Source organism: Chaetodon trifascialis, chromosome 9 (genome assembly GCF_039877785.1).
Source record: "Chaetodon trifascialis isolate fChaTrf1 chromosome 9, fChaTrf1.hap1, whole genome shotgun sequence".
Taxonomy (NCBI): domain Eukaryota; kingdom Metazoa; phylum Chordata; class Actinopteri; order Chaetodontiformes; family Chaetodontidae; genus Chaetodon; species Chaetodon trifascialis.
In genome coordinates, this window is record NC_092064.1 from 25,977,413 (window position 1) to 26,102,344 (window position 124,932).

The window sequence follows — 124,932 nt, forward strand, 5'->3', positions numbered from 1 at the left end:
TGAGAAAAAAGCTGGCCATGGAGCCCAGTTTGCCTGTGAATATGTGATTATTGTAGCCATAATAATGCCCCTGCATGCATTATTCATTTGGTGGGATATAATTGTGGGAAAAGCAATGGTTCAGCGATCAGGTAATTGTCTAAAAATAAAGCTAAATATAATGTGCTGTTTGTTGCCTTTTTTCTAAAATATTACCTTGACAACACACCAGCAGAGACGTGTAGACAAGTGGCTAACTGTATGAAGTGTGGCTAATTGCAATCTAAAATAGCTGCCAGTAGAGTCTTTGAGGGAAATTTGGTTTAATTAAGATGATACTCAATGGAGAACCGTGTCCCTGTACTCCACTCTCATCGAGGCATCCACACATTCATATTAGTCATGCAAACACGGGTCCACTGAGAGTCAGTGTACATGACTTTCTCAGACTGACTGCACCTACGGAGACCAACCAAGAACCACAAAGAGACGGCCTGGGAGCACGTATGGGGACAAAAAAAATACACACATGCTTGAACCACACAGGCTTTTTGCACACACTAAGTGAGTGAGACATCTTTCACATTTTGTGCATGTGGGGGAATAATAAATTAGATATGAGACACACATCTTCCCATGGCCTCAGTCTCATTCTCACTACATTAGACAGAACCACTCTGGCCTTGCCTGATAGGGAATCAGCTGCTCAAATGGAAAAAAAAAGGCTTGGATTTCACTACAGATATCAATAAACCATGCAGAATAAGCATTGATTAGCTCTGCAGTGACTTACGAGCTAGTCAGGCAACTTCTGATTAGATTTCCTTTGATATCACAACATCACACACAGGGCATGGGAGAAGCTGTCTGGTCTCCTCGTGGGGGACGAGGTGGGGGGTGGCTGGTTCCTAACATGCCCCCGTCAATTCCAGCTCTCGTGCCATCATTCCTGCAGCAGCCCTCAGGGGTGCAGTTTGTTACATCGACACACTGGGCAGAGAAATGTGATATATCAGTGCAACTGTTGCTCCGAGTTAATTGCGGCATGCGTGCTGCAGTGCTGGGTTATCGGGTGAAAGATGATGACTGTGAGACTGACTCTGAAAAAAAAAAAAAAAAGGTTTCTGCTCAATGCACAGCTCTCAATTTTCCATTTGAAAGTGCAGAGATGATAGAGTTTAAGATGCCACACTTGACATGTGTATTACTGGCCGTGATGTGGCTAACAGTTCTGACTACACCAGAGGAAGACATTTCATATCACATTCAGTATCAGCCATAGCTGCACAGTGCAGGGCAACATCAGATAGAGGTACATTTAATGCAATATTGTTGTGCTAATTATGTATTCAAGACAAACAGATGCATCATAAAAAAGACAGGATTAGATAAGTAGGCATCTTGTGATGGCAATTACCTCTAAATAATATGAGCTGTTTTTCCCAATTAACAATTGACACTGCCATGCATACTCTTCATTTAAATCAGGTATTAAGGTAATTGCACAATTTCCGGGTGGCACTCGGCTTAGTTCCAGAAGAGAGCTTTTGAGAACAAGACCTGTCACTGTTTTCCCAGCTCATGATTAATGACCCTAATTTAGGAGGTTTTTTTAATCCAATCATGCTCTGACATTTCCTATCAGATGAGTCCTTCCTCATTCTTTCCGTTGTTTACCTCCTGACAGTGCAATCTGCCAAAGAGGCAAGAGCCGGGCTCTCGTTTATGACTCCGATGTCCAGATGACGTTTGAGCAGTTATGCGCGATTACCTCCTCTTTACACAAAGAGCCATCTCTAAAGCATGTGAACGTCCACAGGGATTCCATTTATTGCTTTTCACTGCACACTGAAAATTGGGATGGTAAGCTTTTTTTTTTTTTAGGGCTGAAATGCCACGGCTGCGTATGAGTCTGGTGTCAGGTAAAGGACACATCCTCTGGAAAACGCCAGAGCTGGAGAGTAAATGGAATCCAGCACACATGAAAGCCTCGTCTGTGTCTCTGCATCTGGAGCTTTTGGCTTACAAATCTTCTCAGTGCACATAAGAAGGGCTGTCCTCAGGAGCAAAGCGGCTTTATTTTTTGCCTCATTGACCTTCGTAAGGTGTTACCTGTCCAGGCGGACCCCGGGCCCAATTTTAAGTCTGGGTGATGAATTACAAGAGCTGCTCTACCAGCTTTGTAAGCAAATAGTTTGTGTGCTTTGTTGGGGCTTTGGCTTTAATTTGGAGCAGCAGAAATAAAAAAATAAAAAAAGAGGTCTCTTAACCCCAGCACGCCCCCATCAAGCAAAAATAAACGTGTCTTTGGCACCTTCATCTGTTGACTCCACATGGTGAGGATGCTTTGGTACATTGCACCAAATGTGAAACTGTGAGGCAAAGACTTGTGCTCAAGAGTCACTACACTTGAGAAAAGCCTTTGTTCTTATTTTTAAAACCAGATGTAGGATGCAGGTTACCACTTCAAGTGCTGGCAGCTGCTTTTGATTTCCTCTGAATCTCAGGAAAGACTTTGATTCCATTTTAGCTCAAAGCAGAATATTTCACATCTAATACGTCATTGAAAAATTAATAATTCACTTCTCTTCATGGCACACAAAACAGATTATTTCCACGCTGCCTTTTGACCATGAAAAATAAAATTATGTTAAGAAGAAAGAGAAAAGCCAAATTGAAAATTGTGAACTAAATCCGTGTGTGTGGATGTGACTCGTTCTCACCAGTTTTTCTGGTTTTTACCGTTTTTCTCCTGGAAAAACATGAAATCGTTCTTTAAAGCAGTTTTTGTTGCTACCTCATAAACAAGTTCATTTAATTTTTAAAAAAATGACAGTTTTAAAAACCCTGGATTAAAAACTGGTCACGTGCAATAATGGGTGCAATTCAAGAGACAATTAATTTTAAACATCTGGGATTCAAGAGGAAAGGATTCAGTCAATATCTTAGTCCCAACAGAGGGCAACAGATTGCGCGTAAGGCTCATTCTCTCTTGCAGATTATTCCATCTGGACACCATGCTTTTGATCAAACATCTTTTCTGAGTGCCATTTGGGTTGGAAATTATGCCAGGGCTTATTGCTTTGCTCATCAAATACTGAGCTTTAGAAGCTTTTGTATAATTATTTGATACAGACAGAAGTTTGCTAAAGTTTAGGGATCAACTTTTCCTCCCTCCAAAATGAATCGCACCCAGCATTTCCTTTCCGCATGAAAATCAATAATATAATCAGAACATGAGTTATACGGTATCCTCACTTCTTTGAGAGGTTTTCATATTTGCTATCATTTGTTATTGAGGCCAGTTTTAATAGTTACACTTACTTAATCACACCTAATCAATCTGATCGTGTCGAGAGACCACCCTGCAGTATCATTGGCTCAAATGACCACAAAATCTATTTCTGCAGATCCGACATGGCTGTCACGGTTATAAATTGTGAGGTGATCAAACATTGCAGCCTCAGATGACGTTGTCTGTGGGTCCTGCTCAGTTCTTTGTGGAATGAGCCTTTTCTTGGGTTATTAGTATTCCTCAAGCAGACCTGAGAAAGCTGTTGAGACGCTCTTGATCAGATAAATCAGTATTAAGGGTTTTCATCAGAGAGAGAATTACACAGGTCCTCCAATGCTTCAGACTCTTCCTCGGGGATGCGGAATTCTAATTTTACATTCTTCAAAAAGTTTTCCAATCATCTTCTCTTCTCATGGTTAAATTTAAAGCCCATTAGTTTTATGTCACCTGAAGTTTCTCTATCCAATATATTTCTTTCGCTGACAGACAGAAAGGGGCCAAAGACATTAACTCCACAGAGCATGCTAAAGGAGAAATCAAGCAAACAATTCCAAAATTCAAAATTGCACCACTGTGATACTGTGAGTTCCCAGAGGCAAAGAAGGGGTATTGTATTTCTCTGTGAAGCAACGCAGGCACATACAGTAAGCGAGCAGCTACGTGTGGCATCACTGGGTGGCAAAATTCATCTATTCACAGGAAGACACTATTTCAATTTTTCAGACATTTCTGTACAAATGTGAGTGGCATACTGTGGGCATATGTCACATTCAGTAACTGACACAAAGGCAATCTTTGGGACTTGGTGATGAAACAAGAAGTGCTTTGGAGGTCAGGCTGAAAAGCTGTTATTGGGTCTATTTCAAGTTGGAAAAAATTGTCAGTGAGGAAGCTCACTCAGAGGAGATCAGATTTTCTTGCAGAGGAGTGTGCTTTGCAGGAAAGGCTTAATAACTAGATTTCAATTTTAAAGGCATACAAAAACATGCCTCCTCTGCTAGTGATTGACTGATAACAGCTTTGTTTGCTCTCTCTGGCACCACTATAGCTTTGAGCCAGGTAACCAAAAAGGAAAAAGAAAAGTCTTTGTGTGGGTCATACCTACAAAAGAGCCCACACAACTAAAATCATGCAGCTGAAAGGAACACCAGTCATCGCTGTTTTGCTGTTCAACACAGATATTAATATAGCCTATACTTCCATGCTTATGATGCATTGAAATTCACTTAAGATTTTCACAGCTCATCAGCGCTGCGCATAGAATATCATCTGACTGGTTCAATGCTGCCACGGAGCAGAAATCCCGAGCATTGGCACAGATGAGAAACAACAAATCCATAACACCACCGGTCTCATCTTCAGTTACATAAGCCTGGATGGGCTCAATAGACTGATGCCTCACAGACCACATTCAATGTGCCGTACTGCATCACAGCTGCGCCTTTCAATCAAGCTGCTTCGGACATTTCGTAATGAGACCCACAAACAAGGAATGATGGCAGGTAGTTACGCTTTCCTTGTGGCAAAAAACCAACAACAGCTACTAATTCCTAACAGAGATGAAAAGAAAAAATGAAAAGATACAGAATTTAATAACCATAATGTTTTTCTACATTTTCTTTATGTACTAATCAAAACAAGAGGGAGGTCTACAGCCACACCAAGGCCCCAGTGAGGCTGTACCTCTCATAACATGCCCCCAGAACGAAAGTGTCAGATGCAAACAAAAAGTAGACATCTTGACTATTCTTAGATCTTCTAACCGCTATTGCTGCAAAATTGAGATTGTAGAACTTTTACTAAGTAGTGACCCCTGTGGCCAAAAGTGGCAACAATGGGAAAATGGCACATTTAATTTCCTTACATTTGCCAATATTCCTTTGAGTCTGTTGTTTTAAAGACAATATCATCATGAAAGTCAGGAAAATAACTTTACAATGAGTTTACTTTATATACACAACAATATTCAGTGGTGGGAAGTAACTAAGTACATTTAAACAAGTAGTTGTGTTAGTACAAAGTAAATTTGAGGTACTTTACGTGAATATTTCCACTTTAACTTAATGCCTCTGCTCCACCACACTTTTCCACCGCATTTGTAAATTTCATACTTTCTTTCTGATACACTGAAGGAATAAGTGCGCCTTTATGGCTTGAGAAAATCCTTCTTCTTGAGCTAAATAAAATATTTAAAGACCCTCTTGGATTAGCTGAAAAATGCATCGTCACAGAACTGAAAACAGGCTGTCTTTCTGAGCTTGTGAAAAGCTGACTTTTCAGAAGTGCGCAGTTCTCACAGGACAGCAAAACTACAAACATATGGTGGTCTTAAAATGCAAATGCAAAATGTAAAATGTAACATACCCATTAATGCAGCAGTAATACCCATCCAAAAACATCACATTAGATATTAAAACACTGACAGGGACCATTTTACTGCACAATGAGTACTTTTAGCTTGATACTTAATATAAATTTGGTGATAATAGGAGAATTATCACAGTGTGGTATTAATACTGAATACTTCTTCCACCACGGACATTTGAACTGGTCACACCAGACCAGGTAAGGCTGTTGCTGTTGAGTGTATTGAATTGAGCGAAGGTGTCTTTTCTGGCTTAATGATTCAACTTTTCCTTTGTTGGGATGTGTTTGTTTTCAGAAGGTAAAAGTCTCTCTTTAACACACTGCTGAGGTGCACAAGGACAAAGAGGTGAAAAAGGGGAAACTTGGACCTCCTGCTGGTACTAAAGTAAACTGAGGATGAATCCCAATGATCATCTGAGTCATTGTGATCCTTGTTTGTGCAATGTTACTGTATGTGGGAATCTATCCATCTAATCTATCCAAGAGTCAGGATTTCAGTCAGAATAAATTCATTGCTTTATAGCCATTGTTTGGTTTGTTCATTCTGGGCTACTGTAGAAACATGGCGGTGCAAAGTGGCACAATCTGTGGATCTGTGGATACGAAGGCCTCATTCTAACCTAACAAAAACACAACAACTCATATTTTCAGATGATTATATACTAATGAAAATTAGAATATATATTATAAAATTATGTTCCATTTCTGCTAATAGGTCGCCTAAATCCTACACATCTGACCTTAAAGGGCTTCCCCAATGCCTTGGAGATAAACAGGCAGCAGCAGCAACCCCCGAATTAATAACCACATCAGCTCTTGGTACATTAGTTAAATCAGTTTGGTTTCCAAGCAGGCATGACTGTAGTAAAGTAGGCGTAGTGACATTTGGACCCAGCCATTTCTCAATGCTGTCTCAAACATTTTCCCAAAGTGGACAAACAAGACCACATTCACACATTTTTCATCACAGTCCTCACTGTGCAGCACATACTGCTCACAAATGTCAAGTTTTTATTTTCACTCTCACAAACATGATGCGAAACATTACAAAAGAAAGCTGCCAGCCCACATCTGAGTGCCAGGTGAGGTCAAGACTAATGACTGTCTTGAGTGTCTGTAAAGACAGCTTCAAAACCGTCATCCATCTCCTCACCAGAATGTCCTTACACAAGCACAAAGCTGGTAAATACGCAACAGGGAGTGGAGACTGCAGCTGACAGAAGCTCAATAATCCAAGGTCAGGGCATTTAACAGACAAAGACAAAAGGCTTATCTGACCACTTTTCGTTTGTAGCACATCACCAGTAATGCCAGTCAAACCAAATGAGTGACAGCTTCCACTTTAAAGATTAATGCTAATCTAAAAGGTTGTGTTGGCGTGTTTACGGTGTCAGACTTTATGAGCAAGGCAAGACAAAAGATGCCTAAAACAATTAAGAAAATATGTTTGATAGGCAATTGGAGGTAAGTTGATTCTACTGAGAAATACTTGACATAACTTCTGTGTTCAACATGTTTCTGTTTACCTACTGTTCACAGATAAGGCATCGGAGCAGCCACACTATCAATACCTCACTATCAACCAGTGTGTGTCTGGATATACCCTTTTCTTGGAAGCAGATTATACCCTCAGCTTTCATGTGTCATGTGATTTGATGTGCAGTATTACCAAACATCATCTCACAGTTGAATGTGAGGCATTGTAGGAGGGAGATGAGAGGGGACATCTGATATTCTGATGCTCAGGTGTGACAAATCCCTCTGTGAATTAGTCCTAAAACAGCTGCAGATTATAAACAGGCTGCTCAAAGAAGGATGTGACACAGCTGAATGACACAAAGCAATGAAGTTGTACGATTTGAAATTATTGTTTACCCCTTCTGGGCGTCATGATATGAGTTACTTTGAACAGATGAAACAATGAAATGTCTAATGCTTCAGTTTACTGTATGATGCACCATATTTGCTCTGACAGCAGCTCTAAAGTGGTGAAAACAATAACACCTGAATTTATGTCTGAGGATAAAAACAATTAATAGTGTAGGTGCCGCTAAAACACCCATCTATCGCTCGTGAACGTTTAATCTGAATCCATCTCAATCATGAATATAGAATTTCATTCATAGCAGATATGCTGTTTAGCTACAGCAGTTACATATTTCCATGGCTAATCTGACAATCCCCATGCTTTTTATTTAGAAATCCACATTTAAACGTAATATATGTAGCACTGTCATATTGTTAATCATGTATATTTTGAGACAGATGGATTTTTTACAGGAAGAGAGGGGACTGTTCAGACACACTGCCCTGCCTCTGCATTCATTAGACAGCCAACGGTCGAGAAATGTGAAGACTGAGGCAGAGAGATGATGCAAAAAACTCCCTGGCTACATTCAGTCTCCACATACTGAAGACTGACAGTAAACCTTCAGCCAATGTACAATATGTTTTGTTATTATATGCCCGCTGAATTAGTACATTTTTAATGTTATTCTTATACTTTTCTCTGTAAATGGTCCCAAAGTCACAGTAAAACAATGCTTTTTAACAGAGATTACTGTTTTCATTTCTTGGATGTCCAAACTCTGTGTGCTGTTGCTAGCACTTTTCTCTCAGCCTTTATCTGTGATCCAAGGAAAAGTTAGAAATAGCTGGTCAGCACAGGGTTTGTCAGTTAGCAGAGGGCTCATTAGAGCGCACGGCATGAATGATAAACCAAGACTGGGTTTCATCAGGGCCCGGTGGAGATGCTTAGCATGTTTTGACATTATGCCAAAACTGCAGAGTTGCTGCACAGCGTTTCATCACTGGCAGGAGATGTCAAGAGTCGTTTTGTTTCAGTGTGGGGAGTGAAAACAGGTGATCGAGCCACTGCAGTTCAGACCCTGGAATGACCTGCCTGATGAGCTTAGACTGACTGAATATGCATCACCATGTAAGCAAATGAAAAATCACCTCTTTGCATGTACAGCGTTCATTTGTTCTGACCTCCATGTTGCTCTCATGTTCCCACTTCCTTTGGTTTCCGTCTTTCTTTCTTCCTCTGATATTTTAAATTACTCTCATTTGTGACATGTATTACAAAAAATAATGTCTGTAGATATATAGCTGTCACTGCTGTCTGCACAAAATGACTCATAACCATGTCTGTGTTCTTGTCAAAGGATCAAAGCCTCAGGGAGAGTCCGGTGGGAGACCACTTGAGCTGCAGCTTACATGTACAAACTGCCGTTTCAGAAAAATTGGAACTGGGGGCTGCATGTCATTGTTTTCTCAAACGGCCTGATCTGAGGCTTGTAGTGGTCTTCCATTGTTTGAGTAACCACAAAGACAGCTTTTGTGTGGAAATGCTAAACTGAGATTAGCTCCAGCAGTCTAGCAGGCTACATGGAGCCTCAGAAGAGCAAGCAGTAATCACACAGTTGCTCTGATGGTGTGGAAAACCCTGTAACTGAACCACTTAAAACAAACCGTACAACTGCTCGAAAAGAAACCCAAAGGAAATCTCAGATTATCCACCAATTGCACAAGACATTCAGCAGGATATTCAGACACTCATATTGCATTGATTTTATGCCAGGGTACAATACAGTAAACATATCAGTGGCTGTTCTCGTAGGATAAATTGCCTTTTTGATATCAAGTATGTTCATGCCAAAGCTCAATTTCGTTCATAACCTCCAGGATCCCAACATAGGCTGAAAAATGCCATGTTATAGCTGCACTTTATTACAGTCATCTATCAGTAGGCTGACGTTGGTGCTGCCATGCAGTGCCTTTACAATAATTTCAATTTCACTGCAGTATCAGATCATTTAGATTTTACCAACATAAAGAGGATATCCATAAATCACTTTTTTTTTTTTTGTGCAGTCAAATTGTTTTTCCCAACCCTGATAAGAATTCTCGGTTGTTAAAATGGATAAATGGTCTCTCAACAATATGCTTATCTTCTCATGTGCAGCGTCAAACATGTGTGCACGGCCATTTTAAAATGAGAGGCATCTCATTTGCTGTGAGGAGTTTGCATGCTGTGATGTGTGAAGGCAATGGCTCTGACAGCACCCACTATTATTTGATGATTTATTGTAATTCTCTCAGTACGGGCATCTGCTTTGTTTTCAGATCTTTGCTTTCCAGCTACCCGTGGCTCTTTCCTGTTGTGTATTTTTGCCTGCGCTTTGTCACAGCCATAAAGGACCTGTCTAATATACTGATTGGTCTATGAGACAATGTTAATCAAGAAACCCTCCCAACAGTAAAGACCCTGATGTCCAGTCCACCTGAACAGACAGCGCTGCCATCTGTGGTCCATTCCAGCTGTTTGTAATGCATTTTCAAAATTAATGTGGCTTCTGTTTATCTCTACACGGGAAAATCAGTCAGACTAATCTACCATCCAGGAAAACACGATGTGCTCATGGGACATACTGGTCTGAATAAAGGGTAAAGTTCACTGCTCTTGAGAGCAATTTCCTCATTTGAGCTTTACATCAATAAGGTCAAACATAGGACATTAATCACCAGAGTTTAAAAAAAGAGAAAATCTCTACATCTCAGTACAAAGAGAAGTGGCTCTCTGCTCAACCTATGAGCATAAACCTAGATTTCCAGCCTACAGCTCATTAAATCTGAATTGAATTTCTTTTCAGTTGCCTGTGTTGCAGATCTGTATTCACCTCGGGTGATAAACCTCTTCTGGCTACCAATTAAGGGAAAACATTTACATGCACAGCCCAATTTAAATGCATCACCATCAGAGCAGACATGCTCAATCACCTCCAAGTCTGTCTCATTCATCATGGCCTTACTTACAGCTGCAGTCTCCTTGTATAATGATTCTGCAGCACATGTGTATACCTGTTTTCACTCAACAGTCTGGGAGGACACTGCAGCCCAACTGGGACTATACCTCGGGTAGCTGTTGGGCTTTGATGGTGTGCAACTGTCATACAGGGAAGACATACTGACAACACCTTGTGTAAGACATCAGAGGTGAATGATTTAAGCCTTGAGCGTATTGGCAGCCTGTATGGTAACGACGCTGGCATTGATTTTACAAGTATCATTGTTGTATCCACCCTTTAGATGTTAGTTGCCTACAGGGCATCTGAGATGCACACTGACATGACCGGCCAGCTAGTTTATACTTCCACTCAACTGGTTTGGTTTGGTAGGTCAAAAGGACCCACATGCTGAACACCAAGGCAGGAACCAAAACTTTAGAGACAGATATCTCGAAACCTTTGCACGTTTAACTGAGAATGTGTCACAATCACATAACGTGGGCTCGGCCAATCTGAAAAGGTGATTCTTTAATCTGTTTTTACCTTTTAAGCTCTACAAAGTAAAAAGAAGAACATGATACAATGAGCTCATTCATCTTTTTACAATAAGGAGTCTTAGCAGCTAATGGCAATCACTGTGAATACACACTGTTTTTCTTCTTTCTGTTTTTTAACTAAGATCAGCTTTAACGAGTTTATGCTTTATGCTCCATGCATTCCATCCAGTGCATCAGATAAATACTGATTTCATGCATCATGAAACAAAGAGTAAGATCCTTACCAAAACACTTGGTGAGTATTCAATGTCAGACAGTTGCTGTCTGAGTAAATGAGTGGTGAAATGTTACCACAGCTGTTGTTACTTTGCACATTACGAATTCCATTTGAAAAATCAGGTGCATCTCAGTCAAGCTAAAAGAGCACAACGACTATGACACAGTATGAAAGGACTCCAACTTTATTCTATGAGTCATGGAAATTCTCAGATCTTTTCCACTGCAGAGCCTGACATGGGCAAATATGGGGATTTTTGATAATCCAGCCAATTTAAACTTGGAGAAGAACTGCAAAAAGGAGTAAGGAAACGAGGAGAGTGTGGCCACTTTACAGTTTTATTTCTTAGTTTCACTTTGAAGGAACCCTCAGATTGCCTCAACTGATCCAGGTTTTACTGTGGCCTGCCACCCAGGGAATCTTTAAATCACGTAATATGTCAGCCCCATGAAAGGTTCGCTGCACCTGGCTTTACTGTAAAGTAGCCAATGAAGCTGCAAAAGGCCAAGCGATGAACTGGATGCTCCCTTGCACAGCCGGGCTCCAGACCAAGGATAAACCCAGCATTTACCTTTCTCTCCTTCCCCCCATGGAAAATAGAGGGCGGGGACTGCAGCATGGTCTTAGCGACAGGTCAGAACAGTTCAATCCGGGAAGGAGGCAGTGCATTAGAGGAACTGATGAGACTTTGATTCATCGGAATCTAAAAGCAATGAATAAAACATCGGGCATTACCTTCAGATCCACTTGTTATTAAGATCTTAAAAAAACTGGATATAATCAAGAGAAAGGAAACTGAAGCTGGACTGATTCAGTGCAGTTTATAGACAACAGACAACCAACCTCACACTGCACTGTTAAGGAATGACAGCGAAGCTCATTTTCAGTAGGGAAATGGTTACCTTTTAAAAAAGGGAGAGCGGCACGATGGCATCTTTTTCTGTCCTGAGATGAGTAAATCCACCAGGCAACCTAGACACAATTAGATGTGACCATCTGCACCCTGCATTCGCTGACATTCAGATGGGTGAGAAACACACAAACTCATGTTGTGACATTCTGGTGATTTCTGTGTGTTTTTTCCACAGATGCTGATCCTTCTCACATTCTCTGTGTCAAAAACTGAAAGTTTCCCTTTTCTTTCCATTTAAGAAACAACTTAGAGGAACATCCGAGCTTTAAAACTAAAAACTGCAATTAAGTAACTGTGTCCTCCTCTTGGCGGGAAAGTTGAATGTAACTCATGTCTTGAACTTAAAACATCCTTTAAACAAAGTTAGCCTGGGTCCCAGGATGTTAATGCTGGTCAGTCTGTCAGTTCAACACTTTGGTTCAGATCTATAAGATGGACTAATGCTCAGTGGATGACCCCCTCCAATGAAAATCAAGTTTTTAACCTTATTTAAACATGTATATGGAGTACAATGACACGAGGAGTGTCTGAGGAGAAGCCAGGAGACATGTTCTGGTTTTGGTTGTTAAGCTGGCAAAGGACAAGCAGTGAGCCTTCATGTATTACCAAAGGATCTGAAAAGCCGAGAGTCATACTTTCAGAGAAAACATAGGTTTCTATTTCAAGAGCAGTTTTTTTCCCCATTTATCCTGGGGACACAGAGAGCACCAGCCAACATGTTGGTAAATTTATTTTTCTTGTGTTTCCTCCATTGACTGTGTCCAAACAATCCTGCAGTGTGTTAGTTACTGTTAGCAAACGCTAGCCTGCCAAGTTACACAACGATCCAAGTCAAATGTTAACAGGACACTTTATATGGCTTCGGGATGCTGATGAAAAAAGTTACAACAAACATTACTCAGAGCAGAAGCTGCTGAATTAGATGATGGCTATACCACTGTGTAGCAAGTGTAGTGAGTTTTAGATCTGTGCATGCTAAATGAAGGCGCGGCTGCAGAGTTATATCTCAGCCAATCAATGCCAGGAGAGGAACTTTAAGGCCACCTGCAGGTAAAAAATGTTAAAAAAAAACAAACAAAAGTTATGTTTACCTTCATTTTTACTGAAGAAAATGCATTGTGTGCATCCTGGAGGTCAAAACAAACATGTTGAATGCATTTCCTTTCTCATAAAACATGTGAAAAGCCAATTTTTTAAACATTTCAAATCAGGTACTATTTATATCCTTGCATGCAGTCTTCTTCTTCCCTGCTGCTGTTGGCTCTTTCCTACATTTCTTTGGTGCATTTCCGTGAGAAGGCCATGTGCATGTGCGTGTGCGTGAAGCAAACAAAACAAGACCCACTCATACATAAACAGCTGCAAAGGCAACAGGTTCCATTTAATTCCATCACAACATAAGTCTATTCTGAATGGTTGACCGTCAGCCCAAGCTGTATTTCCTACTAATGTTAACATTTTAACATCAGATTTTAATGCCTGAGAAATTTCAGCGTCAGACTCAGTGGATGCGAGAAAACCCGAGAGCCAATGATAAAAAAACTGTAACCTCACTCAGAGCAAAGTGAATTCAGCAGCAACAGAACACACAGCATACACAAAATGCTCTTTTCTCTAGTGGAGAATAATATAGAAGAGCAAGTTTAGTTCCCAGAGTTGGGTGGATGAACTTTGGAAATTTTAATATTAAACCCTTTGCTCAGTCCCAGCAGTCAAAAGTTTGCAGTGATTAACAGAAAGTCACAGTGAGCCACCAGTTAACAAGCTCTGTTATGTTTTACATATTAATGAAGTTGTGACTTTAAACAGCCAGTAGTTGCAGGGCAGTCAGCTGCATATGATGGATGATTTCCCTGTTTGAAAGTGGTTTGTTGTTAATTTAGCCAGACGTGTCATTCAGTTAATACTTTAACTAAGAGCCTCCCAGATTAAAAGGCCCACTGAGACACACTGTGGTAAATTAGTGGTTGTGTCTGAACCAAAGCAAGAGGTTCCTTAAAGTGGTTGATCCCCACAGTGCAACATTAAAAACTGAGATTAGCATGCTATCATGCTAACAGACCATCCTCAGAACAAATGATTGGCTCCACAGATGGTGAATATCAAAAAGTTTAGCTCATTTTTCCTTCCTGGTATGTACATTATAGCTGATAGATTTTTGGTTGTATGTAGATTTTGTTATGCATTTCAGATGGACAAATTTGATTAAAAAAATAACAGTCCTGCTAAATTTGCTGTTTTACCAGTGGACATTTGCTCTTGACCACACACGGAGTCTGAACCCAGAATAAATGCTTCGGTGGAACCAACACTGGCATAAAGATGGACTTGCATCCATTTTTGTGACCCCATGAACTTCACACTAGTGCCTCAAAGAAGTGAAAGTTTGGTCACCTTCATATAACTATTCAGTCATCTACATGGAGCGATACTGACTGTAAAAGCAGTTAACTGGGGGGATTATGTGGACTTGGCTGAGGTCTGCACTGAGCCGAGTGCTTTCTTGCTTAACCTTTAAATCTCCCCATGCAGCCCTCATCCTCCCATATACATCTCACTTAGATTATCCCCAGATTTACACATCCATCCCATTATATTTCCTCGCACAATGGGTCTGGAAAAAAAGTAGCTTGGATCTCCAAATTGAATCACCACCCTCACCAATCTGCAGGGGTTTGGCTGAATTCCAAGATCTGGACAAATCACCGTAAGTGACTCGTACTTCCTGAGAGGATTTCCAGCTGCAGTGGAAAATCTTGGCATTGTTGAGCAGCAGGACACACCACAGCATCTTGGAAATATTTGCAGATATACTTTAGTATTCTATATGAATACTGGCAGCACCTTACTGCGTACTGCATTCTAACCCCACAGCCCTGCAATAACTGCAGACTCAGAGGCTTATAGTACTCAGTTTTTGGTGATGTCAGAGCACTGTTCCCTTCAGTACATCTAGAGCTTTGAGGAACTGCACAACACATTCCATTACTAAATTTTAGTATTATACTTGGCAAATGTCTGGAAAGAGAAAAACACAACGCCCCCAACTATAAGGGGTGGAAAGTTTAATCAACCGGATTTGTCATTTTCTTCTCAGATTTACTCTTTACTGTGCTTCTCTAATGAGGCCTCTCAGCAGGACACTTTTACTTTAATTTCTTACGAGGGAGGGTTCACAGTGTATCAAATTAGCTGGTGTGTCTTAAGAAGTTTCCCTCTAAAAGTACACCATCTGTCATCACACAGCGAAGAACATTTTATTTATTTTTTTTATAAAAAATCTGCAACTCGTGGATTTTTTAGTTTAGTTTTAATGCTGAACCTTTCGTAGAGAATGTGTTTTGAATTCTAGCTCGAATAAAAAAACGTTCTTAATGCAAATGTAGTACTTACACAGTAGTATCTTATCAGGACTAATGTATTCTCTTCTTACAAATATATCAGATAGTATTACAAAGACAACAGCAGACGTGCTACCTTGCTGAGCCCGCAATACAAACGTGTTGTGACAAATAACAAGATACAGAAAGTCATCCTTTATATAAAGTCCCAGAAGTGCGGCTGAAAATGTGACGTTTCTCCTCTGAGTGATGCTGGAGGAAAAGCCACTGGGTCATTACAATCTCACGACTTTGTCCCTGTGGAATTACGAATGTAGAAAGGAAATGTCTCAAGTTTGTGAGCTACATGACGACACAGCTTGCGTGTAAAGCAAACAGCCTGAGGGTGAAGGAAAAATGGAACAGGTTCATCCTCTGGGGAGCTTAATTATATTCAGTAAATTTACATGCAAACAGCTCATTAGATTTGTAGATTTCTCGAGTACAGGAGCGTCCATACTAGACTTTAGGTTTTATTTTTATTTGAGAAATTGTCAATGCCAAGATATCGTAACTTCACCATGAACTCTTGATCAAAGTGTTGAGTGGGCTGACAACCAACTGATATCACTGTCTGACAACTAGAAGAGCAAAACAGAAGAATAACAGTACGAGTAAGCTGTTGATGGTACATTGAGAGTACTGTAAGCAAACAAAGAAAAAAAACATGATTTCTTTCTGTCCTGCAAAACTCAACGGCAGAAAACAGCGTGCACTGTGGCTTCCTGACAGTACAGCTGAGGTCAAAGGACAACTTCAGTTATAACTTCAATAATCACTGGACTGCTGCAATACAATCCTGAATGTTGACTCTCTTTGCAAAGCTGCTCCTTTAATCCCTCTGTTGACAGTCTTCGGCAGAACATGGTGCACTTCCCAAACTCTCATTTCCTGCCATCACTGCTGCAAATTAGCTGGCGGTATCAGAAGTCCCAACAGTTTCATTTTTACATTTATACACCAGAATGTCTTGTACAGCAGCAAAGATAGGACTTAAGTCTCACTCAACAGTTGGTAAAAGATCTTATCTGTAGAATGTTTCATTACCACAGAAGGTTTCACATCACATGGAAGCTTTTAATCATGATAAAACTATAATGACTATCAGATGATTAACCAGACATACATTGGCAGAAAATTAGGAATTTGAGAGCACTTAATTAAAGTCTATTGAGAAAAATTCAATTAGGGTGCAACCACAATTATGTTTTTTTACGTCAATGGAATCAATGAGTGGTCGTCAAAGATTATTCCTACAGTAAGTACACAAATGCACAGGCACACCGTCACTGCATTACTGCATCTTTCTGTCTCTTTGAGAAACATTTGAGAAGCATTTTTTTCCTCATTTGAGCACTGTCTTCCTTATGTAGTAATCACTGGCTCCTGAAACGTTAGCTTCACAGTCCCTTTCTGATTATATCCCCAAACTGTAACATGTAGCAGTTTTGGTAAATGCAACTCAGTTCAAACAGAAACTGAAACTGAGACTTTTTAAGTTGTAGAAAGCTCAAGGACATCTGGGCATGGATGAAGACAGAAGCAGCATCAACTGATACTTGCTGGGCTATCACATTTGACGTTTTTGTTTTGGACAGATGCTCACGATGCTCGTGTTTGGGATTTAGGTTTCAGAGAGAGCGCTGTCAGAAACTTGTGCTAATGGTGTCCCATGAATACATCATCTCTGCTGAAATGTAAACTCAGAAAATATTTACTGCAATAGCGTTAGATGATATATAAAGTAGTGCCTGTCCTTCAGCTAACAGCCAGCGTCCGTCCTGCTGAAGTGTCCTTGCAGCAGAGATGTTGAATCCCTCAGCTTCAGGGTTGCTGTTTATGATTATGTGTTGCTAATCCTATCAAGGAAAGAGGTTTATCAAATTTCAACGGAGTGTGACTCCTTAAATCCCAAACTTATACTGATCTGACTCTTTCCACTTTCAAAACACAATGAAGCAAGAAAAATGTGAGGTATTCAAACATATAATAACAGTAAATAGGTCCACCCCTCTGTTTCAGTGGGTAAAAAATTGCATTTCAGTGCTAATAGTGATTAATAGCAGCTGGTTTCATAAACCACAGCTTGGTGGAAATATATTTTTCTTGTACAAAATGCAGTTGCAAGTATGGTAATCTGAACTGTAAAACTGACACCTTGTTGAGCTCAAGCAATATATATTATCTATAAAATCATCTAACATACTGTACTACTGTGCTCACACACACGCATGCACACACACACACACACACACACTGACATTAACCTAAGGGGAGTTCATATTTTAATTGCTGACACTATAGCTTCTGGCTCTCTGAACCAAATGGGTCCCCTTGCAGGATACATAATCCATTATCATAAATCAGATGCGCCAACACAGACAGGTGCTGCATGAATAATTAAAGGTCGGTACATTAGCACTTGTGTGGAGGTATGTGTTTGAGCCGACGTCATTGAACAGGCTAAAAGCACCACAAAAACCCCCCATCCACATTAAACAGCTTAATGCTTTGCAGTACAGACGGAAATGATGTAGAGAGAGCAGACCGACCTCGCCATCCTTCCCCTCTGAATGTAACCAAAACAGAGCGGTCCGAAAGAAGAGGAGTGTCCATGGGGTAGACACTGCTTGGAGCTGTGTTCGTCCTCTGTTTTGCTGTGTGGTCCTATCTCTCGTGGTTGAGCTGGTACCCTCGTCTGAACCTGAGCGGGTGAGCCAGGTTACTCCGACTCTGTAATGGAGAGTCCAGGGAGCTGGAGGCAGAGCAGGCAAAAGGTCTGCTCAAGCAAGCAGGCTTTAGGACCACAGATCTCCATTCTAACATTAATTACACTCAAGGCAAAATCATTTGAATTTCTGCCCAGTGAGAGATAAGCTTTTAATGCAGACAAGGCGAGAGAGGAGCCGAGAGGAGGGAGAGATACTCTTGATGCTGCCCTATTTGGCTCTGCAGCGGTTCCTCTATCGCAGAAAGTTTTGTGGCCTCTAATGTCACGTGTGTGGAATTAAATCAAGCCAGACTTTACATAACACTTGGAAAAGGTGCCCCAAAGTGCAGAACTGTCTGATGGACCAGCGACATTTTAACTATTACAGATAAGGGTGTCATGGTGAATATGTATTGTAGTGTAGTGATTTTAGGTGCATTACAGTGTTAAAGTTAATTTGGCAACAACAACAACAAAAAAGATTTTCTGTCTATTAAATATGAAAATTTGATGCTTTACTTTATTTCATTTGAGTGTTAATGTCATTTATTTTGAACCTGGACTGTCGCTCACAGTAACTGCTATTTGTAGCCCTAGTACATTGTCATAAACACTTGTTTTCTAAAAGTTAGAAATTACAAACAACAAGTATTTAAAAAATATACATCACATTTATTTGTACTGATACCAAGAGTCCGTACAGAGTTGTCTTTGTCTATTGATGTGTTTGGGCACTACAGGTAAGTACCTGTTTCCTACTTCCATACATCCAACAGTCAACAAACTGTATCACCAAGCGTTGCTTAATCACTACCAAAAACAGAGAGTTTGACATAGTTGACACACACCACTGTGTTTTTTCTCTAAAGGTAACACAATGTACAAAAAAGCAAGTCTGGAAATAGTAAGATTCTTGGTTCCATAAAAAAACTTTTTCTCCTCAATGTGTGAATAAGAAAACAATGCACTTATCTCTACTGAGCTTCTGCTGCATTGCTTGTTAGGCAGCCAAGGGGTAAATTGATGCAGATAAGTAATGAAAAGAAACAGGCCGGCTGATCCCTGTATTACTACCACAGCAGCTTTCGAGGAATTGTTCATGCTCTGTAGAGCCCCAGAGCTGTAGGAGCCGTCTGGAAGTGGTTAGATGCCAGTCAATGAGAGGAACACATAATGTTAAAGTAAATGATCAACAAATCTTTCCACACAATGTACACTACAGTACAACACTACTGTGATGTTGGAAAGAACTGTGTAAATCAAATGTCCAGGGCCTCAGAAGAAACAGAACTTAAAAGGATGAACTCTGAAGAGCCGCATGTTAACTGGCAGACTGAACCCCCTTTGGCAGGCCTCGGGCCCTTTGGGATGGGTAAGGCCAAAGCGAGCGGGCAGTCAGAGGGAATAAGGGAGCGGAAGACTGGTGGCTCCCTCCATGAAAATGAGGACGGCACGGTGGCCTCACCAGGAGGACGAAGGCACCAGAAGAACCAAGAGCAGTGCTGTCCATGTTAAGCTCTGTGGCAGGCAGTGCACCGAGCACTGGTTGCTTTTTGCTCGAACACCTAAGAGAGATACGGAGGCTGGGGTCAGTACCGATGAAAACAAGGATGCTAAACAAAATGTCGGAAATGCATTTATTTAAAAACAGCAATCCATTGCCCTGAGTACTTGGCTGGTCGTGTCACACACAGGGCTGCAAACTTTCTGTTTGTCCCGTTACTTAGAAGTTAATTGGCTGTGCAGGAGTAGGAAGGCTTGTGTGGGCGAGGTAATTAAAACAGTATTAGCCAAAGAAAACTTGGCTCGCACAACAGCTGTGGTGACTCAATTAAGGGCAGAACATAAGATTGCAAAGAGAAAGCTGGGTGTGCATAGAGATTGGATTTCAAAGGTCATGTAATGGAGTGTGTGGCTGAGAGGGGACTAACTAGCTCACCGGAGGAGGTGACCACTCGAACTTGGGAGCTGACTGCTCCCTCTCCCCCTTCGCTGAGGGCCCGCACTTCAATGATATAGGTGCCTCCCTCTGGCAGTGACAGCATGGTGGACGGGTTAATGGTTCTTGTCACCTGGTTGTGGCCTCTGCCCTCCTGTTTGAGTAACACCTGCAGGACATAAAAGTCTCCCATTTTAGTCAACAGCACAAAAGATGAGTGATTTTGTTGCTAATTATCTGGATCTTTATATACAAAGCCAAGGGTATGAGACTGCGTGCAAATGTTAGGAAGTTACAAAGGGGCATTTTAGGGAACCACTCAGCACAATAAAGGCAAGCTCAAGCTAAGGTTTGCACCTCAGCCAAGCCTATAACATGTAAATATATGATACACAACAGTGCTAGTTCAATGTTGCATAAATGCATCAATTTCTGTGATACTTTGTGTCATGAGCCTAGAGATGGATCATTACCATGTACCCGATGACATCAGACTCATTGTCTTTTGCCTTCACTGGGTCCCAGTTTAAAGACACGTTGTTGCCCTCTTGAATCCACATGAGGTTGGTTGGAGGCTGAGCAGGAGCTAAAAAGGAGAACGACACTCTGGGTGCAAATTCAAGCAGACTTTTAAACAGCGTTTCAACCAACTAGGTCAATTACTACACTTTCTACAAGGAGATTTAGGGCGAGCTTAACAGGTAGCCTCTATTCCATATATAGTATTACATGATTAGTGTCAGTGCTGCACTCACGGGCTTTCCTGGTCTTGGCTGTGACGGCAGCTGTGGCAGGACCCTGGCCGATGCTGTTGAAGCCTTTTACTGTGATGAGATACAGACTGTTGCCCTCTAGTCCTGTTAAGACCATGGATGTTTCATTTTTCACAGTTCTTTGTTTTTTCCCCGACTCTTCCTGCTCCGTGTCTTTCCAGTAGCTGACCTGTTAAAAGAAATTAATGACTTTGATAAAATACCTCAACTCAGATACTGTAGGTAAGTGTACGAGCGTGCACACACACGAAAACAATTCACAAACACCTCATATCCTTGCGGTCTTCCGGGGCCTGGATTGGGCGATTTCCAAGTGACCCTAATTTCCGATGAAGAAATGCTGTAAGCTTTCACGTCAGATGGCGCCTCCCTCGGCTCTGTGAACCACGTCAAAATGGTGACAATCATAAAATGCCTGTTCCCTCTGTATTTTTTACATCCATGCAACCACAAACACGAACTCACCCCCCTCAGCAGAGTGGATGATGACAACTTTGCTGAAAGGCCCATCTCCCTTGTTGTTGTACACTCCGACCTTCACTTCAAATGGAGTGAGGGGAGGGAAAGTCTCGTCTCTGTATTTGTACGTCGTCGAGTCCGCTGAAGTCACCATCTTCTCCTTCCAGCCTCTGGTGCCATTGGCACGAAATGCTACGATATATCCGAAACCCTCGCCATTTTGGAACTCCTCAGACACAGGCTGAAGACATCAGAAAGAGAGAAACAATCATCCTGCGGGGTCTTTCACTAATGAAGCATAAACTGGTTTACCAGCAGTTCAGCTCTGTGACTGAAGGTGCATTATTTGCACATTTTTGCATTTGCACAGCTTCTTTGAGCAAGCAAGGCTCTCATTGTTTTTCCTCTATTGTAGTCCCATGTAACCAGCTTTCAATTGATGAGCCTTTTTCTGTAACTGTCTGCCAGTGTTAATAAAGATGCAGTCAGTCTTGAATAATAGAAACAAATCATATTTGGCTCAGTTGTGCCCATTATGTAGCTATTTATCTTTCCACATCCGACAGGAGGATTTTTGGGACACACGTTTTGTGTGCTTGCTTCAATACTTATCTGTGGTTTTCCTGAAGTGGTGAAACTGGGATCTGTCTTCCACAGCTGTTCTGTGCTTAATCAAATCAAATGCCAATTTATTAAGTGAGCTAGAATTTAATTAAAATGTGAGCTGCAGGGATTCAATCTTTGGCTAAATTTAATAAATGACAAACACCTGTACACCTGTTCTTGGCAACAAAAACTGCTCGTGCTCTAATATGTTGATTTGCACAGGCTTCAAACGATATTGTCTCCTGAAGGCATCACCCAAATTATCCATCTAGTCAACAGTGGGATTGGCGGTGGAAAGAGATGTAGTCCACGTTTCATCGACGACCAGTCACCATGACTGCCTAATTACAGGATGATTGTTGAAAATGAATTAGGTATCATCAATGTTATTATCAGAGCTGGCAATGCTTTTGAAGAGATGCCAAAGAATATGGGTCTTCAAGAAACAGGATGATCAAATTAGCGAGTTAAGTCTGGAAACACTCACGGGTTTGGGAATTGAGATTGTCACGATAAGTGCGGACACAGTGAAGAGGCCGGTACAACTGAGGGAAGCCTCGTGGATGAAACTGTGGGGCCTGCAGGGCTCAGCGACGGTGAGTGTGGGGGCAACACTAATGGCCCTCCCAATGGCTCACCGAGAAAAAGCAGTCCCTCACCGTCGACTCTAATGAGATGGCTGAATGAAGCTGCAGAGACTGTTTAGTCATTCATCCTGCTTAATAACCCTGCCCACCATGGCCGTCCAGGCTCTGACAACTCTCCACAGATGATTGGAGAGGCAGAACTGCCATGCGCTCGCATGCCTCGACTGCCAAAAAGGGCTAACATTCCCACTCTGTCTCCTTTAATATCCATCTCCATTGATCACTGACGAGGGTCTGATTTATTTCCAAATCATTTAGCGGAAACAAGAAAAAATAGGGCAGAGCTGAAATGACTTAAAATGCCAAGCACCAAAAGGAGGACACGGTACAAAGTGTGGCAGCTCCGCATTGCCCTGTGATACTCTTGAAAACTGACAGACTCATTGATGGCTGACCAATTATTGTATCCCACAATGGGCAGAGAGGAAACGTTTTTAAGAAGTACTTTCATTTCTCACTATTGTACTCCAGAAGAGAATTGTTCTGATCGCAAAAACGTCTGACTAAAAACAAATGAGCAGAGTAAATAATGCTCATCTGAAGCTGAAGCACTTGTTGAAGAAATGAATTACTTGAATCGTGGAGGTTTGAAACGGAAACGCTGCCAATATGCTGCGTCTTGAGTGTCATCAGGAGAATTCTTCAGCATTTTGGGTATGAAGATGTTTTACTAAGTATCACTCTTTGTAATTTTTCAAATTCGTGGCTTGACAGGAGCCTTCACAAGGGTTTTATCCTGAACTTTAAATATCCCTTGATTGTTCTTCCAACTTGTGCTCCTGTATTTATTGGTAAGGCAGCCGTTATTGTGTTATACCAGCCACTCTAATGACACTCTTGAGTTATAAATAGGAAATGGTCCACTACCAAACATCATCCCATCTGGAATGGACATTATCCCCCATAATGTGCCACTGAGGGGCACTTCTCCTCATGTGAAGGTTATCTTCCCAGTGGCAGTTGGGCTCCCATACTTAATAACTACAAGACTAACTGTCAGTTGCTTCCACATCTGTTCACTGTTCCCCTGTTAATATATCCTTCAACTGATCTCAATTGCAAATTCTTAGCTTTGCTCATAGTAATTCTGCACATGCTGTGCCCTGAACCTGGCTGAGAGCCAAGCTGTCCACTTGGAAACAGTTCAGACTAATATCCTCTTTACTTGGTGTGAGATTTATTACATTTTGTACAGCCATTGTCAAGATTGAGATTACAAACAGATATTCATAAACATGCCTGGATTTATTGGGAACAACTCTGAGATTCAAGGTTAATCATCACTGTGCCTCTCTGCTGGGACCAAATTTAATATTCACAACATCTTAATCACTTGCCCGGGTGATGCAGCGCTGTGTAATACACGGCCCAGCTGGCCTTCTTTCAGCTTTGTCAGCAAATTTTGCAATTGTGACCAAGTTGTGCCCTCAGACTGTAAGACCCTGGATGGTTAAACAAATTTTAAACAGAATAAAGTGGGACCCTGTTTCAAATGCAGTGAGCTCCGATGCTGCGGTTGTGCTGTTGTTCATGACAAAGTGGGAGTTCTTGCCCCGCATGTAATGACAATCTGGACAACGTAGGGACTCAGCTCATTTAAATCGTACAATCGGGACAGCGACAGACAATGAAAAAAACATGTCCTGGAAATATATGTCTGTAAACTGTATCTACACATAATCTGTAAATCTGTCACCAGTCATTATATATAGTTTGTATTTGAAGTAAAACAATCAACATTTTGTTTTTGTTGTGTTCATCTGAATAGGCTCTATTGTTATGCTAATGCTTGTGCTGTATTATTTGCTGCTGCAACGACTGTATTTCCCTCGTGGCCAATATCCTGTAGTTAAATCTTTAACTCATATACTGCAGGTGCTTCCTCTTACAATAACCACTTCAGAGTCTTGTGGAAAAGCATCCTGCCACAGTGGACTGGAGAGAGAGAAAATAATGTAAAAAAAAAAGGTCACTTTGCTTTGTCCTAATGATAGACCCAAGCCCCCTCACAGCTCACAAGACACTATAACCTCCACCTTTGCGCTATCCGGCTGAATATAATGTGCATCTCTCTCACCTTTTTCTATCAGAGGGGTCACAGCTTCCTGGGAATTCAGTGCACCCACACCTCAGTTATTTTACCTTTGTCTCTTCAGCTGTGGTGCAGGACAGGACTGTCACAGCGGTGACATTACAGTATTAAACGACTGTGTGTGCTCTGTTCTTAGCTGGAGACTGCACCTCCATGTTTTTCAACTTCAGAACAATCACTTACGACTTGCAAGAGCACGCTGACGAAAGCCAAATTCAATCGCAGCATACAGTAACTGCTTTAATTGGACTGCAGCTTGAATCTCAAACAGCAGCTCAAAGGGAACAATTTAGAAAGTTGCTAGTTTAACATTTCCTGTACAACTTGACTAATATAGTCAGTGTTTATGAACTACTATTTATGGACTATTTGCTCATGCCAACATGCTGCTGGTGAGAAGAAACCATATTTTAGAGCTGAGGAATTTGATGCAAATCACTCATCAGCCGAAGAAAACAACAATTCTAAAAACAGAATCTGTGATCAATGCAATCAATAGGGTTTCTTCTGATTTCAAGCATTGCCTCTTCTTCTGTCCAGTTAAAATAGCAAGCAAACTGAATCATTTCCTGTGCAACACAGGATTTCCCCTCAGAAAGAGTGTTTAGAAATGGAAATGTGCCAGATTTTATCAACAGAGTAGAAGCTGCGTGAGCTCAGACGATGTTGACCTCCTGCGCTCAACTCCATTCAAATACTCCAGCAAATCCTTCAATTCATCTGTCTTCCTACATTTTAAGAACATCTCCAGACTCCTCTAATCATTCCCTCACTTGAGTTGCTGAAAGTTTCCTCTATGTTTTAATTAGATCCCACTTTGATGGTTTTGGGAATAGGACGGCAAACAAACACAGGTCCCCAGCACACGCTGAGCCAGGCTGCAGCTCCTCGTCGTTGCTCACCCCAAGTGAAAGCAGCTGACTGCAAACTAATGCAATCATCTGTACATCTTGGAATCATTAGACCGTTTCCGTCGAGTTTAGGAACCACAAGGACTTGCATCGTCTATCAACCGTGCCCTTAATAGTGTCTGACAAGTATTCCCTGGCAACAAAAAGTGAAGGTTTTTAATGACTGGTACATGCAGCAGCAGCCTTACATGATTATTAAGTCACATTCTCATGAAGGATTTATTACTAAGTGAAGGTTGAATTCCTGAGGGAACAATAGCAAAGCTGTACTTTCTGCACGGATGTTTAAAGTCAACCTTGTTTCAGCGAGCTTGTTTGTTTATTTTGCGGGTTATGACACTGATTGTCAAGCTGCGGATTCAGAAATGTTCTGAGCAGCAGTCGGGTGATGATTAATTCCCTCAACACACAGATTTATTATCATATTCGTAATCTTGGTGAGTCATGCTTTCTTTCTGATGAGTATTTGCAACCTAAAGGTTTCTGCCCATATTCAATCATGTAACAATCCTAAAAATAATCATCATCCTGCGCTTTTATGTCCAGGATTTTCAATACCAGAGGCGCCGCATTGTTTCAGAGGAAAGGTTGAGAAACACTGGCTTAAATAATCAAGATTTTATTTTGGAAAAACTGACTCATAAATCACAAAAATTTTTGATTTTTATTTTTATTTAATATGTTGTTTGAGGTTATATTTATCATCAAGCTGCTACCAACTTGCAGTGATGACAATTATTACCTCAACTTGTTTCCTCTTCAGCCTGTTGTTTCAGATAACACAGAATGTGAACTCCACAGCACAAGGTTAATGGACTGAGGTGACTAATGCGCTGGTTTTCCATGAGATGTGACTTCTTTAAAAAAATACATTTCAAACTTTAATAACAATGCCAATCCATTTTGAGATACACTCAACTGAAAACAGCACAAAGACAATATGTTTGAGCTCATCAGCTTCATTGATTTTTCTAAATATATGCTTATTCTGAATTTGATTGATTATTTGGGGTAGAAAGGTCATAAGATTGTGTTGCTGACATAGAGCAACACAGTCATACATTTCACTTACAAATGATTTCCCTCATGGCGTCCCTTTGACATCAAATTCAAGACATATAATAATGTAAATTATATAAACAGGCATCTTTAGCACTCCAAACGTCAACGTAGTCTAATGACAGGAATTACATCAATTATATTCCTGTTTCATTAACACACTTCCTGAGTCAGTTTCTGCTTCAGTTTCTCTAGAAACAGGAAGAATGTTCTGGAAAGTCTGCATCTTAAACTTCAATGACCTTAATACAGCATCTAGATTTATGTTTCTTATTTATTTGATACATATCATTATCATATCCTCGCTGAGGAGTTTTGGAAACCACACTTTGAATGACATTCCTGGATACAGCAGGAAATTTGGAAGATTATTATTAAGTGGGAGTAGACTAAATAAAAGCTTTCATTAACTCCTGTTCGGGGAAGTTTGCTTAACTGAAACGCCAGACCCACTGTGACATTTGTTTTTGCACACAGTGTGTTGCAACACTCGTGCTGCAGAAGGAGTTTGGCAGAGGACCTACCTCCCACGAGATGACCAGTTCATGCCTGCGGCCATTCCCTCCACTGACGTTGGCTGGTGCCACTGACGGGACTGTTTGAAACAGAAAGGTTAATGCTGCATCACTGACCCGACACTGCAAACTCACTTCAGCGTGTTTTTGAAAAGTGAAGAGGAGATGAAAATAGAGAAAAAACACTTCTCAGATAGTGCTCCATGTTCTTACAGACCCATAAATGCAAGTGGCATTTATTTCAAATGTATTTCTGGTCTACAAATTAAATACATTAAAATTAAGTTTGTCATAATGATTAAAAATGCATTTTGAGAGTCAATCAGTCATAACTGAAAATAAGAAGCAGGTTTACTGCTGCATTGTGCTGTAAACAAACAGCGTCCGTGCCTTCGTTAAGAAAAACCCGTCAGTCTCACAGAGAGTGAAAGCAGGTGCCAGAGCTGAGAGTTTTAAATTTTACCCTTTTGTTGACATTTGGATCACATGATAACTCTAAAGACGGATTACCTCAACTGTGTGTAGATGCAGCAATTAGTCCGTTAATTATGCTGAAGAAATAGGACAGATTAAATAAACCACTTCCAGGAGACCAATGACCTTTGTAATTATTCCATTTTTTATATGAGAGACGAGCAGTTAGTGAAGCGGCACGCTTCATTCAGCCTGTCTCAGTCAATTCTGGCTCACCATAAATACTGTATTCTGCTGTGTCTTTGCCTCGGGCCATTAAGGGACTGTCTGCTTTAAAAGAAACACTAAACTTGTTGAAATTCATGTAAGCAGCTTATTTTCAACTTCTTGCCTAATTAAAATTGAGTATATTAACAATGGAAATATAACATGGTCATGAAGTGGTGTGCGGGGGCACCGGCTACTGTAAGCGCTCTGGCCACAATAAATCATCAGCTGGAATTTGCACTCAGTGTATCGTATAATAAGTTCCTGATCCGGGTGATTACGTCTGTCAAAATGTGACTCAGATGTGATGCATATCCAGAACGGACAGATTAGAGGATTCACCTGCTTCTTTAGTCCTAACTCCTCTCGAAGGTGCGCTGGGATCTCCGGTCCCGATCGCATTGCTGGCCACCACCCTGAACTCGTACTCCACCCAGGGGTTGAGCTCCACAGCCATGGCTGACTCCATGTCCCCTGTCACCGGGTCTGGGTCTGCAGACCAGAGAATAGCTAATCAGGACAAGCAGCATTAGATCCAGACTGAACAATGATGCAACGATGAAGACGAAGAAATCAGGGAGTTTTTTTTTTCTTACGGCTGAATATTGGTGCAGAAGTCATCTGACTTCAATCACCCCATTGACAAGGTGTTTCATTGCTTAAGGCCAGACTGATACAAGCAAGAAGTGACGATGACTGGTGGAGCATCAAAAGGGAAGATACCAGGTGTCTGCTGATGGCTGTAGCCGACAGTCAAACATGACGACTTCACATGATGACTTCAAGATTCTGATAACTTGTCTAATTACTTTCTGTTCCCTAAAATTGGGAGATAATTCCTACAATGTTCACAGTTGTGTGTAAAAGCTGTGAGTTGACACTTTCACCTCGCAGCCATTGTCTCATTCCAAATCCGGTGTGCTGGAGCAGAGAGCCAAAAAACAAACAAAAAGCAAACAAATAAAGAAACATTGTCGTAGTTCTTATGGACCGCACAGTAACACGCCGTCCCTCCTGAGTCGCTGTGACTTGGCATATTTTTACACCAGGTGGTGACAATACACAGTTTATAAAACCTGGTATATGATGTTGTTTTGATGCCTGAACAGCAGCTTACGAGCAGCTTTAGAGCACATTGAAAGTACAACTCATTTCTTAGAGGGAAGCTGATTTCAATCAATTTTCACAGTATCTACAGTGCTATGTAATTATAAATCACATCCTGAGATGGAAAAAAATGTCAAGTTTTATGAACGTATTTTGAACTGAATTACAAGCAGGTAACAGAACTAATCCAGTTTCTTCAGGGCTGCCTTAATCAAACTACGTCAATATTGATCCTGCATCAACAAACAAACATTGACTGAAAGCATATCCGTGTCACAAATGAACCAGAGGTCTCTCTGTGCTAACGAAGGCTACGTTCAGTGCGGCGGCGGTGCTTACACTCTTATCATCCAAAGCAGCTCACGATGAGACCACTCTGTCAAGCAAGCTGCTCTTCAAACACGAGCTGATAACTGTGTTTGCATGGAGGGGGAGCTAAAAGCCCAATCCCCTTTATGTTAATCTGAACAAGTTCAACACCGACAATACATCATAGAGTCCTAATTGTGCTTTATCGAATTAAATGTGGTTGAACAGACATGATGTGAGAGGAGTGTCTACAAAGCATGATTTATACATCTGTGGGGATGAATCATTATCACACCTTAAACTCTTCTATTATTATCACATGGCATATTAAGATGGATCACACACAATGCTCAGCAAGCTTTCATCCTCTAATGCTAAGTGATAGTAATTGATGGTTTTTCTGTCAAGGTACAGAAAAAAAGAGGTTAACTCATTTTTAAGCAGCGAAAGTGCATTTACACTAAACGAACATGGATAAGTGTTAGAATTCCAGCCCCAGAGGTTAATTTCCCACTCTGCACTGATATGACACTGAATAAAATTCAAAGCGACGACATTTGATACGGTCTCAAATTACTTTCACTAAATTCTTTTGAACAACAGCCAAGTTCAGATAATAAAGTGACAGCCGGAGTGCGTTTCAACTCCCTCTGAGGAGAGAGTCTCGGTCAGAGGTCGGGCCAGGGCGACAGTGTAAGACACGTGATCCATTTCTTTCTGGATGAGATTTCAAAGGTTGATTGTGCTCGTATATAAAAGTCAGCATGTCTCTTGAAACCAGTAACCTTGCTCTAGTTGGGCTGATTCACCATCTCCGCGCATGACTTTGGGCAGGATTAAGGCCTTAGTATACAGCCCCACATTAACCTCACAGAGCTAGATGCTGCAATTTGTTCCTTATTGATTACCTGTTTTGACAGTTTGCCAGCCTAATGAAAATGGGCTGCGGGCCTGTAAATTATAGGCGCTGATAGGGCTGTGGTTGTCCAGGCCACGAGTCCAAGACAAGGTGGCTGTGGTATCTGTTATCTCCTCCACTATCACCACCCCGGGGGGTCCAGGAGGACCTAGTGGGAAGACATTTAGGAGACAGGGATGAAATCACCAGTGTGAACAACTGAAAACCACCAATGCTTGAGAAATGTCAAGACAACGGGGAAGAACAAAAACAATCTCTGTTGCTTTTCGTGTCAGCTCTGAGCTGGTCCATATGCCTTCATCATGCATTGTTATTATCAGATACACTAATGGATGCATCCATGCAACACGGATGTGCAGCTGTGTGCATATGGTGACAATATCAATTCCATGTTGTAATCTTGCACAAACAAACAACAGACAAGAACACGACATACTAAACTGAACCGGGATTTGGGCTGACACTAATCCGCTGCCAAGGATTTCATGCTGATTAAGGGATATTGAAGCTTTCTTTTTGGGGTTTCTGAGGCAGTTTGCCAGTTCTGCTGAGCATGACTGTGTGGTAGACCTTCCTGTGTTTTAATACAGCTGAACATATGTTTACCTCAGTCTTCAGAAGTAAATGTAATCTGCAAGGGCAGCAAACGTCTAAGGACTCAAGGGGAAACAGCTGTAAATGAAAAGCTGGCAGCTGCTACGCTCAATGAAAACCAATGTACTGTGTCCCCAAAAAGTGCCCATTAGAAGGTTGCACGTAAAGGTGTATTTGCATTTCAGGACATTAAGATGCATTCTGTGTCACTACAGGAACAGCACCTTCTTTTTAAGGTGCTCAACACCATGGCACGAATCCTCCCCTGTGTTTGAGCTTAATGTTAAATGACAGTCACTAAATACATCAAACACTATGCTGGAGATGATATGGCTAAAGTTAATGTCCCATCATATTGATATGGATATTTCTGAGATAAAGGTATATCAAATGATTCGGAAAAATAACTAAAATCTAGGAAATCTAAAATGTACAACAAAGACTTTAACATTCAATTTTTTAATCACAATTTAGTTCATTCACTCACTGAATAAAACATCATTTTTATAACACAACCATTATCATCAGCCCTGCTACGCGCAACAATTAAGCAAAACAAACTCAATTCACTTTTGGTTGGGTGACTGGCTGAAAATTTATTGAGGTATGAGAAGTCACAGCCTTAAAACTTTTCCTTCAGAAGCCCCTCAAAAAGCGACCAGAAGCTGCGGATAAAAACTGTTCCATCAGATTATCAGCAACGATCAGAAGAAGCTGCAGAGTCTGATCACTCCACTTTAACAGCACATATTAAACGTGTTCATGCAGACAAACAGTCTGTCCAGCCGTATTCGCAGTGACTATAAAAAAATAGCCAAGGTGGTCAAAAGGGGGTAATAATGTGGAAAAAGTCATAATTCTCTGCACCAGGAGCATATTTCTTAGATTTCACTGCTTTAAAACCTTAAAAAAAAAAAAGGTGACTGTCACACTCGTCACTTCCACTGAACTAAACTTTCCAAAAAATAACTTTGCATGGGAACAACACTCGGGTTTTCTGTTTCAGGGTAGCGGTTCAGTTCAAGTGTACCAGACGGCACAGCGTACTGACGCGCTGACAGATAACAAGCTCACCTCGAACAAGAAGCTCAGCCTCTGCGAACACAGTGTCAGCACTGGTCTGGGCCCGGCACCCATACTTCCCAGCATGCTTCAACAGGATGCTCCTAATCATCAGATCCACTGTGGAGGACTGCTGCAATTGGGAAAGAAAAAGAATAAAAAAGTTCGGCATCAGCGAGGCTAAATGTGCTCGACACAAAAAAGTGTGATTCCTTTACATCTTGTAGCGGCTCATGTGGCTTGAGAAATTCCTGTTTAATTCAGGTGCTTGCTTGCTGCTACATTCTTCAGCTTCCCGTATTTTCTCTCTGCTGAAATGAGAAATGCCTGAGGCAAGACTGGGAATAATTCAAGGTCTACAGGCAGCTGTTTAGCACGAAACCTGATTAAAATTACAAACCATGCATCAGCCAGGAATCTGTTGTGCCTGTAAAAGAGTGTCACTGCAAATACTTTCTCTCCAGAGTGCAGGTAGTAGCAGAGGACACATCAGGGCAGATGTGATTTTAACATCCACTGCTGCTAAAGGAATAGTGACATAAACAGGACTCCCTACTCTCAAGCAAATTTGTTTTCAACTCCATTTTATGGCTAAGACACTAATGATTTCTTTTAATATTATGGAGAAGGGGAAATGTGAGATGTTGCTTTGTAAAAAACATAAAGCAAAATAAATCTTGCTGAGCCAAAAACAAGCCCTTTTTTAGTGTCCAAGATAGCACTAAAAGTTTGCTTCTGGTGTTTTAAAATGATGCTCTCAAAAAGGTGATAAATCAAGAAGGGTAAACAGACCGTGTCGCTGCTGTTTAACACGTACAGCACAGCAGTGATTTAAGTGACATTTAGCATAATAATGTTATCCTACAGTTCCTTCTCCAGTGGTTCCTGTGTTGGATTCTCCCCATGTGAACCAATTACTGTGGTGTAGCTCCAGCATATATCCAATACAGAATGTGCAATTTTGATATAATGCACTGAACATGATGCCACAATACACCCAATATAGTTCACCTTGGAAAATAACTTACAAGTGAGAGAAAATTCATACAGAGAGAAAAAAGGTTAAAAGGTGAAGGTGAAATGGCAATGTTAACAATACCACCTCGAAGTCGAAGGGAGGCAAAGGTTAAACACCCCTTTGTGCATATTCTCATTTCACAGGGAGAATTTATACGACATCTTCCTCAGAGGGTCCTTGACCTCATATCTGCTGACCTACTCTAGATGACTGAAGTCAAAAAGACAAATGAAGAGAAATACCTGTACAATGAGGCTCTTACAGTTCAGGAGGGACCTGACTCAACAGATCAGAAAGATGATGGTGTTAATTTTTACCATATTAAAGTTTCATTTTTAGGATCATCTTCCATCTCTTTCTATTTCTCATTCAAAATCACTGCTCACTTTGTTTCAACCCTTATTACCTTTCAAAGCAAGTATGAATCAGTGTCCATTTGTGTTTCCATTTTCACAGAAAGATGCAATTTCACAGGTGCAATTCAAAGCAATAGACTCGACTTTGATGTACGTGATTATATGATTCACTGGTCTTTGATGATGCGCGAGCTTGTCTGACTTTTAGTGTAATTGATTCTTTTTGCAGATATAACAAGTGTTTGGTGCAACGAGGAGTGCACTTAAAATCATTAAAAAAAAAGTGCAAATGGAAACAACAAAATCATTTTTACTTTAATAAGTTGATCCACGAGATCAACACATTTGGGAAATAAGTCAATTAAATGAAAAAAGAAAGAAAGAACAACAAAAGAGCCATTTGTTGGCACACAGACAGACAGACAGACAGACAGACAGACAGACAGACAGACAGACAGACAGACAGACAGACAGGACGACTCATAAACACATAGGATCATAATCAACATGATACTTTCGCTCTTAGTCTTACTTTTGCTCTTACTCGTGCTCTTACTGTTTGGATGTATTCAAAGTGGCCGCCGTCCTGCTGAAAGTTGATCGGTTTCTGGTTGAAGAACCACTGGAACGCCACATCCAGCGACGTGTCGTGCGTCGCCTTGCAGCTCAGCACCACGCTCTCCCCCACAGTCACCTCCACTCTGCTCGGGCTGAGCTCCACACGCATGGCGTCTGGAAGCACAAAGCTGCTACACTGTCACCTCAGGCTAACCCAAAGCTAGCGCCAAGCAGCTGCATTTGACTGCGACATCAGTGGCAGAGCAATCATGAGAAGCCGGCCCTCGCTTTGGCAAAAACACTCACCTTTGCGTGATAAATAATTCTGCTTGGCTCTGATCTGGACTGTGCACAGTGCTTCTATGAGATGGGAGCCTTTACGCTGTTAAAGTGTGTCCTTGTAATATGATTCTTGAATGTGAGAGCCCTTGGTTCACGGTTGAGCAAGCACAATAAATTTCCTGGCACCCGAGCAAAGGTGGGGGGAAAAAATGACATTGGGGACTGTTTACTGGTGGCCGACTTGTGCTAATTTGGCAGAAAATAAAGGCCCCGAGGGCATCACTTACCTTTTACCCACAGCATGGCAGTCATCTCTGCTGAGCCCAACTGATTCTCTGCCCGGCACACGTAGCTCCCCTCATCCGCTCGGCTGGAGTTAACAATCCTGAGACTGTTGTTCCGTAACAACATAATCCTGAGAGAAAGAACACAAAAATCGATATCGGTATGAGAAACAAATTCACGTACAAACAGTAGCACTACAAGTTCAGGCATGAGGTTACATGTTTGCGGCTGTGTTGGGTTACAAGAATAGCAATATTCACCAGGGATGAGGATAGAAAAGTTAAAACGAACTGCTCGGATATTCTTGAAATAATCATTCACTAGAGATTCCAGCGGAGAATATAAAGTAAAATTGTGTTTGCAGCGAGCACGTTATTATCACTGAACTGAAGGACAAGAAGCGTCTTGACGGTGCGTTGTTTGTGGAACAAAAGAGCTCAGAGGAGTCAAGAGCAGTGTTTGTATTTGTTGTGTAACCTTCAACAAGGGAACATGAAAATAAAGCCTATTCACTTAAGATCAATCAACAATTTAAATGTGTTAATGAATGTGATTTGGAGATAGCGTTAAGCGGGCCTATCTTTAACAACATAGATGCTGTTAAAGACACAGACTGAGGTAACGGGGACAGATTTTCACTGAAAGTATTGATGAAACACAGTATTCCTGTGACTTTCAATTTGCGTACAATGATGCATGTGAGAGAACACAATTGGAGTAATTAGAGTACATAAAAAAAAAATCCTTCAAGGAAATTTTCTGAATAAAACCTGTGGCGAACACAACGCGAAATAAAACAGATATTTCCATAAATGTGAAGAAATGTTCATCGTGAATTCCACCTGACAAACCCTAATTGCTCCTTTTAATGAATCTAAAGCTAAAGCTGTCGGACCAGGATGCGCACATCGCCGAGCTGTCCTCCTGGGAAACACCAGTGTAATCGAGAGAAAAAAAAACACCACGCTGCATTTGTAAGTTGCCCCTTATCCCGCTGAAGGACACCAGCAATATGGTATTAACATTTCACTCTGACTTGTAAATAACAGCTTGGAAATTAAGTGCTTGACATCGGATAATACAGGATGTAACGCGGGAAGCAGGTGTGTGAGCAGATTGCTTCAGAGCAGGAATCATGTGAAAGTACAGTCACGTGAATGATGCTGAGCCACTGCCCACTGCAAACCCCTTCAACTCAAAATCTAAACTTCAAATCACATTTGATTTCGGCACAACCTACAGAGGTTCAATCAGTCTCATCCCAAATCAAGCAGTTGAAATGATCGACTGTGAGGCGTTTTTGTCTTTTGATTTAATTCATACTGTTTGTCATTTATATTTTCAACACGAGCTCGATCATCGTGGCCAAGGTGATTGAAACTGGCAAAGTGAAGGCGTAACAAAATCTTGCTACACATAGACAATTCAGAGGCAATCTGCAGCCAGGAGACATTTTTCAAATTAGGGAGGAAATTCACATCCGACAAGGACACTGAGGCAGAAAGGACAAGATAGGGACTGCTGGGTATACAGAGTATGCAAATCAGTGCAACCTCAGGAAATTTAAAGGAAACACTGAAGATCACAAACCATTTTAGCATCTGAAAACATGTATTTCTAATGTGAGGCGAGGTTTCTGAGGTGAAGTCAAACAGACAGAATCCTCAATATTTACATATGAATTCAGCAACATATGAGACGTTATTAATCATTTCACAATTTTCATGGAAAAATTCCAAAATCATGCACTGCCTCTTAAACAAAGAGTCTGTGGATTTCAATTGAGTCTGCCACATACTTTCAAACTAATGGGATTAATACTTTGTGTTTAAGAGACAAAAGCCCAGAACATTAGCGGAAATCCATGTTAATTACAAACCTTCATTAAGTCAGCACAGCTGTCAATGCAAGATAAACGTGAAGCTGGTTCGATTCCTCTCCTGTCCTCCTAAGAATAGAGCGTCTTTCCATCCATTACTGTTCTATAGGTAATAGCAGAAATCCTTTCAGGAGTCACCCTGGCCGAGACCTGAAACGCATGGCTCCTCTTGTTCGTTTCCACTTTTTCAGATAGAAATCGCCTTTTTGCAAGGTTGATCTCGGGCTGAGCAGCGACACCCTAAACACACTCCACACTTAAGCACTGTTAAACTGCAAAAAACATCTTATGTTGGTGTCAAACTCTCACTGAACTCATTCTTCTTCTCACTGAACGTAGAAATTCTGAGATTATGCAGAAAATGAGCTACATACATGTATTATTCCAGCACTTAATAATGAATGATAAATTACGCCGAGGGCAGAGATTAACTAACTGCTTTGCCAATATTTTTGTGAACAATTATCCGCTCTCTCAAGACTCCACTTTATCCAAAGATAAAAACACGATCAAGACGTTGAGCAGGCATGAATCTCGCCTTGCTGGACGCCAACAACAGTGAAAAATAGATTTGAGGGGTTTGACAAATACCTCAAAAGCTTTATCAGATCCAGACAAGCCGGTGTCATTAATCACCATTTAGGGCCAACACACTCACTAAGTTCTCTCCATCCATCAGCTCTACTGATGACAGCTCTTTTATAGATAATAGACAGTCAAAATTACCTCTGAGGACCATTTTTCTTTGAATGGAAAATGAAACACTTTGCGGATTAGCAACAATGTCTGCAATTACCATGTTAAACTAATTCTACTACTGTTTCCATCCACCTGTTCGAGGCGCACAGATTTGTCGCTGCCTGTTTGAAGGAGCGACACACTGAGGATCTGATTATCAGCCGGCTGCTGTTGCTGCGGGGCTGTCGAACAGACTGCTGAATCTCGGCTGATAAATAAAGGTCCCGTTCTCTCAGTCAAAACTTGGGATGCTCAGCAGTGACTTATAATTTCAGCGGCGTCGCTCAGTTTGATTGATGGACCCTCGCCCTGCTCAGCCCCCTCTAGGTACAACAGAGAGATGTTTCTCATAAAAGATGATGCATCAAACTGCATGTGAATTCCAAATGCAATTGTGCAGTCTAAATTGTCAGCATCCCTGAGAGGGAGGTGGGGTTTCGATGGGTCTCCAGAGCTTTGCCAGTACCTAAGGTGTTTTATTTTAGTAGTGACACTTAATTTCAGTTACAGTAATGAAACTGTGATGTGTTGCAACAAGACATGTATAAAATTCCTCAAGGGCCTGAGCCAGAATGATAGCGCCTGCATTTATTCCATGAAACTATGATGAAAAACAATATAAAGATATTGAGGGAGACAAACTTTTCATGACTTCATGCATATTTTTACAGAGCAATTAGCTTTCTTTTATAATATTCTCTTCTCTAAATTGTGCACAGGAAGAAAATGTGTTACTATTTATAAAACCGAGCTCCAGTAAATCTACCACTGTCTGCAAAGAAAATGTACCATCTATCCTCACTGGTAACAGAAAAAACTAATTCTTCCTAAAAGTCGAAAATATTTTATGGGTTTCATTCGAAACACCTTCCGACATGTTGCTGTTTCGGATGCACAGTAAAGAGCTCAAGGCACATCATTACTTCACGGATATTTCGAGGCACGTAATGCTTTTGTCTGAGTTTTACACATTTCTTTTATTTTTCAATACCACAAATTGTACCTGTACACAGGCCTGGATGTTATGATGATGTACTGTGCGATTCTAAACATTTGTCAAATGGCATAAATGTGCTGTGCCATTTCTCCTGAGGTATCTATCCATCTCTTCACTATCTCTGCTTATATTAGGCCATTGCAGGCAGTGTTGCAAATCAATGGCCAGGAAAGCTTTATGGCAACGATCTAATGAAGTCATATTCACTGGTTTGGCCCAACATGGACATTTTCCATGTGAATATTCTAAATATAAATGTTTCATCAAATCTAAAAACATACAGTGTGTCTGTGCTGTTATTAACATGATGTTGTGAGAGAGTGTGCTTCAGGCTGGGTCTGTATATAGGCAACACTTGCTGGATCCCTATTAGTCTTCGGGCTCTTACAAGCTGTAAGCATGCAGTGTAAATGGGGACTTTTATGTACTACCATTGTAAGAGATATCCAGTTAAAGCTACTTCATGATGTTTGGAGTTGAGTTGCTGTACCTTTTATTTGGCTGTATCCGCCTGTCCCCTGTCTTCCATGTTATCCGTGGTTTGGGTGATGCTCTGGGTTTGCATTCTAGTGAAACATCTTTTCCAAGTGTGGCAATGACGCGTACGGGATTGTGGACAAAGACAGGTGCCGACGCTGTTAGAGAGAAACAAAACAATTAGTGTGGCATCTTTTTGCCAACACAACCTGACTCGCCTATTTCTGCAGGAGTTTGTTTTGGAGTTTTCTGCCCCCTAGTGGTAAAACAAACTTTCTTCTGTGCGTTTGCTAAAACTTAGCAGGGCTGTAAACGTAAAATAGCCGTTACATCACTTCAGCTGCTGCATTTTATAGTAATTATTTCAAAAATACAAGAGGATTTAGACACTTTGATTTAGACACATGCTAATTTGTTGCTAAGTAATGACTAGATTTTCCACATGAGGTAGTACAATGCATGCTTTTATACATGCATAGGCGTTAATGTGTTTTTACATTCTGTATAATGTAGCATACTTAGTCTTAATTCTGTGCTAAATCATTATCCACTACAATTATATGCACTGTGTTGAGCAGCCTAATTACTAAATAACTGTCATCGTGTTAATGATGACATGGTTGGATGAGTTGCACTTTCACAAAAATTATTTTTTAACCCACATTTAACCTGGCCGCTTGAGTGAATAATAAACACATAATGTCAACATTTCGAACAATTATGGCTCGCTCAAGAGTATGAATTAAGCATTAATGGTCTAAATAAGGCTTCAGGCCTCAAGCTGATGTGGTGCTGGTATGCAGCAGTGCTCCACATCAAGGCCATCCACAGGCTGCGAGGCTTTGTCAACTGTGATTATTCAAATCCTGAATGACGCTTTATAGGTGACATTATACACAATGACAATTCAATCCCATCTGTAGCTACAGGCTGACCCCTCTCCCTGTAACACTTGTGTCTTTGAGAATGAGTAGTTGCCTGAGTGGCAGAGGTCCCCCAAGACACGAAAAGCAGCAGAAAACAGAGCAGTTGCTGTGTGTATTTGTTTTAATCAAAATAAGAGCAGGCCTGCAGCTGGTGGCAGCCCAGTACCCTTATTGCTTCACCGCCACTCTCCCAGAAGAGCTAGATCTGGGACAAGATCACAGGCACGAGGGCGGCTGCTGCCCCCGTGTAGCCTCCAGTGATCGCTCATCTGCAGGCTGTTATTAGCCATGTAATCTGTCCTGATAGTGTTTGTTAGTGTTACTGCTTGTGGACATCTCCGTAGAGCACAGGTCACTGGGAAGAGATGCCTGGGGGGTATAGTTATGAAAGCATTCATCACCAGCTTCCAAATATCATCGTTGTGACTCTAAGGAGGGCAAAAGCACCTCCTCTGAGCCATCTCCGCTCAGACAAAGCTTATTAAAACTGAGAACTTCTAACCCTTGCACAAAACACTGGGAATTTGAATCAACTTAGAGATCTTCCACAAAAAAAACAAAAAAAAACTTTGTCCATTTGCTGTAAGGTTTTCAAAATGCCACAGATTCCACTTCAAAAAAGGGCATGCCACAGAGACAGTAAATCAAGCTGTCCCTGGGGGGGAAACATGAAAGGGGAATGGGTGTCACCAGATGCGTCCCGCTATGGAAGATGACAAGGAGAAAATAGTGCATCAACACAGAACACTGGACAGCCATTCACTATGTCTGCTATGTTTTTAGCCTGAAGCCTGAAGTCTGAACAGCACAGCTTCCTCTGCTTTCACTGTCCGTACATTTCCAAGTACATGTGATGCATGTGCTGCTATGCACAAACTCAAATCCAAAAAATATTGTACAGTGAAGGTTTATTTTTGGGGGATTGTGGCTGCACTTTGATGACAAACAAGGAGATAAGACCCTAATGGAGTCATTAAGCACCATCAAAGAAACCACTGATATTTCTCCTCCAGTGTTTGCGCCCATTACTATAAATCTATACCCACAAGTCATTGCTCTTCATTCTCCTCAGAATAACACAGAAGTGTTCCACACTCTCCTCAACGTGATGCGTGCAGACACCTCATTGAATGTAACCGTAAGGGTCCTTCTTTTATTCATGTCGTCCACCGCCTCAGTTAAATCAGGGACCATTGATTGGCAATCAGCACGTGTCACAGTTCAGCGTTCCCCACTTGCATTTCAATCTCCCTTACCTATCATCTGGTATCTTATTCAGATGCCAATACTCGGTCTCTTGGAAGGAAGGAATGAAGGAAGGAAGGAATGAGGCAGGAAGGAATAAGCTTCTCTGAGAGGAGAAGCTGCCTCATAAAATTTATATTTTTTTCTCTAATGCTGCATTTTATGAAATTTAAATGACAAACCAAACGTGTAACTACCTAAAATCTTGAGCTCAGCATTCGAGTAGATGGCTCCATATTTATTTTCTGCAACACACTGGTACATTCCCGAGTCCGCCTGCTGCACTTTGTGAATCGTCACTTCTCCATTCACTATTTCAACTCGACCCTGAAAGAGGAAAGAAATGCAAAGGAAGATCATATCAGAATATAGATATAGCATACATGATAATGCTGCACACAGTACAGTGGACGTGTAGTTTCCCAGAAATAATTCAGATGTTTCGTGGTACAATCAACAAAAGCAGAGGGTACCGTGCAGTAAGGTTGGTACCTGGGATGTCAAGGGCAAACCATTACGAAGCCAGCGATAGGTGGGCCGGGGTCTCCCCATGGCCTTGCAGTCCCACTGGAGCTTCTCTCCACTATCCATCTGAGTATCATTAATCATTCTAACCCACTGAGGGAGGGCTTGAGGATAGGAGAAAAAAAAGATTTTAGAATAAGTAATAATATCCTTGAAACACACACATGGCACACGTATGGTCGTCTGTGCTTACGGAAGAAGAAACCAGCATGCATGAGTATACTGTCAACACACACCGTGTGAGGTCGTGTTTCAGACGGGGGTGCTGTAATGTACTAATGTTGTGCAATCTTAACGCTAGAGTCACAAAAGTAGGACATAATAGAATGAATTCTTGAATAGAAGTTGCCTATGTGTTATTTATTTTTAATTGAACTGAAATGTAATTTGTTACTTTTTTAATGCTGCTCACTTCACACAGAAATCCTGAAACACACGCTGACTTTCATTAGTCCTGACACAACGTGACCAGTAATAAGACGCTTCTCTCTGATCCTCTGTTGTGCTCTTTAACCCTGAAGAACTGAAAATACACAGCTATTCTAATGAGGGTCTGACTACAGGCGGGCATCAAAGAAAGGAGGGAAAAGGTTTAAAATGATGCACAGTGCAAAACATTCACAGCTTGCTTTGGTAACTGGGATTGGCTACATACGTACAGAGATAAACCCTGTACAGCAGCTCGTCTCGAGACCGGCATGCATCACGAACCAGAAAAACACTCACTGAAAGGAGCAACCCAGTCAAAATGTTTGATTAAATTATTAATATTTGTTATTTCTGAATATTAGCAGAAAATGCAGCAGAGATTTCCACTGACGCGGCTCAGAGTTGGATTGTTGTCAGAAAGAGGAAAGCCATCCTCTCCTCTGCAACATCATGCTGATGTTCTTTCTTCTCCTTCCACCATGTGGCTGGCCTGTGGCATCGGCAAACCAAGCAACCGCCTTTCGTCTTTAGCCATGAGGCCATTCTTGTTTCTTTTTGCGGTTTCTACTTGCAGGTGTTTCCAAGGCAGCATCCTCAGTTCCTGTCCAGCTTTACATGCTGCACATCTCTGTCACAGCTCCAGATCTGAGCGCTGTATAGGCTGTATGTGTGCATGTGTGTATGTTTCTTTTCATCTTGTATTCTCTTTCCATCTACCGGGTCTTCTGCTGTATGTGGCGAGCATTTTTTTTCAAGAACTTACAATTTACAAGGAGCTTTTCCTGGGGCTGGATCATACTGCCAGCCTTGCATAGGGGAAGCAATGTTAATCAGTGAGTTAGTCAATAGCCCAAGCTTTACCTCCCTTTTATCTTTATCTCCTTTATTTGCTCCAATATTAGGCTCAGATGTTCTGTTACGCTGAGATGAGACCTCCATAAATGCACATTGTTACATCAATACATTTGCAAATATAAATGCTTACTGTAATACTGAGCATTTAATTAAAAAAGTATGTATAAAATATTAAAATAACACATGAAACCTGCAATTAATAAGCCATTTTTGTAGACTAAATTTCTTGGGACACATTGAATAGTTATAGATAAGAACAGATTAGTACAAATCAGTAAATGTGTAAAGCTTTAAATGCAGAGCTCAGAAAGAACACTGGCTTTGCCTTATCTTTGCTTTTAATTATAAAATTACAATCCTTTTATCCAGATTAGTTTATAGTGCGACACACCTAGCCAGACCCAAACGATGCACTTTGCATAGCGGTGTATTTCTTGCACAGAAAGGAGGAAAACCGGCCGTGTCACTGCTTCTCCTACAGCAACATGCCAAGCACGTCCTTCTCTATTCTTTGCATATGGCACCTTCAGTGGAATTCCTTTTTTTTGTGTGGTTTGATTGAATGATTATGGTCAGGGAGGTCTTCTTCACAATGAAAGTTCAAACTACCAGCTGACCTGTGTAAATTACATTTAGCGTGAGGCTGCTACAAATTAGGCTCCCCATTCTCCTTGTGATGCCAACAGAATGGAGGTTGCCAAGAAGTACAGAGCCTTGGAAATGTATCCTACCAAGGCTGGGGCGGTCCATTATCTTGGTCCTGTGCACATGGCACAGACAGAGAGGAATTGGGGGGGGGCATGCATCCTTATACATAAGGTTATGATCATGGGTAAAGGTTGTAATTCAGCTCACTTACTGAAATCTGCTATGTACATGCAACACTCAGTGGATTTAGCTGATGATTTTAGTGACAAGCTTTGATCTAATAAATAGTTGCAGCGTACACCTTCATTAGATTTATGCTGAAAACAGTGCTGATATTGATCAGTCAAGAAGCTTTGGTCCTAATTATTGGTATTCCAATTAATTGATCATTCTGTGATGAATGAGTTGTCTTAGTAAAAGAAACGATTCCAATCTGCAAACTGAAACTTGTGTTTAAGCAGTGACAAAAATAATTACAAATAAGAAATCAGTGTACTGATGAAGTGACGGATGTAACTGAAGTATAACAACTCATCATATTGTGACAAGTCTTTGAAAAAGACAAAGAACAGCAACAACAGTCTATTAAAACATCTGAGCAGAGAAACAGTTTAGAACAGTTAAGGCTGAAACAAAATACACCTGACAGTTTAAAAAAAAAATCTTGTTTAAGCTTAAAGAAACGGCTCATTCGCTGAGGAGATGAACACTTGTTCTTGGACTGTCTGTGATGGATGTATAATTAGTGCTTGGACCGCTCAGCAAACTGACAGCGAACAGGACTGGTCCTCAGCCTGGAGTCGGAGAATACGCTCAAGCAGCGAAGATTACATCAACGAAATAGCTTATGAAAAAAGCTCATATAAGCTTAAGTGTTCTTGCATAATATTGGATCGCTATAAAGTAAATGACTAACACATGAACAGAGAAGGAGTGCATGCTCAGACTCACTGTAGACCTGGAGGTGCCCCTTGAAAGCAGTGCCTCCTCTTGGATTCTCGGCTTTGCACTCATAGGTTCCCGAGTCCTCCAGCTGAATGTTGGGAATTTCCAGCACAGCCTGGGACTTGCGAAGCCTTGCTTTTTTGGGGATGTTCCCGTTTATCTTCCTCCATGTGATTGTTGGCACTGGACTGTGAGGAGAGAGGAGTGGGATTATATACTCATCAGTACAGTGTAAAAGAGGCCGAGCAGTGTTTGCACACAGTGTCGGGTGTAAGCTGCAATGATGCAAATCACTGCTGATACCAGGCAAGTTTTTTGCTTTCATTAAAAAAAGAAACTTACCATTAAAGAAGACAAATGTACATATACATCCAGCTGTAATCTGTAATAATGCAAAGGCTATTTTCATGTACCTTCACCTTGATAAAATAGAATTTTGATTCTGTCTTATGTTGCATGTGTGAACAGTTCAATTTATTCTTTAATCAAGCTGCACATGTTTGGACAGTTAGTCAAAAAAACAATGTGAAGGCATCACTGTGAGCTTTTGGAAACTGTTTTCACATTCTTTTATTTGTTTGCCTGTGACCTACAGATCCCAGAAGTCCTTCATTTGGAATTGATTACAGACACGTCATAATGAGTATTTAATGTTGGTTCTGCTCTACGTGGGAATCACTGACCTTTTGACCACTTGTAATATATTTACTACCAAATGACCCACACATCAGACCCCTGGTTTCAGAGGGACAGCGACAATATTCAAATCAGGCCATTACAACAGCCAGACAGATTTGTATGATTAGTGTTTGAGCAATGTCATCTATCCCTGTTTATTCATGGATTGCCCTATAGATCCTTATGACAGATGACTTGCACATGCAGAGACAGAATGCCTTACTATGTGCTCTGTATCAGCAGTGCTCCTGTATGACAACTAGATTTGACAGGTGTCTGAAAGATGGAAATGTGAAACCATGCAAACGTCCAGTGAACCCATCAATCATTTAGCCAAGATGGAAATGTTACATCCCTGAGTTTTTTTATCTGCTCTAAATTCACAAGGACATTGAAGTGCTCTTGGCTGCAATGGACTCAAATTAGGATTCAGAGCATGTTTTGTATTAAACAAAGGATTTTTTTTCCCAAAGTGTTTTTTTTTTTTTTTTTTTGAGCAGGAGTTTTGTGTCACATATACTTTTGGTTTAAACTTTTACTTTGTAATTCTGAATAGCTGACTCATTACCTTACAGCATGCATTTAGGTTTCCTCGCATCACTGAAGGTGTGAAGTTCTGTCGCTAAAAATGAATGTCTTGAGAGTCTGAAAAATATTGATTTAGCAGTATCTTTGCTCTGCATGTAAAATGTGGAAAAGCATATTAGTTTCATAATATAACACTGTATATGATGATGTACGATGACACATTCATATTCACTTGTTACTCCCCTGCTGTGATCTTTTAATTAGTCATGCATTAATCCTGTCAAATAATGTGGAAAATCACTGGTACTGCCTGTACTGCAGATATCTCCTCATCTGCAGTACAGGCAGCTATGCATTTTAACATTATGACGAATGAACAACAGTATGGCTACTATGAGCAAAATCTGGGTCCTGAGGTTAAATCAAATATCTGTGGTCTAATGCGAGTCCATTTGCTTGTACTTGGCACTCTTATTTTACTGCTCCTGTGGGGTGCAGGAACAACATAAACAAATGCTTTCAGCGGGCACAGAAACTGAATCGGTACTCATAAATATACTTGCAGCATGCGCTTATGAAGACCTTCCGTATATGTTATTGATGGAGAAATTTACAAGAGCCCTTTGCTCCAACTGAACTCTGGACAAGGCAGAAAACAGAGCAAATCTATAGAGACCTTGAGGAGCTGGAACATGAGGGTGAATCTTCCTGGGTCCGTGGCAGGATTTCTCTTTGCAGGCTGAATAATGAGCACCAGGCCTGCACATGTTCACAGGACTGGGGGTGGCCAGGAGGGAATACACTCACTCAGTTTAGAAACGAGAAACTCTGCCTGTCAGTGTCTTCTGTATGAAACTGTTGGCATTAACTCCTCAACTCTGACGCTCGGGTCCTGTCCGTTTTATCAAAGTGTACAAACTGAGTGTTTCATACCCTGACACCGTGAATGTTTTACACACTGGAGTTTATGTAGGGTGCTACAGTTTTCAATTTAAGATTGTGCCCATAGGCAACCTCTGTAGATTATATCTTAATTAGCATTCCACACAATTTCTGTGCCCTCATCTGGACTGGTTCCATAATAAAGGTTGAAAATTAAATCTAATACCAAAATAAAGGGGAGAATTGGTTTTCCTCAGACAGTTAAGATCTAGATATTATCCCACCATTTAGCTAATTTCTAAGTTCTCAATTCCTTGGTCCCTCTAGGAACTACGTTTTAGGGAGAATCGACCTGCAGCACGAAGCCACATTTTACCCGCATGATCCGAGCAAAACCGAATGTCTTTCAAAAACATTAATCATAGCAGCAAGAGGATGAAACACATCGTCATTAAGAGGCACTCTTCATTGCTGCTGACAATGTGGTCCTTGTGCACCTGTATGAGGAAAGTAACTACAAGGGTTTCAAGAGTTTGATTCCCTCCGGGGTCACTGAAACTAAAAGTATATCCTCTACTCTAAGGCAATTTGGATGAAAGCATCCACCACATATGTCACATATTATATTTTAAGTGGAAATGAGTGGGAGATTGTGTAACCCATCGAGGGTATAAGGCTATTTGAACTACAGTGAACTTCATACTCCAATATGCCTTGAAATGAACGCCGCTAACAGCACTGCACTTTGCCGGGCTTCTCATAAATCAGACTGAAAAACCAGAGTTTTACATTGAATTTATGTAGTTTGACAATCTATACTTATTATATCATCAACATCTACTCATATAAAAAAAAACGTTATATTCAAGAACATCATGTATTCACTTGACGAGTCTATTTTCAGTGTACTGTGCACTGTTAAACATCCAGTAAAGGCGAAATGTTTGTGTGACAGAAGCAGTTCTGAATCGTCTTTGCTGCAGATTTCAACCCAGAAAACACTGACTGCAGGCTAGAAACCACACAAAGCAGCAAAGCAGTGGTGGAGCTGAGGACCATGAACAGGGCCATTTTTTATCACTATATTTGGTTTGCAACTCCGGCTGCTTACGAATGAGCTATTTTTCTACTGACATCTATTGACAGCTGTCATGTAATCCAGGAAAATGCCTGTCGAGCCGTGTTAGGCCGACGTAATTTGTTTGAATACAAGTCCTGTTGCTGATGTGATAAGCCTATTAGCGCTCACAGTAAAATGCTAATGAGGCCCCTTTCCAGCCAAAGTTAGACGTGGTTTTATTCATCTATTCGATGTATATGAAGTAACAGCAGAAGCACAGTGATGCTCCACAGTGGTAAACAGTGCTTATCACAGGCTTTGTGCTGTCACAGATATACAGACTTTATTAGAATAATGTTAAAGGTGACTGGGATGTAAAACTCCTAAAAGCTCGGTGGACTATTTTTATTGTTCTCTCCCTCATTTTCATTGTCTCACTGTTCTCTTTGCCCTTGACTGTGGCCTACAAAGTACTGTCACTGGTAAATATCACAACAGACAATCACATCAAGGAGCTTTGGCATTCTCACACAAAGAGCTTTCCTGTCCCGTCTTAGCTAGTGGTGCCATCATAAATATTGATCAACAGGAGAACAAAACCCATTTTAACTTCATTTTCAGTGCTATATAAAGACTGGCATTTCTTAATAGGGTGCATTGATAAATCATTCATCTCTACGTAAAAGGGTAAGTCACCGGGATCACTGTTTGACTGAAAGCCATCAAGCACAAATTACTTCATTGAGGGAAGCTCAGGGCGAGGGTGCAAGCTGTTTGGCTGCTCCACCAGCATCCAACAACTCCTGCTTTACTTGACAGGAAAAAACCGGGGGGGTGACATTGCAATGCAGGTTCTATATATTTAGGAAATGACTTCCCATAATGTGGATAATTGAAATCAAGGTAAACAATCATGAGGTCCTTAGTCATCTGCAGATTAGAGTCTGTTTGCACTTAAGACAGGAGTCAGCAATGAATAATTCATGCTGAATAATTACAAACAAAATGAAGTAGGGGTGATGAAAATTACTTTGTACGATGAAAATGATTTCTAATACCACGTCAACCTCGAACAGATTCAAAATGTTTGGCTTAATTGTGTATCTGAATATTCAAATGTTACAAATAAAGGTTTCTTTTTGAAATCACGATTATTTTGTTAGAAAACTCAATTTAAAAGATATTTGAATTTAAAAAGGCAAGGGTTTTGTAAACCATGAAGCCAGCAAGGCTAACTTTAGTAACAGGGTAAGTGGTTTGGGTTTTAGTCTCTGTGGACAAAAGTGTGTTTTCCCTCCTGGCAGACAACTATTACCAATTTCATTTTTTTCAGAGACATAACCTTGGCTTTCCACATTCATAACAGACCCTGAAAGCGCCCAGGAAACACAGATACATTAGGGCTCTCAATTATGAGAACACATGGGTCCCTGGGGCTGAATTCCCTATTCAGTCTTCCCCCCATGCACTAACATGCCATCTAACAGCTGAGCTACGATGCTGCACTTCTCTACACTCACTTAACATTGTGCCTGAAGACAAGATATGCCTGGTTCCCATTCAGGTAATGGAATAATGTAATTTAAAGAAGAGTGAAAAACAAAAGGAGTATTATCTAAAGGATCTCTCAGGAACAGAGCAGTGATAGCCTGTAGTTTATTGTTCCAGGTGATTAATATGATACTGCTGTAATAAAAAACTTCCTATATTTGTGCAATATGTCCTTGTTTACTTACTTCCCCAGAGCAAAGCACTCTAGCCTGACAGTGACTCCTTTGGCAGCCAGAACAGATGTCGGGAAATGCACTTCAATTTTGGGCTCATATTCACCCATGACACCTGGAAAAGGTTAAGAAAGAGAAATGGCAAACATTAGTACCAAGCGGATTGAACCAGCTACTTACCCGCCCATTTCCCCCCATTCCCCTCATCTTTACCAGCAGTGTGCTACAAAGAGACTGAGAAAAAAGTGTTTTAAAGATAATAAGGATGTTCAGTTCTTACTGCTCTGGTTTATGTATGTAAGTAACAACTGAAGAAAAAACACAAAGCAGCAAATCAAAGCTTCTTGATGTATAGACACCTCAAAATACACATGGTGCTGTGCACAGGTGTGGGTCTGCGCATTATGCATGCCATCTGGCATGCATTTCAACTACGCACCTTTAATTTATACACTGTTTATTGATAGGGGTGGTGATGCTGGTTTAGATCAGAGAGCAACTGAATAATTCAATTTTATTTCATCATATTTTAGATGAACATGTCGGAAAAAAAGTGTAATCAGGATCAGTCAGAAAATGCTGTCCTGTGAGCCAAATTCCACAAAGGAAGCATACTGCCATCACCACAAAGCCCGCTGTGTAAGAAATGGTAGAATAGCTCACAAGTAGTGCGTTATCCTTAAGAACTAGTAATCTGCTCGACAACTCTACAAACATATTGTGAAAGACACAAGCGATGTCAGTCTTGCTAAGTGCCACTATGACTAACACCTCCAATCTAAGTCAAAGCCAGAGGACTCTTTTTTTTTGTTTATTCATCAGCATGTAAGGCGGCCATTTATATCCATGTGCAGGAACGATACATCAGCTGGCAATGAGCACATTTGGAGTAACAAAGGAAAACACCTTCATCTAGGATCTAATTATTATCATCTTCCTTATTAAATGGGAGTTTGTGATATGAATATAACATGAGCGTTTACCCTTTACAGATGAATATTAACAGAATGGTGGCGTGTTGCACCACTGACGGACACACTGCTAACCTTCCCAGGCACCTTCCTGAATTCACAGCAAAACACACCAGAGGACGTGCAGTGCTGCCGCATGTGCACTGTAACGCACAGGATCAGTAAGACAAATGACCGACATGACATTTGAGAAACCATAATTACACCTCCTACGTGTACCTGACACTTTTTATGTGGTAAAATGAATGCCGCAAAGGAGGAGTGGGGTTACTGAATTGTGGCCCACTATGAATGGAAAAGTAGTTTTATGATATTTGTTCCAAAGAACTTTTCAATTTCAATCTCATTCTCAACATTTATGGCTCCAAAGCAGCCCTTCACATATAATGAATTTGCAATATTTCACAGCATCATGCCACAGTATATTCAATATGATATCCAGTCTCAGTGGCTAGACTTGATAGCATTGAAATAAATAATGTCTAGACTTTCTATTACCTCATTTGTAGTTTGGATTTATATTTTATGTTCCGGTTTCATTTATTAAACACATGAAAATTATAGATTTCTGTTGTGCTTTTTTCTTCTGAGGACCAATTTCAAAGCTGCCTGTCCTGAAATTTACTGGGACACCGAGCTTACAGCCTTGAATGGATTGTACTGGCTCTCTGGTGGAGTGATAGATGCATTTTAAGACAAATCTCAGAAGCACAGATGCAGGAAAACCTTTAAAAGTCTGATAAGAAAATAGAAAATGGAACAATCAATACATAACTTCAAAAACACAAATTCATAAAACTGCTTTCAAATATGTTAAAACATTATGAAATACTCCTATAGATTTAAATCCAAATTTGACATTTCCTTTTTTTCCTATTTTTCCTTTTTATTTGTGAAATGTTTAACAGTAAAAAGGTAATAATTTCCCAACAATTTCCTCTTGCTTTCTTCATCTGCATACACTTGACAGCTGGACTGGACTCCTAATTGTAATTGGATTGTCACACCCCCACTGTGGGACTCAGTGAGGAAGTCGCCCTAGAGGCACTGATCCTTCATCCATACTGCATTAGCAAGGCATCCATGTTTTATACAAAGACCGTGATTAATATTGCACAAAATGTTGCCATAAACTAGACGATCTCTGGCAATGTCACTTTAATTATTTATTAAACAAAAATTTGTTCTTGGGGTTAAGGCTGCAATTTCACATGCAGGCAATGAAAGTGTGACGCCGCTACGTTCAATACAAAAATACTTCTAATCACTCCAGACTAGTGCTGTCAAAAATATTGCGTTATTAACGCGTTCACGCAAATCAATTTTAACAGCGTTTTTGTATCGCGAGATTAACGCTCTTTGTGACCTAGTGAACTTGTAGTTTTTTATACGCTGTGGCCACTGCTAGTAACGTAAGAAAAACTACAGGATCCGATTGTAAACCGGAAACAAAACAATAGGCACGCCCCACGCACGTGTCTGGTCTTGCCTGCTCGCTAGCTGTAAAAGAGTAGGCTACCGGTTTGTGTGGATGTCAAGCGCGGTACGTCGAAATGGATGCAAACAAGAGTCTGAATGGAAAGTTTAGTTTCAACACACGGCGAATGCAAATATCTGCCGCCTCCTTGTCAAAACCAGGCAACAATGGATGCTGTTATGTTCAAAGGAAACTTAAGAAAGGAAAGTTTCAGCCATGGTTTAACTGCACTAAAGCCTGAGTTCTAGTTTACAATGATGTGCACTTTGTAACTTTATCTTGTATCACCCTGTTTTGATCCTTTAGAAAGGGTTGTTGAAGGGGCTTTTTTGTAACCATGTATTTATTTTTTGTCATCTGTTTATTGACAGTGTTAAATTGTGTGAGATTTGATTCATTCAAATGTGAATGACTGCTCAAAGTGAGAATGTTAGTGTGAAATATAAAACTACATGTTGTTGTCTTTAGTTAAAAAACATTTGCACAAAGCGAGATTTTCCACTTTTCCATGTTGATAAGAGTATTAAAATGATAATTAATGGAACATTTAGAATAGATAAAAATGTGCGATTAATTGTGAGTTAACTATAACATTCATGATTAAATATTTTAATCGATTGACAGCACTACTCCAGACACTAGTGTTCTTTACCATAAGAGTTGTGTGTTAATTGAATGTAAGTAATTACCTGTAAGTCAGAGCTCTTCATAGCAGAGAGGGTACACTCAGGTTAATGAACATTGAGTTGTTTTGACTATTGCACTATGATGGTTAGTGAAAAAAATCATGTCGACAGCCAATAAGGCATTCGGCCTGAGGTCCTCAATAACAATTTGCAGTGTAACACACGACATGAGCATATGGAGACACATACAAATATTATGTTTCACAGGTATTACTGTCAGTGTGGGGAGAGAAAATGTCTTATGACAATAATAACACCAGCAGCACTGCAGTCCAACGGGAAGCTTTACTCCTCATCTGTAAGTAAAAACAACTGACGACAGCATCCACGTGAGGTGGAGACATGTTTTAAATGACCTGTCAATCACTTTGAATGACAGAATGATAGCAGTTTATCACTGACAATTTCCATCAAATTAAGGCTGTAATCAATGATTGTCAATAGAGCTTATGTAAAAGTGAGCCCCTGCTTTTACATAACTGTCTCTAAACTATCACCACATAATTATAACTATCAGCTATAAATAAAACCTCCCTGAGGTTTGTGTTCCTTTAATCAAAAGAATGATCTGACTGACAAACAACGGCTAAGGACGGATAGATGGTGGTGTGAACTACAAAACCGCATAACAGACTGTGAAATATCAGATTTGTTTGTAATTTACAGAAATTTGACGTGCACAGTAACATTATGCACTTGCTTCTATTCAAACTAAACAGATCAATCAGAAAGGAGTGTGTTTCTGAGATGAACTGTAAGTCTGTTTAAAAAACAGAGCATTAGCCCAGAGTTCAGTGCTTAGCCCAGCTTTGCTCAAGGTGGATTGCGAATTGACGATCAATGGCTTCCAGCAGGGTATAATGGAGCCCAGATGCTTGTTTTGATTAAGAGACTCACGGTTGGACCTGACAGTGGTGAGCCACACACAGATCCAGCTTGAACTGTCTACTGCGTAATAATCACTCACTTTTACTGAGGCACAGATTGCAGCATCTGATTGGTCAGATTCCAATGACTGAGGGGTGCCCACGGCATGGGAACATTCGGATGTCTGCTGTGAGGTGTGCCAATGCAATTTTCGGCATTTCAGACCCAAATTCACAATATAGAAGGCAGCAGATCATCATGAGATTCACAGAGCAAGAGATGCCAAGACATTCTTTGGCATAATGGACCTACAGCTGTAGAGATTTGATTTGGCCATGCTGCCTCGTGTTGCAGGTGACGGTGCTGTCCGTCAGCCAGCATGCAGCGCAGCCGCACATCACGACACGGATGCTGAAAAGTTCATTCAACACTCAGCATATTAAGATAGCAGGCTGACCACATGCCCTTCTCGCTGTATTTTGCATCTTGATTAATGAGAGCGCAAACCAATTCAGCATGGTTATGTGCTTCATATTATGCATGTCTCTGGGGGCCGTTCCATACAAGGTTATGCAAATACAGAGCAGGACTCTCGCTGGAAGCGATGTAATCCTTAAGAGGTAAACTCGTGTTGCAGCATTTGGAGCAGCCCTGGTTCTGAGGCACAGAGGCCCTTTCGCAGCTTCACCGGGGATGTAATCTCAGTGGCTCTTTGAAACCTTGACAATGACAGGCACCTGAGTGAAGTGACGGACGTCTCTGTGTGTAATCAGATGTAAAAAGCCTGTAGGTGAAATCCACACCTGAATCCAACAAACAGCTCCGCCGCATGGCTCCTGAGAGGCTAGTATAAAACAGCAAAATCCCATCCACAGCAAGGGCCGTTGATTCAGTTAATTTTATGCTGGAAAATGATTTCCCTGATGGCCAGTTTCACCAAAGCACATTGTGAGTGAAGAAGGCTCCCCACATTAATGTTAAAGCATTGCTCACTATTTATTTACGGTGTGTATGGAACTCATAATGCTTCCACTAACACGAGTGCTCAGCGGAAAGCAGAGACCGCCTAACTTTTATTAACCTATCTGATCTCAGTTTTCTTCTCCGAACACATTATAATATCATGAAATACTCTGGCAGAATATAAAATATGCTTTTAGATTTCCGTCTGTGCTGAACAAGTTCAGAAGGAGGAAGCACAAATCAAAACATTTTTACACTTTCAAATGAACAGAGAGGGGTCTCTGCAACACTTTCTGTGAGGTTTATCCAGTGAAATCCATTAGATTTGTCTGTCTGGGCCATTCATACATTCATTCTGTCAGGCATTCATACAAATCAGCACCATTCATGTATATTAAAACTGAGAGCCTCACCGTCGGTTTTCAGCGTTAGAGGTGTTGGAGGGCTCAGAACCCGCGCGTTCGTCACCGTGTTCTTCACCAGACAGATGTAGCTTCCTACGTCAGAGGGCTGCACCTTTGAGATGTACAGGTTTCCCGTGTCCTGGGAGATGAAGCGCCGACTGTCCTCAGCAACAAATGAGGGGAACTCGTTAAACACCCAGCTGTAGACGACCTCTGTGAAAGCAAGACAACACATATATTAGTAAAACACAGCACCTATTTTGACTTAACGTTTGTAACAGTCCTCTACGCACCCTGCCAAAATCCTCTTATGCTATCAATAAAAGCCTCGATTTTCACATTTCATGCTAGAATACTAGCATTTGGTATAAACACGCACAATAGCGTATGAAGTGAGCTACCATTAGAATACTGTTTCAAAGCATGTCAAACAACAAACACAGAAAACTATTAACCAGTGGTAATTTAGCGCAACATTGCTAATATTAATCACTGCTCAATGCCTGTGACAATAACAATTTAAAGAAGTAATGAGGGTGGGATTTGGGCAGCAACAAAGGACCAGCTTGCTCATCAGCTTTAAGTTAGTTTATACAAAGTGCAGAAAAAAAACACTGAGGCCCTTAAAGATGAAAAAAATGGCAATGAAACAGGACCTTAATGAGCCGGCTATTTGCAGCACAGTTATTTTAATTAATTGGTGATGCTGTCAGAAAGGTAAAACTGGTGCATGATAACTGAAATTCAGGGTGGACTGTTTCCAGTGAGCTCGGCTGTGTGTGTGTTTGTGTGTATGCATATGTTCATGTGTGTCTCGCTAATAATCTTTGAAAGATTATGAAGCTATTTGCATTTAGGTTGAATCTTTTATATTTTATTCATGAATAACAGCGTGTGATAGTGTAGGATATAAAGCCCCGATCCCTGGCAGACTTGGCAGCTTATGTGTTTAGTATTCTTTACAGTGCATGCTGATATACAAATTAAATTGTTTAAAAAGAAAGATTACGCAGTTTCTTAGAGCAGAATATGTCAGTTTGCATTGGGAAAAAAAGTAAAAGGGAGGCACAAATAATTGGCCTGAATAAGTGACCTGAGTGGGAGTAAGTGGGTAATAAACTGCATGTATGTATGAATGTATGGATGGATGCAGACTGTTGTGTCTATTGTGTATACTTCTACACAGCAACATCCATCATTATATTGGAAAAAAGATGACTTGTGAACTCTGGGGCAAATTAATCTATTAATTGTTGTCTTTTCTGGACAAAAAAAAAAAAGACGGCTATATATTCTTCATACTATCGATGAAATCTTGGAAATAATGAGAAACTGCTGTTTCAAAGATGTTCAGACCTGAAAGATCTGAACTTAATTCAACACCCACAGTTAGTGGCTGCAATAAAAGTGCAGAAAACTGAGTGAAATGCAGCACTCTTTTCAAATATCGCATGTCAGCGGATTAGTTTAAACATGCAGCATCATTTGCTTAATCTACTGAGAGGACGACTTGACAGGAAGCAGGAATGAGGCACATGGATGTAATCCAGACAGCTACAACAACAGCTGACTGACTGGACTCTATAAAACAGAAAATGAACTTCATAATCAACATGTATTGCTGACTGAACTAATACAGCATAAATGACGATAACTTCTGCAACAAAGGATTAGCATTATCAAAGACACCTCAACAGGCTTTTTCAAACCTCATACTTCATGAAAGGTAAAACACCATTTATCAGAGACACATGAAAACTCATCACAAGCTGTCAGAGCCACAAAATGGAAAATAATAAACTTCTCACATCTCAGTGATTCCACGTTATTTTCAGTCGTGAGGCCTATCCAATTCAAGTGGCGTTTTAATGTCTCTGAATCACACCACAACCAATTTAAGCCAAACATTGTTTAACACTCCCTACGCAATCTGAATTTCAATGGTGACACGCTCTGACACACCAAGGCATTCATCACACCAGCAAATGTTATGGCTGTGGCGCTGTTTTAAATTATCTTAAAGGCTGGAGATCATTTTTCATTTCATGCCAGCGATGTTGAAGAAATAAATTATAATCTAACCTGTACTGTGTGTTTGAGCATAATCTGTAAACATGAAAAATATGCATCAAATAAAGGCCCATTTATACCCTCCGGATCCGGACGAAATCCGTCCGTCCGTCCTACACGTTGCCTCCGTAGGGGGCCTTCATACCTCCGTCCGTTTTCAGTGTGTTGTCAGTGTGTCCTCTAGGGGGCAATGTCGAGTCATAAATTACAGAGCCGTTGTCATGGCAGCCAATGCCTTGTCAACGCTTCTGTCAGCATATACCGGCATCAGTAATGGCGTCAGTAGAGGAGGTTATTATAATGACAGTACTGAGAAATAGGAAAAAAAGATTAGACGAATCTTTTTTTTGACGTAGAACCGGTTCTCTTCTTCGTCGGTTTTTAGTTTGACTCATTTTGCTCATTTTGACTCTACACTGCCCCCACGACTTCCGGTGCTTTCGAGTGGTTTCATCCGGAGAGCTCCGGATGGCTAAGCTCAGAGCCGACGGACAAACTGACGGATGAAACAGCCTCCGGATACGGACGAAAGCGTCCGTATCCGTTATTTACGGAGGGTATAAATGGGCCTTTAAGGCCCAACAGCCTGTTGAGGCCATTTTCCAACCATGAGACAAACCTGGCTTAAGAAACTTTAACTTTCTGACTGCAGTATGACTATTTGAAGGCTGCTGTTTGTATGGATAAATAACATTAAAGCAGCTACAACTAAGAGGGACTTCTTTTACTGTTTCAGTTGAGGGGCCGTTAAAGCTTGTGAGATATGAACATTTTTCTACAACACTTTGAACTTTTTAACCACAGAAATAGAGCGAAAGGGAATTGGAAACTTTCCAAAACCTTTGATCACAGCTTCGTTTTAAGTGCCACTTTGCAGATCTGATCTTTTGTGTCGTTTCTTATTTGTTTACCGTCTTTGGTTCACAAATGCTGATTTGACAACCTCTGTCACAATTAATTTAGCAACTTCATTCAGACAACAAAAACAAGAATGATCAAAGTATTAAAATGAGCCACAGCAGTCGACTTTTGGTACTGAGGTTATAATCTCATTATTCTGAATTGCACTTTTAACAGCTGAGTGCTTGTCTATATAAAATAATCTGTGCTGCTCCAGTCGGTCAATCTAATACAACCAATGTAACGTGAGGGTCTTCTCGAATGTCATTGTGACTGAAACCTGGCTGGATTTTACAGCTTATAGCAGCAGGACTGTAACAAATCTTAAATGACAGAAAATCACTATTTCCATTAAACTGATCTCACTGCGTAACATCATCTCCAGAGTCTGATTCTAATTTTATGTCAGTCACACTTTCAGCCATTCAAGAGAAAAGCGTGGTGGAAAAATAAAAGCATTATGTACGCCGGTGTGACCTGTTACTGCAGTGTGAAAAATGATATCCACCTGGAGCAAAGGCAACATCTGTGCTGTGATTGATGGAGAACTTCTGCACTCCTGCACATCTGCACCGCACTTTAATCTGTCAATCATCAGGAATCGTTAATCATTAATCGCCTCCTTTCTTAATCACTGACTCTCCGGTTGCTACCGAGACATTCGAAATGCCATCCGCAAAGGGAAGCGGGTGCTGAAGAGCACTTGGAAAGCATTCCCACGGGTGCAGTGCAGCGATATGACAGAGCTGATGCAAACAGAAAGCCGGGATGATTCATGGCTCACATAAGAGCTTACATTAGAGGACAACTGCAGAGAGGCATATTCAAGATACGCCATCAAACAGCAGTGTCTGTGCTCTGCCTATGCCAAATAATTGGCTGTGTTACATTTCTTTTCATTTCTAATGACCCAGCAAATTTGATCTCTGAGAATCTGTGCTCCGGCTCTGCTGTCGCCATAACTTACATCGCATCATTTGAACAGCACGGCTGGATGGACGGGAGACGGACGGACACTAAAACTAACCATCAAAATACAATGCAATAAAGAAATAAAGAAAGAAATAATGGGAGCAATCTTTCACCTTTGCACAGCGATAACAATACTTGTTGGAATTGCGAGGAATGAGTTTTTGACAATCCCAGAGAAAAGTTTTTTCCTCTTCCGTACGTGACTGAAGGTTTAAACTCTTACCTGATGAATGAGGAGGGGGGGTACACATGAGGACCACGCCTTGGCCTTCACGCACAGAAACCCCTCCTCTGGTCTTCCCACTGAAAGCACTGAGATCTGGAAGAGCACACAAAGACGATCCCTCAGCAAACAATAATGAAAAAAACAGGTACTCGGTTCAGGTTTGGCAAAGATCATCATCACGGTTCAAAGAGCCAGCGGGTCTCCAGCACCAAACGGTTCACAGGAACAAAAAGAAAAGGGACCTTGGAAATAAGCCGTTCTTTGAACTGGTGTCTGTGTAAGGTTGAGAAGAGAATTACTGCTGATTGAATGAAGTTTAGATGTTTGCTCAGTTCACATTTGTCGAGCAGTCATGCTGTTTGGAAGAATTATTGAATCTACGCTGTAGAACAGAAGTGGATGAATTGTTGAATTAAATAATTTCATACGATATTACCTTTTCTAAAACTCCTTTTCTGACAGTATTTTCAATGCACTAATGTGGCAGTTTTTGTTTTTCTGTGGAAGTAAAAGACGGCAGGTTTAATCTGAAATCCCAGAACTGCAGCCTAACCAAACCCTGCCTGCTTAATTTCTGGTTGAAGCGATGCCAAAGTGTGGAGCGACAGGCTGCTGACCCAGGGCAGGTCTCTGTGTCTCCACCACTTTCATTTCATCACTTTGAGGGGCAGTGTTTACCATTACCCTGGAACTGTTGGATAATTATGCCTCCGAGTGACTTGTGAAACCTGCATCTCGTCCAAACTTCTGGCACATTTAATAATGATCATAGTTCACGGCCTCCGTCTTAAAATGTAGCACAAAGTCAATTTCCTGTCAGCATGTATTTCTTTATTTTTCAAAACATCTGCGCGGTCCCCTTTTTCTCCTCATTGTGTTTCATTTTCTGTCATGCAACTATTTCTTAAAAACAGATTAATATCCACAAATATACAAAACTAAAGGTTCATTTAAGCCATTTAAAAAATTGGCAGGGCTGTGGTGAGCAGAACCAGCTCAACTATGTCAGAAAAGAAGAGGAAGAGTGAATATTTCATGTGGTTTGCTGCACTTTCACAGCAGAATCAACCAGGAGAGCAGCCTGTCATAAAACATGGATTTGCAAGCATTCAATTCACACCACAAATCAATGTGCCATGCTGACCACTTCCTGTGCTTCAAACAAGGCAGATCCAGCCCTGAGCAGCCAGTTTATCAGCCGCAGTCTGTGAGCAAATGCAGATGATTGCAGAAATCTCCTCTCGGCTCCCGGTGTTATTTAAAATTAACGAGGGATGATTGAACCTTTAACCTTAAATAGATTTCCCACAGATGGGACCGTCAGTTCAATGTTAGGTTCAAACTGGGAGCTGCTGGTCCTCTGTGTGGTGATGTGTTTTACACCGACTTGCCATTTTCTTATTCTAGCCGTCTTTGACTACTGTGCTGGTGAAACTCAATCCCGTCATCTTGGCCTATTTGCTGTGTGACTAGTGTTGATATATTTGTGCCAACAACCTGTCACCAGAGTATCGCAGTGGAGAGCCACCGATTGTCACCATGTTCACTAATGATTTACCAGCAGCCGTCACCACCCTGTTTTTTTTTGTCACTGTAGCGCCCTTCTACTTCAGTTTTCTTTTGAATTCATGAAGTCATAAGCTATCAGTGCTCTCGACTGTAGCTTTAACGAGCAAACAGACGGCAACCAAAGGTCACTCAGTAGATTTTTCATCCATTTATACAGGACTTAAATGAATGAGTGAGCTAATAAATAACACAAACGCACTGACCAATGGTTTCTACATCTAACTGCTGAAGTACAGCAGCAGTTACTGACCTGCAACATGACTGCTGTACTCGGCACAAACCACATGTGAGTATATGTGTTTCTGTAAATACCTTCAATTATTTAGCATATTGTGGAAACACACGCCTTCTGAGATGGTTAGTTAAAAAAGCTTAGTTAAAAAATATTGAATGTAATTTTCCTCTTGATGTATTTCCACTTTTACAGACCCATTGCACTTGCTGTTGAAAACAACCAGCAATGGGAGAGGTCTTTCCTCAGAAACAACTCCAGGCACCTGAGAATTTCTACATTTATATATCAGGCTACGGCAGCACTGCTTGTTTGAAATAAATAACTCATGGTTAGCAGTAATGGACACGATAACTGAGAGAGAAATCAAAGAGCCACCTACATATTCCTACAGCACTGATGGTTGCTTGATGAGAAGTAAAATGTAGAGGAACCACGGCTATGATCACTTCACTTGTGAATATAAAAGAAAAACCAAGCTGGTGTTTCAGCCATCCAAAGTAAGATGTCAACGTTCGAAGCATTTATATGTTATGGAACCAGGAGACAAGGTTTTTACTGACCTATGAGTTCCCTTTGCTGACTACAATTATGTAAGTGAATCAATATTAATGACATTTTAATAATGTAAAAACAGCGCGGTCATTAAAGCATCCTCAAAAATTACAAGTCAACATATGTCCACATAAATGTTTAAACTCCAGACATGCAGTGATGAAATGTGCAGCAAGCACAGGAGCAGGTGCTCAATGCAAATGAGTTATTTCAAGATCAGTGTGAATTCAATCAGCGGGCATTAACGACTGATCATTTCACATTTGTAGAACATTTAGGAGGCGTGTGTGTGTGTGTTTGTGTGTGTGTGGGGTGGGGGTGGGGGTGGGGTTTCCAATGCTCAAGTCAAAGCGTCCCGTTAATTTTATTACTACTGTAGTGCTCAGAGTGGCTCGATACCTGAGCCTCAGCCAGAATCACGTCTGCAGAGAGGGAAGAAGTCTTTGGGGAGAAAGATCAGAGGCCTCCTTTCTGCCTGCTGCCTTCAAAGTCACGGCTGAAAAACAGCCCGAGTGTGAGTTCAGCAGCTCAGAATTTCAAAACAAAGAGAGAAAAAAAAGCATCCTACTGAAACATCTTTGGAGCAGAGTACACGACCAGTGGATAGAATATAGAGAGCCCTGACTGAACCTTTCCTCATGCATTCTGGCTGGTCCACTCTGCCTCTTCCCTGATTCCCTGCATGAAACAGAGCTGTGTTCAGTTCGCTAGCTTGACTTAACAACCCTGTGGAGCAGAGGGTACAGTGGAGTGCTGCACAGACACATTAATTTCAACCTTTGCCGGACCCTGCAAAATTCATTCAAGGATTTAGCATGCTCTGCTTGAACTTACAGCAGGTAGTTGGTAATTGGGAGACTAATGTGGCTGGCTGAATGTGACACACACTGATTGTGCAACACAAGAGAATTAAGTTGACCAGCCTATTTCAAGAACAGCAAAAGCATGTAATTGCTTCGTTAAAACACTCATCTTATGTGGAAAAGAACTGCTGTTGCGCATCTGAACTGGTAAAAGCAGTCGACAACTGTGTCAGCGCCTGAAAATGTGCAGTGCCAACATGAAAAGAGTTCGAAAAAGTTGAGCTCCACGCTGAGTGATAAATATCCACCATTTGTGATGCTGAGAGAGAGGGAAGGTTCTGCATCCAAATGTGTGCTGCAGGGCACCTCTTCTTTGTTTCTGTGGCTAGCCGTTTGAAGGGTCGCCTTTTAAGAAATATAGATGGAGTATGAGCCTATTACACACTGATGCAGTTGAGTGTTTGTACTCAAAGCTGAGGAAAGAGTCACACAAATCTGTTGCTTCAACAGCCATCCATAAAATTACATTTCCTTATGTTAGCTTAGCAACGAATAGGAGGCAGAAGCATCTACTGAACTCTCATGTTGAGTTCAGCTTATTAATATAATTAGGAACGACACTAATAAGGCAGCTTGCTGAATGTGTATGAACTATATGAAAATGAATAAAATATGCAACACTTGATATCTAAACTAGTTTCATAAGTAAGTGTTCCAGTGTTTCCTTCACTGTATGATGATACAACTCTGTCTACAAAGAACTGTTCTTTCTCCCACATGCACTTGTCTAACTGGTTCTTCAGGTCTCACCACAGCAGCAGCTGGTGAGATGTGGGATTTGTTGCTGACTCAATAGTACATGAGAGATGGCCACGCATGTTTATTCAGTGAGTGATATTTTAGGGCTGTGGCTCCAAACCCCCAGGCCACAGAAAATGTGCCACACTGTACAGAACTAGAAGGAACGGCTTTGATTCGGCAGCGAGAGATGAATAATAATGATGGAATTTTATTCAATTATAAGCTATTTTCACTGTAATACCTCCAGCTGGGCACAGTGTGTCTGCGTCTGCGCCATGTCAAGGCCCCAACAAGAGGATACCTACTGACCTGTCTGTTATTGCCACTACAAAATCCAATTTTGTGCAAAGATGTCTTGGCTGAAGCTGATGTGTGACAAACAAGTGGACATCAACTCAGCTGACACACCTGCCTGTCAACCAAACATGAGGCCAGCAACACCCACCTCTTATGTGTTAATACGCCTTAAGACTTAAATTTCTGCCAAAGCACACATTGGAAGAATTGTGATTAGCCAAATTAATTAAATGCAAATATGTATTTGGAGTAAATTGTGAAAAAAGAACTGATTTGAAACTGAAGAGAAGAGAATTCAATATAACTCTGTTATATTCAGGATACTTGGGTAGTCGTATTGGTTGCTGCTATACCGACAGTTGCTGAAAAGGAGTCTTATATATGTGAAGCTACCTTTTTCTAAGCATTATGTTTAAGCTTGAAACACAGTAAATTAAATATGCTCCAGTACATATCTGCACAATCATTTGCACTACATGACACATCTGTAGTTCCTTAAGCTCTGTTTCAAGTCTGACAGAACTGCAGATATCTTAGTCTAAATGATGACAGGTACCCAAAGCAACTCCAACAAATGAAATGCACAATAAAGATGGCGCATTTGCAAAACACCACCCTGATTTCAGAGAACTAAAACTTACTGCAAGACTCTTACAAATCATTGCTCTGAATGTGATGGATCATGTAGTGTCAAACAATTGCACAGTATTCATGCACAACTAAAAATAGCTCCTCCATGTCTCAGCTTGAAGCTTAGGCTAATAAATGAGTGTCTGCACGTTAGACTGCTCATTTTCAGGCGAGTTCAGGAAAAAAAAAGGCGCAAGCTGATTTTCTTCACATACTGACTTGACACTCGAGTGGAGAGCTGGGGAGGAGGAGATCTGGACAGAGTACATGTTGAGGTGCAGCTTCTGTCCCTCAGAAAGTAGCAGCACTTTTTTGAAGCTTGTCTGTGCTTTACCATCTGGGCATGTCTGCCTGCCAGCGCAGTCTGGCTTATATTTAATTATGACAGGTCTTCTGATTTCTGCTCACATTTTTGACCACACTAAAATATATGAAACTTACCAAAGAGCAAAAAAAACACAAGAACAACAAAAAACTTGTCTGTTGGCCTGCAGAAAATAGTGCTTTTATGAAACTTTTTTTTTTTTTACTGTTTATATACTTTCAGGCTAATCTAGCCATTTGTTTCCAGAGTAATTCCTGTAATAACTGCAAGTCCCCATAACAACACATGAGACTATGTACTATACTTTCTAGCAAAAGCTCAGTGAGTGAGACCGGTAATCTCCCTGCAGACATGCCAATAAGGCTATTATGGTCATTGCTCCCGAGGAAACTGCAGGGAAAACCAACAATGCATTTTCCTCTGAGCATCGTGCCCCTGGTCTCTCCGCGTGTGCTGCCTTAGTCTGTGATAATGTTTTGGAGTTAGTCCAGGGATTACTGGGGGAAGAAATGTGCTTTTTGCTCTCATTTACCATTGAGACATGGCATTTGAGGGCACAAACCCTGTTAACGGAGCAACTCAGCAGTATCAGATGGAGCCGGTGGGAGCTAAACTCAGCAACAAAACCTTACTGTAGACAGCGTAGTGTTTATTTACCCCCAGAAGCAAACAGGTTTATTTTGACTCAGTGAGACAAGGGGCTTGGGGCTAATTATTTGCTTCATATGAAAGCTGTATTCTTCAAGTCTGACAGATTAAAATGCACCTTTTCCAACACAGACACACAGAGCTACATGCTGTTGTGCAGAGTATATCAAATATACAGACCCTGTGTATGTAGAACTGTAAAGATGCTTTAAATAAATTAAAGTCTACTCACATGCAAACTGCAGAAGAGCGTCTCGACTTAAGACGGTCCCAAAGCTGTTCTCTGCTTTACACTGGTACTTCCCATAGTCAGTGATCTCACTTGCATTCGTAATAATTAAGTTTCCATCAATTAAGCTGTAGCGATAATCGGTCTCTGCATCTACTTCTGTCCGATTGATGTACCAACTGCAAAACACAGGAAGAAGAGGAGATATTAATGCATTTGTGGTGAACAAGAAGCTAATGAGACGTGAAAGTAGGACTGCAGTTAGGAGACAGACAAATGTATATCTCACCTGTATTTGGGTGGTGGATTCGCCCGGGCTTCACAGTGCATCACCACCTTCTTTTCACCAGAATCCAAAGGAAAAATGATATCATCTGGCTCCTGGACAAAAACAGGCCCAAACTCTTCACTTTCTATGAGGAAAAAGGAGACGAACACAAGGATGAGCGCAATTATCACAACGTGAGCGCCACTCACTTTTAACAGCCAATTACTTTTTCTATGACTCCCCAGTTTGGTTAGTGCAAGTGCATGTTTCCTACCAGCCTCTGTTACAGGAAACAAGAGACAAGGAGGAAGTACAGCTGCACAGTGTGATGGAGCTACAAACAGCAAAATGCACTGTAACATTGAGCAGCATGGCATTCTGCAGCACAATGCAGATTTTGGGGACGGGTGATGACACTGTTGTATTGTGTGCCTGGAAATCAGCTTCCTTTGTGATCATGCGGTTAACCTGTTTGGACGTGATTCATTGGGTCATTGGTATACAACCACGTTAGAGGAGTGATAACATCCGTAATGAACTGTTAGTGCTATTCATTGGCTCTTCCCACTGATCGATTTCTGACCTTTTACAGTAGAATTTTCAGCACCCTGCCACTGGAAATAGCCAGTTTCTTATTTGTCAGGGAAGAAATGTTACTACAACACAGTCTTTCCCTTTTCTGTCAGTCCTCCCACATTGTTTACTATCCTCCTAATAGTCTGTGGCAGGCCTCTATTTTTTTAAAAGCTCTGCAAGCAAAATTACAAGAAATAAAACAAGTTTATGGCAAAAATCTTATCCACAAAAAAATATGGCCATTTCTGAGCAACAAATATTAACAGTTCTTATCTTTGGGCTTTAATATGTTGTTACTCAATTGCGAGACACAAACAAATGTAATAAAACAGACAGCATTATGCATCTACATGATAACAAGGGCTTATTTCAAATGGTTTTTTTTTTCTTCTTGTTCTTCAAATCTAATTCAATATTAAAACTCTGTCATGTGATATATCCACATTACAGGCTGCTCATGCCATGACAGCATGACCAGCCAGTGCAGGTATCCCAAAAGTACAGAAATTTGACATCTGAGCATCATTTAAGGCCATCAAGTGCACCATAGGTAGTGTGCAAAGGAGTGGCTGGAAGGGCGCGGTGCTTTGTTAGGACTTAAGGTTTATTAAGTAATAAACATGGCCATGAAAAGTAGAGAGGTACCTGCACATTGGAATCAGAGCTCCTAATAAAATCAGCTGCAATAGTAAATTTTGGATGTAAACTAATCCACTGTCTAGAACGGAGAGCGATCTATATAAACCACTGACAACATCTGTGTCTGACACATTAATACAAGTGAAAACATGACTGTCAGAAGTGTAAACACATCATTAAAATATGTTTTACAATATCATTAGGACAGACAAAAATAAAAACAACACTGCACCACCTCATACTACCACAGTCAAGATGACACACACTGTTTCTTGATCTCAGGTGCTCCTGTTGTTAATTTGACGTGGCTCTCACGCAGGATTTGAGCTCTCCTCGGCACAAACGCGCCCACATATCGATATGCTTTCTGGCATATCATTTCTGTGTGACAGTCCCTATTGCAGTTCTCCTCTGTTCCTTCAGAGTGCTCTACTCTTTGATCTATCCTTCTGTTAACACAGAAGTGGCGCACTTATTCTTGAGGGTTTTCTAGGTGTATTGCATCAGACTACAAAAGACAGCTGAATCTTTCTTGTACTGTACAGAAGAACTGTTTCTCTTTCAGATAATGAATTCATGAAGAAGGTAAAGCTGGTAAACAGATAGTTATCGACATTCATGCTGTGTGTTTACACAGGCATCATTATATTGGGCATTCACGTTTGGGCGGCATTACATTTGATCTGGGACATAAATCATAAAACAATGTGAGCTGCCAGTCTTGAGCACTTGTCACTATTTAGGAATGATCTGATGACAAAAAAAGAACTGTGGCGTTTTTCCCAGGGTATGTATAATCTCACCGATCCTCTGTCAGCAATCTGCTGCTCTGCAGGGAAATAAAAAGCTTTTGGAATAATACCCTAATCAGTGGAGGAAAATGAATCAATATTAAGTTGCGATCCTTGCTGAGCATAAAAAGCAAAGCAATTCAGAGCTTGGAGTGTTCTGAGTGTTTAGAAAATGGCACAAGATTTCTAGATTTCTTTGCACCGCTATCTATCCGTCTTTATATAAATTAAACAATACCAGTATGCTCCACCTGCCCCAGTTTAGTCTGTGGGTCACAGGCTACAGGCAAGAACAAGAATTACATATCATTAGTTTAAATTTCAGTTTAAGTTAAACTTTCCAATCCATTTCTGTGCCCTTAAATCACGTGGTGAAGCATAAAAAGGGACACAGCTCCCACAACATTCATGCGATGCATCTGTGATAAACACCTTCAAATTAAAGCTGAGAGTTGACACTTTAACCTCAGAGTTATTGTTCATTTGAAGTCCAGTGTGATGGAGCACAAAGCCACAAAGAATGTAATTGTCTGTCCTGACTGCACTGTAGTTGTGCTTTACAGCTGAACGTGATCTAAATCAATAAATAATATATAGCATTCTGCAGAGAGCCATAAAGAGGCCATGCTTTGTGCTTCACATGGCAGGTGAAACTAGTCGTGGATTAGACTGATGTCACACTCGTTAATAAATGGACAACCGAAGCCCAAACATCTCATTCCCATTGGAAAAAGCATGACAGTGCAATCAGAGGTGTCTTAAATGTAAATGTTATATTAGCATTTTTTAGAACAGCTAGCTGTGTAATTGTTGCTGAATTACTTGAGCCACGTACACTACATATTTGTGACTGTTTAAGAACGTAAAAGAGTTGAATGAAAAAGCCAAGTTTCCGTGCTGAGGGACATATGGTCTGTGTGTGTGTGTGTGTGTGTGTGTGTGTGTATGTATAAAATACAAACACATACACAGGCATGGAAGTTGTTTAAATCACTCAACTTCAAGTGCCACGGCCATCTGTCAGTCACAGAGCCAAAAAAGCAATATCCCCTTAAGCCCCGAAAGGTGCATTACTTTTTGGCATCCATTTCACCCACTGAACATCAATCCAGTGCAATGGTATAATGCTCTTGTCACCACTGACAATGGAGAGGCATTACTCTCACCTTGGTTATAGAGATGTAAGTCATTTTATAGCTACCTAGTGATAATGCTGTCAAAAAGTAAAAAAGACAGGAAGATAGGCAGAGAGGCACAAAGGCAGACCGAAAAAGAGTTTGTTATTCCTGTTTACTGCCTTCGTTTAATGCTTTAATGCTGCCTGCGCGTGCTATCCTTTCACTGCAGCTACACATTTCCATTAATTAAGTGCTCCAGATGCAATAAGCATGATGTGATTAATCATATATTAAAGCATCAATGTGTCATTATATCCTGTAGAAGTCAGGAAGTGACCCATGCAGATTTATGACTGTTTCAATGCTGTGTTTGGGATATTAAATCTTCCCTTTTGACAAAGACATCCATCATATCTATAGCTTCTATACTGACAGGAACACAGAGACAGTTGGATATTGCTGTGATCCCACTTCAATTTCACAAAGGCCATAACCCCAGCCACTGCAGACCATGCACAGTGATGATGGATAGGTGAGACTCATTTCCAGAACGAATCTGAACAGACAGGGAGCCTTCACACATAAAGTGTGACTGGATATGGCAGACCGGTGCACAGACAGCAGAGTGCAATCGCACCTATCATTTAGGAGAGGTTTATTCAAACTCTGAAGAGTCTCCCCTTTTACTTTGTTTCATTTGGACAGGTGAGAACAACTTGAACTCATCTGGCTCCTCCTGTTCACCTCAAGATGACCTGAAAACTCAGGTCTCCGTCCGTCATGAGGTGATAATAAGGTCGCTGGTCAGAACCGAGAATGTAATCCAGGACTAATCAGTGGAAATGTCACAAAAATGCAAAGCTCTCCTAGCAGGAGGAGGCAGAAGATGACATTTGATAGCTAGCAGTAGCATCTTACAGCTAATCATATTCAGTGTTTTCTTAGCTAATGAACACCACAGCAGGTAAATAATGCCAAGAAGTCTTCACTATTCTTGGCTAAAGCTGCAAATCTGTGCTGGAAGACAAATTTGCAAATTGCACTATTAATGAGCTATTTGTGAGGTCGACTTTTACGGACCGCTTGCAAGCAAGAATGTGAACTTTAACAAATCAAAAGCAAAACTTTTCCATTTTGGTTCAGACAAGAGCAAACAAACTGTAGGTTTGACTGCACCATTAGTTTTACCTTCACTCCTGTAGTCCTCCTGAGAGCTGAGCAGACTCAGCGCTGACAGGGGGTGACTGGAGAAAGCAGGCCAGTCAGGAGTCACCAGCCCACCACTGTGGTGTTGTCGAGGTCTGCTGCGCGAGCTGAGCACTGACGAGCTGTCTGGTTTCATTCGTAATACTGCTGCATATGATATAGGCCGTGCCGCAACAGCTCTCGCAAAGTCTGGAAAAAACAGCGAAGAGTTACATCATATATACTCTCATGATTTTCAAAGAAATTGGTCTGCTACTCAAAGGTGATAAAAGGAATCTTGTATTAGACGAATATCTGGAGGAGCATCTTAAATCAACGTCTGAATGGAAAGAAAGAATTATGCAAATGCTGTTTCTGGTTTAAAAAATCTGAATTCCTCTGGTTTGCTTGTACACAGCAGCATCTGCGCTCTTCTTTTGCCACATACTGACTCTCCGTCTGTGTTCCTGCCACATTTCCCATCACCTGACCTCCCCCGCCCACCTGCACACCTGTTCCCACTCACCCATTAGTCTTGCAGCATGCTCTATTATACCAGCCCGTCCCCGTTCATTCTCTGCCAGATCGTAAATAAGTGCCATCATCCCTGCCTGCCTGATTCCTGCCTGCACCAACCCCTCCCCCCTTGTCTGTCTGGTATTGACTTTTGCCTGTTTCTGACCTCAAGTAAAAGCTGAACCTTTACCTGCTCGGTCTCTGAGTCATGCTTTTAGATCCAAACCTAATAATACTGAGCCGCTACAGCACTATACTGTAACCTCTGTATTCTATAGTACTACTCTCAGTGCTATTGTCCTACTCTATAAAACTGAGCAGCTCAAGCCAGCTCCCTGTGCTACTGTATGAGGAATAATCTGCAGCATTAGTGTTCTACCATGCAGAAATCTTGCGGAACAGAAACAAAGAAAAGAACAGAGTAGCAACAGCAGGATATGGAGGTGTCATGATTCAGAGACAGCTCCGGATGAAATACGTGGAAAAGACCTGAAAGGCACTTCCTACAGTCTGCAGAAAATACATGTACCATTAAAAACATGGGCACAGAAGGTGTGATGTAATGGGTTTCTGATGAAAATCCACATTTAGGCAACAAAGTGTAGATCTGGAGATCTGACGCCTCAGTGAGCTTATATCTGCTCCTCTTTAAGCTTCAGTATCCACTTAATGGAACAATAGCTTTCCAAATCACCACCAAATAAAGACCATAATTCTTATCTGAACACTTTTTTTATCCTGTATTTGTGTTTCTCTGAGTCTTCTCCTTTTTCTGGAGCATCTGGCATATATCACAGTTGCCATTAGAGGCACCACGGTCAACACATGAACTTCTCACAAGGTACCACAGATCCTGTGCTTATTCTGGAAATCAGTCATCAAAGTCTGAAATTGAATCACATGATAGGTGTAACAGAACAGAACAGCTTCCTTTAAAGCAGCGGAGGTTCAGAATAACGCCCTCTCTGATATGCAAACTGCAGTTGAGGCTGTCACTAGTCATTGCTGCTGCCGTATTCTTCCACAACTTATTACTGAAGAATTCAATTCACTTCATGTAGGGTAATGTGCCAGCATGTTGTCTTTTATGATACTATAAATGCAACAACTCACACACAATTAGCTCCTCCGTGACAGCTGATCACCAATACACATTTTCCAAAACAAACCACAGCTAAAACAAATGACTGAAATTACTGGTGTTATGGAAACCATTTGCTATAATGCTTTAAAAAAAAAGAAAAAAAAGAAAAAAGGAAGACAGTAGATTCTTGAAGCTCAGCAAGAGTCTAATCAGAGTTCTGCAAAGGGGGTGGGAGTGGTTTACACTACATGATAAAGTGCTATGAAGGAACCGAACAAAACTGAAAAATAATTATGTGCCCTTGGGGACTTGTCAGCTGCAAAAATACTGCGATCTACAAATGGAGAGCAGGCAATTACTGTATTACATATTATGTGGAGAAGCAGGATATGGAACTGCGTTGAAATTAAAGGTATTGTGAGTTTGAAAATTGATAAGCAAAGCAATTAGTTGTTGGTTGGTAGCAAATAACATATCTCGCAGAGAATCAGCTCAGTTGAGGTGTAAACCGCATTCCCGCTGCTGATGTCCACGGTTGGCTTAACAATGCAGAGTCAGCCGACGGCTACAAATGTTAAAAACTGTGTTAACTGCAGGTCGCTGGACAAAATGTAACAGTAAGACTAACACATCTGTTTCTTTGCTTTAGCCCCGCTGAGTGAATGCCACCTTAAACATGAAATGTACATCCATGAGCACATTTTGGGATGTCTAACACAGATTTAACATGGCAGACAATTCTAATAATAATTATCTCAAACAGAAAGGAGCTGAGGAGTGGTGTCGCTGAACAATTGCTTTCCTAACATCTAATTATTTTAAGACATTTCTCAAAATCCATGTTTTTGAAAGAGCGATATTTACCAGCAATTACTGAGTCTGATGCCTCTTTATTCGAACTATTGTTCTCCTTTTTGTTACGTTTCAATGTTTTTTTTTTGTTTTTTTTGTTTTTTTAATGGTTACAGGTTAGGAAAATGACAGATTCTCAGACACATCCCAACTCTCTTTTTTAACAACTGTTCACTGATGCACAAAAACTCCTTCAAGGAAATTTAAAAGGCTTCACAAGTGTCTCTCACCTCAGTCACGGTGGTGAAGACACATTTTGCAGGAAGTAAAAGGTCACTGACTGAACATAATGAATGTGATGCAAGTTATATCTGTTTTAATTTAACTATGTTCATGTTAAATATGTGGTGACAACGTCTGGTGATGTGCATCATTGAGAAATACTGTACTGCATAGAAAGGACACTTTATGGAAATACTGTTGCCAATATGGATAATAAACAGTGTTATTGCACAGTTGCTACGCAGTGCTACATTAAATGATGCTGGAATTGAACGGTCATAGTAAATGGACGTGTAATTGTAACAATTAATTGTCCTTCATATTTGATACATACGTTTCCATGCACATCTGGAGAGAGACAACAGACTCTCCAGCTGTTTCATCTCACTGAGGCCAAACTGCCAGCAGCAGACTGGACTTATGTCAATTTGTTGCATATATAAGTAAGTGCAGCCCAGCATCTCTCTGACTGACAGCTGTGTGTTTATATACAACTGATTTGCATTCATAATTACGTCCTGCTGACAAACATAATCGCTGCTTGCGTCGTGTTCACAGTCGAGGTTCGTTTGAGTGAATGAAGCATTTTATGGACCGCGCTGGAGTCGCAGGGAGGTGGCCTGGATGGACAGCGGGCGGAAAAAGTGCAGGACTGTGACACCAGATCCAGATTTCACATCCTGTTAATGTCGATTTGCCAGGTATGTTAATTAACAACATTTCCTCATTATGTTAATACAAAACACATTTCGGTCGGCAACGCATTTGCTGTTGTTAATTGATTCTATATAATCTTAATTTCCAGGAGACAGGGCTCGTTATAGTGTGGATGAGAAAAGCAGCGAGTGACAAGTGACGGAAAAAGCCTGTTATTAAATACATTCATCGTGTTAAAAGACGCCAGCTGATGTCACTGAACTCATTTAGTCAAGACACATTTGTCTTATTGAACGGGAGATGTAAACATGCCATATCATGTCAGTGGCAGGTGTCTTAGTAATACATAATATAAGTAATTTCATCAGATGTGGTTGAGTGTATATGTGCAATAAGAAATGGGAACCAAAGACCGACATGTATCCAGACACATCATCGTTTCATAATTTAATCACACCACCCTGAATCGCAATCAAATTGTTAGACACCTGGAGCTTCCCAGCCCTGAGCAATCCTGGAAAAAGAGAAGTGGGCAAAAAGGAGGATTGGCTCACACAAAGAGGTGGCAAGAACACAAAGGGATGCGAGTCCTTCTCGCCTCAGCCTTAAAAAAAACCTCTCCCTGCAGACTGAGACCAGGCAAAGGCCATAAAGAAGCGTTATCACTGTGCATATGTAACAAACTCAGCTTTATGGAGCGCAGCGTTTTAGCATCGTAATCACAGCGGTTGAGCCAAGATGTTATGCTCTTTAATATGAGCATGGCTTTATGGCTAGGTTGTCACGATTTTGACATATTCAGTTATGTTTGCACAGTGTCAGAGAGATTGATTTGACTCAATGATCATTTTGAAGGCTGTATTTTTGTGCTGCTGCTTAATACTGCATAATATTGAAAGGTATTTCTAGTACTTTTTCCATCCCCTCTTAATGTCTGCAGGGGATGGGAGGTGTTAAATTGGATTGTACTTGATGCAGCTCGGTGTCCCTAAAGCAATGAACTGGCAAGCCAGGAACACATTTTTGACTGTGAGGTTGACCCTGACTAGAAACTGGTGGCTGGGGATATTTGGATAGATCTTTTTGACATTCTCGTTCAGCTGTTTACTCATAAATAAGCAGAGAAAATAAAGGACATGAATATGTTGCATGCGTATGGTTTTGTCAGTGAAAACACTCAAAATTAGAAACACTTCAGCCTCCAACCACCAGAAGTCAATTTAATTCAACAAGGTATCTTGAAATCTTTAAAACTAATTCAATTAACTGGCAATGGCTTGTTATTCCCATTCATGTGATATAAACTAGGGCTGGAACAACTAATTGATTATAGAAGATTATAAAATATTTCATCATTGATTAGCTGGGTCCATGCTATGACGCTCCTAAGGCGGGCCTGTAAGCCAGCCAATGCTGCGCCTTGTGCAGCTCGCATGATGAATTACAGGAAATGACGCCATCTCATTTGTCTCTCGAGTTGAAAAATGGCGGAGGCAGAGACTAACAATACAGCAGAGAAATGAATGATTACAGGTTTAAAAAACAAACATAATGCACAGAAATACCTTCCATCTGTTTTCTCTTCATTTTATGATGGATCAATACAGCCGCGCCCCGATAAAGATGCTTAAAGTGAACACTTGGCAAAGCTATCTTCCCTTTTATAGCTATTTTAAAGCTGACGATTGATAGAGCGAAAGGCTCTGATAAAGCTTGATTCATCATATAACAGCGAGAAAACAGAGAGTGCCGTCAGACCGTCCTTTATTTCTGCACAACAGAAACTTACATAGTTCAAATATATGCATCCCCAATGTCCATTTATTTAACTTAAGGAATAAATTATTTTTTTTTGGGAACAAAATGCTGGAAATGATAGAATGTATGCATTTGCTTACATGCGTCCTCAAACCTGACATGAAACAGGTTACAGGGATTTTCATTTTACATACTGTTCTGTCAAAGGCCTTAATAATATCTTCCCAGGAAAATAACATTGCAGATTGGGGGCTGAATCCTGACGAATACAGCATACTAAAAAAATAAAAAGCCTCTTTTGTTTGTTTGACTACTGAAGCCGACAGGCACTTGCTCTTGTCAGCTGTCACCTGCATCTGATAAAAGCATTGACCCTTGCAGATCCCGCTGATCCCTATCTTTCAGAGGGTACAAAATCAGAAACACTCATTGTTGTTGAAAGGGCTGCGCCTGCTGCATTTCGGGGATCTCTCGAGCAGTGCCATCGGTGATCGTTTCAGGTCTTAACACCACCTTCATGATAACATCACCAAAGAACACAATGGACGGTTTATACTTGAACAAAGAACAAAAAGCCAAACGTCCCTGTTACCTTGTCCTGATCATCATATGTGATGTTAAAGCGTGGGTTGAATGGAGATCACCTTCAGTATATAAATTCAGCATTAAAGTCAAAGTTACCATGCAGCTGAGGAGAATTACACGGATTCGAGACAAAGGACAAACCCACAACAGAGGTGAAGATGAGGCTAAGGGAAGATGACATGTTTTAAGAGAACAGAGGGAAGACCTGAGGAAACAGTGAGAACCTCATCTGCTTGCATCAGGTCAAGGGTGCCACAGCACCAAAGACAACATGCGACTCTTGAGCTTGTCTGCAGCCTGTAGACTGCGGCATGAAAAATTAATTAGAATAACATACAGCAAGTAGGTGAGACGCTCATGGGGGCTCGAGTAGATGGACATGATTAGCCATAGCCTGTAAGATTAATGAAGACCTTCACAGGGAGATTATATTGACTGAAGCTGATTATGCTTGAGACCATTTATTCAGCAGAATATCATTACAGATAGAACAATCCATACATCATATGCAACCTCAGCTCACCTCCCATCACAGCGGACTACTTACTAAAACCCAGTCTTTCTTCCTGATCCTCGGTGCGCTATGGAGATTTTATGAGTCGCTTCAACCTTGCCAGAGCAATGATGAAACCACAGCGGCGTTGTATGATGTGCTGTATTATGTTGTCATACCTCTAAATGGAAGTATGGAGGTCTCCATCCGGCATGCTCTGCGACTGATATTCTTTTTGTTTTTCATACAATGCCCATATTGGAAGTGCAACAAAATCCTACAGAGGCATGACACAGAATCAGATGCCATACATGATGTCTGTGTCTGAAATTTAAAACAAATGACAACAAACTTTTCTAATTGGCTTGAAGTTATGTGGCACACGATGGCACGGCTATATTTTTGCAAACTTTGGCGTGAGCACACAGGCTCATTGTATGTACTCGTGTGCTCTGAAATGCCAAATTTAAAATCCCCGGGAGCTGATTATAGTGTTGATCACTGCACACACCAAAGACGCTCGACTGCCAAGACCTGAATGTTGTGCCCAACTTCTCATGCTTACAGAAATCAACAATGACTTTTTTCTTCTTTTTTTTATTTTTTGTTTTCTGGGCTCAAGTTGTGAATGTAGGAGAAGCTTTCACAACGCAGGATCTTGCCAGTTGGAGACGGTCCATTGGTCCCTGATGGTGGGCCCATAAATAGATCCCAAACTTTTTAGTATTTGTCTGGACGAAGTTAATAATGCCGTCCATACTATGTACACTATGTTATTTGAGGTAATGGGATGTCGGGACATTGGAAATTGCAGTTAACCTCTATGGCTTGGGAGTGATTTTTAACACTGTATCTTAATGTTTATTTTTCAAGCTACACAAACACAGCAATATATTCATTGCATGGTCCAGCTCTGCGTGGTGCATGCAAATACTCATCCGTTTACCCATATGCAACCATATTTCTGGCGCATAACTCGTTTGCCCTTGGCGAAAATGGCTTCATGCATCACTTATACGGCGCTACACATCTATATTCTGTGCAACCCACTTTTAATATCGAGACACCTCAGCGTTAGCTGAGGAACAGCTGAATTACCATTCCACATTTAACAATCCCAGATTCATTGTATTTCAATCAGAGGCGGACTGGGAGGAGGGAAAAAAGGCCCAGACATAATGCCTGCCCAGCCCACTCTTAAACATGAGAGAAATCTAATTGTGCTTCCCCCTCTGCTTCTGCATGACTGAAATATATGTGGCATGAAAAATGAGTGGGCATTGGAGACAGGTGCAAAGGCAAATAAAACAGAGCATGGCAAGTATTGTCTTCAGAGCGAGCTTTTTCAGAATATTCAGAGAGAACAGAAGGTCAATAATCCATTACACAAGCCATCATGTCAAAAGCATCACAGTAGGCAAAGACTGCATCGCACCCCTGGGAGTCGCTGCTCGTGGCTCCTGCTGCTGATAATATTGAAAACCAGTTTGAAGAGCAGCACTCTTACTGAAATGTGACATAATTCTGACTCAAGCATACTCAGCTCTCAGCGCTGTTTTGACTAAAGTGGAAAACCACTACTTTTCTAGATTCTTACGTGTGGGCCAACATCAGTGTAACTGTTGGGTGAAATGAACGACTCTCCCTTAAAAACAGAATCCGCGGACTCAAAATTCAACATTACACTATCTTCAATGAGCCTGTTCTCATTCACAGAGCATCAAAACGCCTGTATGACACGCACTGGGCTTTCAACTATAACCACTCTAAACCGACCCATGGCGATATCAGCCACTCAGAGCAAGGTGATAGAGTATAAGGAGCAAGAAAGCCCACGAATGGAGGACGATCAGGCGGATGGATGCTTACAAGACACTCGACTTTCACCCAGAAGACCGCTGTTCATGTCCTGAGAGAAACCAAACGTGAAATCAAATGTGTCTTTTCCTACACCTGACCGAGCAGGTCCGGTTCTTAAACCGAGCCATAACATTAGCCATGTGCTAGAAAAGGCTTTCGGGCGGGAAGGTTTTGCTTCATGGTGTGAACTTTCTCTCTCTTCTTTGGTTTCGCAGTTTAAAAATAAAAATCATAATGGCCGCAGACACAACGTGCAACACTAATTTGACGGATTACACTCATTGATAAGGCAATATTTAGCTGTTAATGTGTGGATGGTTGATGACAGGAAATACAAGTCCACTGAGAGTCGTCTAAAATAACCAAACAGGGATGAGCTCAGAAATTCCTCCCAAAGCCAAAAGACAAAGAAAGCAAACAAAGGAGCAACCATTGCTTGTTATAAGACAACAATGTGCCTAAGGACAACACTGAAATATGGTGTGTATCTTCATTTTGGGGTTTTTATGTGATGGACAAAAATGTCATTTCTCAACACTGTATTCTTCCTCTCGCCTCTCTCATTTAACACAAATACAAGTCTTTATAGTGGAGGAAACACAAAGTAGAGTTATTGAAATGGACAAAATGAGACAGTCTGAACAGGAAATATTGTGATCACCAGTGTGGGCGACATTAGAAGCCATTTCTTTATTTGTGGGCATGTTTGCATATCAAGAAGTCTGATTATTTTCCATCAAATAAAAATGAAAATATTGAAAGTACCAAATGTTCAGGACTGCAAATTGATTAGTTCAATAAAGACTGTTAGGCCAGACAGCTTCACCTCTTTTATTCTTGATCCAAACAGCAAGTTTCATTAAGTATCTTTTACAAATAGAGAGCCTGCGTGCTTCAAAGCCTCGACTGGGAAACAGAGCAGACAAACAGGACCACCATATAAAAGTGGGTAATCTTGGTATAAGAAGCTGCCCAAAGGTTGATGCCCTAAACAGGGGTCTCTGCAGGGCAGGGTCTCTCAGAGGCATTAAGGAAATCTACTCATTGTGCCTTTAAGTATTTCAATCATTTGGTCTCTAGAATTTTTTTTACCTCTGACAGCTGAAATGGCAATTTCAGTTTAGTCAAAAGCAGGCATGGTCACCTCTTTCTCTCCACATGAGTATGGAATATAAAGGTGGAAAAATCAATCCCATAGTAAAGACCTATACGACCTATGAGACAGAGAGCACCCATTTTTCCTGAGAGGCAATTATTTTGCAGAGCAGTAAGACAACAGGAGTCAATGTAGTAAGAGAGGGCTGAGATAGGTATAATGAACAAGCAGAGCAAATTCTGTCAACTATATGCACCCAAGGTACCAAGGAACCAAATCCTCAGATCAAAAATCAATGGGCAGAATTAACTTGGCTGAAACAAATTAACTGCACAAGCCACTGAGTCTCTGCTCCTAAACTTGATAAACTCGCTGAGGTCTTGGTAAACAGACACTAGATAACCTGCAGCTTTTCTGTCAGGTCACGTCATCCCCCTCTCATTTAAAAAAAACTGTGGCTCAAGCTGCACTGCATGTTCGATGTGATCTCCGTGTTTCTGTACTCTTTTTAAAGCTGCTTACAGTATGAATGCTGAAGTTAACTGCCTCTAAAATGCACTCTTAGTTTTTGATGACACAATAGCATAAAAAGCAAAAATCAATGCTGAGTTTCTCCATTTCCCTGTGGTTGATATTTACAGTAACAACAGCACCTACCGTAGCAGCTGTCGTCTCACAGCAGATACACCAAGACGTTTTTCTGCCAGCACAAATTAACCTTTGTGTCCCCTGTGACAACCAAATCCTTCATTTCACAGAGCACCTGCTGTGCTTAACGCTGTCAAATGGTCGCTGCTGTGAAACATTTGCAACTTGGTTAAGTTTAAGCACCAAAACTACTTGGTTAGGTTCGGGAAACGATCACTGACTTCTGGCTCCACACAGGACACGAACCTCAGTCCCCTGGGAGAAGGTCCTGTGTGGGACACATCACTCTTCCCCGACCTCCACCTCTCTAAGGACTGTGTCGCTCTCTCTTCTATGTCAGGTGCAGCAGCTGCTACGAGCATCTCATATTGCAGCAAATGGGTTTACATTGGAGTTGAAAGCCTGGAGTGTCTCACAGAGACGGGTCGGGACAAAACGTCGGTATTTGATGGTCTGGGAATGACACCGGGCTTGATAGACACCCATGAAAGAGGAGACCTTTCTGAGAGATCTCTTCTCTGGTCTGAAAGGCTTTCAAAAGACATTACACTGTGTGGTTACGCTGCAGTTTAAATTTCTCTTTTTATCAGCTTTGACTGTATATCATTGTGACTGATTCTCAATCTAATTGAGTTGGACTGACTGAATATTTTTACACACAACATGGTCTAAACCACTGTATTTAAAAAAACTAAAATGGTGATCAAAAAATGGAAAATTGTTTTTCTGGCATTTCTTTATTCTTGGAGCCCTGAGAGGGAGGCAGTGCAGTATGTGACAAGAACATAATGAAGGTGTCTTTCATTCTCCCTTGAGGAATTTCATTTTACTCCATCATGCCTTCATCTGCTTCAAGAACTGCACAGGACCCAGACGCCGAATCGTCAGTACTGCAATTTTCCTAAGTGTGCCAATATCCAAAACACTATCCTCTGCTGTCTCTGTAGCAGCGAGACCTCCTCAGATCAGCTTTTCGTCTGAGGTTGAATGTTGACCCACTGCTTTAACCAGATGAGTCCTGCAGAGAGGGGTGACATAAGCAAGCCATGGCATCACAGTGGATAATGTGGAGATGGATCTAAATATATATGAGCCCTGTCTCATTCCCAGAGCATCAAATACAGCCGGTTTGTCCCCCCCATTGGTGTCTACAGACGCACAAGGCAGCCTTGAGCGTCTGCATGAGATGCACCAGGCTTTGCACTAAATCCACTTTAAACCCATCCACAGCAATATTAGCCGCTCAGAGCAAGGTGACATATAAAGAGCAGGAAAGTTCATAAATGGAGGCAGGCGGTGTGCACAGAGGGTCAAAAAACGCACAACTTTCATCATGAGACCAGCCAGCCACCTAAACCTAACCAGCTAGTTTGGATGTGTAAACCAAACCAAACTGTTTCACGACATTAGGCTTCCTGCCGGGAAGGCGTTGTGCGTTGCTGCGATGAGAACGTGTTGGATGGTCGCAACAGCTGCTCTGGGTCTCACATTGCCGAGGATGGCTTTACACTGGAGTTAGTGGAAAGCCTGGTGCAACTCTACAAATGCTAAAGGCTACCAACAGGAAGCCAAGGAAGGATTCAGACGCTCTGGGAAAGATTTGTGTATGTATATGTATCTATCTTTGTGCTCTAAAGATGTCCACAATTTATTCAGCATCTGGAAGTCCCTGGAAACAAGGATCAAAAGTTGAGAAACAGTTGTGTCCATTTAACAGCATGGTTTGACTAACAGTCAAGTGAGATCACCGCATGTTTGACTCCCAAAAACGAAGCTCGGAGAGAGCCACAGAGTGCATGAACGCTGCTCTGGTGGGCTGAACGAACCATTATAAGGGCAAAATCCATTAGAGCGGCAAACACATGCTCTCGACAAACCAAGGGAGAGACATGCTCTGAAAGTTAAAATTGTGCACTTGCTGCTAATCACACTAGCAAAAATATGCTACTAGAGAACTCTGCCATGTTTGAGTCCTACTGGATCACTATGGCAAAAACAAAAAGATACTGAAAAGGTGCTTTACATGCATGTCCACTCAATCTTTTTTACTGCATGGGAAAGAATTTGTCATTTAATGTCTGTCATGCTAACCAACCCTGCTATTCGAATGGTGCCATGCAGACAGGAATCAAGCAGTAACGAGGCTCTACGTCTGGCCGATGCTTTGACTGTTTGTGCTGCAGCCACCACAGACCTTTACTGAACAGGTGCTGTAAAGCCCGTCAAAGATCTGAGACTCCAAAGCCTCACAGACGGGAGCTCAGCGAGCCATGACATCTTCTCCATTTCAAAGATGTGGATTCATCTTCTCCACGTATGACAGGATACAAACATCCTCTCACATCCACAAGTGGCGACTCTCACAGCTGTGTCCCAATCCCAACTGCAACGTCATTACAGCAGATTTCATGGACTATTGCACCTTTTCATCTAACATCAGTTTGATTTTTCAGTGCAACCATTTTATTACTATTATATCTGAACACAAGCTTTTAAATTTCTTACCTGAAAGGCCACTGATGACAGACAGGAGGAGAAAGGGTTTCCATGGTGACCCCATACTTGATGAAGAGGGTCCCTTCTGCAAGTGTGTTAGCAGGTCTGCTTCTTCATTAAAGCTGTGCCTACAAACAGAGGGAGTCAACATCAGCTGGTGGAGGATTTACCTCTGGTTATCATGCAGTGCATCCAGATGTAGATCTCTACAACTGTCAACCTAAATCTCTGCCTCAATCTCTCTATATAAATATCATGTTTGCATTGGCAAAGGATAACCCAAATCCACTGTTTCATAGAAAATAAAATAGATGAGATAGATGTTGATGTGATCTCAGTATTGCGTCACATGGAACAGCAGTTTCTTTCTATCTCTGCAGTAATTGGTGTAAAAACAGAGACGCTTGTGAAGTCAACAGAGCCCGTGTATTCGTTGGTATTTATAGTGCATACTGTGCGTGGTACAAAAGACTTGATGTCATTCAAAACAACATTTCTAAATATTTAACATGGGCAATGTTGCTGTGACTGCACAACGTATGCTGTCAGTTTCTATCCCCGCCGGCTTCTCACACTCTCAGCTCTGAAAAGTTCCCCTCGTATGACAAAACTCTGGCGCTGTGAAAAATCACACATTTAATGGAATTAATCAAATTGTGACTGGCACCCACAGCACTAACTCGGCTCTAAAATGGGCTGTCATTAAAGTGTCACTAAATGCTAATGCACTTTACACAAAAAAAATACAAGTATTCAGAGTTTGTACAGCTGATTTGCAGAGTTTGTTCATATTTCTGCGTTAATGCTAACCTTCAAAGCAAATGAAAGGTTAAAGGTGCGCCCAGAGAGATATTTGAAGATATTTAAATATCTTTAAGTATTTTCCTGACGAACACACATTATCTCATAGTTCGTTTACAGAGTTACACACTGACACATACAGGTATGTGTTGTGTAAGGAGCAGCATCGTCCTTCAGTGTTCCGTGTGAGGAATGTGTTGCTGGTGCTGATGAACCTTTTACTTAATACTAAATAAATTGACACAGACATCTACTCTACAAAAGCATTTAAAGGAGCCTTAGCAGCATGTTGGAGATGCTGCTGTGGCTCTCTGGAGCCAGCGTTTGGTTTGTTTCTGGGCTACTGTGACAGTGACGGCCAGTCAAAGGTAATGAAAACACAACGATTCCTATTTTAAGGTGATTATACACCAATGAAAACATAATTCTCAATATTGTATTTCATAGATCCCCTGATGCTTGATGATGGTCACCGTGTCAGATCTCGGTGCCATAAACTCATGCCGTGTCTTGGTCGGTGACTGGTAAGACTACACATATGACCCCGACCAATCACAACACATCTCATCTCATGATCACGCACAAGTTGAGATGTCATCGGGGAGGCGGGTGAAGTAACTGTCAGTCAAACTGACAGAAGCGTTGTGTGTGATGATGGCGGTCTTGAGTACTGAAAAAAGAAGGACAGAAAGACAAACGCTCTTAACGCTAAAAGCAAATGCAAGAATCGGGGTAAATTTCTGGGTACTGTAGCCACAACTCTCTCTTTCGTTGTCCCACCTGACAGCAGCAACCTCAGCATCCCTCCTCCTCCTCCTCCCCCCCTCGCCATGGTTTCCTGACTGCACTCTGGAGAGCGCACCTGATTGGTAAACACTCAGGAACATGTCCTGGGAGATGTCACAGTAGACGTGTCAAGACAAAAAAGTATTTTCCTCGGGGTGTCGTGGGGCGTCCCAGACATGTTGCATGTCACACCATACGGATACAGATGGGCTAGAAGATTCATGTGGTCTGATCCCGGCACAAGCCTGACAGTGGATTTTCAAATGCAAGATGTCCCAAAAACAATGGATGAGCTGGAGTTTCTGCAAAGAAAATGGCCTTTCCTCAACTGAGTCCTGATCAAATTTCTTCTTCTGAGCAAATTCTCACACCATACATACCAAAGTATTCATGATGAAGAGTCTGTCTTTGTGGTTCGATTCGTCTCACCAACGACTCCAAGCATTGCTAATGTTGCTATGTTTAGCCGCGTTTTAATAAAGCTCGCACGTTTAATTAGAATACTGGTTAAACCTCTTGTCACCTGCAGCGAAGTCCTTCGCTGGGAGGGAGTGACACATGTGAGGTTCATGTTCACACCCTCACAACAGCATAAGTAACTTGTAGCGACAAGGATGTTGTCTATTACTGACTTAATTTATGTTGATTATGACTTCACAGGACTTTATTAACTGACCTCTAACAAGTGCTGGATAATTATAAGCCCACTTCCTTCTCTGAGAATGGAAAATGACCTTCCTGTTTTGGATTTATTTTTCCAACAGGAAATATTACAACAACACGTCCAAACGCTTTCATGCTATAATGCTGCTACACTTGTCAATACTACCTTTATAAATTCAGCATCAAAGCCTGACCACAATAAAAACAATGATATTGTGTGTGTAAAATGCTTCACCTCTATTTACTGACACTGTTCTTTTCGTAAACAATGCTAACTGCATACATTTCTGATATGCAGGCCAACAGCATGAAGAGAGTAAGATCTGCTGATCTTTTATTCTCCCTCACTATCATTCATCTCTGCAGCAGTGCTTTTCCATTTATCTGATATTTCTAGTCTCTTTGTCAACGTGCTTGAATGTATGCCCCCCCTCTCCTGCTCTTATCTCACTTCCTGGCTTTCTAATCTTCATTTAACTTGTCTGTCATTTAGATCATTAATGCGGTGGCACAGACAGCTCTGGGGGTTGAGGGAAGCATGTCCAGATCCAGCAGGAGTCGTCTCACATTCATCATTTATGCCTCCTTGTCTTTGCCTCACCTCATCTGTTCTCTGTCCTCCCAGAATGCACCAGCAGTAGTACTAGTGGGTTAAGCAATTAGTGACTTAGCAATTAGGCTGTTATTTAGAGGCAGATAAAAAGAAAAGCAGAGAGAAGGAAAAGAGATGAACACAATGATCCATTTTCCTTCCTTCCCTGCTGTTTTGTGCTGTCTTTTGCAGGGTCTTTGCCGTATGTACTCTGCTGCTCTTCTCTGTAGCCTTTTCTCTGCAGCTGGAAATGAACAAATTTAGACTGGTGCCACTTTATTTGGCTGTTTCTTAGTTTTGATTGTCTTTGCTCACCAATGCAAAGAATTAAATAGCAGAAGGTCTGCTGTCTAGACAGCTGTCTGCATAGGCTGCTGAAAACTGCTCTCCCTTTCTCCTTCCAGCATAAAAATAGAAGATATAGTACAGCAGTGTGATAGAAAGTAGCCCGAAGCCGATTGCATACATTAAAACACGCAAATCTCCTCAGGAGCCTTCGCTGTCCCTTCTTTTTGGCACTTCCCCTTCTCTTGGCTGCGTAGGTCATAGCAGAACGTCTGATCGATCGTCTCTGGCCTGCAGTGTATTTTTTCAGAATAGAAGACAAAGTTCTTCTTTGTCCATTGTCACACCAACCCTCGTACTGTCTAAAAATCTGCCAAATTCAAAATATTTGCCTTGGGTTATTTCGGAAATTAAGATCAGGTATACCACCAAACAAATCTGAAAATTCATCTTTTTAGACACACACCACTACAGATTACTGAATCCCCAAAATGAATCTGCAACATTTTCCATTTGATTGCTCAACAGAAGCATCATTTTCTACATCCTTTGGATTACTTGCTGCTTGCAGCTTAGTTGATGCTGAGCAGAGCTTTCACTGCACCGGCATGTCCTGTCCTGCTTCCCATGTGGAGCACCGGCAATTATCTTCAGGTCCATATTTTTCAGAGATTTTTTGCATTTGATGACAGAATACTTGGAAATTTTAAGTGGATATTTGTACAATTCCTCACGTACCCAAACATCCTCATATTACAACGTCATGCATGTCAGCGATGTCACACAGAGCTCATCTAACAATTTGATCAGTTATAGTGCTCAGCCGTCAGGCTGGCAGCACAAAGCATAATTTGATGGTAAATTTTTCATGCTCACGCACAAGCAAGGTGCATACGAAAGGCTTATTTACAGTTTGCAAAGGAGAAGAAGAGAGCATGAGCATCAGATCAGTGCTGGTATCAACAGGCTACTCATTTCTATGGTATCAGTATCGAAAATGAAAAACTGTTATCAAATAATCTATAAACCGCAAAGGCACAGGATGGAGTGTATTGCTGCAGCGTATCAGTTATGAAGTAAAATTCATGATTACAGTAAGCGTACACACAATGCCATGTCCATGGGCTACATGCATCATCGTAAAAACACAATTTTAGTTGCAGTAACTGGGTTTTGCAATCTCTTGTTCACTGTCAAGTATCAAGTACAACATGACTCCCTAGTGTATATCAAATAAAGTCTGTCTGCACTCAGGCAACCTAAAGTTCACCTTACTTGACTGCTCAGTGTCTCACAGAAATCTGCCAGACATGTCATTTGTGGACTCAGCTTTCACTTTCCAGTCAACCATATGCTTTATATGGGAGGAAATGCATTGGTAGAATCACTTTTGATCCACAAGAGACAAGCCCACACAAAAGACAGTCTTTAGAGCACAATGGCATGGGAAAGTTGGCTCAATTACGTAGGAACACCTGCCAGCGGAACATGAAATAAATGACAGGAAATGACAAGAATAAACATAAGAAATACAGAATCCACCAATTAAATGGACGAGAGTGTCCTAATTTGAATATCCTTTAAAGATATCATATGGCAGCTTTACCCTTTTCACTGATGCACACAGACTGTTGTGCAGACTTGCAGACAACTGAAACTGGTCCAGGAGCAGAATCCTGTATATGACAGATGCTTACGTTCATGTCCGTGTTTCCCTGAAAGAGGAAACTCTCTTCCTCTCTGTTTACCTTTGTCTTTTCATGAAGAGGTCTACAAAACCAGCACAATAGCTTTTCACTAACTCATACCAAGCTGCAAATTTCCCAACTGTGAGCTACGTACAACTGGGAGCTGTGGAGCAGGACTCTGCCACACTTCTGTCCAGGCGATCCCAGCCCAGCCAGATGGTTATTAATGAGGTAGAGCGCAGGGTGCAAGAAGGTGCACTGACAGTTCTCAATGTGATGCCTTTACTTGGTCTCGTGGCTGTTTTCCACAGGGGGGGTTACACATGAACACAGACATAATTTGCTTGGCTGAGGTTCGACAAACCCAATCACCTGATAACATAAAGCGCAATTTCAGGACAATACAAGGCAGTGAGATTGTAATGTGCTCCTGCCTGTCTTGTAAAAAGTGTGCGCTTGTACTGTTGTCGAGTACATGTCCTGTATATGTTTGTCAGTGACTGTTTGTGGACTATTCAACAACTAGCCTGTTTCTCTGTTCATGCTTAAAGTACAAAGATGTCCAGCATCTAACCTTTTAATTCTTCAACAAAGGCATTAGAGCAAAGGTTGAGTAACAAAGGCAAGTGGACGCCATGATGACAAATGTAATACGCAGATATACTCAGATCATGATTGTAATTATCATTTTCACACCCCCTTGTCTCACCTTGTCAGCAATTCCAATTAGCATAGGCCACATCTTGTGCATCAAGATAAGAATAGCACTGTGCTGGAGTAATAAAATGATGAGAGCACAAACGCAATTCCCGCTCAGTGCAGCACTTGACAGCACGTGCGCGTGCACACACATGCACACACAAAGGCACAAACACACACAGTGTTAAGTTACAGCAAATACAGTAATTGGGTAGATAAGAAAGATCAAAGGAAATTCTATTTGTCATTTGCACAATTTGTTCCTCCATGAGATTTTTTGCTATATTGTTTATACTTAACACGCTTTATGTATTTAATAAAAATGACATTTATGTGAAATACATGCTGTTAGCTCTTGGTTCTTCTTCCACTTACCAAATGCAAGCGCTTATATCCACTGTGTACTTCGTGTGTATAACAATAAGGAGCGGTGGAGGAAGTGCTGGTTAAGGTGGTGACATTGATAGTCATGGCATAGTTCTGGTAGCAACAGAATCAGCACCAGTAACTAGATAAGTACTATCAGAAGCAAACATCGGCCGTCTCCTCAGTCATCATTTGAATATAACAATCCTAGAAAAATGTGTAACAGGCAGTGGCTGAATGACACTTCACTGCTCCCGATGATACTTATCTCTGCTGCGTGCGCTCATTGATTTGTGAATATTGTGACATGAACACTCAAAGACGTGTGTACAATACAGATATTCTGTGCAAGACAAGTCCCTATTAGCATTTGCTCTACTGTGCAAAATGAATATCAGACTGTTTTTGTGTAGATCTAATGCATTGTAATGCATTCTGGGACTGTGTAGCCAATTAGGCCTACAATATTGTACAATAAAGTAAACTGGCCTGTGTTGTAGATTAACACACATCACAAACAAACCGGACGCAGAAGTACCAAATGCACATTCAGCGGAGAGTCGCCCACAAAAGCTTCATTTCACAGTGACACTTGGATCTAGACAATACTCTCTTTCCCCGTCCATGCAAACACTTACTTCTGTCATCACGATCAAACAAGAGCTGGAGCCGATTTCCCCTTTAAGTTACTGCCAACTCCAGACCTGTCAGACTTTAACTCCTCCTCAAAGGCTGTACGAGCAGCAACATTTCAGGTTAAAGCACACAAAAGCTCTAAAGCATAAAAAATGTAAAAATGGTGAATGGTTAAGTAAAATTACAAGCCATCACTGCAGGTAAATATTTAGTTTTCATAAAAAAAACAGGATGTTTTGTGTGGGTGGGTGTTTATTGTTGCTATTTATCATGTTGTAGAAGACTTTAAATTTGTATGACCTTGAATAAAAGTGGCCTACATTAAACAACAAAAACACAGCCAAACTGTAAATTCTCTGTTTTACGTGTCCTCGGTTGAAGTATTTCTCAGAAAATTAAAATTGCATTACAACAAAATAAATCTATGTTAACATTTTCAAATGTGTAGTTAAAAAGGACAGCAGACATTGCTCAGATATTTGTGTATTTCAGCCTTTACAAGCTGCTACGCTCTGCAGGATGAGTCTCGTTCCACACACTGGAGGCGTTAATCCGAGTGCAGGGGGGTGAAGTTAAAACACGATAATACGGGGATTAATCTCACCACAGTTTCACTCCTTTGACCAAAACAAGCCCTTTGTTAATAGCACATCTTTTGTAGATTATCCTTTAGCTAAGTCATGTTAGAGCCACAGCACGCTCTTAAAAACAGCTAATAAGAGGGACCAGGTGCAGGAGGGGATAATGGCGAATGTTGGAGGAAGAGACTTTTGATGGGAATTTCACAGTTTTGAGCACCTGGACTTGCAGAGAAAATACAGATGAGGTAAACACTGTTAACTTCCACTGCGCATGATGAGCACTTCAACTCCATTTGTGGCGGTGGAACTACCGAGCGGTCACCAGTAAAACTTCACGTAGATACGAAGTAGCTGCGTGAGTATAAAGAAAACGACTTCTGCATGAGACTAAAAGAGGGTTAAAAATAGTAGACTGTTTTTCAGCTTCAAGGCCAATTGTGTATCATTTGTCCCACTATCAACCCCCTCAGTTGGTCAAGTTCCCACTCCTTCACTTGTCACTCATCTTGATGAGCTGTCTGCTTGGAAACGGCATGCAGCCTGAGGGTGAGGTAAACAGCATTTATAAAGCCATCAAAGGTGCCTTAAGAGGCAGGTGGCGAATGCAGCCCGCCCAGCCAATCTGTGAGAAATGTCAATGCTCACCTTGTTTTAGATCAGGTCCTGTCTGCTGCACATTCTGCTCTATTGTGTCTTTTAGATTTTCACCATTGTCCCCTAAGCTGAGGCCAATAGACTCCCTGAGTGTGTCCACATCAGAAACACGCTCCCAGACAATGAAATACAACCAAAAATCATTATGAAGCCCATTTCCAGCAAAAGGCAGGATTTTAAATTAATTTGTTGGAAAAGGCTAATATTTTAACTTTACGCTGCCAGTTTATAGATTTAGAAGACTTTCAGTGATTCTTGTCTTTTTCCATCATCTCAACATTCTGCTTACGTCTGACCAGGGCCAGTTTATCAATAAAATATCCCACAATCTCCATGTCAACTATGTTCATTATTTTTTCATTAAACCCGCAGCATTCTGACATCACGGCCCACAGCTATTAAAACACACCCAGGCCACTCAAAACTGCTTCGGGACCAGAGAGACCAGCAGAGTCCTGCAGCCATGCAAACCTCTGCTATGGAACATACGCTGAATTCTGAGAGCAAAATCTAAAGATTATTTCCAACAACCGCCTCCCAACGGGAATGACTTATTCAACGTTTAATGTCAAAGTAGTTTAGCGATGTGCAGTAAAAATGTGTAGCAAAAAGATGCACAATAGTGCATTCTTACATAAAGATCCGCTGGTTGATAAGACTGTCTGACCTCGTCTTCAAATCACCAATGAATGCTGAGTTTCTGCGCATAAAGAATATAATTAATATATGTATAATATCTATAATACTGTAAGTTAGAAACACTAAAACCCATCCAGGTATGTGCGAACGCCGTTCATTCCTGCTCAGTAAAGCATTAAACTAGTGATTTTAATCAAATTTTCTGGTGTGACGTAACGTAAGTTATGTGTTTAGTTTTCTATTTTCCACTGAAGTAACTGAGCCTGAGGAAGAACTGTAGAAGACCAGGGTTTAGCAAAACAGCTGTTTAACAAAGTTACTGCAAAGTTTCAACTTGAAATAATCAAAATGTAACGCGAGGCATCACGTTCACAAAGTTTTCTGCTTCCTGTGATACGGCTGGCATGTCTGGGGATGATAAATGCATCATCATAACTCACGAACACTTTCACGCATGCACAACATGCTGGCATGTGCAGTGCTGCACTGTCCCAGCGTCCGTCTGTGCATAAAGAATGAAATCTTTCCTATTTTCAACAAACCCACTGCAAATTTATTTCAAATACCAGATCTCACTGGTGATACTGTCTCAGAAAACAGAGCAGGACTAATTCTGTGTGAGTGTGTGTGAGACTCACACATCAACCAGGTGAAAACCTGCACTGTCACATGAAAGGCCCCTCTTTGCTAAGAAAAATAACACACACTCATTAAATTTGGGGGCCAAGTGCCACAAGCTTAAAATACCCTGCAAACTATGTTGGCATCATCAAAAAAGCACCTTTAAACGGAGATGATTAAATCCCCAAAATGACTTTTTACTTGACAGATATTTGCTGATCAATAAGCTGCAACCAGAAAAATGTTCATTACTGAGCACAGAAAGGGACAAATACCTGCACAACCTGTGCACATCTGTGTGCACTCCACAGCTTAACAATGCGAATATGAGCAGTCTCCTTGAGACACAGACAGTCAGACTGTGGTGATGATGTCAACTACAGACAGATCCTGAAGCGGCTTCATAGACAGTGAATAATGACACAACTCCTGGGACGCTACAGCAGCACCCATGGTGATTTTACTGGGACACTGGGACGTTTTCTGAATCACAGCTGAAAGCCCTACATTCAAGCAAAACTCATTTGGATGCAATATTTAAAATGAAAATCCTCTGAGCCCACAGCGTCATTCATTAATTCAGTCTCACTGGATCAGCTCCAAAAAGGTCACCTGGTGACATCATGATTCGAGTCTCACATTCATAGCTGAGAGAGGCAGCGTGTTTGCAGATACTGAATTTGCTATGGAAAATAATCTGAGCAGCATAATACGAGTTCTGCTTGGAGTGGAATTCCTCTTCCTAAATGTTATTAGATGCGTAAACTTATTCTTATAAATATAAGTGCTTATGAGTGGCATCAAACGGCCGCTTTCCAACAAACATTTACATCCTTTTGGTGTCCCTCACAGTCTGACATTGATCAGAATGACACACAGCAGTCAGTAACAGCATCCTGCGTCGTCTAACAAGGCCAACATGAATGCTCCTGATCAGCGCGATTGTCTCTGATGAGGTTTACACGCGTGCAATCTGTACACGGAACAATGGCGGCCATCAGCATTCCCATGTGAGATGACACCCACTCATCTGGAGCATTTTAGTTATGCACAAGAAGTCTGCACTGAGCGTGAGGACGGATCATGCAGCTTCAAGCCACATTCAGTCCAACTCCAGGGATGACGTGTATTAAAACAGGGTCGTTGATGGTTATCCAAATGGGTAATGAAAATCTAATTGGGGTAAACACTCTAAGGATCAGTGCTACGTCCTACAGCTTCAGTGAGGTGTTTGCAGTTGGTGTATTCATGTATCTGCTCACTGCTACTTCTGATGCTTAACCGTCCATTCAGCTGGAAAGTCAGCGTCAAGAAGTTTGTGTCAAATCTTCTAAATTCGGAGCGAAAGTGTAAGATGGATAATTGCTGCTGCTGCCTGCAAGACAGACAATTAACGTGGTTTTTAGGCAGCCTTGCAATCACTGCGAGAAAACCACCTAGCTTCAGCCTGGGAACATGTTACTCATACACCCTTAGACTATTTAGTGTGTATTAGAACAAATCCGCCACCATCTCCCACACAGATACAACTTTGTCCTGCCCACGCTTCACTGGTACACATCCACAGAGAATGGCTTGTGTAGATAAAAAATGTGATTGTCACACAATACACGAGGAATTCCTGGGGATAAGTGCATATTTCATAGCTCTGGCCTCATACCTGACATTCCACTGACTGCTACAGCTGAGGCGAACGACGTGCGAACGCTCAGAAACTCTTTCCTATTCATTATTTGAGCAGCGCATGCATCCCCGCGCCCTTCGTCACGAGCGACAGCCCAGAAGCTACTGACCCGATTTTGACAAATCTTGGCTGAGTGATGTGTCCTCTTCTTAAGAGCCAGCATTTCAAAAAATTACGATGATTTGCCTAAGGGCCCCCACAGCAAACATGTGAAATCATATCTCACGTCTTGTTTGGCATACCGTCAGATGCGAATCAGGAGAAATTTCCTCGCACTGACACGACCAATTGTTTTTTCCAGACTTTAAGAACAAAGCCTTGCCGTTATTGCTGGGTGACAGCATTTTTAGTCTTTTATCCCCTCCGTGTTGTATGTTAGAGGCACGTCACAGATTAAAGTCATGATCATTTAGCTTTTAGCGCCGCATTGTTCACGTTGATAAAAAGTGCAATGCCATTGTGCTTATTTGATCTGAGGGCTAATTGAATTCATGACATAAAAGACATGTAGCCTCTTAAAAAGGGACAATTAAGCCCCCATGATCACTGTTGACACCCACCTACTGCCTTCAACAGATTTTTTTTTTTTTAAAAAGGGGTATGATACACTGTGATTCAGTAGAGTAGACAAAGCCGTTCTCTACACTGTGATATCCTGACTTCAGCGAGTCTCTCAGCGAGCAATTACCTGCACGTTTTGTTCATCCTTTCTACCACCCTGCCTCAAGTCTCTTGCTGCCACTTTTCACCCCTCAATGGTTTTAATTGTCCTGATGACCTCAATCAAAAGACAATTACAAAAGGGAAGCGCAGCACAGGCAATTATTGTCTTCACCACGAGGCAGAGCACACCTGAATGGAGCTAGCACCTTTCACAGTGGTAAAATTACATGAGCAGCCGGCGATGGCCGTCGTGATGAAGAAGCGAGCATGTGCCTGAAATTCTTATGTGACCTTAGAGAAGAAACTGACACTTCAAAGCCGAAAAGTGAAGAAGGTGCTACGGTTTGAAGTGGCACACATACATGAAGTTTTGTGGGGGGATTCAGGGCAAGCGGAGATGAGCTGGAAAATAGGTTAAGAAGTAAAGAATAGAGACATTTCTTACTCTAATATCATTCTCCTTTTGAGCAACTGAAACTAATTTTCTCAGATTTTGGAAGTTGTCTAGAACTTTCCTCACAATCTGCCACTTATTCCATAAACCTAAATATATATCATCATGACGAGCACGGCCTGACATTGTTAGAAACCACCATTGTTTCAAGAATGAGTGACAGGATGCGCGCTGAGGCTGCTGACATGACGTCTGCTGTCATTCCTGGACTGAGGGAGGAATAAGCCACACAGGCGTTTGTCATCTCTGCAGCTGTTGGGGATCATGGAAAGGCCAAACTGTTATTTTGTGTATTTTTGAAGAGATGGCCAAATCCTTGACATGAAAAAACTCAAAATCAAGCAACAACCACATCCCTGCTGAGTCAGGCAAATTTCAAAATATCACCTTTAAATGTCACCTGTTTTGTCATACCTGTACTTTCACACACTCACCTCTGGAGACCACTGAAGTCAACCGGCCAAACACATCATATTCGAAAATATGAACAACTCTTCCCCTTCTCTTCCAAACACTGTGCTGCAGCGTTTCCTAAATAACTCGGATGTCAAGTCATTTCAATGTTGGACTCATTGCTGAAGCCATCGAGGGAATTAGACTGACCGGAGGTAGAGATGTTTGCCAGAGGAGCACACACCATCATGAAGCCTGTTAAAGGTTGAAAAGTGGCATAAAAATGATGAATCCAGCTGTGTCGCCATGGCTCATAAATCCAGGAGTGAGAACATGTTTTTCTTTTTCACATACTCTAAAAAAAAAAAAAAAATACTGTGCTTTATATACATGCATTTGAGCCTCCAGTGCATACACAGTGAACGTAGTGCATGTGAGGTGGCAGCAGTGGTAATAATACTAGAATTTAAAGCAATTAAACACCAAAGCAGAAAATAATACAATAAAGCTCAGACAGGTTTCAGTCAGTTTAACATTCTTTGTCGATTAACTTGGTCATCTATCCTGCACATCTTTATATCATAATGCTCTGGATGAGAAATGTGACGTTTAAATAAACAACTAAAAGGTCTTCATCTCGACTAAAAGTGCAGAACAAATAAAAACTTACAATCAATAAGCCTTTGATGAACAGCTTCTCTGGACTTGACTCTGGCTGAGTCACACCGCTGCACCCAACCCACTCCATGTGTTATCTCCTTTAAAACAAGCTCTAGATAACATCCCACCAAATATCACAGCTGGACATATGTTGAAGTGTTTGCTATGGTTTTTTTTTGTATTTTTTAATTTTGTGCAGGATGTTCAGAAACTGTGGACACACATCAGTTCACTTGTAAAACTGACAGTGCTGTTCCCTCGAAGAGAAATCATCTTGAGTCAAATCTAAATAATATGTGCTGTGCTCTCTGCAGGCTGGTGGCTCCACTAACTGCACAGCACCAGCTTGTACCCCAGTTCTACGTATGTTCTCTCCTGTCCGACTTGTTACTGCATCACATTCAGGAATAAACACAAATTTACCAAAACCAATGAAGCTGATGAGGTCAAACATTAAATATATTGTCTTTGTGCTGTTTTCAGTTGAGATAAGTCAAGAAGGATCAGCAAATGATCACATTTGATCTGTTTTATACAGAATCTCAGCTGCTGTGGAATCGAGGTTGAATGAAGCCTGCGCACAAAATCATCAGTCTATCTGGTGCATGTAAATATTTTGGTGAGTACGAGGCCAAAAATAAAAAATAAAATAAGCAGCAGCAGCAGCAGCAGCAGCAGCTCAGTACTCGGGCAGTGGGATAAATAATAAAGGCTCTGAGGATCCCCAGTGTTTTAAACAGCACTCCCACAAGGATGCTTACATTCACACCACATCACCGATTCAACCTGGAGCAAAATAAACAGTGTGAAGGTCTGCAGGTTTGCTGTTCGTAGCACTACTGACTAACTCCTGTCTGCTATAAAACCAGGGTCAGCATTTTTTCTAGATTTCTATTACATGATATATCACCCTGGCATGTCTAAATCTGAGTTTGACAACCAATGAGTTTTGAAAAAATAAAACAAAGCTCACAAACACAACACATCCTGTGAGCAACGTGCTGCTGAACTGCAGAAAACAGTTGTAAGAAAGCAGGTGTGTGCAGAAACTAGTGGCTGCTGGAGTTAATGGCCGACCCACTGTGATGTTTGTGCTCCTAATAGAAACTACGACATTAACATTCGTGCACCTGTTTCAAAGTAAAAGCTGGTGTTCATTCCTTGCTCCACGTGTGCTATTTGTTCTTCTCGACATCAGGAGCTGCATGCGGTTCTGTGTTCTAATGAATTAACACTGCGCCAGCTCCTGCTGATGTTTAACTCACACAATGTCGCCCAAGGATTCCCATCTAAACTGTGGCAGCTCACCCGTCTCATAAGAAACACCTAAGAAACATCAGAGAGCACACGTTGCCCTGAATGCTTCAATTAACCAACTCAGCTGTTTGGTTACAGCCAATCAAGAGGCAGCACACTCACACAACAGAAGGCTAAGAAGAACAACACCATGTCATGTTGAATTTCAAGCTCAATTATTTATGTATTCATTCATAATAAGCATGTCAGCTGGTCTCGAGAACACAACACAATGTCTGACCGTTGATGATCATCGATGAACCAGAGGCATCGACTCGGTGTGCTGAGCTCCTAGTCCTTCGTAAAGTGGACTAGACCTCCTGTAAGGGTTCTGTTAATTTTCAGATGATCAAATGCAGCCTGATGTGAGTTACATTTTGCAGTTAATTGCTGTAATTAAAACACTCTCTCTCGTCACAAATGAAGCACATTTAGGTTGTGACACCTAAAACTGCCAAAGGGCACAATCCCTAAAAGCACTGTGTCCTTTCAGGGTCTCTGACAGGGTCTTCCCTTGGAGAGTACATCTGAAAGAATGAATTCGTTGTGACTTTAAAACAATGACAAAGCATTGCTCTGCTACAGGCAGCGGCTGGCACACACTAAATAACCCATCAACCCAGAAACACCCCTCAGTAACATCCGTCTGCATTGACTCAGCTCTGCTTTCTGGACAAAGACGACTCCTTTGAACTGAGGAGGCTCTTCAGTAACGTATGAATACGTAACGCATCAAATAGATTCACATACAGAATATTTGGTCACACTTTATATTAAAGTACATCTATTCACCATTGCTTATTAACATGCACATTAGTAGGACACTGGCTCTTTAATGGTCATTATAAAACACTTATTAACACCTCATTCTTGGGATTAGGGGGTTAGGGTTATGAAAATCATAATTCACTCCCTCATTATAAATAAGCAGTAATTAGGAGGTTACTGAGGGAAAGCCCTGAATGGATGGCCTAGCAGCTGTAGAATATGGTCATGCAAAATAAGGCTTTATAATTATCAATCGATCCGATATGCTAATAAGCATGAAAATACAGGTTAACGGCAAATATTTAATATAAAGTGTTACTGAATATTTCATTTACGTCAGAACACAGTTTGGCTATTTCAGGCTGCTACACACACACACACACACACACACACACACACACACACACACACACACACACACACACACACACACACACACACCAGTACGGAGCACCTGAAGCCAAACGGCTGAATTCGTCTCTCCTCACAGTAAAAGCCAAAACGCAGGTTCCGTGTGTCAAACAATCGCGCTTTAAACGAGCTCTGCTGGAACTGGGATTTAATGAGTGTGTGATTTGGCACATGAGGGGACCGTCTCAAGGCTCACTGTTGGATCTGTACAGCTCAGGTCAGCGCGGCTCAAACACCCACTTGTGCATGAATGTTACACCGTTCACGACAGAAACAACTGGCTTCTTAAGATGAATTCATCTGGATCCAGACAACTGAGCTCAGGCAGCAGCGATGTTTTATTCTGTAGCGCTGCATGTGTAACGGCGCTGCTGCTGCAGCACTAACTGGATGTATTCAGATGAATAGAAAACAGCAGCAAACAAAATGATGTTACACAGAATAACATAATGGAAGATGGACTATCTGTGGTGCATAACTCGATGATAGCGTCTCATCTTTAAAAAAAAAAACAACACAGCTATCAGTGCCTTTGCGCCCAGGGTTAGAATAAGAAATGAAATCTAAACTTATCACATGGCAGCACTGTCAGCCATTCACTGGAGCCACATAAAATTCAAGCTCTATCTGCTGAAATTACAGGTTCTCACAGCTTTTCTCTGCCCAGCGTTACAGAAGCTGACAAATATATCAGAATATGACGTGTTCACCTCTGAATCGTTGGCGTATCCTCATGTTATATATTCCCTCTTCTTATCAATCCATTAAACAACGGAAGCAGAGGCACAAACTGAAACATCCCCTCATGACGTACACGGACTTTTAAAAGCCCTTTCAAAAGTCTCGCTTTGTTGACGCGATCTCTGTGAATTAGTCGAGATGCTTTTAATCCTGATTAAAATCTGTGTTTTGAATTATGTTGATATCAGACTGAGTGCAGACAATTAAGGCAAGAAGCACAGAAGCACACCGAGTGGCAGGTTGGGGAGAGGACAGCGAGTGTTGGACGTGGGGTGAAGGAAAGGTCGCGTCTAACATCGCCATAATGTGACCTGATTTCTCCTGCTCAAATCAAGGGGCACAAGTTGCTATGACAACTATTGTATGGACCATCGAGTTTAAGGTGGTAGTAAAGGTGCTTTGGAAAACCTGCAATCTCCTTTCATCCCCTAAAAATTGCTTTCATAGAAGCAGGCTTGTGACAGAAATAGGCGTTTTTAACATGTGGTCACTTTTTAAGAGTCACAAAAAAAAAATGGAGCTCACTGGAATAAAGTTATGAGTTTGTGTGTCACAGTGCAGCTCTGTCCTGTCCCATGGCACATGTGTGGCAATGATATATAGATCTCATTAATTTTATTTGAATGTGATGTGGTGATCGAGTGTCTTGTCTCCTCTGTGGAGGATGCAGTGAGGCTGGTTAGCATTAGCAAAGGAACTGGGGATTTCCATTTTATATGATTTCTTTAATCTATGATCTTTAATAGTCATAAATAAACAGGTGGCGCTAACAGTCCAAAACATACTGCAATACGTCAGCAAAGGAAGTGAAGAAGAAGACTACGAGCTGGTACACAAGGACGGATGAGACAAGTTACAGGTAGCAAGAATTAAAAGAGCAAATACACGTTAAAAAGCATACAAAATAAAATTAGCTATATACATTATATACAAAAGAATATAAAAACTAATATTGCCTTGTGTCAGTTTCACAGAACTAAACTAAACAGAACAGAACAGAACTAAAAGGTGGTGAGACAAACTGGATACAGCAGCTTCATGTGTGTCTGTTCCAGACCACCACTCTTTGTTTTGTGCTGTTTTAAGCAGCTGATTGATTGCTGTTGTCAAAGTTGTTGACCTGTTTGAAGCTGATTATCGAATTCAGCTTGATAATACATCTGTATTGAAAAGTGAGTGTTTTGAAAACAAGCTATGGCCTAAATGGTTTCTGTTATTTCAATATTTCAATTTACACATCTGCTAACAATAATGTTCTGTCATCGCTTGCTGTCACATTTCTCATTAATCTCCCTTTATGTCAGCTATTTCACTTATTGATCGACTGGACGGCTGGAAAATGAGACAATTCAGTAACCCCTCACCTGCTGCTCAGAGGTTGCTTAGCTTATCTTTTTATTAAGAGCTAATCATTTTGGGAGGTGTTACAAGGAAGGCTGAAGTTTGACTTGTGAATTAAAATGTCAAGCATGTGAATAAATTACTGCACATATTGAAATAAAAGCAGAGCTAGCATGACATGCAAAACAAAAACACTGAATTTCTGAGTAACACTAAAACCTCACAAACAACATTTTTTAAATTTAATTTGTAATATTATATTCTTCTTTTTTTTTCAGGAACACCTGCTAAAGGCCAGACACCTCTGGCAAAAACATCATTTTTTCATGCACTGCTCAGTTTTCTTTCAGACTAGTGGAAAGAAAATGAACGCAATGCACATTTAGTGTTTATTGTAGCTCAGATTTCTGTCTTGGAAGTGTATGCAAATGAGCGCGTATTTAATAAGACAATGCATCATTTGCATATTTAAACAAACAATTTCAGAAAACTTGCATAAATAGAATAAACTCATGAAATAATTGTCTTAATGTACGTAATCAGCTGGGGAAGTTTGGTGGTGATATGTACTGTATCAGCTGAAATATTTACTCCTCTCACCTGAAGTGTCTTCAGAGCAGCCTTGATTCTGCCCACGCCAGCTGACAGCTGATATCAACAAATTGCGTAAAACCAAACATCAGCATTCACCACTCAGTAGCTTTGAATAAGAGCTTCAAAGAGCAGCTTTCTGTCCTTTAGTTCCTGCAACATGCATCAGTGCCTCCGTCTTATCCCAATGCCTAATGAAGCTTCATATCATCCTAACGTCTAGAGGACATTTTACCGGCATTAAGTCGTACATTTGTTAAAGCATGCATTCTGTATACTGATGTATTCCTGGAGAATAAGAAATGCAGATTTCTGGTTAATATTCCCAGTTCACATTAAAGTCGGTCATTTACTTTATGTGCTGTTAATATCAGATCAAGATTTTCAGCAGAAAGTCGCTGAACGTCGTCATTATCCATTCATGAGTGCTGTTATGTCACAGCAGAACAGAAGGACACTGAGGAAAATAAAACAAAATCTACCTCACTTGGGTAAAATAAACAGAGTGTTTACGATGGACAGGGACGCACTGGCTGAGTGCAGCTCAGCCCAGCAGCCCTGATAGCTGTGTTCTGACAGATACCTCCGTACACATTTCATCTCTCGGGAGAAAGGAGGCATGAGAGTGGAACGCAGCAACTCATCATGATTCTGCAGGATGCATGACTTAGTACTGTAAGAAAGGTGACCCTATAACACTCTTCCTCCTCATAGCATTGCTGCCTTCTTTCCAGAAATGCTGGAGACGTCACAGCGCATCCTCACCATGAGCTAGTGGACACTCAGAAGGCCTTAACTAAAAACACGTCGGCCGAACAGCACTGTGACCTCAGGGGTTATTTTATGGATTCATAAACTGAGCTCTGAAGGACCTGGCGTTAGCTTCTGAACGGCATGTATGGCGCATAAATTTAAAAAAAGCCTTGAAAAGCATTTTAACAGCCACAAAATGTTTCTCAGGAAGCTTCCACACTGACATAAGAAAGGAACATGCAGCACAAAGGATGATGAAAATGAAAATCCCAATAAAAAAGTATCAATGATGCAACAGATCCAATTAATTATTGAAAAGATCGTTTGGAAGGATATTGCATGTTATTTGTTTCAGGACATGCTTTTACAGGAAAATGAGAGGCAGCTCTGCCTTTATGAGCTGACAAACAGGACTGTTAATCAACAGGGCCTGAAGACACTTTCATTAGGGTTAAAGATCAAAATGCAAAAAGGTAATTCCACATAATTAGGTACAACAATAAATGTTACATGAAAATTCATCGGCCTCTTGAGGTGCCGTTGATTTCTGCCGACACTGTCGATGCTCTTCTGTTTCTTTGGAGGTTATTAAGATAACACAGAAATAGAGGAAGACCTGTCTGAGGTAATAAGAAACATAAATAAATGTAGAGTACAGAAGAGACCATGAGGACTGAGATGCTCTCTTACAATACAGCACTGAAAAAGTCAGATTTTTGAATGGACTGATCGTAGACGAGGAGACAAGAACATACTGCTGCCACAAGTTCAGCCAAAGTTTATGCGAGAACCTCACATAACTTCCCCTTTTTATCCCATTTAACGTCGGCCACACACAACATTGTTTGCTACAATGCTAAAATAATGAAATCATCCCAGGAGACGAATCGTATTTTCACTCCTATTCACACATCTTATTTTCTGACTTTCTTGAACCTGAAGGTCAAAAGCACGTCAGTAATTTAAGCTAATCTTTCATTTTGTGCTATCAGCATGATGCAGATATAGCCTTAGACCCTGTATTTGGCTGCATTTGACTCCCCAGAAACCACATAGCCCATTTTTACACCTTCATCTCACTAATCTGTCTAGAGCATGAGATTGTTAGACGTTTGGAAGATAAAAAATCAAAGAGTGTTGTGCTTCATCATGGCCCTGGAAGATAAGGCCCTTTACTGTCACATAAAATCAGGAGCTGCCTACTGGAAAACACTCCATCCTCAGGCTATTCCCCACCATCACCATCATCACCACTCTCTCCATACCATCTCCACAATACTTGATGTTCACTTCACTGACAAACTCTTTCCAAAGACAAATCAAACCTACTCCACTACCACTTATTCCAACACGAGTAATGTGATGAAAGGAGAAATCCTCTGAGTAAAGTGTGATGCTGCAGATTTTAATACTACAGGCAAAAGGTTTGCTTTGTTGCCACAATAACTGAATCTTAATGAATAGAGGCCACACAGATAAATCACTGGTGTGTTTTCGCTTCCCTTGTTTTAAATACGACTCACAAACACACCGTCTCATTCCATACATGCAATTATAACATTAACAGCAATTAATTTGACATTCTCACAAACAGCCATTGGGTATCCGCAGGTGACTTGCTCAAAGTTAACACAACGAGCACACCACAAACACAAACAGATAAGCGGGCTGCATAATTAACAGGCCTGGGGCTGCGGCACACATTTGATAACCAAAACAAGTTACTTCAGCCATTCAGATCAGCCGCTAACCACCAGAGGAATAGCTAGCTGCAGAAATCAGGAGAGAAAGGCCAATCACAGACGCTGACACGTCGCTCGTGTTAATGGTGTGATTGCTTAACACCGGATTGGGCCATTGGACAAATATATCGGCTGTAGGGCGATTTTTGTCATTTTATTTTGCCTCAGAAGAACAAATGAGGGCTTCTGCACAGACTGCTCAGCTAGCTAACCCAGACGCAGCAACCACGACTTACTCGCTCAATCAAGAGTTGGTGATAGAGCAACAGAAAGACTAACCAAGATGGTTTCAGTGAGCTCCATCAAGTTTGAATGAAGCGATGAGCTAACAAGGTCATTTCAGCTCATCTTAGCTCAGTGAAAGAGAGAAATTCAGAAGGCGTAAAGCTGCATTTTTCTGTTTCATATTTTTCTTTTCTGTTTGTTTATTGCATTAATGAACGAATGGAGGTGAATCTCCCAGCTGAAACCCGAGCTAAACATATGTCCACATTTGTCATAGCGCAAGGATGTATTGTACAATCTGCCGGCTGCATCACAAGAGACAGATCAGAGCCGAACACATGAATCTGTCCTCTGTAAGACGGATGCAACGCTGCAATCAGATTAACAGTGCTTATTCTGTAGTTCACACATGCCTTAGTATGACAACATCAACATGCTTTAAGATTGTCTGCTTGACTCATTGAACATCAAATCCAAGTCATTCACGGCAGTGACAAGTGGAGGAGGGTGCTGAAAGTCGGTCTTTCTCACGCAGATGCTTCCGAGCAATTATAGAAATTAAGTTGTCAGATGAGTCCTGAGGGACGTTTCTCTTCCAGGCTCTGCAAGACCAGTGGGCCTCCCATACAAACAAAGTGCTAGATAGGAAGGCAGCCAAGGAGGACTTTGCCACTGTCAAGAACACCAACTGTTCTGATCTAAAATAATTTCTTTAATCTAACAAATGCACGTCATCTCATATCTGAGCAGGATGCGACTTATATTCTTAGTCACTGCTACGGTTTACTTGGATTCTGTGGACAGTGGAAAACATGTTGTTTACAGATTTCAGGATGCCCAGCATTACACACACACACACACACACACACACACACACACACACACACACACACACACACACACACACACACACACACACACACACACACTGTCACTGTAGAGGAAGAAACACACACTGCTCTGTAGACTGACTCTATACGCTTTCTACAGCCTGCACAGTGTGATACCGCATCACTGTCTTTAAACATCTTTGCTTGCATTATATAAACAACAGGGACAAGCTGAGTATGAAGTGTGATCTGCAAGACATTTTGTCTATTTTCACTTTATTAGTCTCTGATTTGTCAGTGAGAACAGGGCTCCCTTGGGTGCCATTGTCTCGGTGAGACAGTTGCTATCCCCGGCCTCTATCGTTTGTCGCTGCTGGTATGCATTGTGTCTCGAGGGCTAGCCTTCACCAGAGTTGTCACTTTCAATTAGCTATACCCTAAATACATGTCTGTTGGTCCATGTCAATAACCATTTCATTTAAGAGGATGGGACAGCTGCAACTTGAAGACATATTCCATTTCCATCAAGGTTAACCAATCTGCACATTTGCATTCCATCTCACACCTGCCTCAAGTAGGTTCACAAACATCTGAAAGCATGCATTGCAAGCAAATAGCTGATTTACATCCGATAAGGATAGGGATAACCTCTAATTTGTGCCAAGTCAAACAGGCACAGCTGTTCATCGCCTCCATCCATTCCCCTGATATGCAGGTGACGCTCCCTTTGATTAGGACTGCGTCTGGCCACGTTGGCCATGCATCCCTTTGTGAGATGAACCATTTTCAGATGATCTCAGGAAATTAAACTAAGTGCTGGAGTGGCCTGATGACAATCGTTCAAGCACATTAGATCTCATGAAATATACAGTATATCTAGATTAACATTATGGCAAATTATGGCCCATTTGAACTCACAAGCATGACTTCAAGTTAGACTTCCATCATTAAGTCTTAATGGATGCTGTATAACGCGAGCAGGAAGCGATGGCGGCATTAGACTCTGACGTGGGTTACATGATTTTCGCACTGATTTACAGTCAAAGATCACAGAGTTATTGCTGTGAATTTAAGGCGTCATTTAGTATTTTTTTACGCATATGAAAAGCACCCTTGCGTCAAACAGCCAAAGCATTTACTAGTCGGTAAAATAACCTGAAAAAAGTAAAGACAGCAGTTTGCGTAAGACAACAAAAAGCTGAAGAATTTCGCTGAATGGGCCGGAATTTCTTTACATGGTGGCAAAATTGAATATTGATTGCGTCCATGTTGCAAACGATATAACACGACCACAGCGCAGTACATGTTCTCAACTCACAATCCATCAAAGAATGTGAATGAAATTGTGCTCCAAGCAAAAAGAGAGTGAGTGGGCTGCTTTCTTCTGTGCATATCCCACTCTCACTTACCCACACACACACACACACACACACACACACACACACACACACACACACACACACACACACACACATCATATAGTATGTAAGTCAACTCTGGGGTCAGCACTGCCACATGTGTCACAAGGAAATTTTGAGCCTCACAGAATAGCACGGAAACAAATTTCCTCCACAGAGAAAATTATCATATTTTTTCTTTATTGTCAACTTTTTCCTTTTTCTTGTGAAAGCCTCCGAGCCACATGTTGGACCTGCACATCTGTCATTTGATGTTTCTACCAGCAGCGTTTCCAAAGTGCCGCTACACTTGAACAGAATTTGTGTCAAATTCTGGAGTGGCTCAAGCAATCAAAATCCAGTATTTTTAGAAAGGGAAACTGGTCCAAATGTTCATGCTTTAAACCTTAAGGAGTGTTGAATATTGTTGAGACATACTAAAGCAGGTTAAATTAGAAACTGGCCTTAAAATAGCGTGATGTTTCTCAGTGTGTGTGAACGGACCTGCATTAAAGATGAGGAAAAGACAAAGCAGCAGCAGGGGGATTTACTGACAGCAGACACACTTCAAGAGGTTGTATTTTCCTTTTCTATCTGCCACCGCTTTGCAATCATTGACAAGAAAGTCACACAAACTTCAAGAAAAAAAAAATGGCTATCATACTCCTAATTGAATAATAGCTCCATAATGCCTCTTCCTCCAAACACAGCCCTGAAAAAGACAGATCAATAGGATCAAACAGGAGTCTGAGTGCCTTCAAGCCACAATGCACACCCTGACTGTCACCAGCAGTCAGATGACAGCATTATACCAAACATTCAACCGCGGCGAAGCCACAAAATTAGACTTTGGGAAATTTGCATATCTCTGATTAGATAATTCCTGTGGGTCTACTTATGTGGTAAGTGGTGTGTTAAGCCTCCTGCTCTGCTAACCTAAAGATGCACTCCCCCAAAAAACAAGAAGGACCTGCCTTTGCCTTTGCATGAGAGCTCCTTTCTTCCACAACATACCTCCACGGGTCCCTGTGAGCTCCTTCCAAAAGCAGCAACACCTCAAAAACACTTCACTGTTAATGCATTTCAAAGAATCTCTGCTGTCACTGTGGAACACCTTTAATTTGAGCTCAGACCTGGAGAGATTATTTCAACTTCCTCAAGGCGTTAAGAAACAGCAGAGGTGTTTCATTTCACTTTGTGTGGTGTGTTTGTGCATCTTCATCACCTCCACACGCCTCATTTGGTGTCCATTCACTGTTCAGGAAAAGGCAGAAGTTACTGTGGCAGCATGAGCAGAAATAACCCACACTGAGGAGGAAGAGGTTAGAAACTTATGGAGCTAAATGACACCATCCCAAACTATCCAGCTGCTGTGAGGGGCTTTCATCCACACTGTGATCAGCAGCTGTCAGCAGAACTTGTCTGTTTGAACAACCTGCGTTCACTCAATCAGCTGCACAATAAGCTGCAGCCAACGCGAGCAAAAAACAAACGCTTCAGAGAAACTGTTTACTCACGGAAATACAAAAAAAAAAAAAAGTCGTCCCTCGTCTCACTTTTTCTCTCCTCTCCCAGATGATAGCGCTTGAGCACGCAGCAATATTACGAACACCAAGTCCAGGTCCTCGCCTGTGCCGCTCTATCTGCTTCGCCGGCGTAAACAGTACATCCTCAAGTGAAACAATTTGCAGGAAATACAGGATTTCTTCCAGCTCTTTCCCCTCGAGCGCCAAACCTTGCCCTCCACTTCAGGGAGCTTCGTGCCGGCGCTGTGCGTCGCGGTGGTCGGGGGTCTGCTCTGCTCTCTGCTCGGTCGGGCTCCGCCGCTGCAGCCGGCTGAGGCTCTCTCTGCAGCGCAGCATCCCGTCTCACTGGTGCTGAGAGAGAGAGAGAGAGAGAGAGAGAGAGAGAGAGAGAGAGAGAGAGAGAGAGAGAGAGAGAGAGAGAGAGAGAGGAAAGGTGGCCCTCAGTTAGTTTCAAGGAGTGGCATCACAGCAATGTCTGCCACTTCCAGATATCCTGGTTCAAATCTGCTCGCTTGTTTATTTGCACCCTTCTTGAGAATGGGAAATGTTAAAGTTGGTTCAGTGAGAGTGAAAAACAGCAGATGCCTCTGTTTTTGCAGGGTGGCATGAGTTCATTTCATCCATTTCAAATCATCCACTAACTGTGCAGACATTGAGGCTGATGGGTCTTTCTTAATAAAATAAAATTTTGACACGTTTGGTTAGCAAAGCGGGAGACATGCGCAGCTAAATTTATTGATGACTTTATGTCTCATGCAGATTTTTTTAAATATTATTTACACTGATTAGACATTTTTCATTTGAAAATCTTCATTGGAAAAAGTCCAAAGCTTTTATATCTGATTTAAAATAATGTTGATGTTGAGAACAAAAATATTTATTTTGAGCGTATTCACCTTGTAGTGCAGTTGTTTTTATTCACGACGACCAGAAGAGGGCAGTGATGCTCAAGCTTCTGCAGCACAGACTATATAAAATACCAGACAGGCTATTACTGGTAGACTAGCATGCTAGCTAGGCTAATGTTACTACTCTCATGTACATGAGTGTCGGAGCATTGTTTGATAACAAACAGTGTAAATTTTTAACATTGACACTCTTTACATCAGCTTTACAATTAACTTTACAGAATATTATTAATAAGTATTAATATCATTATTATTTATTCCGAAGGAAGGGGCAATCTGGATGCTAACATGCTAATATTACCGAAATTTCTGTTAGTTTGTCTTTGACAATTTCAGTTTGGTCACTTTGTCTTGTAAGTATGAATTTAATTTAATATTGTATTTCCTCACTGTTACCATGAGGGCAGTAAACACTGATTTCTAAAAACAATCAGGTCAAGTGTCATCTAATATAAAGGACAAAGGGAGACGCATGCTAACTTTTTGGAAGACTAGCCACTAGTGTAATGGCTGCTATCAGTCCTTTCAAAATAAAAGTCTCCAATTTGACAGAGGTGTAGTTATGCAATGTGTATTCAACATACACTTTTTGTTTTGTATTTTCTCGCTAAAGTTTTTGTTTCCAGCTCATGTTGTTTTGTTGGCTGACACCGGCTCCATCCATGCAGGGTATTGGAGGATAGCATCTTTGATTGGAGATACATGAGCCAAAACTTCTCCAATCATCATGTCTTGGTTTCCTGTTAATGAATCTTTACAGTTTAGCTGCTGACTAGAAACTGGCTGTTAGCCTGAGGGTGATAGATGGGGGTTTAATGCCTTGCCCAGGTTTTTTTTTACAGGACACGTGTGTATTGACAGTCCCAGCTGACTGTAGATCCATGCAGGCTTCACTAATCAATATGCCACTTTACTACCTCAGTGGACTTCAAAGTCCGATTGGGAGGATCTTTTGATGGAAAGGACTTTTGTTTGAAGCCTGAGATGATTTCTTAAGTTTTTTCTTTGTTTTTCCAGTTATAGCCTACATGTTGAATTATTTGTTTTAAAGCAGCTCTCTTGGGGGTCCTACGCTCTTTCAACCCTGTCTCCATTTAGAAAACCGAGCAACAACGAGTGAAAGTTACAGATATAAAAACAGGGGAATATAAAAGTGAAGCAGCACATTCTGACAAACGCAGAAAAATCATCTTCAGTATTTAAATTTGTTGGATTACTTGCGTGTCCTGTAAAAATGACATTTTACAGAGTTATTATAAAGAAAATATGAAGCTGTCGCCCCATATTTTATGATTGTTTTTTTTTTTTTATTAACGGTGCGTTCAACAGAAGAAATTAAAAAGTATGTGTGTGTGTGGGTCATGCTGCTCTGCCCTCTTAACACAACATTAATGGTGCTAGACTAGACTGGAGAGTATAGATTAGCTCCTTCTGTCTCACATATCCGTTACATAGCTCATATTGCCACCCTCTGCTGTGAGTGTTTGACTGACAATATGGAGCTAACAGCCTATCTCTACCCCCCATCATTAATTAAACAGTACCCATGAGTGAGTGCTCTTCCTATTGCACAATTGATCCATTCCAGTGCTTGTAGCTCTTATCAGCTCATAGATGCCATCTTTTTAAGAGCAGTATTTTAAGGGTCCTTTTACAGCTTCGCTTGTTGGCACTGGTATCGTTTGGAGAGCTTTGCTTATAGTATACACTGTGAAACATATTTCAGAGGACAGCATATTATTTCTCATGTCTGCTACCTTCAGCTTAGTAGTTCAGGTCCTTGCCTCCCAGTCTTGAATAATTTCAGATTCAAAGGAAATGGAGTATTGAATTTGTCTTGTACTTTAAAACTACAAGGCAGTAAACTGGTCAGAGTTATTGTTTCAACACAGAGGATATATACTGCACTGTTATCTGCTATTATTCAGCAGGGCGCTCATGAAGCAAAAATCACAAGCAGTCAAAATAGTAATTATCAGGCTCAATCATGAACGCAGCCTGTTCTGTCTCAAACACTCAACGTTTTGAACCTCCTGCAATATTTCTGGGCTGGTGTGCGTTAATGTGAAGCTATAGAGCGTGAATAAAACAGCAGTCTTGGTGCAGTCTTTACACATTCAGGCACCAGATTTAGTGGATGGATCTTTTTTTCTTACTTTCTGCAGTTCATTCATCTTTGTGGTGCAAATAAGATAAGGTAGTGTAATTAAACTAGAGATAAAACAGAAACATGCCCCCAAAAGCCAAATGCTAAAAACAGTACTAATCACATGAGTTTAAGTGGGCAGCGGGAAGAAGATAACAGGTCTGTGCACACTTGCAGAATCTCTTTTTAAATGTAAATGTGACAACAAACCCGCTTTGGTTTTCTTTTGATTATGCTGCGGCCTTTAGACTGTCATTGTGACACTTACAGCTGAAGACATGTGATAAGTGCTCAACAAAAGTGGTGCACTTATCACAAGGAACTAAATCTGAATGGTCTATAGATGTCACTGCTACTCGTTTGCAGTTAGTTGTTGTACCATTGGGCCCAACACACCACCTTAAACATGTCAGGCTACGTGGCAAATACTCAATGGACGTACGAATTAGAGTAAAGGACGCATTTAGCCATCCCAATCTGATTTTACAATTTTTGCAAACACGTAATTTTCATATGAAACATAATTACAGCCAAGGATGAGAGTAAACAGGAAAGCTTCAACTTTCACTCTTGTAGTTTAGCGAAGCCTACACTCGATGCTCGATAAAACTGTCGCCTGAGATGCAGAAAATGACAGCAGGTTGTTGGTGGTAAGAACACAGCAATCACACATAATTAGGGAGGTGGTGCTCAGCAGCAAGAAAAGGATTAGCAATTAGGGCCTGACAACAAGTGGCAAGTGGTGGGATGAGTTGTATGGCAGGATGCAGGACTTTCCGCGCTGTCGAGCCAAACTTTGTATGAATTTGGCAGGTAAAATCTGTGAGCTGCTGGCAAAATGGAAAAACGATCAGAGCTAAATTTCCTCCATGTTCCCAACACAACCCACTCTTAAAAGCGGCAAAGAAAAAGACCAAACTTGTGAAGCAGGCTGAATGGTGCACTTGATTCCTGAGCGGTAGCCTACTGTATGACAGTTTTAAATTGTTCTCCTTTATAATTAAGATTCAAGTAAACCAAACTGTGCTGACAGCAGCCAGTCCCATGAGTTACTGCCGGGTCTTACAGGAATCAACAGCATGGCTGGAACACCTGTCTGATCAGTCATATCACTTGGCAGAACATGTTCTTTACATAATCTTCCTTCACTCAAGTCTGTCTCTTTTCTGTCAATGTGGCAATAACACTTTCACACCTCTAACAGCGCAAGTATCTGACATCTGCGGTCTGCAAGGTGGTGTGTGATGTTTCAGCTGACTGAATCCTAATTTCCCAAGGAAAGGCTAAGGAGATGGCAATCCTCAGCGTTCGAGCCAACACTGCACTATCCACGAACAAAACGTCTTAATTTATCTTCATTACACACTCTGAGAGCTGTGTTGTGCTACACTGCTTTCCACTTCACCACTGCTCAGACTGCTGCACCAACTTCCCATTCCAACATGGAAGATTATATATATATTTTAGGTAGAATATCATGAAACGTGTCTTTATATGTGATATTTCTGTTGGGTTAATATGGTGACATTTACATTGTTTTCATATATTTATACTGAATATGTGCACGTGTATGTGCATATATGTCTGCATAAGTTTGTGTTTCGTTTGCTGAGTTGAAGTCTCTGCCATACTAAACGCTAGGAAAGCAGAATGGTACACTAGTACAGATGGTGAGTTACATTAACATGCTTAGCAAATTTAAGCAATTTATATTTATTGCTCAGCAGATGCTGACTAGATAGAGGAGGTAAATTATAATTTGGTTGGTAGACTGATTCTTTTCATTATTGGTAGCACCAACATCTGCTGGGTAGCGTGTTTATGCATGCAAGTGGTTGCATAAAGCCACACTGAGGGATGAATGATTTAAGGTCTATTTAAAGGAAGCTGAAAAAAACATCAGAGCTCAGTTTGAATTAACTAAAGATATCAAACATGTCACAGAGTTCAAGATAAGGACACTCTTAGTCGCATGTAAGGTTGGAAAACATTTAGCTTTGTAGGGGACAACTAGTCTCAAAGGCCACAGAGTACTGACATATTTTGTGCTGATATTTAGAACACAGCACAACCTCATACAAGACAAATGCTGGAAATAATACAATATCTGAGCATGGAAGTTCATTCTTGACCTTGGGATCAAAATAATTTCAGCTCAAGGTCCACTTACCAGCTCTTTCTGAGCCTTTAATTGTATGTCACAGTGCTCTTGATCAAATGGGACTCCATGCAGTACTTAGATCACACAGTGACAACTGAGCCGGCTCCAGCTGCCCATCGGCTGAAAGCTCAACAAAACCTGCCCAGTGGACCCCGAGTTACGATTATTTTGTCACATAATACAGTACATTTCTTTTCATGGAAGGCTAACAAGTCTCGTGCTGTCGTCTCGTACAGTTTTTCTCTGGGCAGGGTGGAAAGCAGGATTATTAATGTTCTGTGGGACAAAGCGTGGGCTTGGTGTTTGATATGCGATGGTTGGATCAGTCTTAATGAGAGGAAACAGCAGGACGGACACAGAGACTGTAACTGTGGGTCTCTTTTACCGTTCCCCACACCTCATCAGCTTCACAACAACAACACTTCCTGGTTCCAATCTCACGCGTGACTGAGCTAACCAATCAAAACCTTCCAAGACTAGACCAAAGTAAATGTGAGGAAATCCAAGGGTTGCAGGGGTTATCAGGTCTTTAGGACAAGACGACCAAAACATAACATTTTTCATGTTTTACATTGTTTACTTTTGTTTAAATAAGTAATTGCAAGAGAAAAAATAAAAATACAAAAGATAAATAAATAAAATGCACGCATTGTGTTCAATTATTATTTTTATTTTTTGCCCACAGACCAATCCAATAGTGTCATTTTCAGCAGCAGGCAGCTGTTTTCAGTAACCCACTCTAAACTACCTGCTCAGCACAAAACAGCTGACAGACACAGTTAGTACGCAGTTAGTAAAAGAGAACATCTTTCCCTCAGGAGTTGGTAGAGACCAAAAACAGAGCTAAAACAGAGAATATTGGACTCAGATTGAACTGGAAGCTAGAAAATATAATAACAAATGAATGCTAATGTTGCTCTGTATCTGCTGGATGTGTAAATAGGCAAGTGTGCTATCATTGCTGTGTTTGTGTTTGTGCTGCCCCCAAGTGGACAAGATCAACAAGACAACAACAGTCCAACAGTTAATCGATGGATGGCTTGGTCTGATCCTTGATCATACCAAATATTGTCTGATCATGTTTAAAATGACATTTTACAGTCATTTTGAATCATTAAAGAACTATTTTTAATGTTTAATAGATGGTAACATCTCCTGTAGTACAAATGCATTTTGGCCACAGAATCAGAGAATCAGACTTTCGTGTTTATGTTGAATGTAAGCCCAAACCTGCTCCTCATTGAATCATCCAGCTGCCTCAGCAACCGCTATATCCACCTGCAGAGCATGTGAGATTGTCTGCTGTCTCCCTGCAGAAATACAGAATGCATTTGTCAGTGCTTGTGCCAGCAGAACGCTTGTATCTCAAATCGCCCCCATCAGAATCATCTAGTGCAGATAGTCACTCTGGTACTGTCTCTGCTGCTGAAATAACACACTTCGACTCCATTCAGCTGTGATTGGAAATAACAATCATAATTACCACGGCGTAATCATATCCCTTAGCAATGACTGTCACCAGAGAAATACCATTACTCTAATGTCATAACAAATCAGCTGGTTTCAAGAAAAGGAGCCAGGAAAAGAAGAGGGAGGGGAGGTTGGACTCTGTAATTGGAAAGGCTCACTATCATGTATCATGTAATTTCATGCAAATCTAAAAAAAGCTGTATCAAAATCTCTTTGGTTGGATGTGGTTGGGTTTGTGATGCCAAAATAGGTTGGAACATATTTGTTTCGTGGCTTTGACCTTATTCATTCATGCTTTCAGCCATCACACCCCCTACTGTTCACTGATTCCTCGTCAGTTTTGAAAAAAAAATTACAAACGTATCGTATACAGGAATGAAGTTGAGGCAAAGGATCGGGTGCAGCCATGCACCCTCTGCCTCTGCTTTTTGTGAGAGGATTCCTCATCTCCCATGTGGCGGCCCATTTGTCCTGGAGTAATTCATTACCTGTTCACTCAGTAGTGACAACACCTCAATTCCATCTGGCTCCGCTGTCTCCTGGGGGCCCGGTAGCCTCAGAATAATAAGGACAGCCACCAGGAAACATATTTGCTCACCTATTACCTCAGTAACTATGTAATGATTGATTCCTTGTTGGATTATCCATGTGTCACAGCACAGTCAAGAGCCTCTTTAATGAGAGACGCAGTGCTCACTCCACCTGTGACTCCATTCCAAATCACAGATGATAAACCAAGCAAAGACCAAGGAATACGTGACAGCCATTGCTGAAGTCATGTGAGAGGCAGAGTTTCACAGAGATGAGTGCATCAGTCGAGTTGTCTCACCTCTGTTTCTGAGAGCTGAAAGCGATGCGGAATTGGTTCTGTGCCGAGAGCCCGAAGAACACAAATTCTGTCCCAGCAGACAAAAACACAAATTCCACTTAGCCTTTGACAAGACTGACCAGATACCCAGAGGGTGACGGAAAATGCTCAAACATGTACAATAATGGCTGCTTTGAAATAAAATGTCCTTATCCAAAAAGAGCTGTGTTTGCCTCCTTAAAATTTATTCATTCAGTTTTTCTGGAGCTGCGTGCAATTTTACACCAAATGACATGGATTTCTTCAAAAGAAGAAAATTCTGAGGCCATAATGTTTCTATTATGTAAGATCAATAATAGTAGCACAGCGGCATGAACCCAAGGACACATTGATATTTAACAGGGTTGCAGCACTGTCACAACCCAATTGATGGGACCACCTCAGGAGTTGTGTTGCAACCACGCACTGCAGGCTGCACCCACCCAGGGTATTACTTCAGAGGCCAGCAGCTGTGCGTGACAGCTGGACACATGTTGTCATCCTTTCCCTGCAGGAATGCTCAGGAAAGGCTTTCTGTATTGCAGAGCTATGTTTTGAATCCGTGCTTGATCACAGTAATACCTTTGTTCCACAGCTGAAAAAACACAAATTGCAAGGCATGATGCTTCCTAGGGTGCCAATCACTTCGCATTTAGCTAAAATTTGGACATGTAACTGATGCTTTCATCTTCCTGTGATTTCCAGTGGATGAGCTCCTGATCACCAATATGAAAATAATCATTTCAGATATGAAGGAGCGCCAACACCAGGGAAGCTCCAAAGCTCCTCTTCTACAGTATCTATCGATCTATCTGCTGTTATCATGGTTTATGTGGTCCACAAGGCATCATTAGTATTTGAATTTGCCTTCCCTCCACCCCCTCTGTTTCACACATCGACAGCACAAACACACACACACACCCACACACCCACACACACACACACACACACACACATTTCTCAGTCTTTTGCTCTTACGATCATGCATCTGGGATCCGTTCCAGCTTGGCTAAAATTGATTAATAGTGGCTTTAATTCCACAGAATGCTGACTGCAGACTCGGCAACTGTGTGTCTTGAAACATGCTCCTTCCAGTCTCATCATCAAGATGTGTGTTTTGGAGAACTTAATGAATAAGTCATTAAGAGGCGACTAAGATTGATGTGTTCGAAACAAACAAGCTGCAATCGGCTGCCGCTGGAATCGGCGTGGAGGCCAGGCAAACTGCAGGTGAACCAACTGCTGGATCAAGCAGACGGCGCATTCATCCCACCATATGTGCATTCTCTTCCCGATGACAGACTATTCATATGTGGTTTGCTCTTTAAACACGCTTTTCCACTGTGCACCTCCAGTGGAGCTCAGCATCCCTTCACAGAGAGTTGATTTTTTGCTTTCTGGGATCTTAAAATACTTGACTTGAGCAGAAGTTATGATTAGAAAGAAAAAGAGTTTCATTACTTGTGGACAGGCCATACTGCTATCAGCAATTAAAAGGCAGCAGGTTGCCCTGCAGGCTCAGTTCGTTAAAGGGCAAACAAGCAAGAATTCCTTCTGTATCTTTATTTTTGGCAGCATGGAAAAGCCTCTGAAAAAGCACTTAATGATGGCTTCAACCTACTCCTGAAACATTTACTAATGAAATTCTTTCAGCTGGGTTTGCAGCTCTTCAGGTCAGGGCGGTGAGGAGAGCATGCATACTTTATCACAAGTTTAGATCTGATTTGGCATCAGGTCCAGTTTTGCCTGTGGACACCACCAGCTGAACACTGTCAAACATAAGGAAAGCTACATAAAAGAGACGCTGAGCAGTAGCAAATCTTGTGTCTGTATATTTGTGCATGTATGAAAACACATTTTTTATTTTCAGTGTCACTCTGCATGATTTGCTATTGCATTTCCCTATTCAAAAGACACTTTGGTGATTTAAAATACCCACTAGACTGTAGGGGATCAAGAAATGTGTGTTATAGCAATGCAAACTCAACATTCTGCCCTCCCCAGGCTATAATACAGCAGCAAAGGTAATAAGCTGCTCTAAAGACAAGAATTCATGCAGAGACAAGCTGTTGAAATAGCTCTAAGTTGCATTACTGCATGATTCAGCAAAACAATTTCAAATGAATAACTGCTGTGTAAAACATAAACTCATAATCCCACCGTGATTTTTTAAAGTGGCATATAAAAAGGATGCAGAAGAGGAGAAAGGAGAGCACCGCAGTAATTACGGATGATTATGTAGTACCTGGGTGATGTAAGCTAAACAGAAAGACTTTAAAGGCTGCTGGTTGAAATCCCTTTAACAAAAAAAGAAGTTCCTTTAACACGAACCACTGGTGTGTCCTTAGAATGGCTCCCTTAAGCCCTGGATGCTAATCTCAGCACACACTGTGGTTGTACTGGGCAGCTTCCAGATGTAACTGTGTGCAGCTGGCTGAGTGTGAAATGACTGCTGCAGAAAAAACTGCTCACATGTTCAGAAAATCTTTTTGAAAGAGTAAAGGTTTATTTAAAACCAAAGATATTTAGGACCGACTCTTTTTCATATGGTATAGTGGACACATTCATTTAACCCTGCTATTGTTTTGACGTGAAGAATCAGGGGGAGGATGCTGAAATTCCTCTTCCAGAGTTTTACCTTGAATTTCTTGCATATCTCAGTGGAAAGCACTTCATAATGCTAATTTCAAATGTACACCCCCTCTCTGCACACCTATTTAAAGCATATTCTGCTTTGAATAAAAATGTGCTTCTGATATTTCACAAAGAAAAAATTATATCTTCTCCCTCGTTAAAAACTCAGAGAGTGTCACAGCCTGAGGAAAGAAGCTGCTCGGTGGTCTGGTGGTAGGGTAGCGGGTACTTCTGTATCGCCTGGCAGACAGCAGCTGGTTGAACAAGCCGGGGACATACGGTAAATAATGTCTTCTATTGTCTTTTTTGAGCTTCTATAGAGAGACGGAGGTTCTCTATGATGCTGATTCCGAGGAGACTAAAACTGTTTACCTGTTCGGCTCCACTGACGTAAACATAGCAGCATGGAATCAGGGAAGTATCATCACTCGCATGTCCACATTACTGCACTCTCAACCCACTGTGGACTCTTTAATTACTGCTCTTGCCTGAGGGTCAGAGTGACGGCTCTGCAGCCCCGTGGGGATCCCAGGTGACTTTCAGGCCACTGCAGAAACGAGAGGAGACCCTCAGCTGCTGCTGAGCTTTAAGCTGCATCAATGTCAACGCTGCACTGCACTGATACATAAAAAGACATTTGCTGCTGGAGACGCTGTCATTGTGTGAAGGTGTTCATGTGTTTCTAAGAGTGTTAAATCAGTTGCCTCTGGTGCAGTCACACCAATATTTATTAATTGGTGCTAATCTGTGTTTATTGTTGTCATTGAGCGGGAGAGTCTCCTCAGTAAATATCTACAGATTTCTGACAGCCTATGGTGGCTCTTAATTATCACAAATAAGGAAATCACACCTTGTGAGTAGAGGAGTGTAATTAGCTAGTTAGAGTCCAACTGAGCTTCAGATTCAGCTCCATCAAACCTGAATCATACACGTCACACGCATTAAGAATAAACACAAAAATGTAAAAAAGGCGTTGATGATATGTTATTTAAGTAACATTAAAAATCAGATCATTGTATTGTTTAATTTCACAGCAGCCTGGAGGTGCACCTGTAAACATTATAACCTGCGACAGAGGTCGTAACGTGGCTGAAACAAGTTTTTAGTCTCTGTTCTTTTTCACCTTCTTGAAGCAGGTTGAGGTCGGTTGCAGTCACAACAGTCGCTGCACACCGCCCCCACCCACTCACCCACCCACCCAGCCAACTGCCCCACCATATGCATAATATGCTTCGGAGTAATGAGTATGCATAACATGCTTTTACTGATATATTACACGCCATGCCCCCCTGCTCGTTGTGTGCCACCCCACCCCACCTTTGTCTGTGGCCCCATCTGGCCACCCGTATGAAAAGGGACAGGATGGAGACGCCACTGATTCTGATTTGTGGTTTCTTAGATTATCGAGCGGCTCCTGATCTTACCTTGGTACCTTACACGGTATTGTTCAGCCTCCTTCTCGTCTTCTCAACAAGCTACCTTTACTCTCCTCCTCCTGCCATGGAAACCTTCTTTATGGGGCTCAAAGGGAATTATTCACAGTCTCCTCGGGGCTCTGACAAGGTCATGGGCTTTCTGTCTCCCCTCTGTCTTGGCTTCTGTTCTGAACCATAATTGATTAGGTTAAACAGCAAGGGAGGGAAGGTCACGCCTGCAGCAGGGGATCTGGAGCACTCAACAGCACGCGTGGCCACAGACACATGCTCTCCATCACCCAGAGACAGCCGCAGCGTGGACAGGATGAACCACACCTTTCAAACGGATTCTCTCACAACAAGATCCATTTAGCTGCAAGTTGCTATTTGGATTTTACATGCTCAAAAGCATCGGATGTGCATCAGAGACAAAGTGGAAGCTGGTAGTTTATCCCTCTGTAATGAGGATTTTCATTTAAAGATAAAAATTTTTTCCATTTTGGCATCAAGAGCCTGTCAAAAAAAGAAAAAGAAAAGCATCCAGTCACACATTAGTGCACAAAGAAAAGCTCAAAATAAATTCCAACAGGAACATTGTTCCTGGAAGGAGATGGAATAAAAAGGATGCTGTGCTCAATTTGTGCAGCCTGGGTGCCTCTGAATCAGCTTGGCTTCATTAGTCAGACTAGAATTGTTCTTGAAGGACATAAAACTCACCGAATCAGGGCGGGCATGATGTGGATAAGTAAAATCTAGGGGAAGATCTGGCTGAGTTTTCCTGCATTGGAATCAGTCATCCAACACAGCAAATCCAAAGCAGCAGCTGCTGGCCCAGGTTGATGCTCTTCAGTCTGAAATAGAAAAAATCTCCCGGTGCTCACGTCGAGCCACACGGGCACAAAATGGGAAAATCCAGTCTTCAAATACTAAGTGAATTTTGGTTTGACATGTTTGTTTCTGTTGATGTTCTGATGAGGAGATTTTGGAGACAGTATGGAGATTCATGGTAAAGCTTGTGTGATAGCAAAAATAAAACAAATGCAACGTTTTTCAGCTAACTGTGAGGACTGATCCCGGGGAGATCTCACGTCCCTTTTCCATCCCCATGGCTCGTCTGTTCACACAGCAGGTGAAAACCTTGTCGTAAAGGTAAATAGAGGAAGACAAGGGACTGAGCCAACTGTTTGCTTGACATTCCTCTGTTGTCTCTCTGCATAGCTGAGGAGTGAAGCCATCATATTTTCTGTGGTGCAAGTGTTGTTCGACTTTATTCACAAACAGGTTGTTACATTCTGTAAGGCACGTCTGCTGCAGCTGCAAATTGAAAGCAGACAGAAGATTGATCGATTCAGACACATTTTGATTTCCCTACCAAACAAACAATTTAAAGGGTCAGTTCATGCAAATTAAAAACAAAGCACATTTTCTCACTTACCCTTAGCGGTATGTAGCCATGCTGATGTTTCTCGTTTATTTGTCCTGTTGTGACTTCAGCATCCAGCCGAGGAGGGTGATTGAAATTTCATTTCTGGTGCTCACAGAAATGAAAAATAGCATTTAAAAAAGAAATCAGGCCGGGCAAATAGAATCAAAACTATGTGCTTGATAGCGCCTTTTCATAAAAGCAACACTTAAAATGTTCTCCCCAGAGCACAATAAGGCGACTGCAGATACAGGATGATGCAGGAGGGATGTGAGAGTCCGCTGAATTGCAGGCATTTAGCACTTTGGTATCATTTAAATTATTAATTGCCCGTTCATCTGAATGCAGCTGCTGTTTTTAATTTACTCAGACTGACCAGGGATCACCGTGACTCAGAGTCGAGATGTATGAAATACAGTACGAACAGCTGCATGAGAATGAGCAGCAGGGCTCTGTTATCCCTATGCAAAGCGCGGCTTGGAGAGAGGCAGGCCAGAGCGATGATGAGTCCATCCCTTGCGAATAAATTGGGGTTGACTTTGTGAGGGCCTTGAAGGAAGGAAAAGGGAATGGAATGAGAATGTGCTGTTGCTATGCTGCAGGATAATATTCATAGAAGATGTGAGCAATGGTAATGTTAGGTGAGGGAGGCGGCGAAGCTTCATGAAACCCTTGTAAAGGTGAAGGGCAGGTGACCCCCGCCGGTGGCATCGCCGTGAAAGAAGAGGAGGGTCTTATTCAAACGGCAACGTCAAGCTGCCACGACACTCGAGTACAAAGCACGACGATGAAAAGACACAAAAAACAAGAGCATGTAGCCCTGTGTTATCACAGTCCTGGAGAAAGTGCTTTCCTTTTTTTCCTCTTGACAGCATATCACTAAAGGCTGCGCCATTTTTTTCTTATTAAAGGACAAAGCCTGATTTGAATATTCATAAACAGCTCGTTCTGCAGACCCCCGTGTTTGAACGCATTAATAAAACACGAAATGTTTTTTTAAATGAATGCAGCAGTAAAAATGCAATAAAAGTGTATGACTTTCTGAAGCAGGTCATTAAAATTTGAGGGAATAATGAATCCTTTTAGAGAAATAGCACTCCGAATATAGCGGTGAAGTTGAGCAATTAAATTATTTAGACCTCCCGCAGCGAGAAATGGTGCTAATTAGCATCAGACTACTTCAGCATGATGAGATGAGCCAGTATCACACAGGTGCAACTGTCACTTTGTTTTGTTGAATAATGGAAGGCGCTGACACTTATTTCAAGGCCTTGTTACTTTTTGTACCAAGATATGTGCAGGAAAGCCAGACCTCCTCTTGGAAAGGTCACATGTCAAGTATCAGTGTTATGTGCAATCTTCACTCAGCTACACTATCAGGTGGAATGTCAAGATTCTTCTGAAAAGCTATCAATTCATTAAGCATGGCAATGACAGACATTAAGTAAAACAAATTAGCTGACAAATAGAGCATTCTGTTAATGAATTGTGAATTAAAAAGCTGTTTGATGGGCTATGACAGGAAGTGTTCGTCTGCACATATCTGGCTGTGCCATATTTCAGAGCCTTGCGTGTTGTGAGTAATCCTGTCATGGTACGTCTCCGCGTGTAGGAGTGTGACAGTAAGGCGGGGAGGAAGAGGGTGGGAGGGGGCTGCTGAGGGTCTGAGCAGAGCACACAGCTTGTTACCCAGACATGAGGATGAGTGGTCGGCTGCATAGAGAGGAAGAGAAGCTCCCTACAGGGGAGTGATGGTGCTGTGCACAGGGACAGCATGATGAATGAGGGAGGAAAGCTGCAGGAGGCCATAAATCAATATCTCCTCTTTCTTGCTCTCTTTTAAGGTGGATACTCCCGTACACATCTTCTTGTCCTGTCTTATTTTAAAGATGATGGAGGAACACCCTGAGCTAACACAGTGATATCCCCGAGCCTAACCTCTGGGCAGCTGTTAGCCATTCCACTCCCTAAATAGCTCTTACTGAAGAATATCATAGCTTTTCAGCAAAAGCAAGCTAAACAAATGAAGTCACCCCTGGGGGGGGGTCTTAAAGGACTGAGTGCTCTACCACTAAATGCATTGGTCTGGCTCCATGAATGATTCATCAAATGGTTTGTAGCTCATTTTAGAGCTGTTGTGTCTCCTGAGCAAAGACTTGAGAGCATTAATCCCATCCTCACTCAGCGTTCTTCTTTACAATAACATATTGCTGAATAAACACGCTGTCTGCAACACCTTTTGTGACTGCCATTACCCACACGGTATAATATACATATTTATTTGGTGGGACCACTTCAGAATGAAAATTACTGTCTTTGTGTGTAATACCGGGTAGTCAGAAGTATTTTCCTGAACAGCTGGTGGGCTGGTTCACCCAAAACACCAAAAAACATAATCTGACTTACCTCCACATCCACATCCTCTGCCTCAATACAATTCATCAAATGAATCTGGTTTAAAAGAAGTCATGTCCTGGTTGTCCTGGATTGTCCAGAGACCTCGATAACACAGGACACTGTTGTTGTCATTTTTTAACCCTTCATCGATCACTGGACCCTGAATTCCACCGTAGAACTATTTAGTTTGCAATTCAGCGTGTCAGTTTTACAGTTCATCTCTCCAAGTTATGCTACTTAGCCACTAAGCTAGCTAAGCCACTAAGTCAAAAAGCTAATGTTAGCAAGCCATAAAGCAGGGCAGTTTGATTATATCAGCAGATGCTCTTTTCACATAATTGTCATCAAACTGTAAATATTCTGTGAAATACAGACCAGTTAAGTAATGTAAGTTTTTTTTTTGTTTTTTTTTTGTTAGGGAAAAATATGAATCAATCTCTGATTCCCAAAAAGCTGGGACGCTTCAACCATTTGCAAACAAACAAACAAAAATCCATCTCAATGCATTCTTGTTTTGTTTCTTTGTGCAAATAAACCGTATACAAAAGTTCACATGAGGCTTCAGTAGTCTGAGTTAGCCAAATTTAAATGGCTATGTTCCAGAGATACTGCGTTTTTTTTGTACAACATCCCCCTAATTTTCCTAAAATGCAAAAGAAATAAATAAAAACACTGAATGGGGGAAATCAGGAACATAGCTTTTTTTAAAGAATACTTTGAATATAAAATACAAATACAGTTTTGCCACAAAATTACTGCAGACAGCTCATCTGTGTGTGGTTTCAGCAGGGATATATGCAGCGGGGACGCGAGCCTGATCGACTGACGGCTCCCAAAAAGAGCTAAAGCTCCGGTGTGCCTCGTTTTTCCTGACCAGCAGCAGCAGCAGCAGCAGCAGCAGCAGCAGCAGCAGCAGCAGCAGCAGCACACTTCTGTGGTGTTTTCTGGTGTTTAACTGTGTAGAAATAAACAGCCAGTTAAGATCATCATCACCTTCCATGGAGTTACTCACACCATGTCAAATGAATGGATCACCTTCTTATGCTTAATGTGCATGACCACCACACGCATGGCGCATGGCGTTTGTACTCATCCTTGAAATCAGTGCTAATCATTTAGCAGCCCTGCAACATTTTACACCAGAAGCTGAGACACAGCTACAGAGAGCAGACAGAGCAGACATCTGCTTTGGTGCCTCCTCCATTATTGACTTGTGTGTATCAGGACTTCCCATGAGTATCGAGCAAACAGAGTAGCCTGCAGAGAGCTGTCTCTCATCATCTCCTGGCTCTTTACTCTCCTTGACAGCATCTATGGGCAAATATTTGAGTTGAGATAAGTTTCACATTACTGGGGGATCTAAATTTGTTGGCAGAAACGGGACGGACACCTTCTTCATTTGAGAGCCGAAATTGAGCTGCAACATCCGAGCTTCACCGGCCCAGTGATCAGCTCATGCTGGTGTGCGGCTGAGCTGATCAGATGTGATCTTTGTGTTTTTGTACTCTTCTACCATGCACCATCGTAGCACACTGGATGGCAAGAATATAAGCATAATGTAGTCGATTTATGCAGTTTTCGCTTGTAAAATGATCATTATCACCATGTCAGGATGTGAATTAAACACTCATATTATTTATTAAAAAAAAAAAAAAACATGTGCAGACTGTGTAACTGATGTGTCAATAAAGTTCTTGCTTGGTTCTTGCAGTGCAGGCTATCAGGCATCATAAATAACCATCAGAGCAGAACTGTTTGTAGTACACCTGTTGGGAAAAAAAGCACACTTTCAGTCCAACTCTCGCTGGAGACTCATTTCACAAGAAGCTCAAAAGGGACAAAAGTAAAAGTTTGAGCTGGCACCGAAGGAGAGAGTCAATGAAGCACGAAGAAAACATACCCAAGGTTCAAAATGCTAATGAAGCCCAAGGTTGTTCGGGGAAGAGAAGTCTAAGTTCTGACAAGGCTTAATAACTTATTAATATGAATTTGACATGAAAAATAACTTGACAAAAAAAAAAACAGCCTCAGTGGAACAAGCAGGGCCCTAAAACATCAGACAAGACAGTAAATTGATGATATCAAATTATAAACACATGGAGAACCACATTCAGCCTTGCATGCATTTATAGTTGGGGAACAAAGCGCTCTCAAAATCTTCAAGAAAACAAAACGAGTGATGAGAAATGACTTTTCATTCAGCTGTTACAAGCCTGTCTTTATCTATTATATCAATATCGAGATTAAGCTCAGAAAAGAAAGACAGGAAAAGAAACACAGAACTGCGGGAGGCTTGATTGTGGTTCACAGCAATCAATATACGAATCAGTGGGCGACTTCCAAACACTGACCGACATCAAAGAGGCCGACTGTAGGGGGCCTCTAGCCTCACGCAATGCAAATTGGGCATTGAAGAGTGCTGGAAAGTGGGCGAGTAACAGCATTGTTCCAAAACTGCTTGACATTATGTCAAAGTGTTTGTATGTGTCCCTAAAAATGTCTTTATTCTTGCATACGGTGCTCACAAGAAGTCACCATGTTGTATTATTTGCCTCTTTGTTTGTGCTTTTTTGGGTGAGATGATTCAGTGGGAGTTGAGCAGAAGTTGGATATTTGGTTTGGCCCAACTGCCTCTGTAAATCTAATACCCCTGGGGGCTTGCAGATTATTTCTCAGCATAATAACCTGCAGCTCTGAGGATAAGTCTTCACCTTCACAGTAGACATACCTCTCCTTTCTCCTCTAAAGAAAGCAATAGCTCAGAGAATTGCAGAATGCTTCTCACTAATGCTACATTCTGATTGTCAATCCACTTTCTCGCACAACAGAACCAAACACTGCTCTAATTGCATTTGTATAAGATCTGTTTGGTATTACGTTGGCAAACAGTGCTGAACCACCCACTTCCACTTCACTGAACAAGAAAATAAGGCCTCAGTAATGTTGGCAGGGGAGGATAAATCTGCCACTCCTTGGGAGCCATCACACCTCTATTGGATTGCAAATGTTACCACTTATGCACTTATCAAAAGAGCATTTTATGATTAATACCCAGTTTGAAAGAGCTGTTAGCTGGAAGACCAATTGTCATAATATTCACCTTATGCTCATGGACACACACGGTCATTTTGCTCATGCTACAGTAGAAAAAGGCGAGCCTGTTCTTTGGAACGACTGCCAAAATTGAGTTGTCAGAGCGAGAATAATACCTCAAGCCTGTGCAAAGCATTTAGACTATATTGCATATGTTGCAACCTCAGTAAAGCATGACTCAGACAGCAGGTCAGCAACTTGTAAAGCGCCTTACTGAGCCAAAAGTAATCATTTGTTTTATAAGAAAATGGAAGCAAAAACTCCAGCTTAAAGGGCAAGGGAGCCAAAGGAACAGAAGAATAATAAGGTGCCTCTGCAAATTAAACAGTGTGTTATTACATGAGAGCCTCCAAACACTGACGGAAAATTAGGTGCAGAAAGAACAGTGACTACACATCACCAAAGAAAGCCATTAAAAAAGAATCACTCCTGAATTCAGCACAGACGGACACTTTATGCCTCACTCTCAGCCAAAATGCCACAAACATGGTGCAAGAGATGTTCCCCAGTCAAACAGAAATGACCCACTTTGTTATCATCTTCACAGGAGGCGTGACATTTGTGCAC

At 41.3% G+C, this 124,932-nt stretch overlaps 1 protein-coding gene across 3 annotated transcripts; it reads right to left on the minus strand.

Annotated features, from left to right (window-relative positions):
- Positions 1 to 18,709: 18,709 nt before the first annotated feature.
- On the minus strand, positions 18,710 to 106,221 carry cntn5 (contactin 5). Of its 3 annotated transcripts, none has more exons than XM_070970015.1 (24): positions 105,863 to 106,221; positions 81,395 to 81,513; positions 69,122 to 69,328; positions 64,831 to 64,954; positions 64,545 to 64,720; positions 58,450 to 58,545; positions 54,294 to 54,497; positions 48,929 to 49,031; positions 44,051 to 44,232; positions 41,135 to 41,271; positions 40,840 to 40,969; positions 38,485 to 38,629; positions 34,383 to 34,510; positions 33,812 to 33,987; positions 31,894 to 32,014; positions 30,215 to 30,373; positions 28,233 to 28,382; positions 27,219 to 27,289; positions 21,386 to 21,620; positions 21,188 to 21,297; positions 20,903 to 21,089; positions 20,621 to 20,733; positions 20,148 to 20,316; positions 18,710 to 19,773 (listed from the first exon to the last, which is right to left on the minus strand). In XM_070970015.1, the coding sequence occupies exons 2-24, from the start codon at positions 81,447 to 81,449 to the stop codon at positions 19,670 to 19,672; spliced, it is 3,282 nt and encodes a 1,093-aa protein (XP_070826116.1). In that variant the 5' UTR covers positions 81,450 to 81,513; positions 105,863 to 106,221; the 3' UTR covers positions 18,710 to 19,669. The 3 variants fall into 3 exon arrangements, with proteins under 3 accessions (XP_070826116.1, XP_070826114.1, XP_070826115.1); XM_070970013.1 differs by having other exon boundaries at positions 33,800 to 33,987; XM_070970014.1 differs by having other exon boundaries at positions 33,800 to 33,987; positions 105,902 to 106,029.
- Positions 106,222 to 124,932: the final 18,711 nt, after the last annotated feature.

Coding starts and splice junctions, on each gene's coding strand:
- cntn5 (XM_070970013.1), bottom strand. CDS start 81,449: ATGGGGTCACCATGGAAACCCTTTCTCCTCCTGTCTGTCATCAGTGGC. Junction 54,498..58,449: donor CCCCCCTCCTCATTCATCAG/GTAAGAGTTTAA, acceptor TTGCTTTCACAG/AGGTCGTCTACAGCTGGGTG. Junction 40,970..41,134: donor GTTTGCCCTTGACATCCCAG/GTACCAACCTTA, acceptor TTCCTCTTTCAG/GGTCGAGTTGAAATAGTGAA.